The 144,179-nt window shown below is 30.9% G+C and overlaps 13 protein-coding genes, 1 long non-coding RNA gene and 1 other non-coding gene across 18 annotated transcripts; 11 read left to right on the top strand and 4 right to left on the bottom strand.

The window, feature by feature from the left end:
- Positions 1–15,895: 15,895 nt before the first annotated feature.
- LOC114419480 (sugar carrier protein C-like) lies at positions 15,896–19,662 on the top strand. The gene is made up of 4 exons (XM_028385153.1): positions 15,896–16,182; positions 16,304–16,626; positions 18,182–18,811; positions 18,930–19,662. The coding sequence occupies exons 1-4, from the start codon at positions 16,050–16,052 to the stop codon at positions 19,398–19,400; spliced, it is 1,557 nt and encodes a 518-aa protein (XP_028240954.1). The 5' UTR covers positions 15,896–16,049; the 3' UTR covers positions 19,401–19,662.
- An 11,818-nt stretch (positions 19,663–31,480) lies between these two features.
- LOC114419479 (vesicle-associated protein 4-2) lies at positions 31,481–35,706 on the bottom strand. The gene is made up of 7 exons (XM_028385152.1): positions 35,163–35,706; positions 33,659–33,729; positions 33,310–33,391; positions 33,093–33,205; positions 32,285–32,362; positions 31,933–32,052; positions 31,481–31,833 (listed from the first exon to the last, which is right to left on the bottom strand). Exons 1-7 carry the CDS (start codon positions 35,452–35,454, stop codon positions 31,771–31,773), a joined length of 819 nt encoding a protein of 272 aa, XP_028240953.1. The 5' UTR covers positions 35,455–35,706; the 3' UTR covers positions 31,481–31,770.
- A 6,917-nt stretch (positions 35,707–42,623) lies between these two features.
- On the top strand, positions 42,624–44,396 carry LOC114419478 (transcription factor MYB102-like). The gene is made up of 3 exons (XM_028385151.1): positions 42,624–42,919; positions 43,058–43,187; positions 43,426–44,396. The coding sequence occupies exons 1-3, from the start codon at positions 42,787–42,789 to the stop codon at positions 44,177–44,179; spliced, it is 1,017 nt and encodes a 338-aa protein (XP_028240952.1). The 5' UTR covers positions 42,624–42,786; the 3' UTR covers positions 44,180–44,396.
- A 12,458-nt stretch (positions 44,397–56,854) lies between these two features.
- Positions 56,855–63,683, top strand: LOC114419477 (probable serine/threonine-protein kinase abkC). Its single transcript, XM_028385150.1, has 5 exons — positions 56,855–57,075; positions 59,350–60,691; positions 62,237–62,494; positions 62,681–62,836; positions 63,235–63,683. Exons 2-5 carry the CDS (start codon positions 59,357–59,359, stop codon positions 63,352–63,354), a joined length of 1,869 nt encoding a protein of 622 aa, XP_028240951.1. The 5' UTR covers positions 56,855–57,075; positions 59,350–59,356; the 3' UTR covers positions 63,355–63,683.
- Positions 63,684–64,673: 990 nt separating this feature from the next.
- Positions 64,674–70,862, bottom strand: LOC114419476 (lysine-specific demethylase JMJ25-like). The gene is made up of 12 exons (XM_028385149.1): positions 69,832–70,862; positions 69,598–69,725; positions 68,889–68,994; positions 68,664–68,796; positions 68,507–68,570; positions 67,693–68,419; positions 67,106–67,429; positions 65,875–66,417; positions 65,719–65,791; positions 65,551–65,636; positions 65,111–65,230; positions 64,674–65,012 (listed from the first exon to the last, which is right to left on the bottom strand). The coding sequence occupies exons 1-12, from the start codon at positions 70,546–70,548 to the stop codon at positions 64,941–64,943; spliced, it is 3,093 nt and encodes a 1,030-aa protein (XP_028240950.1). The 5' UTR covers positions 70,549–70,862; the 3' UTR covers positions 64,674–64,940.
- A 10,638-nt stretch (positions 70,863–81,500) lies between these two features.
- Positions 81,501–82,067, top strand: LOC114420651. Its single transcript, XM_028386495.1, has one exon. The coding sequence runs from the start codon at positions 81,501–81,503 to the stop codon at positions 82,065–82,067; it is 567 nt and encodes a 188-aa protein (XP_028242296.1).
- A 5,989-nt stretch (positions 82,068–88,056) lies between these two features.
- On the top strand, positions 88,057–89,885 carry LOC114419474. The gene is made up of 2 exons (XM_028385147.1): positions 88,057–88,380; positions 88,629–89,885. The coding sequence occupies exons 1-2, from the start codon at positions 88,140–88,142 to the stop codon at positions 89,660–89,662; spliced, it is 1,275 nt and encodes a 424-aa protein (XP_028240948.1). The 5' UTR covers positions 88,057–88,139; the 3' UTR covers positions 89,663–89,885.
- A 2,962-nt stretch (positions 89,886–92,847) lies between these two features.
- TRNAT-AGU lies at positions 92,848–92,921 on the top strand. The gene has a single exon. It is a non-coding gene; the product is annotated as a tRNA-Thr (tRNA).
- A 109-nt stretch (positions 92,922–93,030) lies between these two features.
- Positions 93,031–96,127, bottom strand: LOC114419473 (protein PLANT CADMIUM RESISTANCE 8-like). The gene is made up of 5 exons (XM_028385146.1): positions 95,751–96,127; positions 95,323–95,386; positions 94,986–95,150; positions 94,437–94,502; positions 93,031–93,773 (listed from the first exon to the last, which is right to left on the bottom strand). Exons 1-5 carry the CDS (start codon positions 96,026–96,028, stop codon positions 93,582–93,584), a joined length of 765 nt encoding a protein of 254 aa, XP_028240947.1. The 5' UTR covers positions 96,029–96,127; the 3' UTR covers positions 93,031–93,581.
- A 6,514-nt stretch (positions 96,128–102,641) lies between these two features.
- LOC114419470 (G-type lectin S-receptor-like serine/threonine-protein kinase B120) lies at positions 102,642–107,018 on the top strand. The gene is made up of 7 exons (XM_028385145.1): positions 102,642–104,045; positions 104,383–104,493; positions 104,614–104,837; positions 105,055–105,265; positions 105,388–105,625; positions 105,733–105,880; positions 106,362–107,018. Exons 1-7 carry the CDS (start codon positions 102,734–102,736, stop codon positions 106,665–106,667), a joined length of 2,550 nt encoding a protein of 849 aa, XP_028240946.1. The 5' UTR covers positions 102,642–102,733; the 3' UTR covers positions 106,668–107,018.
- A 2,471-nt stretch (positions 107,019–109,489) lies between these two features.
- On the top strand, positions 109,490–109,867 carry LOC114420650 (pentatricopeptide repeat-containing protein At2g17140-like). Its single transcript, XM_028386494.1, has one exon. It carries the CDS (start codon positions 109,490–109,492, stop codon positions 109,865–109,867), a length of 378 nt encoding a protein of 125 aa, XP_028242295.1.
- A 1,260-nt stretch (positions 109,868–111,127) lies between these two features.
- Positions 111,128–114,628, top strand: LOC114419472. The gene is made up of 3 exons (XR_003668262.1): positions 111,128–112,335; positions 113,637–113,854; positions 114,287–114,628. It is a non-coding gene; the product is annotated as an uncharacterized LOC114419472 (long non-coding RNA).
- A 23-nt stretch (positions 114,629–114,651) lies between these two features.
- Positions 114,652–115,178, top strand: LOC114420649 (receptor-like serine/threonine-protein kinase SD1-6). The gene is made up of 2 exons (XM_028386493.1): positions 114,652–114,777; positions 114,876–115,178. Exons 1-2 carry the CDS (start codon positions 114,652–114,654, stop codon positions 115,176–115,178), a joined length of 429 nt encoding a protein of 142 aa, XP_028242294.1.
- Positions 115,179–115,756: 578 nt separating this feature from the next.
- On the bottom strand, positions 115,757–119,244 carry LOC114419469 (G-type lectin S-receptor-like serine/threonine-protein kinase RKS1). Of its 4 annotated transcripts, none has more exons than XR_003668260.1 (4): positions 118,140–119,244; positions 116,659–117,344; positions 116,416–116,562; positions 115,757–116,336 (listed from the first exon to the last, which is right to left on the bottom strand). XR_003668260.1 is itself a non-coding variant. In XM_028385144.1 (4 exons), exons 2-4 carry the CDS (start codon positions 117,324–117,326, stop codon positions 116,277–116,279), a joined length of 390 nt encoding a protein of 129 aa, XP_028240945.1. In that variant the 5' UTR covers positions 117,327–117,344; positions 118,140–119,244; the 3' UTR covers positions 115,757–116,276. The 4 variants fall into 4 exon arrangements, 2 of the variants coding, with proteins under 2 accessions (XP_028240945.1, XP_028240944.1); XR_003668261.1 differs by having other exon boundaries at positions 116,416–116,996; positions 117,144–117,344; XM_028385144.1 differs by having other exon boundaries at positions 117,144–117,344.
- Positions 119,245–132,138: 12,894 nt separating this feature from the next.
- On the top strand, positions 132,139–133,776 carry LOC114419468 (U-box domain-containing protein 8). The gene has a single exon (XM_028385142.1). It carries the CDS (start codon positions 132,291–132,293, stop codon positions 133,386–133,388), a length of 1,098 nt encoding a protein of 365 aa, XP_028240943.1. The 5' UTR covers positions 132,139–132,290; the 3' UTR covers positions 133,389–133,776.
- The last annotated feature ends 10,403 nt before the right edge of the window (positions 133,777–144,179 follow it).

Below are 144,179 nucleotides of genomic sequence, written 5' to 3'. Positions count from 1 at the left end.
TTATATATATTACACTTTATCGTCATAACTACGTATTTTAATATGATTATTCGTTGTTCATTATTTATAAAGGCATGTTCACATCATACTGCTTAATACAATATTTTAAATGTCTCATACATTTGAAGTGGCAGCTAGCTGTCAATTTTTCTTTTTTAAAAAACTGCCAACCAACGTAATTTTTTTTGTAATGTTAGAAAGGCTAATATGCCCAATTAAAATCATGGTGAGTAGACAACGTAAGAAATACGTACAATCTATTCACTTGTCATTATTTAGAAACATTTTTTTATATAGTTTTTCGTTTAAAAGGTTACGAATTGTGTATATAATTGTCCTAGTTGCGAGAATCAAGTCCTAATTTAAACGATAAATTTATAAATGGTAGTGGAAATCATTATTAGAAATAAAGTATTATGATCACAAAACCAGTATTTAATTGACTTTTCGTTATTCAATATATCCAGTTTCCAGGTTATGATGGGCCATATCCATTTGCATTGCATGTTGCAAGTTTTGAAGTCAACCGAACCTGCACAAGTTGGGTGACTCTGAGTCGTCAATTATGAACATAGAATTGAAGAAAGACAAACTCAATAGAAAACAGCTAGTATTGGTGACTTTATTAGGTGCTGAGGGATTTAGAAAATTAATGTATTGATGGGCTATATAAATCTACGTTAAAGGTGAGAATGATGCAGTCAAATATGGTGGATGGTCCTTTCCCTTTGTAAGAGTCATGACAAGTGAGAATGAAAGAACATCAATTCAGTCTGTCTAATTTAATTTGGAACTACAATGAATTGAAGTTTCAAAGCGCATGCATATGGTCTAAAAGAATCTCAGGTGGTCCAATGCAAGTTAATTAATTTATTCTCGTCCTTATGCATGGGACCCTACACCTAACCTTGTACATTATTATATGCTACTCAACAGTTTATAGAATAAATGCAATATTTTTTACCGTGACAGTATTTATTAAATTTATTGATAATTAATTTATGTTGAAATCTCATCGATTATCTTTAATAATTCTTTCTTTTTAATTATGTTTTTTTTTTCTATCATCAATACTTGAACTGAGACACTACTTAAGTAATCAAACTTTGTTTCATCAATTGATATGTTGATGAATAAATGCAACGTAATTATTTTTTTTAAAAAAAGACTAAAGTACTTTATATAACTAATTGTGGATTTTAATATTTTTATCGATAAATATTTGTTTATTTGCTTCATGGGCATTGACACTAAATGTTAGTTTGAGAAATTCAAACATATCATTTCCCTGTTTCTTCTTCATTCACCTTCCTGATTAGTGAATCAACCTTATAATTAATTGTAGTGTTGTAAGTATGACTAGTTAATTTCATTATGGTATCGCCTTGGTGCTTCGAATGATCCTGATCGAATTCACTGCTAATTAGGACACGGTACAAAAATAGAGGTTCTAATATAAGCATTTATGTGATAGATTGTATGTTGGCGTCCTAGATATTTTAATTAAACTTGTTGTATTTTGATATACGAAACTAGTAGCTAGTATACGATATGGCATTTTATTGATGGAAAAGTGGTGATGGGTATTTGTAGAGATGTATGACTAGCTAGTACTATATATGATATAGCATCAACTGGGAATGTTTACAGCTTCTTAATTTTGTCGGGGAATGTGTATTAAGATTAAATAAGAAACTTTTTTGCATTGTAATCTGAGAAATAATACAGCGATGCATGGTTTTGTCGTTCATCATGCAAGTCGTTGTTTTTTCATATGATTATTTCTTCTTCTATGCCCCCTTCCCCCTTTTGGAGCGACGCGGTTTTCAGCAGTAAGAACTAATTAAGAAAGGTTCGGGCTGTAGATAAGTTTATTATATAATTGTTGATTATGTATGTGCCTACTATGTATATGATTGAAATTAAAAATAAAGAATTTATTCAAAAATTATTTATTATACGATATAAAATATAAAAATAATTCAATATTTATTTTTAAGTATAATTTAAAATTTTAATAAGGTATTCAATACTCTCTTTATCCCAAAATAAGTATCATCTTAAATTATTTTACATAACTAAAGAAAAATTAATATATAAATAAAAAGAGTAGTAATTTTATAATATTATTCTTATTAAATAGATGAAAAATAATATTATTACTAGATTAAAAAATTAAAATAATATTTAATAGGAATATCGGTGGAAAAAATAATAATATTACATTAAAATTATTTTGTAATAACTTTTTTAAATATAATATTCATTTTAGGATGAAGAAAACTTTTTTACAATTAGTATTATGAACACAAAAGATATATAAAAAATCATGCACTAATTGCTTGATTAGGATTAGCACGTAGACATGTAAAAAGCGACAGCAGAGTAGGAATTTTAATGCGTTCTCACGCAGCTTCTACTTTGAGTGGTTCTTTACCGCCATTAAGCTTTTGATCAAAGCTGCATGTTTCAACATAAAGTTAATATTCCAACATGTATTTAACTAAATTTAATAAAATCAAAGCAGTAAGTGCCTTGTCCTAGTATCAAATGCTGGTCCGAAACAAAACATGATCAATAATAATAAAGAAATAAACCAAACTTAAAGAAATTTTGCTTTTAAAAAAATAAACCAATTATTTTTAACTTCTATTCACCCTATATTCTATATTATTAAATAGGGAAAAATCCCCACAATGGACTCCATTTATAAGTTGTCCTATACTTTAAGAGCGCAAATTGGTCAATATAATAATATGTTGGAAGAGCTCAGTAAGTGCTGAGAGGGACTAGAATTTGTAGGCTAGCTTCAGGGTAATTACATTAATTATTCTGTTTAATTAAATTAATTTAAACTCGTTTCCTAAAAAAAAGAATTGAACTTTTTTTAATTATTTAACTCCCTCTATTTCATTTTAATTTAAAACTATTTTTATCATCATATGCATCCATTAACGCTACTGATAATTGTAGGAAATTTCATAGATTCTCACGCAGCTTCTATTTTTTAGTGGTTCTTTACATGCCATTAAACATTTTATCAAGGCTGCATGTTTCAACATATTCCAACATTCGCAGTAAAAAAAACATATTCCAACAAGTATTCAACTAAATTTAATAAAAAAAAAAAAAAGCAGTAGGTGCTATGTTCCAGTATTAAAAGTTTGTTTCGGGTCTCGTAACACACAAGATGAAGTATCAATGTTGGTTCAAAATAAAACATGATAAATAATACTAATAAAAAAGGTTAATTAGTATCTTAGAATATTGTTTTTAAACTTAAGTATAAACAAAAAATATTTTAGACTTAAATATAAATAAATTTTAATTAATTTTATGTATATTTAGGTCTGAAAAAGGAGTATTAGTTAAAAAAAGTAAAGTGAGAAAGTTTTCTATTGAGATATATTAAAGTACGTTCTCAATAATTTTTAAATGTTTTCTGATATAGTTTTTAACGAAAACTTTCATCTTTTAATTTTTTTTAACAAGTGCCCTAAGAAAACTCATAATTATAAAACATAATTAAAGCAATGATTCTTAACTGCCGATTCACCTCATATTCTATCTATATATATTAACTGTCATTCACCATATTCCATCATGTATTCAACTAAATTTAATAAAAATAAATCAGTAAGTGCCACGTTCTAGTATCAAAATGTTGTTCCAAAATAAAACATGATAATAAACAATAGTTAAAACAATAATTTTTATTTTTAAAAAAAAATTATTTTTCATAATAATTATATCTCCGTCAAAATTGTCTCCAATATAAACTACGTATATAAAAATGCCATGGTTCTTAATTGTCATTCATCCCATGTTCTATATTAATTAGGGAAAAGACCCCATCGTGGACTTCATTTATATAAGTTGTCCTATATTTTTGTGTGTACAACAGTATTCGAACTTAGAGCCTTATTTAAACTACTCAACTTTCTCATCGTTAAACATTATTATGTTTTCTGTGAAAAAAAACACATTATTATGTTTAGTTATCTTATATTTTAAGAAAATAATATTGGTCAATATAAAATGTTAAACTGGATAGAAAAAACTAAAAAAGAAAAAGAAAAAAGTGCATTACTGCATTAGTGATAATAGCGAGGCCATATTTGAAAGTGAAGTCAACTCCACATATTATATATACCTCAATCTGAAAATTAATAAGAGCAAATGAGCGATATACATTTGTAATTGACCACCCTCTTCTTCCGCAGCTCTTTCTTCATACTACGTATGATTTTCAAATATTTCACCCATGCTTAATTTGGCATGACTAGCTCCAAGAAATTAGATTTTCGTGATAATTTTTTTTTTACTAAATTCAAATATGCTAAACTGATAACATTTTGAATTTAATTTCATATACTATCAGTATATTTTTCTACATTATCATTGAATTAATAATAATCAATAATAATCTCACATATAACTATTAAAATAATTATTAATATAAAAGTTAATGAACTTACATAAAATAACAATTAATGATTGAATAATAATATAAATTTATGCCGTTAATTTATTCTAATTAAATTATAATATATTTACGAGTTCTATTGTATATTCAGTCTTCAGAGTAAAACCAGTACAGACTGGAACGGCTCTAAAATGAAAAGAAAGAATAAAAGTTGAGACCATATGTAAGCTACATAATCAAGTTGGAATATTTTGATATAATTTGTATATATCCGCACATGATTTTCAAATAAATTAATCAGTAACGTTAGGATTTCTTACGTACCTTTGAAATGAAGTAGTCATAATCGTTTTCCCTTAAAATTAAATATTATTTGCCAACAACGACGTCAAAACACCGTTATATAAACTATTCAACTTCTTGCATAATTTTTTATACATATTTCTTGCATAATTTAAAGCGGCTAGAACAGTTGTATTAACTATTGATAATTTGACATGCAAGTGCACTTAATTGCATCATTTTTACGTTTTTATTTACTTACTCTTGCGTCATCCTTTTGGTGCTATTGAAAGAAAAGAAAAAACAAATAAAAAAGGAAAGTACTTGACATTCACCTTCTCTTTTGGTTATCATGCCATTGTCTAATTTTTATTAAAAATTAAGCTGAGAACATTTATGGAATCTCACTTCTTAATTATATTTTTATCTCACTTCTTAATTATATTTTTTGCATTTAGAAAGTTTAAATCTAAAATTTTGCTAAAGAAATTTTAGCCCAATGCCAATTACACCAACAACATATTGGTAGTCACCTTCTCTTTTACCTCACTTTCACACTAGTTTTTTCGCCTCTGTTTTCATTTTTTATTGCATTATTATTTTTATATTTGTTACTTTCTTTTTCGTGCTTTAATTTTTCTCCTTATTTCTTTTCTTTTCACCTATACAACCTAAAAATGGAGCATACGTACATTTATCATTTCTCAACAGAAAACTTGATTCTAGCATGGACGGTGCTCCTAGAGTCCTAAAAACAAGTTTGAAGGAGGTGTCCAATGGGTCTGTCTTTTAATTAAGGTTTAAGATTCAATCATTGATTTTGATATAAAGTAATAATAAAAAATATCAATTTTACTTCAAAAATAAACCCGATAAGAGAAAGATTACACTTCCTGGTTATACCAAATAAAAGGAGGTGTCCAAATCATGATATTACAAATTACAATCACTATTATTTCATCCTCATCCTGATTTGGCAAGTAAATCCGCAGCACCGCACAAAAATGGCCTCATTGAGGGTGTGTCCAACTTTGACTTTTGAGTCCTTAAGGAGAGGCTCTTGATCGTATGGATAAGATAAGATCAACATTCAACACTTAATTGCATGCATGCAGGTCAGTTCCCCTGTTAAGCAAGGTTCACCGCTAGCTGCAGCCACAGCTGCAAACAATAGCATTACACAAATTGACCTTAATTTTTAGCTGTTAAAAACTCTTCCGTTAACAATAATTTAGCCGCTGATTATGGGACTACTAATAAAAAATTAGGGTAATTAGTAATTACGTAAAAAACAAAACATAATCACTGTTGTGGGCATCGGTCAACTCAACCAAAAAAATATTCTAATTTAAAAAATTTAAATTCATTACAAAACTAAACAATTACCAAAAGCCAAAAAGATATCCATTTACTGCTCCTTTAGCTTAGCGGAAAAAAAATCCTTAAACATTCAATCTTATAACCCCGTGTTAACACCCAGATAAGAATTTGTTGAAGAACTTAATTTTGATATACTATCAGTCTATTTTTTTTTTCACCAGCTAAAAATCACTCCATGTTTAACTTTTAGATTAATCATTACAAAGGTTAATAAATTTTAATCAGATAACAATTCTTGATAAGCTGGTAGTTGTAAAAAAGCTTCTGTAAAAAAAAAAAAACATAGTTGTAAAAAACTTTTACTATGTTAATGTATTTTAATTAAAGGTCTGATAAGTTAAATCCCAAATTCTTTAACCTGTACCTGGCAAACGCCAATTCAGTTTAAGATACAAGTTACTTTTGCTAAACTAAAAATCAAATGATTAGAAAAATATATTTCAAAACACAAGAGATTAAGGTTTAAAGACATTTGATTAAATTCATCCCGCCCCCATCGCACCCTTGTATGTTGCAGTTAGGTTTTGTATTTAGAGTTATGTTATTTAAAGATGGTCAGATACTTTAATTTTAGATGTGCCATTCGCTTCAACATGTTTTTTATTAGTGCTAGTCAAAATATTCCTCTAAGGGTGAGATACCTATAAAGGTATTTTGACGTTCAAGTTTCATTCTAGAATCATAAATATTAGTAATGAATGAATGCACAATATCCTTTTACCTTGAGATTATCATTCCTATTTAAGTCTTATTGGGCTATGGATCTATGGCCTTTTGGGGTGATTACCGTTAGGGGTATCAAAAAATCCGATTATATAAAATCAATCTATAACCAATCATATCCAAACCACTTTAAATCTCTTTTAATAGTTTGGTTTTACATTAAAATCTATTTTTTTTATTATAAATCCAATCCAATTATTTGGATATGAATTGAATATTTTATTAGATTTTCAAATTGTATAACAATCCTTTAAAACAACCTTGATCAAGGTCTGTCAAAGGTAATTTTTTAGTCGACATTAATTGAGACTATTTTTTCAATAGACGTTAGTCAGAGTTTTCTTGGCCAACATCAATTGATAATGTTTCTCAGTTGACCTCGGCCAAGACTATCTCTTAGACGATCAACTAGGGTTTTTTGCCGCTAGGGTTGGTTAGGACTATTTTTTTGCTAATGTCGTCTAGAATTTTTTCGACCAACATTAACCAAAGTTATTTTTTAATTGATGTCAACTAGGTTTTTTTGAGCCAACATTGGTCGAAACTATTTTTTTGTCAATGTTGTCCAAAGTTTTTTCAACAGATGATATTTTTTGACAGACATCAATCAATTCTGTTTTTTGTTGAGATCGGCTAGGGTATTTTGTGATAGAAATTGGCTAAGGTTTGTTTTGGTTGACATCCACCAAGGTTCTTTTTCAGTTGAGACTATTTTTAATTGATGTTTGCTAGGTTTTTTTTTCCGACATTGATCAATGATTTTTTTTTGCTTACATCGGCCACACGTATTTTTTCCTGACATTGATTAAGAATTTTTTGGTTGACTTTTGTTGGATTATTTTTTTGTTGGTGTCAGTAACCCTGGCCAATGTTGGCGAAATAATAACATTGCCCGATGTCGCTCGAAAAATTGCTTTAGCCGTTGTTGGCCAAAAAACATCATTGAGTGACATTGATAAAAAAAAAATCCTAGCTGACGTTGACAAAAAATAACCATGACTAATGTCGACCAAAAAATATGATTGGTCAATCTTGACCAAATAAACATCACTGGTTGGCATCGACCGGATAAAAACCTAGCTGATGTGAGTCAAAAAATAGCCTTAACCAACATGACAAAAAGATCCAAACCAACGTCAACAAAAAATAACATTGACCAATGTTAACCGAAAAAACCAAGCTTATGTCAACAAAAAAATCCTACCTGATGTCAGTCAAAAATAACCCTAATCAATATCGATTAAAAAAATCATTGACCAACAAGGACTAAAAAACCCTAACCGACCTCAACCCAAAAATAATTTTGACATCAACCAAAAATAGATTGACCGACATTGACAAAAAATAACCCTACCAAAAGTCGACAAAAGATAATTAGGAAGGTTTAATCTGTGTTACTATGTTAATTGTACCTGGACCTAGGTATATGTATATTAGTTGAATAGTTATTTGGTTATCACCATTCAGGTACTGTAAGAACTAGATATCTCTGATTGACTAAATACCTATCGGTATAATTTCTTTCAATGGATTTGATCTGTTAATTAGTGGAAGTTCGATTCAAAGGATTTGTTTTGTGAAGGTAAAGGTGTTAAACGGGAGGAGGTCATGGGCGCTGGGGCATGCTGAGGAGAGAGATGGCTATGGCCTTTGTTGCATGAGACCTTAATGTGAATGATGAAATGTGTCATGTGGAGAATCTATAGGGTGTTCTTATCAATGAGATTGTCATGTTTATTTTCCTTGTTAGACTGTACAAAGTTATTTTGAATTTTTTTTTTTAAATACATCAACCTAGAGAGATTAAAAAAGTTCTTTCATCCATGCATGTTTAGCAAATAAAGTTCTTTCACTCATGTTTAGCAAATATTTATAGGAATTTGAGTTGAGCTTGCTCAACAACAAAAGAGCAATTATCACAAAGGTTAATTGTTTTGTTCTTTTCTAGCCGATGCTAACACACAATGCTAAAACACAATTTTTTATAGTGATATTAATCTTATTCATATATTAAGATAAAAAAATTTTGTTATTGTTATTATTACTTAAATATTATCAAGATTGTTAGGAAAATTTTAGTTATAAATCAACAAAGTAGTCTAAGACAACGGATAAATATTCAATTATGTTAAATATGATTTAACTCTTAATTGGGTACTAATAATCTCATGACACATTTTTAATAATTTACTATACAAAAAATATGATAATTAGTGTAAAAAAATGTTATAGAAAGATATAAAATTATTATATGTTATAAATAAAATGAGTGTTTAATTTAACGTGACATTATGATTGTGTCAGTTTGTGAGTATGTCACGGTCTTATTTTTATACATCAGAAATAAAAGGACAGAGGAACGATGAAAAAAAGATAGGAGAGAGAAAAAAGATTTTTATTTTATTTTTTAAGTTAAATGGTAAAATATAATAATATCTTTAAATTAAATTTTGAAAAACTAAAAATAAATGAGTTTTTAATCCATTTCTTTTTGTGTTAAATACTAATACACACCAATGTGTACTTATATATATATATATATATATATATATATATATATATATATATATATATATATATATATATATATATATAAATTTTGTCATATATATTAAGTTAAAAAAAGTTAGAACTTTTAATCAAGACTATTGATAAATATTCAATTCTTAAATATGTTAAATATGATTTAACTGTTAATTGCGTATATAAGAAATTTTTTATGTACGCCTTGATGATTTTCTATTTTAAAAACATATTAGTTAATCTCTTGAGACATTGAAAGATACCTTGATACATTCTAGATGAATTTCCAGCTATAGGTCCATGTTGTATGACCTATCCTCGTGCATAATATATCATTATTATTTCATTATGGGCTATTGTTTCAACTATAAGAATGCTGCAGGTTGACATTTTGCATTCCAATTATTATGAAAACTATTTTCCCAAATTATTATTATTAGGGAAAGATGCCTCTCTATATATTATAAATAAAATAAAAAGAAGAAAAAAAGGTTTAAAAGTTAAGCAAAAATAATAATAAGAGTAAGAAAAAAAAAAGTAACTAACTAGAAAAGTAACGGGATAGTTGTTAACAAAGAATATCTGAACTAAGTTTAAAAATTGATGAAGGGCAAAATTATCTAAAAAATGTGGACACAACAATGAAATATTTTCTTTATTATTAGTATAAATTATTATTATATTTTGATTTTATTATCTGTGGCTTTATATATGGGAGATTTTTGGGCCGTTGACCTGTCCTTGTGCAAGGCGAGGCTCTGTGCATTTGTCTTCTAATTGCATTGAGCTTATCAGATGACGCGCTTCTCTCTCTGTTTCTACTACCCGACTAATTGTAGAAATTAAACATTTTTTTCAACTATGAACCCTAATTAATGTTTTAATAATATAAATAAAAAATAAAATAAATTTTATTGAAAATTAAGATATTTATTTTATAAAAGATATACTAATTTTTAAAACTCGTTTTTTTAAAAAAATAATTATGAATATTTAATATACAAGAAATTGCTTCTGTTTTTATTAAAGAAGAATGACGGAAAGAGACAGTCCACTCACAACACAGACAAAGACTTTTACAATGTCTTACTCTTAACGATTGATTTTGTTTTGAATTCTATAATGATATATCACTAATATTTATTGCATGCGGTGTGAAGTAACTAATGATTAATTTTTATTGAAAATTTTGATTGATTATTTTCAGTCAAGGCTATTTTTCTAACAATATTTTTCTATCTACAAATGTAATATCTTACTTAAAGGACAAAATTTAGTTCCCCTAATACTAAGGACTTGTTGGTATACGAATGAGAAAAATAAAATTGATAAGTATAATCGTATTATAACTAAAAATATTTTAAAGTCATATTAGATGTCAAATTTAAAATTGTACATGTGTGTATGGAATTTCAATTTAAATTTGCCATCAAAGTTTTCAAATATTAACATAAATTGATTCATAAATCTTAGCCTATTCATAAATCATACTGTAAAATAACTTTATTAAAGCATCAAAACAAAATTTATCAAAATATATGATTGAATTAAGAAAATGAATAAACACATAAAATTAAAAAAATACAGAGATCGAGTAAAAATTATACTTCTTTTAATATTATAAAATACACATCATCATATCGTTTTAGATTATGATTAATTGTATAATGTAAGTTTAGTTTCATTACAATTGTGTTGAATTTCATTCTTCAACTGATGTTGGTTCCAAACTTGCTATGCCTACAAGAGAATGCTCAAAGGCGAGTGTTCACCGCACGTGGGAAACGGGTGACTTTACATGGAGTAGTGGACCCATGCATGCACTCCAAAGGAGACTAACTTAAAGCCGTAAAATGGCATGACCACATGATGATGCCATATGAACATGAGGAACATCAACAAATGGTTACATACGTGCTTACTTTCTTCGAGCCTTCCGTCTTTGAATGGATAATGTTATTTAGTGGCTATATATTAAAAATGCTTACATACATTTATTCCTCACTAAGTAAGACTTAATTGTTACAAGGAAATTTTATTTTCATACTCACTATTCTAACTTCGTATGTAGGTAATTAAACTGAACAAACATTGAACAAGAAGGAACAAGTAAAGGGAAAACCGGAAAAGGATGGAAGGGGGAAAAAAGAAGGAAAGAACAAAAGAAATGTTTCGAGGAAATAGAAGGGAAGTTACAATTACAAAGTGAAGAATGCTTAAAGATTGTTTTGAACAGGGATAAAATTTGAAAGAGAGCAAAATAAGGAGACTAGAAAAGAACAATAATGTACCCAAAAAAAAAAAAAGTTTGGCTACGTAAAAGAAATTATCCATTTGGTTTCCCTCTTTTCCTAATTGGGATCGTTTTCTTTTTCTTTTTAGTCAACTTTTGTTTTATACACATCATATTTTTGAGATGCTTCTGGAGAGAATTTCTTTTGCTTATATAGAGATTCTCATTTCTTTTTACTTTTGTTAAAGCAGCGAAAATGGATAATTATACTGGTTTGCTCCACAAACCGGAAAGCATATGAAAATGAGAGAAAATATATATTTACTCTATATACATGGTTTCGAATTGGTGAAAAGGTTTTGAGTCATATTGTAATGACCTTTGTTGCAATGGCCTAGTGTTCGTCACGACGCTTACATAGTCATTAGCCACGACTTTGGTCAACGCTAAATTTACTGTTTTTTTTTGTGCATCACTATTTCATCAAAGTTGGATAAAAACATCTGCTTAAAATATGAGTTTAATTTTAATATACTATAAGTGTAAAAATATTTTCCCACCATCAAAATATATATATTAATATGAGTATGTTAATAAATTATAATTATATATTATTTTAAAATAAATGAATAATATAATTTGTTAATGTATTTATACTAAAAAAATTATTAACCTACTTTTTAATATGGTAAGTTATTTGAAATAAAACTCAAATATTAAATATATCATTTTTATATTCTATGTCATTTGACATTTATCAGTTAGTCTTATCAAATACTTTTAATTAAGTTAGAAATGTATATACTTTTATATAGCTTTCAACCTTTGAGCTACTAGTTTATAACTTATAAGTTTTTAGTTAACTTATCAATTAATTTTATTAAGTATAACCAAACTTTAATTAAAATGCACCCACATTGTCATATTATTATAGTAAAATTATTGATTTTTGTGATAATTATTTTAATATATATATATATATATATATTTAAAATAATTTTTAATTAATTAATAATTTAAAAAAAATGTTATAATATACTAACAATGCATGAATGTTTGAACTTACAGTAATACACTCTTTTTTTTTTTACATACACTAATACACGTTTGAATTTATCCATCAATTACTTATTATAAAAAAATGATGAAATAAACTAATCGAATTATTTGATAGAATAAACTAATTGAATATAATTCTAATAGAATGAATAACAAAATAGAATCTATTTACTTAATATAATAATATTGATTTGAATTAATAATTGAATTAAATAATATCATTTAATATTTTTAGAGAAAATAAATATGGAATTGTCCTCTAACATCATTCTATAGAATGAAATCTTCATATATATATATATATATATATATATATATATATATATATATATATATATATATATACTAGATTAAAATTATATTTGATAGAATATTTTTAGTTGAAAAACCTCTTTGATTATTTGATAAATAATTTTTTAATAGCTTCGGTGTTTATTAAAATGCTAACTTCTAATTCTTTTTATGTTTTCTTTCTTTTTCTATCCTAAATATATTTATCAAATTTAATTATCACCCTTTATAAATAAATCATGATTTTTTTTGCTTTTATGTCATTTTATACTTTTTATTTACTTTAACTATTAATTTTACTTACTGAACATTTATACTTCAATAAGTTAATTTTTTTTTAGTTTTCAGTTATCAATTTTTAGCTTCGGACTATCTTCAACAAAGTTAACTTATTAAATATATAAGTGTTTAAAAAAATTAGTTGTTGAAATAATTAAAAAGTATAAAATGACATAAAAATAATAAAATCGTAATTTATTTAAAAAAAGTAATTAGAAAATTGGATAAAATCGTGATTTATTATTTTTATGTCAGTTTACCGTTTTCGCTAGTATTATCAAACACTACTAAATTAAAAAGTAAAAAGCAAATTGAAGTATATATGGTTGTGTAAAAAAAAAAATATCAGGTTCGTGGGCCAATATATACCCCTATTTAAAAGTCATTAATTAAGAGTAATGACAATAGTAAATTAACTATCTAACGCCATTAATTGAATGCACGTAAAACACTTAATGAACACTTCATTATATTAAATACTCCCTATGTCGCTTTTTACAATCTTTTTAGATTGTTAGGTAGAGATCAAAAGTATAATATTTTTTTATTGTAATAAAGTAGTTGTAGTAGAATTTCTTATTTTTATATCTTTTATTTCCATTTCACAAGTATAAATGAATTAATGATAATATAAAATTAATTTTATAAAATTATTACTATTTTTAATCTATTTATTATTTTTTCTTGCATGTATAAAATAATATAAGATAAAAATTATTTTGGGAAGGAGGGAGTATTATTCTCAAAAGAATATTAAAGTTTTTGCTCATTAATAAATTTTAATTTTTTTAGTCTAAATCATATGTATAATTCACCAGAAGTAATTTTTTTATAGCTGGATAGAATTACCATAGATAATAAAATTTTTCTTGAATATTTAACACAATTACATACCTAAAATTCAAATTAAAGACCTTTTATAAATAATTTCACCTTAGTTGATTTACTTCCTGGTATAAATTTTGACATTTTAAAACTTTAAAGTTACTTTTTAAAAGATGATAATGGTTGTTTAGTGGATAAATTCAATGGGGGCTTGGGCTCCTTTTGCCCATAAAAAAAGTGGGTAAATTCAATTTTCTTAAAAGAAAACTAAATTAATCTTGAGATTAATAAACTGATCAATTTTTCCTTTTTTAAAAAAAATAAAAAAAGTGATAATTTTCTTTTTCCAAAGTTTAAGGTCACTCCCTCTAAAATCTAATTAATGAAAGTAATGTTTTAGTCTCTTTTCCAATCCTCACACATTCTTCTTATGTTTCCACATTTGAAGGAGAGATTCATTGATCCAACATTGCTGTAAAGGCAATCGAAGTCACGCATCCTGATCCAATCGACGACCACTTTTACTATGAACACCGACGTTACCTACCAACACCAACTGCCCCTTCAATTAATCCAACATTATCCAATGCCACTTCACAATGGATAAACCAATTTTCATTTTTTTTGGTTTAATTGGTTTTGGATAAACCAATTATCTTATTGCCAGTTTTCCTCCAACTGTATAACTAACAAATTTGAAAACCTCATTTGGGGGAAAAGAGAATTCGTGAAAAAGGAACTCTAAATTTGTTGGCAATGTAAAAAGGGTTTTAAATTAATCTTTTGTCATCTTAGTCCGTTCTCCACTTCCCTGCTTGAATTTCGACTTTTGTAGGCTCATCTAACGGTGGACTGTATTTTTAAATCCATGTAGTCAATCCATTATATAGAACGATTTAAGAATGCTCCTCTTAACAAGTGCTTTTTTCATGAATATAGTTTTAAAATTCAAATAGATACTCTTTATGTATCGATATAAATCAAAATCAAAATATCCAAAATATTTACACAAAGTCTGTTTATAAAAATGTTTAATTGTTTAGTGTAAAATACTTACACTCTCAATCAATTAAAAATTAATTTTAGTCTATGTATGTTTATAAGAAGAAAAAAAACAACTGTTTAGTATCTTTACATTAAAATAAGTTCTTCTGTGTTTTATTTTTAAAATTTTGGTTATTAAATAGAAAATATATACCGTTAATGAATTACTCTAAGGTAAATGTTAACTAATATTTTTAAGATATTGGTTAAATAATTAAAAGAATTTTTTATATTAAAATACGCAAAATTATGTTATGTTATCCATTATTTTTTTATATTTTTACAATAAATATTTTCTTCTTTTAATTACTTAATCAATATGAAGAGCACTAATAAGCCAATCGCCTGCTCTAAAATAATTTTGATTGCAAACCCAGAATTAAATGCTTTTACTTCTGTATTCAATTGCTTTTAATTTTTTCTTTTAAAACGTACTGTAACAATTTGTAGGGGAAAGAGATGCTTAAACAGTTCAGGCAAGTGAAATAAAAAAATATATATATTAATGAGAAAAAAATTATATATTAACAGTTTAAAAAGTTTTAACAAAGATTCGATCATAATCCATTATATAAAATAAATTTATCAATTTTTAAAATTATTATCTTTAAATAATTCAAATAATAATATAAAATTACAATCTGTGCATACATGTTAAACTTTTTATTAATTGCACAATGGGCGATGCCCAATAACCTTAACAGTTTCTCAAAATTTACATAATGTGAAATGCAAATTGAATTGAATTTATAGATAAGCATATGTTCATATTATATCACCATTGACAGCTCAACCGAAAATCTGGCTATATAAACACTTGCCACTCCCCATCCAAAAGCTCCATCCTGTTTCTATTTCCCTGTCTCTGTTCTCTTCACCATTCTCTTTCTTCTTTGTTTCAAGTTTCAACAACCCAGATTCACTCTCTCTCTCGTAATTTTCTCTCTTATTGAGGCTAGAAAAAGAGAGCAAAAAAACTAAAAAATGCCTGCGGTCGGAGGTATAAACACCGGAGGGGGCAAGGAGTACCCTGGAAGCCTCACTCTATTTGTGACGGTAACATGTATAGTTGCAGCCATGGGTGGTTTAATCTTCGGTTACGATATCGGAATTTCAGGTACTAATTAACACACACGTGTGTACACTTATGTTAGTGTTTTATTTTGATTTAACCTATGATCTGGGTGAGTGTATAACTTTTATGTTTTAATGCCTGTGCTTGTGTGGGTTATGATCAGGTGGAGTGACGTCCATGGATCCGTTTCTGCTCAAGTTTTTTCCGTCAGTGTTCCGGAAGAAAAACTCCGACAAAACGGTGAACCAGTACTGCCAATACGACAGCCAGACACTGACGATGTTCACGTCGTCCTTGTACCTCGCCGCTTTGCTGTCGTCGTTGGTTGCCGCCACCGTCACGCGTAAATTCGGCCGGAAACTCTCCATGCTTTTCGGAGGCTTGCTTTTCCTCGTCGGTGCCCTCATCAACGGTTTCGCCCAACACGTTTGGATGTTAATCGTGGGTCGGATCTTGCTCGGGTTCGGTATCGGCTTCGCCAATCAGGTATCGTTCGTAATCACGTTGGAGATGTGAAATCTATTACTAATAATTTTATTATGAAACCTGAAATCAAATATGCTGATTTTTGTTCCTTTCAAATCTCTCTCTTATTTAATTGAGTCACTATCAATTCAAGTACCTCTAATAAAAAATCTATTTAGCAAGCAAATTTTGGGTTTTTCCTCTTTTGTTGTAGCAAAATAATTTTATTTTTTATATTTTTATTTTTGGATTTATTGGATTGAAACACGGGGGTATGGGTATGTCTCCGATATTCTCTCGCTGTGTAGAGAGAACGAGTCAAAATTTTGCGTTTTTTCCCCTTCAAATTCAGACATAAAACCATCTGTTCATTTTTTTTTTTCTCTAAATAATAATTGAGTAAGTAATACGACAGTTTAAGTTGTCTGTTGTGCACTATTTTGGTACTGGTTGTCGTTGATACTGAATCCTTTTCCCAGATCTACTTGTATAAATGATATTTATTATCATTTATTTTTTTTCTCCGGGGAGAAAGGGACAATAGATGGAATATAAAAAAAATGAACTCCCTATACGTTTTATTAACTCTGACAGAAAGAGAAAGACATAACCTTTCGTAGAAAGTTGCTGACACGTTGTAAATATACGGTTTCTGAACTTTTCAGGCATTCATTGGTTGTGATTATAGTTTTTTATTGAGTCAAAAAGTCGTCGGTTACTACTTACTACCGCAACTATTCATTTCCCTACTTTACTGTATTTTGGGGCTATTTTTTCTACTCTATTAAGTATTATGATTTATTGATTTCGGCTCATTTTGATTCTGCCCATTTGTTTTTTTTTTTTGACTGACCTTTTGAAACTGAGCAAATTGGACTTGTTTGGGTTTTATACAAAGAATCCTCACTCATTTTATCTCTTAGCATGTGTAGAGAGTGATAGCTGGATTAGGATGGACACAATTGGTGCCACTAATTTACTAATAGTGACTTAATTTTGTGACCCGTTTTTCTTTGCGTGTGACATCCTCGCTTCCTGTTCCCACGTTCCTTTACACCATTTTCCACGGTGTTGAATTTATAATAAAAGAATTTATGAAATAAAAATCTTACTCTAGTTTTCCGTTACCGGGCTTTGTTTTACAGGTTACTCCTCCCCAAAATAAACATTATTCCTCCATCCCAAAATGACTCTATTTTAGTCTTTGATTTTTTTTTAATTAACTCATGACTCTATTTAAATATTTATTTTAATTTTGTCTTATAATAAATAATATTATCTTAAAAGACTTAATATATATTTATTGAGATTAATAGAAAACAATGATATTTTATTAAAATTGTTCCTTAATAATAACTAATTCTCTTGGATATTTCTTAAAGATTAGTCATTTTGGGACGGACAGGGAGGACAAGCTGATAAAAACCCATGTGATCTTACACGTTTTTTTCTAATTAAATTACATAGCTACATGTGAACTAGTTATTAGTCAATTATTTCTACATCAATGTTGCTACATTTGTTTTAACTTTGACTAATCATTCTTGTTTTCTGATTTTACTTGTGTGATGAACAGTCTGTGCCACTCTACCTATCTGAAATGGCTCCATACAAATATAGAGGAGCATTGAACATTGGCTTTCAGTTGTCCATCACTGTTGGTATCCTTGTGGCCAATGTGTTGAACTATTTCTTTGCTAAAATCAAAGGTGGTTGGGGATGGAGGTTGAGTTTGGGAGGTGCTATGGTCCCTGCCCTTATAATCACAGTAGGATCACTAGTCCTTCCAGACACTCCCAATTCCATGATTGAAAGGGGTGATCGCGAGAAGGCCAAGGCTCAGCTTCAGAGAATTCGCGGCATCGACAATGTTGATGAAGAGTTCAATGACCTTGTGGCAGCAAGTGAATCCTCTAGCCAAGTGGAGCACCCTTGGAGGAACTTGTTGCAAAGAAAGTACAGACCCCACCTCACCATGGCAGTGTTGATTCCATTCTTCCAGCAACTCACTGGAATCAATGTCATCATGTTTTACGCGCCGGTCCTGTTCAGCTCCATCGGGTTTAAGGATGATGCTGCTCTAATGTCAGCTGTGATCACCGGCGTTGTTAATGTTGTCGCAACTTGTGTCTCAATTTATGGTGTTGACAAGTGGGGTAGGAGAGCCCTTTTCCTTGAAGGTGGAGTCCAAATGCTCATTTGCCAGGTACCCTTTTGCTTAATCTTCAATGTACTACTTAATTGTACAAGTTATTGAATGAAAAAATGTTGACTTATGAAATGGTTATGATTAAATTAAGTATATGTTGGTGTGTATTGTATAGGCTGTAGTTGCAGCTGCAATTGGAGCAAAGTTTGGAACTGATGGGAACCCAGGTGATTTGCCAAAGTGGTATGCAATTGTTGTGGTTCTCTTCATTTGCATTTATGTATCAGCATTTGCCTGGTCATGGGGTCCCCTAGGTTGGTTGGTGCCTAGTGAGATCTTTCCCTTGGAGATTCGTTCGGCTGCTCAGAGTATCAATGTGTCGGTGAACATGCTTTTCACTTTCTTGATTGCACAAGTCTTCTTGACAATGCTTTGCCACATGAAGTTCGGCTTGTTCCTCTTCTTTGCCTTCTTCGTGTTGATCATGACATTCTTCGTCTACTTCTTCTTGCCCGAAACAAAGGGCATTCCAATTGAAGAAATGGGGCAGGTTTGGCAGGCACACCCCTTCTGGTCCAGATTCGTGGAGCATGATGATTATGGCAATGGTGTTGAGATGGGAAAGGGAGCTATTAAAGAAGTGTAGTTAGTCCTCGTCTTGGTTTATTTTTCTCAATGACTAGCGTTTTAGCTTTTGTTGGTAAATCATACTATTGGTTTCAATGTATTGAATTGTTCCTAAAAATTAAAAAGGGTTATTTTTCTTATGTATCCCCTGCTTCTTCATATGAAGCAAGTTTACAGGATACTTTTCTATATTAATCCAATTGCACAAATTGTTATGCCTTTGAAAACATCAAGTTGGATGTACACTCATACCTCATAGACATCCGATTTCTTATCCTTTATTTTGCTGTCTCTCTCTTTATTATTCCCACCATTTTAAAATAACTACAATTTTAACCTTTCAACAAAATTTAAAATCAAATAATGTTCTCACTTTTCAATGAGATATTAACATTTGTGCTAATTTTTCCATCTAATAAATGTTGTTATCTTGAAAGATTTATTATAATTAAGAAAAAGAATAAAGATATTTTTAATAAAAGTGAGATATTTTAGTAAAAGTGTTTGCCAATAAATACTACTGGTATTTTCTTAGAATATTTACTTTTCTTTATCTGAGAAGAAAATCTTAAATATCAGTCTTTTAAAACGGAGTAAGTGATACATAGTTATCTATCATATGCTTATATATTTTCTCTCTCTTTCTCTTTCATACATCTTTATCCAATTCGATTCCTTTGCATTGTAAACATTGCATATACCAGAGTGACAAAGAAAGCTAATGTTACAGTACTTGCGTAACAGTTTAGGTTTAAATGAGCAATGGGGAAGTCCGTTGGCTCATTATCATGAACCGTTGAAAGCAATGTTTCGTGTATATAGAGTGCAGGGATCAGAAAGAATCATGTGTGATAGTATAAAAATAATCAACTCCGACACATGTGCCACGCTCAGTTATATGTCTTCTTCAAATATTTATGACACATGATCAACGCATAACCATGTCGCATTGTTTGCATAGAAGAGTAACGTTACTACCAACGGGGTTGATAGTGTTTGAATTAGTTTCAAGATGACAAATAATTAATTGTTATTTTATAAGAAAGGTAGAATAAAATATAATTTATATGTTCAAAAGTATTTATCCATTATGATTTTTAATTAAAATATAAATTATATAATCATAAATGTTTATTTATTATAAATTTTAGTTAATATAAAAGAAAAATGCATCCTAGTAATTGCAAAGGCTAAAATATTAGTATATATATTTCTTTCGAATTAAAATATAAGCAAAAAGAAAATAAAATCAAACCCATCAAAAAAATTATTTAAAATCATTTATTTTTAATAGTGTCAATAAAAAAAGTTAATCCACTTCTTAAAGTAGCCTCTATATTAATTAGATAGGAAAAAAAGGAAAAAGTTGTTAAAAATAAAACAATTAAATGAAGAATATTTAAAGGTACTATCATTACGAAATAGTTATTTAAAATTTGTTTATATATATATATATATATATATATATATATATATATATATATATATATATATATATCATTTTTTAATGAAGTAAACATATTCCTAATAGCACCTTAAATAATAAACACCTACTATCATATTTTCATACATTAGTGTCAAATCATTAGCATAAACTACCATACTGACACTTAATTATTAGCATTAGTTAGTCAACGCTAAAAAATTTATGTTAATGTTTTTTTTTAATATCTGTTTGCCAATGTTGGACGCCACTTTATTAATTAGGTTGATGCTAAATAAAAAATATTATATTAGCATCGCCTAAGTCAACATTCATTTTTAGTGTGAGCACCAAATCCTATCTCTCTCTCTCCCATCCAAGCGAGAAACTTAATTCTCAAACCCTTTTAATTTTCTCAAACCCTCATTTTGTCTCTCAAATTGTCCGTTAGTAGCCTTCACTAAAACCTAAAGAATCTTTCTGTAGGCCTAACCCAAGTCGTTGATCACCTTTCCTCATTTACCTCGTGTTTAGTACAGGTGAAATGGAATGGAAAGAAATGGGAAATTTCAAGAATTATTATGAGTATCACACTTCAATCACACCATTTTAATTCAAATATTTATTTTTAATTTGATTCTATTTCATTCTATCAAACACATCATGAAAAGTTGGTATCTTGTAGGGAAGAGAAGAAGAGGAAGAAAACGAAAAAGAGAATGAATGTATGACGATTCATGTATAGTAGTAGTTGTTTCTCTACTTTGTTTCTTCCCTTTTCCTTGTATTTCATTGTGTGTGTGTGTGTGTTTTTGCTTTTCCTTTTAGTTCTCGGTAACAGGTTTAAGGAGAAAAGAGGCGAGGCGATCATCGATCAGCCAATGTCATTGCTAGCATGGAGAGACAATATGGAGGGTAGGAAATAGCTGGGAATGGTGTCCTTTTTCTATATATGTCTTTTATTTATTTTTTTGTTTTTCCTAATGTTGACATGGCAATGATTGTGGAATTATATTGGTTTTTTCCTCCAATGGAGAAGACACAATGTCGCGACTGATGATGTTATTTTTGTGTGTTGAGCTCTTTCCATTGCGTTGACTTGGTTGATGCTATAAACAGACAGACTATTTCAATCAACAGAAATACATTAGTAATGACCTTCGTTGTGTTAGCCTAAAGGTCATCATTTGACACTAAAATAATCATTAGATTGGACTTTCAATGATTAGAATTTGTTTTTGGTTGAAGCTAATTAATTTACACTTTTCTTGTAGAGACCATTAAAGGTTCCTAACAAAATTTTGTGGATCCTATCAAGCCACACTACCACAAGCCAACTATGTTATTCCAATTAGTGTGACAAAAATTAGATGAAAGATGAAAGTAAGGAGTGAAAAAACATCTATTAATTGTTAACTCTAGGAAAAACGAGAAGAGTAGTACAAGGTGAGTTAAGATTAGGATTGTTCTTAAAGGATTGATATTTGTGGTTATCTCTCAAAAGGGTATTGTGTTGTGTTGAGGAACAAGAAAGCTAAAGTAAAAAAACAAGATAAAGGGATATTACAAAATGGGAGTGTTTGTTAGAGACCTTTGATAATTAAAATATCAATCTTTGAAACATAATACTGGATTACAAGTTTTTGGATCAAATAAATCATTCTTCACATGTGAATGTAATGAAAACTTATATTATTATGTCAACTTTATGGATTAAATGATAATTTGAATTGAAAACATAGATGATTGAGATAAAAACACAATTTTAAATAAAAAGTAACACATTATACTTATGACTTGATATGTAGTTAAATTTTATCTTTTCAAAGCCAAACTTTCTATGCTAATTGCACAATAAATGAGGGAATAGTCTTCCCAAATAATTTGGAAATTCAGTGTGGCAAATTGTGTTTTGTGGCGAGCTGAAGGTGCTTGAAGATTCAATCTAACAATCAAATATTATTGCAGGCTGATTCAATCATATTTATGGAAGACATTACATATTGGAACTGCCACTTTAAAAAAAAAATGGTACGTTTAGCCAACCAGAAATTAATAGAAAACCGCAGGCAACTTATCACCTTTTCCCAAATTTTCTCTAATCTAATAATAATAACTCGATCTATGACAAAAAAAAAAGGCTTGGTGTCAAAATGATTACCTTGTTGGAAAATTTTAGGCCACATTTTTTCTATAAAACCTATTAAGAACTGTAATGTACTAATGCACAGTCGTACCCACTTGTATTCTGAAATGTGCAACTTAAGTAGCAGCAACCAGAATAAAGTTTTCACATGCTTTTTGAGCACCGACATTTCTTTTTCTTTAATTTCATCTTTTATTAATCGTGAGACTGTAAAACCTTTCGGTGGACAAGCGTGACAAGAAATGAACCATGATGCAACCATATATGATATCATGCATGAATCACATGAGAAGGAACAAAATCTTGGAACCCAATTAAAAAGGAGAGGTATCAGTCAATTCACTCACGGTTTTAATTTGCACTTAAAAAGGGAAGGAGAAAAGCATGAGACTCAACACTTTCTCATTTAATTTGGGTTCTTCTTTTATAATTTTTTTTTATAACATTTCTAAGGACATGTTTTTGGATAAGATATAATTTATTATGAAATGGAAGGTATTTTCTTCCTTATTTAACACCCATTATCTTTCTTTTCTGGGTATCATATGCCATCTTTTTTAAGGGTCATCCCTCAACTTTTAGTTCCATGGGGACTACATGTTGGCCACTTATATTTGTGTCACTAAAACTATATAGAAATGCAAATAATTTGGCATATAGAAATGCTTCTTTACGTCACTTCGATGAAAATTATCTCGTGTAAAAAAATAGTATAAAATAATTTTTTGATAGAATTAGATATAAATCCACATTATAAATTACAAACAATTACAAACAGTTAAAAAAAGAATAATCAAATCTTAAAAAAAACTTATGTAATAACAGACAATATTTAGGTCTTAAAACACGTTCAGCATATTTAAAGTGAAGTCCTTGAAAAAAGAAGCTATCTAACTTAACCTAACCCATTTTCCACATATTTTGTAATGTGAATCTTGTTTTCATACAACTTAACCAATTGATAATTGGCAAATATGTTTCGGATCAAATTCATTATTGAAGTGTGATTAATAATTATAAAAATGTTCAATAAAATAATTATATGTATATTTTTTTAGTTTATTACTTGAAAATGAACTGTATATTAAATACGTTTATAACGAGAAATTTTAGAATAATATTTTGTTTAAATTGTATAAAAGAAACATTTTTATGTAATAAATTAATGTTTCATGATAATAAAAATAATCAAAAGATTGGTAATTATAATACCAAAAAAGTCTTATGTAGGCTACTTGTAATGGGACCCTAATAAAAGCCCATTCTGAAAATCCAGACCAGGAATAAAAGACCCAAGCATGTCATCCAAAGTCTGCACTGCCTCTGATCCATTTTAACTCAGTAATGATCTTGTTAACCAGTGTTTTAACACCAATGATTAAGAGATCAATAATAAATTCTTTATTTCCTTTATGGACTTTTTGGGACTTCTGAAACTTCTTGGAACACATGCTTCCATTAATTTCTTCCATCATACAATGTATATAATGTAGGATAATATGATTCTGCTTGGCAGGGTCGACCAGCTAACTTGCTAATTATTATCATTATTTTAAAGATTATTACTAAATTTTTATAACTATTGTTCCTTAAATTCCGTGTATACGCTATTTTAAGTGTTTCTGCTTAAATCTCGACCTAGTGCAAGGTGTCACTCCAAATTTTCAGTTACATCAACGATTTAAAAAAGCAAAATAAGTGAATGCTTAGCTAGTAGGTAATACCAACAATTCAGTTCAGCTAACGATCTGCACATGTTCATCTTGTATAATTAATCTGTAAATTTTATAATGTTTCTCAACATAATTCTTTTAGTATTCTTTTGAAAAACGAAAAGAAAAATAAATTCAACAGTTATTTTTTAATGTACTCCATGTATAATAGTTAGCTTATTAACCGTTATTGATTGTATTTATATATTAATCAGTCTAATAGAAATAAGAGTTATTTTAATTAATTCAGCTTCAAATCATCAACATAAACCAATTGACCCACAAAGAGCTTGGTATAGTCAAAGGTTTGGGTTGAGACTTCATACTTAAAATCCACGATTGTTATACAAAATCGTTTTTTCAATTATGACTCAAAACTATATATAATACTAGAATTAGATTAATAGGTTACAACCGATCGAAATTACCATTGACGTTGGCCACATGGGAAAGGGAATAGAATGAGAAACAAACCAAAGAAAACTTTCTTAACGTCTTTCTCAAGTTATGCTTTCTCTTATAGATGATATTGATGTTTTAGGCAGCTTCTTTTATTAATATGCATATTTGCAACGTAATGGGATTGTTACGTCCCATGTTTTTCTTACACGGTACGTCCCTTGTTGTATAGATAAAAACTGGAATCTGTATATTTCTGAATACCAAATTATATAATGGTTAGTTTTGAGTTTCATCATGCTAAATAGGTTTGAATTAAACTTTACTCGGTTTTAAACGGACAAAATGGTTACAACTATCGATAAAAATCCAACTTGCATTTAGAAAAGGAAACAACTTTAAGTAATTACAGTATTTGGAAGCCTAGATAGAGAGATCAAACTTAACATATGATAGCCTTGATAGCTACTCATCATACATCAAAATCTAACCCTCTAGATAAATTAGAACCTACAATTAAAGTGCAATAAGACCATGTTTGAATATACTTTTCCACAAGTAGTTATAAGAAAATAAAATAAACAGATATAATGAATTAAGTTTCTCAAGTTAACATTAGTTAGTTTCTGTAAAAAAAAAAACAGTTAACATTAGTTTTTGTATAAATTTATTAAAACTCTCATTTAATTAGTTTCTTCAAAAGTTAATTTTAACTTATGAAAGAAACTTAATTCACTTTACCTTTTTATTTTTTTTCTTATAAGTATTTATTGAGAAGTTTTGTCCTAACTAGGTTTAGACAAGAACTTATTGATCATATTGCAATGACATTTTCAGTCAAAGTGCAAACAAAAATTCTGGAGAAACTTCTAATTCTAAACTAATAGGCCATTGTACAATGCTATTTATCTTGAGGAAGCAGATTAACTATCTCCATATGAAGCATAAAGCATGGACACTAGAACAGCAATAGTAGCTCGGTTTCTTGCCTTCTCTGGCATACAAAGAAGTGCAAGAAGGTTCATGTTAGATACAATAAATAAATCTTTTGCAAATAAACTAAGTACTGGATGGAGATCACACTTCCACATCCTAGAAGGGTTTGTTCACTGATTCTTCACTGCCCCAAGTTTCTTATTAATCTCCCTCCAGTAACAAAGATCAAATGCTGAAGAAGCAACAGATTTCTCTGTAAATTTTCAGCTATGCAAGATGTTGGGAACATGCAGTCAAGTACATTTAAATATCAGAGTTATAAGATTTTTTTTGGAGTTATTAGACTTGTTTAGTGGTTAAAAGGAAAAGGGGAGGAAGAGGTCGTGAGTTCAACTCGTTCTCACAAAAAACACTAACAAACTAATCACTAGTATTTATCGATAGAAAAATGCTGATATTTTTTGAGTTATTTTTCATCTAATGAGAGGTTACTAGCCTTGAGATATCTATGAATAATCATCAGTCCATAAACAGTGAGTGGTAAAGTAGACCTTTGAGCTATTTTTTAAAAATTATGTTACAGCATTTTATCCAATCTAGGGATCAGTGTTTTGTTAAAGAATGAATTCAAAATGATATTTAAAAGTGGATTTTGGTATGAATATGTTAAAAGGGCAGATAGTAGAGACCCACATGGAATTTATGATTTATCAATGAGTACAACTTCATCTAAAGTTTCTTTTTTTTCACATTTTTATTTATTTCATTGTTTTCCCTCACTTTCTTATAATAATATAAAGGGTAAATAATCACTTTTGTCCATCAATGTGTAATTCACTAACAAATACGTTTCTGAAAGATGAAAATACAAAATTTAGTCCCTAAAAGTGTAAAAAGTGCGACAAATATATCCGGCCGTTAACTTCCATCTATCACCGTTAATAAAATAGTCTACGTGACACGGAGGAACAAATTTGTTATTGAAATAATTGTCAACGTGGATTGGCAGCATAACGGCATATTTGTCATAATATTTTTTTTTTACTTTCCGTCTTCCCACTCTGCTAGCAAATGCGTTCCTCAAAGATGAAAATACAAAATTTAATCCCTAAAAGTATAAAAAGTGCGACAAATATATCCGGACGTTAATAATAAATTGTATAGAAGAGAACCTAGGGAAAAAGGGATTAAAAAAACAATAAAATCCAACTTAAGATTTGAACTCTTATACTTTGATTATCTATCTATTTATTCATCTATCAAATTGTTAATTAGTTTTTTAATTAATCAATATAACTACTAATTTTCTAAAATAAAATAATATTTTTTAGTTTTATGGTATAAAAAAATTGAGTTACCATTTAAAAAAATAAAAGCCTTTTATATCTTAAAATTTTTTTATTTCTTCAATTAATTATTAATCTTTATTACGTACTCTGTCACAGTATGTCAAATGGAATGCAAGGTCGTTGCAACTTCTAAATTAGCAAGAGATACAACTCTACGTCCCAAAGGCAAAGAATAAACCTTTGTATTAGTTCTTTTTTATTTTGTTTTGAAGTTAACATCTGTATTAGTTTGAGCATTATTGTATTTTTTATTTAAATTTATTTGGGTTCTTTATTTGTTAGTAATTGTTTTCATTTCATTCATATTATGTAAAATAAGTGTTGTCTCGAGTGGAAGCACATAAGGTTTATCCAAGGGATTCTTTTATATTTGAGGTATATATATATATTTTATTGATTAAAGAAAAAGACTTATAATTCCACTTTAGTTTTATCTAATTTAAATTTTGTGAGACTTTTTTTCAAAAAAATAGTTAATTAAATTATTTTTTAAAAATAAATTAATTTGGTCTAACGGTCGATTGTGTTTTTTCTACTCAAAACTCTCGACATATTATTTTCATTCTAAATATAAGGGTACTTAAGTTGGAATTGGGATATGGAATAATTTTAAAAATTAAAAGTGAGAAATTTAGTACAAATTTGATAAAATTATAAGATATAAGATAAAAAAAATTTAACAACAAAGATTAAGGTTTGACAAGAAAATCAAAATAATAAAAATATATATATATTAAAAGGCAATTTAAAAAATATATTGCATAAGTACTAAACAAATAAGAACAGTGAATTACAAACACATAATAATAATAATAATAATAATAATAATAATTAGTCACGAACTATTATTAACGTCTAGATATATTTGTCGCACTTTTTATACTTTCGAGGACTAAATTTTGCATTTTCATCTTTCAGGGGCACATTTGTTAGCGGACTAGGAAGACGAAAAGTTAAAAAAATATTATGACAAATATACCCCTATGTTGACAATCCACGTTAGTCATCATTTCAATGACAAATTTGTCCCTCCATGCCACATAGGCTATTTTATTAACGGTGACAGACGGAAATTAATGGTCAGATATATTTGTCGCACTTTTTACACTTTCAGAGACTAAATTTTGTATTTTCATTTTTCAGGGACGCATTTGTTAACAAATTACACATTGAAGGATAAAAGTGGTTATTTACCCTAATATAAATTGGGCTAATCAATGCCATTAATTTTGTTTTATTTTTTCTTGTGTTTTTTTTTCTTTTTCTTTTCATACTGACCATTGAGCTACCTTGAGACCATTTCAAATAAAAAAAAAAACAAGACATTTATATCTTGCACCTCCTATTTCACATTATGCACCTCCCAAAAGGGTCTAGCAGATAAAGATACCGCCTTCTAGAACGATTATTTTAGAATAAGATACTCTTCCATAATAGTTATTCCATAATATAGTTTTTCGTATTTTAGAATATCTATTCCGGAGTAAGTTTCTAAAGTACTTATTCTATTCTGGAACTCAAAAACTATATTCTAGAATAGTTATTCCAAAAGAATATCATATTCTGGAATAGGATAGATTTCTAGAATAGTTATTCCATAAATGTATCATATTCTGGAATAAGTAGTAGGACCCCTCCTTCCTTTCTTCAAACTTAAACTTGTGTTGCCAAGCCTTTGTGCCACCGTGTGCCACGTCTGCACCTCCGCACCACCGTGCACCACCTTCTCGCGTCAACCTAGGGTCACCATGTGGAATGGTAAGAAAGGTTTGAACGACGACATTTTTGGTGTAGTCAATGATGATTTGGCGACTGGCGGGGAGGAGGTGGTTGGTGGAGTACCAATGGCAGGCAGAGAGGAGTCCGAGCTAGTCGTAGGTGGCAATGGTGGTGGGGCAAGGGGAAAAGGTGTGGACTTTCTTTTAGCAGTTGTTGAAGTAGCCAGTTTGGACGAGGGTGTTGTCGAGTGCTTGGGTGGTGCAGGGAAGAGGGAGAGGAGGTATTAAGGGTGAGGGTATTTTGACCATTAAGACTTTTTGGGAGGTGTAGGATTCATATTGAGAGGTGCGGGATACAAATGTTAAGAAAATGCATGTTTTTGGGCTGAGACTAGCCCATTTAAAATTAATAGATTAAAAAAAAAATAGGCAGATGGTTTAACTCAATTTGCATGAAACCAGAAATTAACATAGGTAAATCCTCCTTTAAAAAAAGACATAAGTAAATCCAGAGGTTAAAACATCGAACCAACAATTTAATGTGCCCATGAATAGAATAGAAGAAAATTTTCTGGGTTGGAAAAAAATTTGAGAGGAATCAAGAAACAATTTGTGAGTGAAACCAGATTGATGTGTTAAAAATAAGAAAGCAGTGGCAGCAAAGAGGAGCAGAGAGCTATAGAGAGTGAATCATTCCTGAGAGGAAGAGCTGGAAAGCATTTCACAATCAAGCAGGCAACCAGAGGTATATCATTTCAATCCACTATCACGTTTCAACATGTTTTCTTTTTTGGAGTTATTTTCTATCATACTTTGGAATTTCTATTTTTGAGTTTTATAAAATATTCCAAAAATAATTAATTTAAAAATCAAAAAACTTATGATTGTAATCAAATCACTTTGTAAAACTTATTGTCAATACATAACCTTTTTTTCTTATATTAAAATGTAACCAAACAATCATATCATCAAATATCATTCTCACAGATAATATTCAATATGATTTCTGAAATATAATATGATATCTTAAAACAAACGTTTTTTTTAAAGATATTAAAAATTACCAAAATTAAGGAATTCAGAAGCGCTCAGATTTGAGTAGGTTCGCCGGGGTGGGAGACTTTTTCCCTCCATGAGAGGGTTTCCTCCACACTTTAGGTGGATTTTTTTCTCTCCATAGTTAGAGCTTCTTTTCCTTTCCACTTTTTTTTCCTTTCTCACCACCATCACCTCTCCTCTTCCTACAATCACAGCCTTCACCTCCACCTTACTCTCCTTTTCCAAACACCACCTTCATCTTCTCCCATTTTCTAAATTTACAATTCTCTGTTTGTTTATGATCACCTCCTATTCAGTAAAAAAAAACGATGCCCTCCTGTTAGTCTCCACTTCTTTTCCATCATATTTCTCATTTTCAACTCATTGTTAAGAACCATATATTGTAATTGTATCCAAATCCCTAAAGCTACTTTAGACAACACTAATCTACTTAGATCTATTGTCTTCTTGCAAGTTCTATTTCACAACATTGATTTACTCATTCGTTGTGAATTATTTTAAATTGTTTCGATTTAATTTGTTACTAGACAAGTGTCAATCCAAGAAGAATAACACAAGAACGAACTGTAGAAAATCTCAGGACTGCCACAAGGTTTTTCTGTTGGAGATTTATTGTGTGTGTACTTTATAAGGTAAAAATTGCTAAAATGTTCAGCTGATTAACTACAAAATTTCTATATAAGTGTAGAAAATGTGAGCGGCCGATTTATTATTTTTATTTATTATGCACTAATACTCTTCGTTGAGCATCTTGTGCTTTTATAAATGTCCTTGAGCATTTTCAATGCATAATCCCTTTTTTTTTCTTACAAAAATGCATAATCCTTTAAAACTGTCAAAGACTAAATTCTAAACAACTTAATTATAAAACCTCTTATAATATGCAATGAATTATATCCTTAAAGCTTAATCAGGCAAGTGAAGATGTATAAATAATTTTATAATACATCTCTAAGAAATGGTAGTCTATTTTCATTCACCAAACAAATATCATCTTGCTTCACCTTTTGCAAAAAAAAAAAAAAAAAAAAAAAAAAGAAAGAAAGAAATCTATAAGTATCTACTTCTATTAAAAGCATGACACTTGATTGATTATATCATTTATTCAAAAAACATTTTGAAATAAAAAAAAAAAACAAGGGAAAAAAAACTGCTAACTAAAGTATTAACTGTCTAAAAAGTAAGTTTCTACAAGATTACGCAAAATTTGCTCCCCTTTGGTGAATACTTACTATATACGACAAATTCAATGTAAACATTAGTTTTGGCAATAGGGCAATACCAATCTAATCATTAAAATCAACATCTATCTTAGTTTGTCGAGAATCTCAGCCATCTGCACCTAAATGAAATCATAGCAAAACAGACTGACAGCAAATCATTGATCATGAGAACTTGAATAAACTATTTCACATCAATCCATCAAAATTATTCCCACGACAAAAAAGCCTAAAAACAAAATGACATTTATCTACATAGAGAATGATCAGATCACCACACCCACGCATAGTTTTCTCCAAAGTACACTTGCCATTCACCTGAAAATTTTCTAAGAAAAAGACGCTGTGATTTTAATCATTGTTTCTCTTAAGATAGCATTTTCCTTGGCTGCAATGCCATTACCTATAGGTATTCCAGACCAACGCCCTATACAGAATCTACAACCACTTCACCCTGCTGCTTTGCGAGGTATCTTTCCCTCCTCTCTTTCTGAAAACATGATCATAGATTATTAATAGATGAAGCATTTGCCAAAAGTAACATATTGCAAGGAAAACTTCTAATCAAAAGCAAAGTAAACATACTGACCCATTCGTCTATGACGAGCCCTTCCCCGATAATTTTAGGACCTGCATCTTCCGCAGGTTTCTTACGTGCCTCAAGGGCAGCATCAGCATCAGCCAGCTGTCGGTTCAGTTTTTCCAAAGCCTTAATGGGCAATAGATACTCATTAGTATGCAATCAGTTAATGTATTATACGCAGACATCTGATAAGCATCAATACCAAAATAGCTGATACCGAATGTCTCTACCACAGTAAAGCAACGAATATACATGTAATGTAAGTGCATAAAGAAAGAAGAGAAAGGGAAAAGGAAATATATAACAATTACAGCATTAGCTTAACATACAAATGTACACTGAAAAACTCAGTACTCACAGGACAAGGACGCTCTGGATCTAGAAAAACAACTCGCAAAATCTGCTCCACTGCTACTTGGTCCTTCTGCTCATCAAACTGTTTCCAGGGACAAAAATATACTTGTACTTTAAAACAAAGATAAATAAGATACCACAATGTGGAAGATTTCTTCACATCAAGCAGGGAAATGGAGACACTACTGACTGAAATGAAATGTAAAAAACAAGCATATACAACAGAAGAACTTTATTTTTTAAGGCCAAAAACGAACTTTTATTACACAACAGAAGAACTTAAATTTTGATAGTGCAGAAAATTGTATCGTGTATGTTTGTGTGTGTGGGTGTGTGATAGAGAGAGAAGAAAGAATAATCCAAAAAAAGTGAACCTTGTCATTATTAGTCATGGTAAAAATCTCCAGTCCTCATACTATGCACATTAATTTACTAAAAAGGCTATGTAGTTAATAATGGTTAACGGGACAAAATCTATATGCATAGAGTAATTAAATAAAAGAAAAGAAAATATATCCCTTTCAATCAATTATAACTAAACCTAAGGAACAAAATATTTATTGCTGTAGAATAAATACTTGATACATAATATGCGAATGAGTGTGATAGGTGATCTAAGAGATACAGTTGCAAGATCATTAGATGCCGGTGTGATAGAAGAGTATGGAATAGAAACAGGTAGGCAGGCGAGACAGCAGTAGTAACAAAAGTAAAATCAACAGCAGTAGTAACAAAAGTAAAATCAACAGCAGCAACACTTCTTATCTTATTCATGGCAATTGTAGATTTTTAGCCAAAATAAATTGACTAACCAGTTCAGGGACGTAATCAATTGATCCTTTCACCTTCAAGCTCATGATTTTAAATTTGAGTCCACTTTTTTCAGGCTTTTCATTATTTTCTGGTTGCTCTACAAACTTGAACACTGGCAAACAGAATACAAATCAGTGAGATAACTCGACCATGTATTCATGATGATCTTCCGTTACACACAAAAAGGAACATAGAGAGAAATCAAATATTGTTTACCTGTTGCTATGATACTCTCACCAGGTGCAAGGATAGCCCCAGGAGGACGCATGAAACAGCTTTTGGGTGCAGTTGTTTGAAACTAAACATGCATATATTGAATGACAAACAAAGAAATTTGTAAGACTAGATAGTCTAATTCCAGTACTGATTAAATTCGTAGGTGATTTGAACAAGTTAAAAAGAAAGAAATGAATTATTCTCCTGCAAAACTGTGACATTGTAACAGCAAGAATAAACAGTTCAGTTCAAGACTCAATGGAAGTACCTAAATGACAAAAAATGCAAATAAGGAAAAGAAAAATACAAAAACAGGAATAAATAAAAAGGTGTACATGTTTCAACATACCTTGAAAGCTACGCTAGATTTACTGGTGTTTTTAATCCTGATGGCACTCCTAACCTGTTTGCCCGGCTCATCTACACAAGATAGAAAGGAAATATGAGATAAGTCATATAACACAAGGTTAAGTAAATCAACCAATCATATGGAACATTGGAATAAAATGGTTATAAAAATAAAAAAAGATAAAAACCATGCCTATAGTACATATGAACTCAGAAACATACATGTACACGTACAAAACAAGCATGTATCTCTGTGATACTGTCTGTATAAGTATTTCTCCAGTAGACACAGGAAAAGGCAATAGAAGCAAAGAGAATTTTCTATGCTGTTTGTCATGTATCTCCATTGCGTGACCTATTGCTTTCAAACTTTATGATTGTCGCACCATTAACACTATCCACCACGGGCAACTTATGATTGGTATCATAGCCGTGCGAATTTAACCTATTTGTCGTCTACCATGCAAAAGTATCTTTCTCAAAAAAGGCAAATGTTTGGTAATTCAGTGGCGACAATTGGTAACTTCCACCACGTGCAAATTAAGATATTATCACTACCATTCAAATTCAAATGCATAATACAGAGAAAATGCAAAAAGTATAGGAGATGTAATTAATAATTAACTAATTTTCAGAAAATAATCCATCTCTACCATCCATACTACACAAATTAACTGCGTCCAATTTGTTTTAAAGACTTGTAAATTCAAGATGAACACTTCTCTAGCCTATTGTAATCGAAGCAATTTAACAACAAATGACCAAAAGTTGAAACGCTAATGTCAAACGTTTAGTAGGAACAATTCTTTGGCCTCATCACATCCACATCCTTTCCACCTAAGCTGTAAACTACACATTTACAGTTTCCATCTCTAGAATACCACGCTCCAATTCAACAAAAAGTGCAACAACCATACTCGGAAACCATCAACAGCAGCAGCTATAAACGATGAAGTCGAATAATTAGCTTCATTACTATAGCCCTGTTTGGATATTTTTTTCCATAAGTAATCCCCTAAGCTAAAATCAACTTATGCACTTAATTTTTTTTACAAAAGCTACCCCGTCAAAATATCGAACTTCTCGAAAAGCTGAAATGCATAAGTTGATTTTAACTTATAGAGAAACTCAATACATTTTACCTTCTTAAAATTTTATCCAAACATGCCTATACCCCAATTTTTCAATTTTGGAAAGACATACTGTGATTAGTAACTCAGTGTTACTTCACAAGCAAATAATCAAGAAAGGAAAGTACAACATTAAAAACTACAACGAATTTCAAAATAACCGTTATTATTTTTTCAAACCATGTTGAAAGTAACGAGCAATGGACTTTTTACCAAAACCAGAGCGTTCTATTTATGGCAGAGTCCAATTAAAAGCCTTAATAAATGGCAGTTAAAAGTAGTAAACAGAAATTAAAGCAAATTAGATCACGATCAAAGCAGTTATTGCATGCAAGCAAAGACGCATAATAAAAAATTCGAAGGGAATATATATACAAGGAAAGTAGAGCTTGTTGGAGGGATCGAGCTTGAGACGACGTCGTGTTGGGAGAAGAGATCTCGCGACGGAGGAAACGGAATTGGAGGTGTGGGAAGTGGAACCCTCGAGGGGGAGATTATTAGGGTTGTGGTGGTGGTGGTGGTGGTGGTGGTGGTTATGGTGATGATGAAGATGGTGAAGGTTAGCGGAAGACGGCGTCGTATTGGTGGCGGCGGAATGGCGGAACGGAAGCTTGAAGAAGTTCCAGACCTTAGGTTCGGAGTGAGGCTTGGGATCAGCTACGGCCATGCTCTCTTGTTCGGGAAAAACAGCGATAATCGCGCGAGAGAAGGAAAAGGAAGGACGTAGAGAGATCGCAGTTTAAACGGCGTCGTTTGGTGTTTCTTCTTCTATTTTATTTTTTCTTTGTGAAAGTGTGGTGGTGATGTTGCAGACGCGGATTTGGGGGATTATGAACTGCGGTGGAGAAAAGCGTTTGGCGTCCACGCGTTTTTGGGGTTTTTTCTTGAACCGTTTGCTTAGTGCAATCGCTGGTAAAGTAAGTGGGAAAATGTGAATGCAAATGCAAACGTTGCGGTGATGCTGATGTCTATTACACGCTATGTACGGGGTTGACTTTGAGTTTCAACTACCTTCTAATTTATTCTTCAAAATTTGTTTTGTTTCTTTTCCAACTCACGTGTCATATATGTTTGGTTTGCATTTGAAATTATTAAATTATAATAATCTATTCCAATGCAATTTAACTAATCAAAATAAAAATAAGAGTCTTAATCTTATTGTAAAAACATTTTTGCCTCAAATATTTTTTTACCTAATTTTCAAACAAGCATTATGTATATTCTATTCTTTTACTAATGATTATTAGTAGCAATTTAGCATTCGTGCAGTAATTTTCAACCTAATACAACATAAGGGGGAAGAAAATAGAATGAATTGGACTAATAACCAGAAATTAGGTAATTTGTGTGAAATTATAAGTATAAACTAATGCGCACTAAGAAAACAAAGTACGTAATCTAGTGCATATGCAAGGATTTATTTGTCGCAATATGAAATTTAATCTTGTATATGTTAGTATAACAGACTTTTAGACAAATTCAGGTGTAGAATAAACGTTATCTTAGTGGAAAAGGAAAATAAAAGAGTACACAAAAGGTAAAGTAAAAGAAAAAAGTGGCCAGCCTTTTTATAAGCAAAAACATTTACGAAAACAATCAGATAAAAAGGAATCAAGAGTTTGATAAGGAGACTTAATTTATAATTTATGTAGATTTATTTTAAGATATGTGCATTGTGTAAATGTTTAGGATAACTTATAAAAAAGAATTATGAAATATTCATTATATATTTTGTTTTGTTTGTGTACATATTCATAAACTATTCACAATTTGTTTTAATAAGCTTTTTAGAATAGCTCATGAAAACAACTTATAGTTTATATGAAAATAATTTACTCATATTTTTCTTCAATTGTAAAAACAATTTATATATAAATACTTATATGATAAGTATTAATTTATTTAATAAATAATTTGATTAAAGGTAAAAAAATTTATTGTGTACGATTAATGGTAAAGATTATTAAGAATCAAGTTAGATAATTAAATATCAAAATCCTAAAAATTCTTTGAACTCTAACAAAAATAATTCTTATTAAAGATTAATCACATAAGAACATATCACAAAATCAAATGGTTATTAGGGGATGATTGAAAGAGAGGAAGATGGAACAAAAATATAAATGAAACCTATATTCAATAGTTCACTTCTTTTTTATTTGTTTTTTTTATCTTTTAGGCTTAATTATAACTTTAGTCTCCATTTATTAATTCATAATCCATGATTTTAGTCTCTTATTCTTTTCACAATTTTGGTCTATTTTAGTTATTTAAAAATTTTGGTTTAATTCTCAATTTTGTATATATTGTATTTTCTTACTTTGACTCAATTGAACTTTTAAGCTATCATATTCATTTAAGGTATTATAAAAAGAATTTAAATAATTAAAACAACAATTTAGACTTAAGAAAATCAAAATTTCGGATGAAAAATTAAAACTTATAAGGAGATAAAAATTATAATTTAGTTTTTCTCTTATTATTTTATTTTGTTCATGGATTCTTCAAATTGATTGAGGGCAAGCTGCGTGTTCCTTGGTGGGCCAAGTTCGGCATTCTTACCTTTTTTTTCTCCTTTTTTTATTCATCTGTGTCTAGTTGGGCGGCCCAATCTCTGATTTCCGGCTTTGTATGATGTGAGTTACTATTGGCAGAATAGGTTTTGCTATTGGCCCCTACACTCCCTTAAAATTCTAAGATTATCTCTCTCCAAAAAGCATTACAGCATCGTGACTGCAATGGACAAAAGGATTGTACAAAAATTTTGTAGTCCCTTATGTGCAGCGGAATCATGATGTCATAAAACTTTTCGAGGAACAGAAAAAATATACAACGAAATCATGATTCTATTATACAAGAGGGGTTAAAACATGACAATACTACAGAAATGTGATTCCGTTGTGTGATGGACAATAGAATCACACTTTTGTTGCGATTTTATTCTTGGAAAAAAAGAAATACATGATGGAATCACACTTCTGCTGTACTTTTTTTTTCTCCAAAAAATACTAAAGGGAAGGAAGTGTGATTCCATTATATTGTTTATAATGGATCACACTTTAGTTGTACATTTTTTTTCTTGAAAATTTTAAAAAGTTTATGGAAATGAAATGTATTGCATGCACATAATCACAATTCCATTGTGCAACAACAATACCAAAAAAGAATAAAATCATGATTTCATTTGATCACGAAAAAGAAAGAAAAAAATATCTGACAGCGTTAAGCGTTAGTGCAAAGAGTAAAGAGAAAGAGCAAAGGGAAAGAGAAAAAAGAAAGAATAAATGAAGAAAGGGAAAGAGGGAGAGGAGAATAAAGATAGGGGGAGGTGGGGAAGGGTGGGGTGGGATGAGAAATGATAGTTTGGTAATTGCCCTCTTTTAGTAGAGGCCGAAAGCAATTTTATTAGGACCAATATTAACCCCTTGTATGATTTGTTACTCTTTACTTTGTTAGGTTCGGTCCAGTATTTTTAATTAATTATTGAGTTCTGATTTCTCCCTTTTACAAAAATACAAAACATCGCCCAAAAACATTTTTAATACTAGTAAATTTTTAATCTAATTGAGTTAATTAAATGTTCTGTAATGATAAAATAATTAAAACATCCATAAAAATAATAATAAAATAATAACATTGATTAATTCCATATCTACCATATTTATTTATTTATTGTTGATACAGTTTTTATTTATAAGAAATAAGTTATAGTGTAAAATACATTATAATTTGTTTCTTAAAAAAAAAGAGTTAATATAATATTAATTGTTAAAGAATAATTTGTTAATTCAATTAAATTGAATATTAGTTATGTTAATCCATGTTAGAAGATAGTTAATTACTAGCTGTTGTAAAGTGTCACGTGGATTAAGACACATGTCAAGATTCAAATTAGATAGTTGTATGTAGTTCAAAAAAACAACCATAGGAATCAAAATCATTTTTAAGAATTATGTCACTTTAAGTTCTTTAATATACATGTAAGAATATAGTCACTCCTGTGGACTTAAATTTTTATCAATTTAATCCTTATATAAATGTCTTCTCTTTACAAATTTGCATATTAACTAAAAAAACAACTAAAAAGAGTAGAATTAGGTTTGAAACTTTAACAGGTTAGTATCGTGTTTAAATAAATAAAGAAAACAAATTTACGGTGAAAATCTCCTTACATGATTAAATTATTGTTTGACTTTATACCTTTTGTGAATTAGGTAAAGTTTAATAAAGCCATTCTTGAGAAAAGGTTTCCACGTAAACTTGTGTTCTTGCGCATGTTTACATTTAGAAGAACACTTTTTTTGTAAACGAATGTTATATTAGCCATTGTTTCGACTTTCAATGAATTGAAAAGTATGATAGAAACAAAAACATCAGCATCTAAACCGAAGCCACTTGACTATTGCAGTAAGTTTTTATTTTCTTATAAAAAAAACAAATGTTTCTTTAAAGCAAGTGATTTTTTTCAAATAAATTGAGGTCATAGACGCCAGCTTCAACCACAATAGGCAGCAAGACAAATCACAAAAATAGACGTGACCAATTATTTAACAATAATTTAGAATAATTATTAACATTTTGATAAGCATCATTAGATTCTAAAAAACACACGTAGAAGATGAACACTTTTCTAATTTATTTTCACTGTTCCACATGCATTAGAAGTTAGATTTGGTAGCGTGGCACTTTCCATCAGAGGATGTGTGGTGAATTTGGCTAATCCAGTGACGTTTAATTGTCTCTACTGTTGTAAGTGGCTAAGCCAACCTTGTTATCTGAGGACACGTCTCAGGTAGTTTCTCAAATTTCAATTATATACAATTGTACTAATATTTGTGTCCCCGTAAACTGCAACATTGGCGATTGATATCCATTAAAATACTCAAAATATTCATCTCGTACCAAGTAATGCTAATTATTACTATTATATTTAAAAATTACACATAATCAGTCCCATTAGGTGTAACCATTTCTTACTTTTTGCAAAACTCATTCTCTCTTTTTTATGCTTCTATTTTTGTTTTTCATTTTTGGTATCATCTCTATATAGTTTATTTACATTGAATGTAATATGAGAAACAAGTCTCATATTAATAGTTTTTTTTTTTATTGAAAGCAAACTTATTTAATTTCAGTTAAGAGAGCAAAATAAATATAAGAAGGAATACACAATCATAGAATTGATTGCTAGCAAATAATTTTGACACTTTGGTTAGATTAAGAACAATATGATTAGTTCGGTTCCTAACAAAATTTACTTTTGAATTTGGACTATTTTTTAAGATATTATTTACAGAAAGATATAAAATCATTGGACACCTGAACAACCTTAAATTTCAGATGATAGGATGTAAGTTATTATAGATTTACAATCTATCTCGCCCATGCTGGAAACGTATACATAAGCAAGATATTCATCAATTCAGAGTGTCACAAATTTTTTTAGTTAAATAAAGTCATTTAAACTGAAAGCTCGATCTCTATTATATTTTTATACATGACTTGATCCAAGATAGTATAGGAAAAAAGACTTGTTCTACTTCCTTTTATGACCCGCACACTACTCCTGTTGTTCCAGTTCAGACTGGGAAGGGGAGAAAAAAAATATAAAGATAAAACGTGTTATTTAACCTACACAGTCAAAGATAATGACTACTCTTTCAGAAAAATATGATAGAACATTTGTATAGCTAAAAAGGCCTCTTAATGTCTAAGGCGGCTATAAGGGGCGGTGGACAACGTGTATTTATACTTTGCAATTGAGATTCTCTTAAAAAAAATATATGTGCAAGCAAATAATATTAAGATCACTTACATTATACAGTCAATAATTTTTTTATGAGACTTAAGTAATTTCATTTTCAAAATACTTTTTGAGAGTAAAATAAGCTCAATACTTTTTTTTTTTATAATATTAAACTATGAGCAAATGTCCAATTTTGCAAACCTCGTCTATTCGTTACTAATAAATCATAGCTTAGCATAACTATGTTACTTTTAGTCTTTAAAGTATGATCAAGTCTATTCTAAAAGTGGAGATATAAAATTGATTTAGTGATTATGATGAGAAAATTTAAGGATAAAAAAAAAGTGAAAAGAAAACGAGAAATTACAACTTAGGATCTCTTGGGATATTTTTAACAAAACTAACAAATTAATATTATTTAAAGATTAAACATATAATAAAAATAGATCAAATACTACATCAGACACACAAACATTATGACATGAACTCGATAAGCAAATTGGGGTTACTGAGATATATTCTTTTGCAATACTCGTTGGAAGGAACAAAAAAGTTATTAGTGTTATGCTTTTGCTATTAAAAATATATTTTTTTTTAAAAGGGAAATCAGAAGCATAAAATTCATGATCTTTTTATACAGAATTTCAAAAACAGAAACCGAATGAAAATATATATTATAATTTTTAAAAAGTATAAATAAAGAAGTGATAGTAAAAAAATAATAAAATGATGAACTAAAAATTCATCTAAAAGTCGAAGAAGTATTTTATTTCAAAATTATTGAATTCATCACTGAAAATGTTATATATATGTTAAAGGTCAGGCAGTTTATCTCTAGTAACATAATGTTTATTAACAAAAATTAATCTATTAGTATAAACATTATAATCTACACTAATATAAAACATTATACTAAAACAATTCTGATATAGCATTGAAACTTAATATGATATCAATACTTCATAATATTAGTATATAATATACATTATGTTATTAATATAAGTTCACAATGTTACATTAATAATTAATTTTCATTAAATAATAGTTATATTATATTATTATTAATAATTCTAAACATTAATTGAACTTCGTTTCATTAGTATAAGATACACTTTTGTATATTTAGGTATTAAAAATATAATTATTTTATGGAAATGTGACTGTAAAAAGTATTTTGTAAATTTAATTATAGAGAGAGATATGTCTGTCAATAGAAGAATTCGACTTAGGGGTTCAGTTTAATTTTTTAAAGGTAGTTTCTTTGTAATTTTAAATGATGGCAAGCCAGAAATATGATTGAAAATTATTGATGTATGCTAAACTTTATATATATTTTTTTGTTGAATATCATGCTAAACAATTTTTTTTAAGTATTTAACACAATTATATATTTAATACTTTCAATATTATCATTAATTAAACTAAAATAATTTTTTAAGCACCAATTAAACTAAAATACGCCTAGACATATGTAATTATACATTTCAAATACCATTTTTTTTTAAAAAAGTGTTTATTTAGTTTGATAATATAATAGCTTTTAAGAATCACATTAAAATTGATTTATAATTAACTAACAGTATAAAACTTTTTATATACTATTATTGTCAGTATATAATTATTGAATTCATTTTTTTTATTATAATTAAGTGTAATCACAAGTAAATAAGAACATTTCCTCTAAAACATGGAATTGGAAAGAAGACATGTGTTCTTAGGGGTTACGTGGCCTGTAATGTGTTGATTACAGCTAATGTGAACCCAGAAAGGTATGGGTCACACTCTCCGGAAAACGATGTAATGCTATCAAGCAAACGTATGAATCCAATGAACAAATTTCAACGTGTGATTAAAAGTAAAGATTTTTTTTCCCAGTAATATTAATTAATTCACTCTACTTTTACTAATTTGCAATGCTAGATAGAAAGAAATTTAATACACAAACCACCTTGAGAAAATTTATTAAATGATATGAAAAGGGGACACGTAGCAGAAGAGATAACAGAGGCCGGCACCAAATCCAATTGAGTTGCCCTTTTTCTTACCCTTCATCTCCTTAATTGCTATTTATACAACAAGCAACTACGTCCCCTTGAGTCTCATAAAAACATAATTCCATTATTTCTCTCCCACACTTTCTTTATTTTCTCACGTCTCCAAAAGCTTCTCCCTCTTTCTTTTTTTTTTCTATCACGCAAACTCATCATTTAGCTATAGTAGCTTAATTAAGTAGCTCAACAAGTTCAAATTACAATGGGTAGATCACCTTGTTGTAACAAAAATGGCCTCAAGAAAGGACCATGGACACCAGAAGAAGACCAAAAACTTATTGATTACATTCAGAAACATGGGTACGGCAATTGGAGAGTACTCCCAAAGAATGCTGGTATGTCATAAATTTATCTTCATCTTTTGTACCAAAAATGAACATTATTAAACACACAAATAAAGTAAGTTTTTGTTTTTTCTATTTGTACTTGAACTAATATGAATGTATGTGTTTTGCTTATTTTGCATTGAGTAGGTTTGCAAAGGTGTGGAAAGAGTTGCCGTCTCCGTTGGACAAACTATCTCCGACCAGATATAAAGCGAGGTCAATTCACTTTTGAAGAGGAAGAGACTATAATACAGCTACATAGCATTCTTGGCAACAAGTAAGCCACTTGTTTAATAAGTATTTTTTTTCTCGTAAGAATCCAAAACAGATATAAAGAGATTTACAATAATTTATGTATTTTACTCGATCAATTAAACTAGATTTCTTTAGTTAGTTCTTATTTAATAAGTTTTTGCTTTTGGACATGAGTCCAATATTATTATTGATTAAAGTACTAATAATAATAACGAAAGAGGGTTTTGTAATTAACTTGGTATTATGGGATTACTGTGTAGGTGGTCAGCTATTGCTTCTCGCTTACCCGGAAGAACAGACAATGAAATCAAGAATTACTGGAACACCCACATTAGAAAAAGGCTTCTAAGGATGGGAATTGACCCTGTGACACATAGGCCAAGGCTTGATCTTTTGGACCTATCTTCCATCTTAAGTTCAACCCTCTACGGTTCAACACAAATGAACATCCAAAGACTTCTTGGCACTAACACAGTGGTGAACCCTGAGCTTCTAAAGTTGGCCTCGTCACCCTTCCCCTCTCTGCAGCAACGCCAACACCAAAACATGTGTGCACAAAATTGTGAAGAGAACCATCTCTGTGACCCCCAAATTCAGAACCAAATCCCTCAGGACTTGGCTCAAGAAGCATTGCCTTTCAATCATACACAGTTTGTTGAATCCAATATGAATATTATTCCATACCCTTCAATTTTCCAAGACTCTAGCTTCCAACAACATTCTCAACCAAGTGATTTGCATTGCAACGGAATTGATCATACAAGTTATGTTCCTCAATTACCAAACTATGATTACCCTCCAATTTCTGAACTCTCAACTTATAACAATTCCTATAACAACAACCAGAACTTCAGCTACACTTCAGTTCTCTCAACGCCTTCTTCAAGTCCCACACCGTTGAATTCGAACTCGACGTATGTCAATGGGTGCAGCAGCACTGAGGATGAGACAGAAAGCTATGTCAGTAGCAACAACTTGTTGAGATTTGAAATCCCAGATATGCTATACGTATGACTAAGTACTCATATAATTAACTTATTCACATCATGAAACAATCGTCTCGAACAAAATTGATTTATTTATCTGGGGCTAGCTAGATAATCACAATGGATCGATTGTGTTCATACTTGTAACATTTTCTAAATTTTTAATAGTATTGGTAGTTGACTTTCTGCATTGAGGCTTTTGATGTGTTAGGAAAAAGAAGTCCTTATATATCCTTTTCCAATTATTTGTCGCTTCAAGTTTCTATTATTGCCATGTTACTGTGCATGTCTGTTTTCTTCCTAATATTAGCAATTTATTAATATTAATAGGATTATATAAACAAAGCACTTAACCAAAACCAGTTAGCAAGTCACTTCAAGGCAAGAAATATTGAGTATTATGCGCAACAATCAACCAAAAATCAACATATACATAAAATTAAAATGTGCCAAATCATTAATTAATTATATAAATAATGTATTTTCATATTAATTAAACACAAAAATATAGCGAGAATGAAATAGAAAAACCAATCATTAATAATTAATATTTATTGAAAAAATAAAAAGAATTTAATTTTAATGCACTATCAATTTATTAAAAATCATCTTACATATAATTTTAAAAATAATTATTATAAAATACAAATATGTAAACACTAAATTAGAAATTTTAAAAATACACGTTGTCGGCTGAATGCTTCTCAATATATATGAGTAACATTTTATTCAATATATATCCCTTGGGATGACAGCTACTTTTCTACTTATTTGTATATTGTGATAATGTGAATCTAATAGTTTAGTCGGATTTGGACTATCTCAAATTAGAATCCTATGCCAAATTAAAATTGAAAAGAGAAAAATTGGAAGTATAGTAGCCAGGGGACAAAGAGAGAGGAAGGAGGGAGGGAGGCAAGATTTGTGGTTTGAGAGATTCCGACAGCGAGTCCAGGATGCCGGCGAGGTGGCCGGAGATAAACGCCGGAGCACGTGAGTTGGGCACCTGTCCGCGACATCTGTAATAGGTAACTGTCTTTTCACGCATTGAGAACGAGTAAAGTAAAAGAAAATATGATTTTGCATGGGGGCTTTGACCAAAACTCTTTGACTTTGGGTACGTGGCCGTGCACCAGCGGTGTCACTGCATTTTGTGGTGTCCATCACACAAGCATCGATTACTTTTTTCATTGAAAATCATGGCATGCATCTTGTGCTGTTTTTTTGTTTATAATTAAATGGGTAGATATATATGGTCATCTATGAAGCACAAACACTCTCGTTCCTTGTTCCTTGTTCTGTTCAATGTCCGACACGCATTTGTATTAGTGTCCGACACCGACACGACACTTGTATTATATTCTATATTTTAAATATTATGTCGTATCCGGTATCCGTCCTTGTTGGTGCTTCATAGATGATGGTATGGGATAATATTAATTGCCTCAGAAGTGGGGACATGTGGGCCTCAATAATACAGAAACGAACCGGTTTGAGACCTTGGGTAACCGGTTAGGTCTGTCTTCTTATCCAGTTCTAGGTGCTTTCATTTTAAAATTGACAGTTAGTTCACATCTTATATATTGTCTGATTATATAACGTGATGTAGTTTATCTTTTTATATTAAATGATTAAGTTTTATTTTTTATTTTTTGCAATTAAAGCTTAACGATCTTTTTACAAATTTAATATTTTAAAAAAATATATTTGAATTCCTAATTAATTCATAATCTTCTTAATTCAAAACCTAAGAAATACTATGGTGATACTTTCAAACTCATTACTTGTTTATCAGTTTTACAGGTTCATCTATTTTGTAGTTTTTGTTAACCATTGTTCTCTAGTCTCCACAAGAGCACCAAGATACTTTTTTTCTTTTTTTCTGTCTCTCATACTCTCGCACTTCAAGTTTTTTTTCCGTCACACTAGGAATTGTGAGCTTTATTTCCCCCACACTTAAATTTCCCAAATTCCCCACTCACTGGTTAAGGATATTGTAAGCCCTTTTTCACTCTTTTGGCCGGCAATTGCACATTACTTGACACCAAATGGAATTTCCGTAGCAGACATTGAACGCATCCAACCACTGAAGCGCATTCCCAAATTCTATTAAAACGTTCGATAATTGGTGTAAACAATATTTTCCGTTTAAATAGCGGTTATAATCGGTGTAAACAATTTATTTTCCGTCCAAATACTGGTTACAATTAATGTCGGCGTTGATTAAGAGTGTGGGTGAACAACGGTGTTTCACGTCGGGATTGTTGCTCCTGAGGTATATAGAGCCCCCCACGACTACATGAGAAGAAGAATGTTGCTTCTTTGGAAGCAAATTTTTTATGACAAAGATTGATAGAAGGAAGAGAAGGTTAGATTTAGAATTAAAAAAAATTAAGAATTAATCAGGGATTAAAGTGTTTTTTTAAAATATATTAAATATGCAAAAAAAATTCTTAGACTTTAATTAGAAAGAAAATTAATGTAATTATATGATGTGACAAAGTAAGTCAGTTATGTGATATATATTTTTTTATAGGTATTACATATTGATTTAGTACCATAATTATTATTTCGTTTAAACACATGAAATAAACAAAGTGTCACATAATAACAATGATTTAAGCTTTTTAATATATAAATTTAAAACTTTATTAAATAATATATGTTAATTTTTTTTAATATATAAATTTTACCTCAACTGTAAAATCAGTAGACACACTATCAATCTTATATAAATTAAGTTTTATAAATATTGCTTATCCGGCCCATTATTTGATTTGAGATTTTGAATTGTGTTCCTTTTAAATTATTGCTTATTGTTTGCGTTTCTCTATCTTTGCCATGTTTATAGAAGCTTTAGCATTGAATGTTGTTCAGGAAAAACATGTATATTATAATGTACAGGAATAGACAAAAATAATTCATGCATGCAACTTATACGATGGTTATAACTTATAAGTTGTAACCATCAGTAATGGTAAGAATCTCTTAAAAAAAAAAAGTGATGTCGCTGAGAAGAGAAAATTATATATACAAGTTTAGTTAGATTTTAACTGCAACCAACAAGTGAGGGAAATTTATAATGCTTTAACAATTTAAACCACTACTAATATATAAAATTAAAAACTTTCAAGAATCTCACTATTAAAAACCGATGGTAATTTCCGTGTTCCCTTGGATTATTTTAAAAAAAATGCTCGTAATTCTCTGAAATTTTAATCATCAAAATAGCAAGAATTGTTTACAAAATAATTGTTTTTGAAAATAAGTTTTTTCATTTATTTTTATAATATTCACAGTCATACTCACTTATAGTTTTTTTTATAATGTTTGATTAAATATATATTTAACTAAGACTATTTTGACAAGACTAGTTGAAAAACTAATTGTAAATTAAAAAGTTGACTAGAAATTAAAAAGTTAGTTGTAGTTAAAGTTAAAAAATAAGTTAACAAAATGAATCATAAGTGTTTAGTAAAATTATAGTTAAAGTAACCATAAAATATAAACTTACATAAATATAAAAATAATAAAAATTTACTTTAAATAAAAAAAATTAAAAGAAAATCTAATAAATTTTCAAAGGCAAAAATAAAATAAATATAAAAAGCTAAAAACTACTTTAAAAAAACCTCTTTAACCAAATAATCAAACAATTTTTATAAAAAATATCTTACCAAATACAATCTAAAAAATGCTCCTTTAGATTTTATTTCTCTACATGTCTAGCCGTCTAGCATGTTTTCAATGACCATAAACACGACAAACATGGAGCTTATAGCAAACAAGAGGTAGGGCTGCATATATATGGTCGGTCTGCGTGTTCTGCCTGGTTGTTGCATCTCAGTTTTCCAACATTTTTCATGTCCTTTTGTGTATAGTATTTACATTTTTCATGTCCTTTTGTGTATAGTATGTATGGATCCTTGAACACGTCTGTGTGACGCAGAATTGGCTCATAGGCTGCGCATGTTTCTAAATTTTTACCACATTCACTCAACATTCGAAGCCAAAATAAATGTGCAATATCTAGCTAGGTAAAACCAATTTTATTTTATTTTTTTTATCACTAAATATTAATTTTTTATTTTTTTAGTGAAAGAAATTTGAATCTCTGATTTCTTACTCCTCTTTTTTCTCATCTACTAAATCAATCTTATAACTCTCCTTTATTTATCTTCTGTGTACCTCAGTATAATATTTTGGTCATATCTAGGTAAGAAGCCAGTTACGTGTGAGATATATTTTGGTCAAACTTACTTGTTCAACCACATCTTTGAAGCATATGGTTGGCTTGGCACAATGGCATTTAATCGACACGAGTCACCGTACGTATACGATTTTAAGGTTCCCATTGTGGGTTACCGATTCTGCAAGTGACGAAGCCCCTTCACTCGTGCATGCATGTAATGTAAGTCGTTCGTCATTTTTGCGTATACAAAGTTTATATGCGTCGTATTCATAATTGAAATTTGAAGGATGAGATTTGGATTTTTCTCAACTTGTCTTCGAAGCAAAGCCCATTAATCATGCCCGCATATTAGAGAAAACTATTAATACTATACATTCTTAGAGTATTGGGTATGTTTTGGTGAAAATATGTAAAAATCAGAAAAATACTGTATTAATTATATTATATCTTACAAAAAATGATGAAAATTAAAACATATAATTAATGTGAATTTTCTAAAATTACATCCTCACTAGATATATATATATATATATATATATATATATATATATATATATATATATATATATATATTATGTAAGATTATACTTATTTATTTCTATTTTATTCTTAACTAATGATTATTCAACATTTTTTTATTTTCCAGATTTAAAATAATAAAATATCTATATAAATAATAAAATTTATCATTGATCAAAATTAAAATATCAAACTATAAATAGAATTGGTACAATAATTTATGTAAGACAACGGCATATGCTAGTCTTGACTAACAACCGACCACACACACAAATGATCAACCATAGAGAGAAGAGGGTTTTTGTAATCCTACGTGACCCTGTCTCTCTCGCTTTCTTTCTCTACCGTCCAAAGAAAAAGCTGCTTCGGAGCTTTTGAAAGTAAACTCAAAAGTGGGTTTGTGTCTTTGTTTGTGCTCTTCTCTTTAATTATCACTTCGTTCTCTTATAATTAATTATCTGCCCATGTTTTATTTGTCTATTTTTGTGTCTTCTTTTAGATGACATGACCATATATAAGAGGAAAATATGCAATGTGCAACGCGCGGAGAAAATCTTGGCCTAGTGGGCAACTTTCTCTTGCGGCATTAGAGCCTTAATTATTTGTGCGTATTTATATATAATTATATATGTGATGTAACATGAAACGAATACGCTAGCTATCCACCTTTCACATATAAAAATGGGGAACTTCTACACTAAGATTGTTTACCAATTTCCCATCGCCCTTTGTTTTGTCGCTAAAGTAGAAACAGAAGTTTTGCTTCTCATGTAGATGTTGTGGGGTTTGGGACAAGGCAAACTTCAAATTAGTAATGAATTATCTTAGCATGATTGGTCACATTTTGATAACACTCCATTAGAAGTTTAACATCTGTATAAAAACCTAAATCTTATAAGCTTTTGGAGTCAGTATACCTTCTACCAATTTGAATTTGTGTCTTAATTTTTCTCTATTTTCATGTGTGTGTGTGTTTGTGTGTGAAAAGTCAGAAATGGGGGAATTCGTCTGCGGGAAAGCTTGATTCTCTTTGCTTTCAATTATTTTGAATGTCAACTTATAATTCAAACAATGACATTATATAGACATTAACTTTCGTAGAAAAGTATGAGATTACACTACGCACTAACGAGAAAGTTTCAATAATATACTTTTAAATTCTAACTCAATTTGCATAGATCCAAAGTCCAAAAGAAAAGGCTTTTACTAGCAACTATGTTTGATGTCTTCAATTGACATGCAATGCCCCACTACACACATCATCGAGAAAAATTAAACATTATATATACTTTTAAGTTCTAACTCAATTTGCATAGATCCAAAGTAAAAAACTTCTTGCGGTTTATGCATATATATAACTATAACATTAAGTGATTAACCCACTCTCCCTAGGTTGAAAACAACTCAAAATAGATCAGACACCTAATTCGGATTGTCAAAGGTGATAATAAGTGCACCAAATACGCACTAAAACGTGCTCTCTGTCGATAAGATGACCATTCGTACAAAACTCATGATCATATAAAGAAAGAATGGTATTAATTACTGCATATATAATAACTATGTAAATGAAAATTGTTTAGTGGGACACTGTTGGAATACTTCAGACAGAACTGCATACTAGTATATGGGCACGCAAGAACTCCTCCCCCAAATGATTGATGAAAAAACTCATTGGAAAGTCTGGTAATTGATGTTTATTGAACTAACTAAGTTTTTTGTTCTTATTTTTTTTAAAAAAATTTAATTTTTAGTTCTTAAATAAAAATTTGATTGACTAGAGTGTTTCAACTTTTTTAAAATTTAATTTTTAGCCTTTAAACAAAAATTTGAATGGTCAAGATCTTTTAACTTTTCTTTTCATTAAGATTTTTAGTCTTTAATAAAAAGTTTAATTTTTAATTCTTGAAATCTCATTAATTAAATAAAAATAATTGATTAAAATTTTAATTTAAGGACTAAAAACTAAAAATTTTATTTAGAGATATTGGCTGATCAAACAAAAGTTGAGAGATCTTAATCAATTAAATTTTTATTTAGAAATTAAATATCAGATTTAAAAAAATTTAAAGATTAAAAACTTAATTAACCCAATTTAAACCATAATTATCTCTATTTTGGTTGATGACATAATATAAATTGTCATTCAACAAAATATCACCAATCAACTTATTAAGATGCATATATAGGTGTATATTATCAATAAATTTCTCTTTTTGTTTCTAAAAAATGGATAGGTGTATAGATCCATGGTTATTTTTAAGATATGATAAATGAAAGTGCTCTATATGGTCTTCATTCGAAGTTTAAGTCCAATTTTCTACCCAACACAAACAAGAATGACTGTTCCATAAAAATACACTTAAACTTTCGGCGATGATATAAAATTGAAATTGGTTTCAGTAACGACTCTTGTCGCAATCAAGTGATTAGAAATGAAACCTTATAGATTTCGATCAGTCCAATAATTAGTTTAATGAAATGATTGACTGATAAACCTGTTTTTATTAGTTAAACATTGCGTGCAACTAATTAAACTTGTATTCTTAGCCAAAAGTACACCTGTTACCTACACTCTCTAGCAGTAATCCTTTCCTTATCATATAATTATGACACTTAAACAAAAATGAGGTTACAACATGCAGAAGTCTAAATTATTATTTGGAAAATGACTTCGGTCACTGCTAGGGAAGATACTCTCGATTTGGTCAATTGAACTACCGCAACGAAAACTACGAGCTATTTTACGTTCCTTGAATTGACAAAGAAGTTTGTCTTGAAATAATTATATAAGACATTTAAAAACGTACATTTAAAACAAAGAAATTTGTCTTAAAACTAAACCCATTTTTATTTTGAAAAAGATATATACCGGTTCATTCCAAAGATAAGCAATAAGATAAGGCGACCTAGCCTCCACCGTGGATCACTTTCATAAGTAGTCCATGGAGTATTACCCTGGCACCAACAACCACCACCACTATAGCAAAAACCCTAATATATGTTTACTCCTCTTCCCCTTGGTACTGTGATTCCCTCGAATCCCTTCCAAAGCATTGTGATTCACAGAAACGGTTAGTGCAAGCATGATTTTCATCCTCCTCATCATCACCATCACTGCCATCGCATCCTCCTTCCGCCGCAACAACAAGCCGCAAACACCCTTGCATTGTAACCTCCTTCACCGCGCGCCGCCAGAAACTACCACTGCCAAAATTGTAACCCATCCCTTTAGAAATGGAATATGGAATTTCTTTGTTTGAACAACGTGGAGAATCAAGACCAAGAGGGAAGACACAAAGAAACTAATCACTGCCAAGCGTTTCGAATTAGTCATCGACAAAGAAACAGCGATGGTTTCACAACATTGAAGCCACATGTCTGTGTATGGCGGTTTGATTTTGATTTTACGATAGTTGCTATAGATTTATGTTTCTTCACAGATGTTTTTCAAACACAATGAAAACCTTTTATTGAAATTTCAAATGGGTATCCTAAAATTTCTGAACTTGTCATGTAATAGGTATTTGTTGATTCTTCAAATAAATTTGGTTGTATTGTGAACAACTTTGTACTCCATTAACGCCCAAGCTTCATGCGTTTTGAAATTTAATATCTTTAGAAATGGAATATGGAATTTCTTTGTTTGAACAACGTGGAGAATCAAGACCAAGAGGGAAGACACAAAGAAACTAATCACTGCCAAGCGTTTCGAATTAGTCATCGACAAAGAAACAGCGATGGTTTCACAACATTGAAGCCACATGTCTGTGTATGGCGGTTTGATTTTGATTTTACGATAGTTGCTATAGATTTATGTTTCTTCACAGATGTTTTTCAAACACAATGAAAACCTTTTATTGAAATTTCAAATGGGTATCCTAAAATTTCTGAACTTGTCATGTAATAGGTATTTGTTGATTCTTCAAATAAATTTGGTTGTATTGTGAACAACTTTGTACTCCATTAACGCCCAAGCTTCATGCGTTTTGAAATTTAATATCTTTAGAAATGGAATATGGAATTTCTTTGTTTGAACAACGTGGAGAATCAAGACCAAGAGGGAAGACACAAAGAAACTAATCACTGCCAAGCGTTTCGAATTCGTCATCGACAAAGAAACAGCGATGGTTTCACAACATTGAAGCCACATGTCTGTGTATGGCGGTTTGATTTTGATTTTACGATAGTTGCTATAGATTTATGTTTCTTCACAGATGTTTTTCAAACACAATGAAAACCTTTTATTGAAATTTCAAATGGGTATCCTAAAATTTCTGAACTTGTCATGTAATAGGTATTTGTTGATTCTTCAAATAAATTTGGTTGTATTGTGAACAACTTTGTGCTCCATTAACGCCCAAGCTTCATGCGTTTTGAAATTTAATATCTTTCATTTGTTATCGTGCATTGTGGGGATTTGTTGGTTTGGTGAGTTTAGCAATATCACTATGTTATTGTGTTACCTTTATTTTCGGACAGAGGAGGAAGGAGGAGGGTGTGGTGGTGGTTAGGGATTACCCGTGCTGGAGGTGTTGTCGAGTCGCCGTTGTAGCTTCCATTAAGGGCGTTGGGAGAGGGAGGGACAGAAAAGAAGAGATGTTTTGATAAGGGTCCATGATATTATTATGTACCTTCATAAATCCAAGGGTTCTGAATAATTTTGATTGCCCTTATATAGATATATATCCAGGATCGATCAAACTCAGTACCTTATGATCATTGTCATAGGACAATTATCATAAGGACCAAGTACCTCGGTTGAATAATTGTTACTTTAATAATTTTAATTTGTTTTAAATTATTTGTTAATTTAAAAATTAAAAAGATATTAATTACATTTTTTTTCAATTTATGATTTTTATTTTGGTATTTCTTCTCCTTGGAATGAAAGAATATTATCGTAATGAAATCATAATACACTCGAATAAATTTTTATATATTTTTTTAAAACTGGAAATTAATGTTATTCTTTACTTAAAAAGTTATGTGACTTTTCAAGTAAATCCATGTCATTAAATCTTAACCACCTAGTTATGATTATATGGTCCAGATTCAATATTCTCACTCATGTAAAATATTCTTATGATATAATATTTTCTCTCTCTATATATTTATAATTATTTAATTATGATATAAATTATCTTTTTAATAATAATAATAATAATGTTCCGTAACATTTTTTAGGGCCTTTAGACCCTCATTGAAAACAAAAAATAATAATAAATCTATAAATTGAAATGTTATTCTCACCCTTTTTTAAGTTCACACCCTACTTTTCTTTTGAAGCTTTTTTTTTTTGTTGGAAACAAGATATCCCCATGGCCGAAAATCATAGGACTAACCATCAAAATGTAGAGATCACCAAAGTGAGTTTTTTTTTATCCCAATAAAGTCTTCTCCATACGTATGACTAAGAAATCGAATATTTGTTAGCATGCTTAAGAAACTCAAACATCTACCAACTTTGTTGAACCTCTTTGGTACTTTTGTTTTTAAGCTAATTCCTATTATACCTCTCCCTTCCCCACAACCCTCCTTCCACTTCACCTATTCCACCTTACTTTTGCATTACACTCTTTCTTTTCCATTATTCTCTTTCACTTTTGCACAAGGCACAACACTGCACTACACTTGCCCCTTCCTTCTCCTTCACTTTTGTGTTCATCACCCTGCACCATAGGTCATAGAGTTGCACATCACTCACTTCTTCATGTCTCTATTGTTCACAATCCTCCTTCTCCATATGGATAAGATGTTGTATTTTTTTTGTTGTTGTCATTGATCAAATGGAAACATGTTTTCATTATATAGTATGTACAATAAAATATATTTTCGTTATATTACGTACCTTAAACATAACACAACAAAAGTATATTTTTATTCTGTCATAAAATTTGTTTGAACAAAGTTTGAATTTGTTTAATAGAGTCTCAATGTGTACAAAGTATCCGTTACGAATCATATTGGAGTACATATTTTTTTGAGGAAGTGAACATGTCAAATGTTTGGGAGAATATGATAGTAGCAAGCAATGTTGCTTAAGAGATTTTGATAAATGAAAACTATACTACTTTAGAGAATTAGGGTCGACCCAAGGATAAAACAACTAAAGCTTAAGCTTTTGACTTATGAACATTTTTTATTAGTTTTTAAAGTAAAAAATGCCACCCATGTTTGACTAAAAGACCTCACTTACCACTCATTTCTTTAAAGTAAAAGGAAATATCTCAATTTTTTACTAAGCTGACCATGGAAGAACCCTATAGAAGAAAATGAGATTGGTTGGACAAATTCAATAGAAGAATGAGAAAACTACACAATAGAGAGATTGAATGTGAACCTCCAACATGTTTCCCAATAATAAATTAACATTCTATTTATGTTTTAGACAATATAAAATGTTTTCTTTATATATTTTAAAGACTTTAAATTTAATATATTTGTGTTCTCGTTTAATACTTTCTAAAAAAGTACTTCATATTTTTCCATTACAATTGCTATCCAAAAGTTTTTTTTACACAAAATAAAAAAAATTAATAAATTAATAAAAAAATATTTTTTTTACAATATTAACTTTATTATTAATATACCTTACAAGTATTCGGTTAATCTGAATACCCACATGTACCCCTAACACCTTTAAGATATTGAAGTACACCTCACGTACTTGGTCCAGCTGAGTACCCGAGCACTTAATCCTTTAGGCGTATTCCAAAGCCCATAAGAGTACTCACTCTAGTTGGATACACGAATACTCAATCCCTTGAACATATTCCAATGCCCATAAGAGTATTGACGTACTCGCCCTAGTCGAGTATCCGAGTACTGATTCCCTTTAGCATACTCCAATGCCCTACAAGGGTACTTGTGTATTCTGCCCAATCGAGTACCCAAGTACTCATTCCCTTAGGCATACTTCAATGCCCACAAGGGTACTCATGTACTTGCCTCAATTGAGTACCCAAGTACTCAGTCCTTTAGACATATTTCACTATCCATACGAGTACTCATGTACTCGGCCCAACTGAGTATCCAATCACTCAGTTTACTAATGAAAGCACTCAGCATGGCCGAATACCAGATACTCTTATCATGCCTATAATTGTTTACTTAGAGGAAAGACTTACCAGATCAATCGATAAATAACCATTAGGGATGAAATCAACTCCTTAATGATAATTATAGATACATTACCTAAAGAGGTAATATTGGGAAAAAGCCCACAGGTCCAATAACTACATGAATATTGAGATAAACCATTGTTGATTCTCATTTATTGCTTTTGGCCGATGCCTTACTTAAGCGTTGGAGTGCCTATTGCAAGTATCTCACCCTCCGACTTGTCAAATACTATTGGAGAAGAAGAAAGACTACTCCAAAGATATAAGCAAGTAAGAAAGTCACTTGTTTATCGTTATACAAGTACAATTACTAATTCATTTTTAATTTTTATTGTTCATCACTAATATTATAAAAAATGTATATAAAAATAATAATTAATTATACTAAAAAACTAAAATAATAATTATATTTTGAGAATTATTTTTTCTTTTCGATTATAACAAAAAGAGGATGGGAGTATTGTACTAAAAAGTTAGTTTAAATATTTTGTTACTTCTTGCATTTTAACACTTTTTTTATATTTTTGTTTTTGTAAATTTTTTTACTTTTAGTTCTTGTAAATTGTGTTTATTTTGATTTTAGTTCTTAAAATATTTTAAATATCATTTTGAATAATGAAAAAAATATAATTTAAAATATTCGAAGGAAAAAAATATAATTTAAAACAACTAAAAGTAAAAAACTAATTTTACAATAAAAAGAAACTTTAAATTATAAAAAGTAAAAAGATATTTAAGCCTAAAATATTTTGTAAGATAATATAAAATTAATGTAACATGGTTGATTTACCGTTACGATTACGACTTTCAAGACCATTATGTGGATCGAAAAGAAACACAACACCAAATTGTGTACACCAAATCAAATTATAATTGGACATAAGATATCAATACAATCAATAAAATATATGCAATAGCTCTTGAAATTTTGGGGCATGATCGTTTAGGGTTTGTGCTCGTTATTGCCGCCTCAGTGACAATAATCGCGCCAACTCTTGTATGATCCATCCCCTCAGATCCTTCCAATTCCACTGTCTCGCTTTGACCGCCGCCACCAAACTAGCATGTTCTTCCGTGCTTCCCTTTCAGGTTCTTCTCATATTCTATTTCTGTTTGAATTTTTACGACCCATTAAGCATGCTTCATAATTAGTAACGGATCATGTGTTTCCTTAGTTAAAGGAGGAATTTTTATTGCTTTTATGGAATAGTGACGACTTGGGGTCTTTGATGAGGAGAATAAAAACGCATTTTTAGAGTATGAACCATTGAATTTCCAAGAAATTTGGGGTGGATTTGGCCTTTGTTGAATGCTTTGATTAATGGAATTTCTTTAATTAATTGCTATCCTTGTTTGCTTTTTTTGACTAAGTATCTTAGAGAGGTTAAGATTTAGTGCATCAATTTATAGCTCCCCCCACTTTGCCTTGTCAACTTCCAAGTTTTCCTTTTGGTAGCTTCAAGGAAGCCACAACCTGCTGGTTTTCATTCCTTCACTTGTTATTGTCTTGTGCTGTTGTTAATTCTTTCCATCATCCCCTTTTACGTGGAAGTGTGCAACTACTGAGCTCCCCTGGCTCACTTGTCACTTGCAATAAAGTACTGAATGAAAATAAAGCTTCTCAACTTCTTCTCCTTCCAGTTAAGGGGTGTGTCTCTTCTAGCCCCATAAACTGTGTTTCTGCTTATTTGGGGTTGTGTGCATGGCATCGATACAACAACAACAACAACAACGCCTTATCCCACTAGGTGGGGTCGGCTACATGGATCAACTTCCGTCATAATGTTCTATCAAGTACCATACTTCTATCCAAATCATTAAGTTCGAGATCCTTTTTTATAACCTCTCTTATAGTCTTTTTGGGTCTTCCTCTGCCTCGAATTGTTTGCCTTCTCTCCATCTGGTCTACTCTCCTCACTACAGAGTCTACCAATCTTCTCTCTACATGCCCAAACCACCTAAGTCTATTTTCCACCATCTATGACTTGCTAGTTGCTTCAAAGGAAAAGCAATAAGACACAACAATTATATTACCTTCTAAGGGAAATATCTAATCAAGTGCCCACAAATCATAATGCATGGTAGCTAATGTAGGATAGGCAATATAGGACTATTTATATATATTATTTAAAGCTTATAATTATATGGAAATCCTTCAAGGAAACTTAGTGATACATAAACTAGTTGCTCCAAACCCATTGATTTCATATTCTATGTCTATTTTTTTTCTATTGCAGCATTACTCTTTGTGTTTCTGTGTCTTCAAATTGCCCTAGATTTATCACTTGTAAATTTTCAGAAAAAAGGCTAATATCATAGTTGTAAACTTTGGATTGGTCATCAATTCAGTAAGGAGACTAGTTTGCTAAGATTACTTATTAAAAAAAAAAAAAACTTATTTGATTGTCAGGAAGATAATTGTGACCCAAAGTAAATTGATTAAACCATGACTAAGTGTTCAGGAATTTGATAGTTGTGGGTCCTTGTTCTTGTAATTAGAGTTTAATTTCAGCACAAGGTAGATCGGCCTTGTGAATTCTCTGCATTTGGCCCATATGGATTCTTGCATTGGGGGGCATGCTAGGGATATAAAATGAGTCTTGTGCATACACTATAGCTTAAAATTTAAGATATCGATTTATTATGGCTACCTCACATTGTGCTAGCTCTTCAGTGATCCATCAAATTCACATCCACACAGTGCAGCTCTTTAATCACATCTTTTCACCCTCCCCCAAATCTTCTCTTGCTTATTTCTTACTGCCCCCATCATTGTTGTCTTTTGTACACTTTGGTCTTTGTGTACAAATGGACAAATAACAGTTTAATTGATAAAATAATCTTATCGTATGCTTACAAATATTTATCAAGTTTTCTTTATGTATTTTTGTTATAAATGGAAATAATGAAGTTTGGATAGCTTTTATTGAAGCTAGGGAAAATAGTTTATTCATGAGAGATTTCACAAGTTTGGTGATGATTTGTGACACTGCAATACAGAATGAGGGTTTATTTTAAGTATTGTTGCAGGAATATGGATAACAGCACTGGATGTAGTTTTGAATATTTTTTTTAATTGTTATTAGAATATGCCAAAATAACTAGTGATGTTCTCCTAGTTTGGTGGACAAAATTGAGATTGAAACATAATAAACCACTCTACAGTGAGTAGTGGAGGACATTTATTTTCTGTATCTAGTGTGTTTTGAATAACTTGATGCTTAAAATTAAAATATAGCATACTAGTATAGAATTAAATTTAAATGCATGTCAATACATATGGCTTTTGTTTATAGAAGAATATAGAAGAAACTATTGTTTGCTTATCAACAGTGTTCTGATTGACATGATATTTGTTTGCAGATATTTGATGCTTGGAAACGTAGGGAAAGTTGCCCAATCTATTCTCAGAACCCATGGAAGAAGATATTTGGAAGCGAGTAGAAATGAGGCCTTTAACTCAGTTGGACCAAATATTAAGCACTGCAAGATGTACATGCAATATAAGTTTCCAAGTGAAGGACGTAGTTCATTCTTGTGGCACTGGACAAGAGAAAACTTTCACAAAGGCTGTTCTTTTAGAAACTTCTCTGTAATTTCGGCTAGTAATGTAGCAGCATATAATTGTCGAATAGCTTGGAAGTTTCTGTACAAAAAATACTCTTCCAATGGTTATAATGGATTTACCTCCATAAATATGATTGCTCAAGCAGTGAGCCTGGCTTTGACTCGTTCTTATTTGCTGGTTCCTGGTTTTTTGGCATTTGCTAGTGGAAAGCTAGCATTGGCTCAGCCAAATGGGGCAGACACAGAATTTTACCCATCTCAGAATGCTTTGTATATGCATGCACAAGATGGGTATGGTTACATGTTTGCATTTGTATTCATTGTAGTGGAAAGCCTTGTCTTGTTAGCGAGAGCTATCTATCTGGCCATATTATTCTCTCCAAGCATACTGATGGCGCCACTTGCAGATTATTTTGGACCAGAGTTCAGGAAAATGTGGCTATCAGTTGTTCATTGCACACTAGAAAAAGCAGGTCCAGCATTCATAAAATGGGGTCAGTGGGCTGCTACCCGGCCTGATCTGTTTCCTCAAGATCTATGTACTAAGCTTGCCGAACTTCAGACGAAAGCTCCTCAACATAGTTTTAGCTACACAAAGAAAACTATAGAAAGAGCATTTGGGCGAAAAATTTCTGAAATTTTTGAGAATTTTGAAGAAGTGCCTGTTGCATCTGGAAGTATTGCACAAGTGCATCGTGCTTCTTTAAAATATCGTTACCCTGGTCAGCAAGCAAAGCCCCTGGTGGTTGCAGTGAAGGTTAGACATCCTGGTGTGGGAGAATCTATCAGAAGGGATTTTGCTATTATAAATTTGGTGGCAAAATCTTCAAAGTTCATACATGCACTTAATTGGTTAAGGTTGGATGAAAGTGTTCAACAGTTTGCAGTTTTCATGATGTCTCAAGTTGACCTTGCAAGGGAAGCTGCTCATTTGAGCCGCTTCATTTACAATTTCCGTCGATCGAGGGATGTCTCTTTTCCTAAGCCTGTCTATCCACTTGTGCATCCTGCAGTTTTGGTGGAAACCTATGAAAATGGAGAAAGTGTATCACATTATGTAGATGAACTTCAAGGACATGAAAGGATTAAAAGTGCTCTTGCTCACATTGGTACTAATGCACTTTTGAAGATGCTTCTGGTAAAATGTCTTTCATTAACAGCTTTTTTTTGTTTATATATCTTGCAGCTGATGCTAGAAACATTTTTAGGCTTATTTTTGGCATTGGTTTGTTATTCGTCATGAAGGGTAATCATGATTGACTACTGATATGTCCTGACATGTGAGTGTGAGTGTGTGTCAGAGAGAGGGAGAGAGAGAGAGATTAGGAGACTCTAGACTTAGTGGGGGCAAGAATTCATTTTTTATTTATTTTTTACTTTACCAAGTGTGTTTGATCAAACTGAAATTTATTTGTAATGTTAATGTCCTTATATTTGTATAGTATAATATAGGCTATGTTTGGCAAGTCATTTCAGTTAGCTTCTAATTTTTTTTATTGTTATCCTTAATATATTTATCCAATTTTCTAGTTATCATTTTTTAAATAAATCATGATTTTTTATTATTTTTTTACGTCATTTTACACTTTTCAGCTACTTCAACAACTAATTTTAATAAACACTAATACTTTAATAATCTAACTTTTCAGCTACCAGCTAGCTTTCCAGCTTCCTGCTAGTTTTTTATTTAGTTTTGCCAAACATAGCCATAATATAACAATATTTAATATCCAACTACTGTTATTAGAGGATACTTATATTTATATTTGTCCTATACATTTCATACTATAAAATTGTGGAATATTCAATTTTTTTGTTAACTCTTTGAAATTAGTATCTCTCAATTCCCAATGTGGTTGTTGTCCACCTTGCACTTTAGACTTGATAAGCTGATCCTGTGATACATAATTTGAAGGTGTTAATTCTGTGATATTTGTAGTTTCCACCTGTTAATTCATACTATATCCTGTGATACATCAATTCCATCCAAAAGGTCCTAAAAATCCTAAAAACAATGCAGTTTTGAGGGCAAAAATGAGATTTCAGATATCCTCTGTTAGCAGCGCTACAGTGCTGCAAAACCATGCTTTCTTGGCTGCAAAAACAACTGTGACACCGGCAAGTGAAAAATGCACTGATATACATGCTTGTGGCCGCCGATGACTGCTCCACCATGTACCGCTGCAAAAGTACAGTATTGATAAGTGATAACCCTGCTAACAATTTAAACTTTTGGGAGAGTTGGCTATCAATAGTACTCTTTCAATTTTATCTGCAATAAATTATCTTTTTTTATCTGCAATTATTGCTTTTTGACTGCACTTGTTTGATTTATTATTTAATTACACTTTTCTCCCCTTGTACTTTAACACACTCTCAACTACCCTTCTAATGTTTTGGTTGAGTTTAACGGAGGTTAATGAGCCTAAAATTGTAGCTAATTTGTTGACAGAAATTAATATTTTTCACTGTGACTCAAACATCAGCTATATAATGACACAAAAATGTTTTAAGGGGATAAACTGAGAATCTTAAATTATGGGAAATAAAGGGCAATTTACCCTCAGTATGTTTACATCCTATATTTTATTATGAATGCAAAGAAGCCTGGGATCTTTCAATAGCTTTGAACTTTAACACCATAATGTTTTACCTTCTAAGATATTGAGATATCTTCTTTCAGGTGGACAACTTCATTCATGCAGACATGCATCCTGGAAATATTCTTGTACGGAACAAGCCTCACAAACGGCTTTTCAAATCAAAGCCACATGTAATTTTCCTTGATGTAGGCATGACTGCTGAACTCTCTGGCAGTGATCGGGTAAATTTATTGGAATTTTTCAAAGCTGTTGCCCATCGAGATGGTCGGACAGCTGCAGAGTGCACACTCAAGTTATCAAAGCAACAGAACTGTCCAAATCCGAAGGCCTTTGTTGAGGTAATTTATTTAGCTTGCAATTGTTGTTCGTGGTTGATTCAAAATTAATTTGTCATGTAGAGGTTTTTGATTGATTAACACTGCATATGGAACATTTCATTTTATGACAATTGAGTCCCGAACCACCGAGTTTGGTTATGATTCTGTGCCATTTTACACATTGGGTTTGCTCGTTGTTTCTAGCAGGAGATGGAAGAGGCGTTTACTTTTTGGGGCACTCCAGAAGGTGACCTGGTCCATCCTGCCGAGTGCATGGAGCAATTGCTTGAGAAAGTTAGGCGTCATAAAGTTAACGTTGATGGCAATGTTTGTACTGTCTTGGTGACCACCTTGGTTCTTGAGGTAATTCTTTGTGATATACCACTGTAAAAGTTTGTGAGTCGCATGCATAGAAAACACCGATCAGAGCATAAATTAGATTTAGTGTGTTTTTGTGTTGAAGAATTGATTTTTGGTCCAAAATTGTTTTCACATGTTTTGGCTTCATGTTGGAGAAAATTTTAAAATTAATTTTGAGTTGAAATAACTGAGTAATTTTTGCGTTGGATCAGAAAATTAATATTGGATTTTACTCATAACTTGATTCTATTCAAAATCAATTTTATCAACACTCATCTAAACATGCACTTAAATCGTATCCTTTTCACGTTCACCACATGGTCTTGCCAATTATCTATTTTGCTATGCCCTTTACTATTTCAAATAGCTGATGTTAATATTGGTAAATATGTGATTTGTAGGGTTGGCAGCGCAAGCTTGATCCTGGGTATGATGTGATGAATACTCTGCAGACATTACTGCTTAGAGCTGATTGGGCTAAGTCTCTTTCCTACACAATTGATGGGCTCATGGCCCCTTGAGAGGAGGGGTTTCCTTGTTGAGGCTCTTAAAAATAATTTTTGACCAAAACCTGAAACAGGATTTGTACTAATGGGCACTACCAAATTTGCCCTTTTATTTTTTGCTTGCCTTCTTTTGGGAAGGTTATCCCCTTATTCATCTTTGTCAATTTCCAGCAGTTATTACTGTGTGCTTGAGCATCACAGTTTACGAGAAAAGCTTAATAAAGCAGTCAATTTTGTACCCACTATACTGTACTAGTTGGAACGGAAGTCTCCGTTTGATAATGTCGAAATCTTGAGATTTATTTAACTACACATTCCGAGGTAAAACCAGAGTCAGTTATTTACCCTTGGGATACTATTGTCTATTGACTATATTATCTACTGTATTCACGTAAGAATAAGAAAATTTAAAACGTCTAGAGTACGGTAATTAAACAGAAGTCACAGGAAATCTTATTCTGTTATAATTTAGATCAAACATAATTTTTCTTTATTTTTTCCCCCTTTTTATTTTATCTTATTTTTTTTAAAAAAAAGTTTCAAACATGTAGGTCATAAACCAGTGTCGCTAGAAAGGAAAAGTTCCCAATGTCAAACTCATTTACTGAAGAAGTGAAAGTGTGTTCAGTACCACAGTCAATTCTGGGGACAATCTAATGGATGGACAGCTTTACAATATATGAAAAATGTTAGATATTATGTTCATGATTCAACTTAAATACAACATTGGTAGCGTTAACAGTTGATAAAGATCGCATGTACTTGATATATCCACCAAGTTGTGAAAAAATATGTCGACAGCTACTCAGCTAGTGTGGTACTTGGAAAATTTGGAGCTAGGGCCAACACATTGATCCACCTGATTTCGAACTGGTTTCAAATGCTTAACCCTACACTACTACTGATGACCACATATGCCAATCAAACTTTATGGAAGATGGAGACAACTGAACCATCTACAGTTTTGTATGATAATACACGAATATCAATTCCACCGTATATAGCATTTCAAAATGTTAATAAACAAAGTTAAACGGATGTCTGGATCATGGATTCATGGTTCATGCAAAGTAAATCCACTTAGCTGGTTTACGGACTCTGGGCGTGACAGATAAGGTAGTGGATTGTTCTAGATTTATATTTAATTGAGGTCATTCTAGGTGTAGCATAAAAGTCTAAAAAATTATTTTAAAAAAACTGTAGCTTTATACCGTTTACCAGAGTAAAAGAATCAAAATCGAAGCATTCTCAACTCATAGTATTCATCGATCTACTAGCATGATCATTTAGTATACCCGGTGTACTACACTATTTCCGTTGATAGCATTTAAAACTAGCAAAAGTTCATATCAAATTTTACTTCAAATAAACTAAAGAAATATATATACAGACCATAAGATTTATTTCAAATTCCGGTAGGGCATAAACTTCACAGAAGAAAAGAAAATAGAGGCGAAAATTAATCAATTTAATAAGTACCTTACTAGATATAAATTTGTCCGAGCATTAATCTATATACAAGAATGAAGATATGGAAGTCAGGTTGAGACATGAGATCTCTAGAGGCTCAGAGGCATGTAAGTATATTTTAGCTGGTGCAATCATGTTTTGCTTGTAAGTTGACGTACTTCTTTAATTGCTGTATTCATGCTATGAAGCGCCATTTTCTTAACCTGTTTTCATGTATGCCAAAAAGAGAAAAGCTTGTCAATTCTGTGCAACTAAAAGGAGAAAGCAGGAACTGGTAAATAATATCATTTACAAGATCTACCTCCAGCATGTCTGCTTTTGCTTTATGGTCTTCAGGCAATAGTCGGACCTCATCGAACAACTGGATACCCTCGGTAACATTTTCAGGGGACACAAATTCCAATACCGCATGAACACTAGACTGCAGATCAAGAAACAAATGTTTGTCATACACTCAATACAATTCAGAGTATATGAAAGGGATACAAAGACTAATATTGAGATAATGATATTCTTGCTTTTTCAGTGTTGATAGGTAAATATATAATACATTCTTGAGAAATCATTTGCTAAAAGGAGCAGCTTAACATAACATATTGAAATTAGTAGGAATTTTCAAAATATTAAAATATTTAAAATATAAGTCCAAAAGAATGGATATCCAGTTCAATAACAAACAAAATTCAATAAGGTTTCTGCTTTTCAAGCCAGCAAGAGAGAATTTTTTATGCTAATGCACACCTTAGAATTCCTGATCTGGTATGGACATCCAGCAGGAATGACGACAGCTTGTCCAACATGTTGCTGAAAAGTCCATGGTTCAATCTCTGTAATAGTGACAGGAATATGTCAATGAAGTTATCAAGGAATGTAACGAATGATCAAACAAATAGAAGCATATTTACTTACTAAATTCCTCCTTTAGTCTCATTTTGTGAGTACTGTCTAGAAAAATGCTCTGATCTAGAATTGGATGAACCATCTGCAGACAAGAAAAAATGAATAACCATCAACTGTATCAAAATCCTTCTAAGGAATGTCTTATTATGAACTCAGTTAACTTACCTTCTTGTGATAGTCATGGGTATAAGAAAATTCATCATAGTGTCTTTCAAGGTATTCGATGAGCTTTGGAACATCTTGTCTGCGAAAGACATCCCACTGGGCACCCAAATGCTCAGTAAACTTATTTTTATGTCTTTTTGAGCTTTTAAAGGGATTTCTAGGATTATCGTGTTCTGACAATTCAGCAGTTTGAACAGTCCCAAGGAGAAGTAAAGCAGATCCAGAATCAGAATCAGAAATGAAATCACATTCCCCATTGCTGTCCATGCTCTGACTAGAAACTTTTTTAGCTTCAGTTGAGATGCAAGATGTTCTATTGACTCTCCGGAAAAAGTTCATTCCTTCAACCATACTCCGTGAGCCTTTTCGCTCTGTTTCTGGACCATGCAATAATGGTATTCCATTCAATTTCTGTTCCTGTGGCCCCTCAGTAGCAATAGTCTCCATTTGACACAGAGTTTTGTGCTTTTTCAGCAGTTTTCTTATTTTGGTAAGTTGTTCTATAGAGAGGGGGGCATCTGTGGTATGTGTCATAATATTAACCTGGAATCATAAATCAAACACAGAAAACACCATGGATAATCTACACAATATTCCTTTTGCAAACAAGTGCAAGAAACTGGTATTTGAAAGAACGTGAGAAAGAATCAGTTACAACTTATAATTCCTACGCACAGGTCACTAACAGAGACCAATTTTAAATACTAAAGATAGAACAATTCTTAATAAGGTGATTGAGTTACGGAGTTAGAGTAAGGATTTGACCAAGAGTTGGTTCTGGTACCTACTTTTCGACATGGTTGAGTACTGGTATTCAGTATAGAAATGAACATCAAGGCTACTATGGCCCAAAAAGAAATTGTAGGATTTGGACAACTGTATGAACAGAAGATGTACTACAACTTTCATTGAGAAAACATTTCATATTTTCACTTCCAGACCTGGAACAAGCATATATACAAGGGACAGGACTTTCATTGCAAATAATATAGAACTTAACAGGGAAAAACAATCTTCCAAGAAAAGCAAACATGTCATGAGGATGCTTCAAAAGATGAGATCCACTTTAAGTTGTCATAACAGGAGCACAAATACATTTTTTCACCAAAATTGATAATATTAGAAATCGTCTTAACATTCAGAAATTAATACAAGTTAAAGTGCAGGACAGTATCCCGCCAGATATATTTAAGAAGAAATGAAGTGTAACATAATAAGGAAGGACACATACCACATCATATGAGTCATAGCAGAGCTTTGTCACTGAATCAGTTTCTTTGTCAGCAGAGCCATAAGAAATGTAGACATATGGCCCAATGTCATGTTTTGCACTCCCATGTGGCAAATTTGCAGCTAAATTCAGAAGACCGGACAGGGGATGCATGTATTCTTTAACTGGTAGAGCATCAATTACCTCAGCAAAATGAGCTGGAAACTGCTCTTTGAATATTTGGGAAGAAAGCCACCCTTTTAGTTTCAGCATCTCATCCCAAGTGTTTCTCTGAGGACGACGTTTGACAGACCCAGTAAAGTACTGCCTAATGTTAATTTCCACCTGCCAACAACAATACACTTTCAACAATGGCAATTCAGTTTAGTGGCAGTAACATCATGACTAAGAACAAGGTTTACAGGTTTAAGCATATACAACAACTATATGCGAAATTTCAGTCCATAATTAAAAATGCTTTGAATTGAATAAATAAATATTATTATAAGATAGTTTTAATCCTTTTTGATCAAATAATGGTGTCAATTTAACAGATTAATTTTAAAAAAATGTGACATATACAATAAACAATTAGTTGGTATACTGACCTCCCACCAATCCAAACAAGATTCAAGCAAGTCTTTATTTTTCTCATATCTTGTAATGCTCTGCTCAAGATAAGTACAGAACATGGTCAGTGGATCCCAACTGAGGTTTGATGTACTTCGGAGTGCATCTTGGACAACTATAGGATGGCCTTTTCCACAGTGTTTCTGAAAGTGCTCAAAGTTATCACCACTGATGTCCATCACTGTGGGACAAAACAAGTAATTATCATTGGAATCTTCTCTTAGAGCTGCTTCTTGCAACTGCTTGTATCTGTTAGTACTGTGATCAGTGTCAAAACACAACGAGCAGCTCGAACTTTTATCTGAAGTTTCAGGAAAGTCATAGCTGCAAACAATTTCTTCTGCCTTTACTTCCATCTCTTTGATCCAACTCGAGGGGAAAACAGATCTCAACTCAAGGTGGCTTTTACCACAACCACCAAGCTCTGTAGGAGGGCATGATAGAGTATCAATGCCATTACCATTTTTCCACTCGGGCAACATTGAAGTATCAGTTAAATTGCCACTAGATGTGGCTTTCTCATCCAAGTTATGGCTCTCATTAGCACCACAAGGTTTCATTTTACCAGGTCGCTTGAACACAGATGAGTTAATTTCTCCAGAAGCTTTTCCTTGACTTAATTCCTGACAACAACTTGAGCATAGGCTATATGAGCAACTAGGACAGCTTCTATGGAGATCCAAAATGGGTGTTTTGCAGTGATTGCTGGGACAGGGTGGGTTACATTAGTTAACAAGCAGCGCTAGAAAATCATGTTACTTTTCTCAACAGCACCAATAGAAGAGAACTTACCAATAGTTTTTCTCATTGTAGCCAAATCCAACCTGCTTGATTTGAATATCAGAAATATTTTTCCCTGTCACCCACAAAGGTGTCTAAGATTTATGTGTTATAATAAACAAAAAGCTGCTTCAGAAAACATTAATGTTAGAAGAACAAAAATTACTACCTTTAACTTTTGCTTCTGCTTCTAGCTCAATGTTCTGATCTTTACTTATTTGCTTTAGTACTGGAAGGAGCATGCAGATCAAATAATGAAAATGCAATATTCTATCAACTTTGCTCTTACCAGTCAAATATTCCTGAAAAACAACAGGCCAGAAACTGAAGTGTCAGTATATGCAATTATCAAAACACTGTAAAAGCAGAAGAGTGTCCGTGCTTGATGTCAGACCTTACTTTCACTGTCTTTACATTGACTTGCTGAGCAATCCTTACAAGTGCAAGTTCCACAACAAACTGGACATGCCTTCTTAATTTCATTTTGAGTGTCAAAATACCTAAATTTTAGATAAATATTGGCAAATGACTCATATTATGTTTATGATATGATTTTCAATTTAAAAGGAACAGACAACAGAATTCATAGTGGTAAACATCTTGACACTAGTGATTATTGATCCATCTGCTATTTACTATTTCCGAAAATTAGCAAAAACAGATAACGATTCCATTTGCATGAAATATTTTCTTCTTTAAATTTTAATTATTCTTATTAAACATTGTTGATAGTGATAAACATTCCTCACATCTCTCTTAACCACATCAAAAGGGGCATCCTTTCAACTAAGGAGAAGCTGTGGAATTATGATAAGAAACTCTAACTATGCAATTAATTGATCAAATCACACTTTTCAAACTCAAGCTTCTGCATTGCCCCAAAAATTTAACCACATGTGAGACCCTAAAGAATCAAAATCAACAACTTTTCAAATGGAAATACACACACACACACACACACACAGAGATACCGACAAAACAAGAATTTAAGACAACATCAAACATTGAAACAAGCGCACACAGACACAGATAATGTCACAAAGGTTAATTCTCATTCTCATGCTCAAAATTGGGAGAATTAAGTGAATTCAACAATAACAAACCGCTCTTTTACGCAATCCATGCAGAAGAACTCCCTCTGACAGCTCAAACACTGAATGAGATTCCCAGACTCACTTCTCTGGCACCAATGACATTTCTTCCTCTTACCCTTTGATCCATACGGGACAATCTAAACAACAACACAAATAAACAATGCAAAACTCTCCAAACAACAACAAAAACAGAACAAGTACAGTTAGTCAAAACAAGTACACCTAATGTTCTGGAAAACACACCTGCAACTTCCCCGCAGGGACTCTATCAACATTCTTGGACCTAAAGTAACGCGGAGCAACAGTTTTACTATCAACACCAACTTTCACATCACAATGCGAACCCACATTGTTGTAATCACGCGTCGGCGAAGCCGGAGAGATTTCCATCACACCGTTGGGCAATTCTCTTCTCAACTCTTCTTTAGTGTAACACAATTCCTCTTTTTCCTCCTTCTTCTTCTTATTCTCCTTCTTCTTATTGTTCTTCTTCTTGTTGTTATTATTTCTCTTGTTCTTGCTCTTCTTCTTCTCAGCCTCTCTCTTCAGCACCATCCTCAAGAGCTCCAGCTGCATATCGCCCTGCTTCAGCGCCTTCTTCCTCGCCGGAGAACCATCATCGGAATCCCCGGAAAGCATGCGCTTCTTCTTCACGATTCTCGAGGTTCTCCGTGCCCTAGATTCGACATTGTCGTCGAGAACATTGTTGTTGTTGTTGTTGTCAGGCTCGGGTTCCTCTTCTTCGTCGTTGTTTGATTTGCGCTTGCGCTGAAGCTTCAGCGACTCGGGAACCTTCTCCTTGTACTGGCGGTGGCGACCTTGGAGGTAGTGAATCTCGCAGAGCTTGAGATTCTCCTTCACTCGCCGCCGGCACCGCCATTGCCGCCCATCGGTGCGCCCGCACCGGAGGTGGTCCGGCAGAGGCTCCTCCGCGTCTTTCTCCTTCGGAGTTTTCGACATTGATTTTGATTTTGCGAGAGAATTGGGAATTTTATTTTTTGTTTTGCGCAGAGAAAACTGTGTTTCTCTGCAGAGGAAGGGGAAAAAGGGGTTTTCTGTTTTTCAAGGAGAGTGTTTGTTGCTATTTATTGGGAAGAAGAAAAAAAACAACAAGAGTGAGAAATTGAAAATGGGTTATGTTATGTTATGGCATGTTCCGGTAATTATAGTTAAGTTGTGAGTCCTGTTTGGTTTCATGAGACTCAACGTTGGGATCATTGATTTGTATCAGGGGAGATCGGGACTAATAGAAAGGCTTGTGATCTTATCATCACTGACCTGATAGAATTGCAAGTATTTTTCTGTCAAAAGCAGGTTGTAGATTTTATTTTATCTTGGTTTTGATTCCAAGTTATGTAACTGAATCTATTTGGATTATTTGGGGTGGGACTTTTTTTGGGCAGATTTACTAGTTCTTTTTAGTTTCTTGGGCTGAAATCAACCGCTTGGGAATTAATGATAGGATATTGTCCTGTTGTGTAGCATTTGGTTTTTGATCGATCAAGCAATTTGGATGTAAGTTATGTGTAGAATGAGCAAAATCAATGTGGTTTGTTTGGTTTGTAATTGTAGCAGCCTTTGATGTACATATTTGCCTTTGTTCTGTAGTTTTTTTTTTTTGGTACAGTTCTGTGGTGCTTTGATAAGATAATTCTGTTTAATCTCGTCCAAGATATTGAGTTTTGACTATATGGGTTCGGTGTGAGAGTATGGTGTGTTGATTTGTGATATATTTTGTATTGAAAATTACTTCCTTAAAAGAGGGAAAGGAAAAATAAAATGCTGAAGCAATATGTTATTCAACCTTTTCTTTTTAATATTTTAGTTTTCACTTTATTTTTTTTAAGAATCAAAGATAAATATATGAGAGTTTGCAATATTGAGGTTAAGTTATCGTAGTTAGACTCCTTTGACAAGTATGGATTAATTAGAATGTTTTTTTGTTGAGAATATAAAAATTAAAAAATAAAAATAAAAGAGATATATATTTAAATTAAAATATGTGAGATCCAGGTGAGATTATCTTATTTTCTTTTCTATTTCTTTCTTTTTTTTCTTTGTCAACATGATATTTTTCACTTTATTAAATAATTTCAAATCTAAACTATAAATATATAATCGTGTTAAAGAGTGAGTAAAATGAGACATAGATTTGTATTTGAAGGCGTGTAATGTGTTATATAACAAAAATTGACGAGAAAAATAGTTAAATAGTTTCGGTGTACCCAGGCCACGTGGTGAGGCTCAAAATGGGTCAAGTCCATGCTATATCTTATCTAATTTGAGTAGAATTATTTTGCCTGGAAGGATATGTGCGGTTCACACCAAAAGAAAACCAGAAATAGAATTAGCCTTTACAATATTTTTCCATCATGCTGGAGATTAGCTAATTTTGTTGTTGTTTAGTGGTGTGATTAGAGCACAAAGTGTACTTTTTCTGTGCTGCAAAATCATTAACTGTTGTTTGATAAAGGTATAAAGTCCGTTTTTCTTGTATCTATAGTGTAATAAAAGTATTGGGCTCACAGTTGAGTACCATCACGCTGTTGCACACATATGATGTAAAGAGAATCTTTCATCATGGAATATTGACACCTACCAATTTTAGTCGTTTGGCTGTCAATTGCTGTTACACTTTTGATTCCATATAAAATCAAAGAGTATGAACAACATGCAACTAGTAGCACATATTGAAAACAGCATGATTCCGATATTTGCATTGCAGTTGTATTCTAAACATGTGCAATTGTTTCAAATAAAGCTGTACAGTTTTATACTATCCGATTTTCTTAAAAAGTTTTTGGAAAAGCAGCGAGTCATGTTGCATTGTTGCCTCAATATGGAATATCACATAAAGGCTTCTGCAATTGCCACTGCATTAAATTTAAAGTGGAGAATTTTTTTAATTAAAATTAAAATAAAAATCATCTCCTTTGGGTGCAGTTACCATATCATAAAGCCTTCCCGAGTACTTCTTTTTCTTTTCATTTTTTCTCTCTAAAGTCTAAACCTTGCTCTGTCAAAGTTAAGTTTTTTTTCCCGGTCTTATTGAAAGTACAAGAACTATGTAACCTTTGACATTGACATCATATCACATCAAATATTAAATACTTGGGTTGGGTCCATATAGGGGTGGGTAAACGGATTCAGGTCCATAAACTAGTTCATGGAATCCGCGATCCGCGCGGATAATAGACTAATTTTTTTAAACGGTTCATGGTTATGTCATATTTTTGGGTCTATCCCGCTTAACCCGCGAATTATGTGAGTTTGACTCGCGGGGTTCACAGGTTGTCTTGTTGTTGGAGATATTTAAGTTTCATATTTTAGATTTATTGCTTGGATTTTCTTTTGTTAAGACATTATTTATTTTATTGATGTAATTGACTAATTGTTAAGATTTTATTTACATTTGTATGAACTTAATTTGATTATGTTGTATTTTTATTGAAATTGAAATTCTTTTAAAACTAAGCTCGCGGACCAGCCTGTTTGACCCGCGGAGTCCGCGGGGCGAGGACGAATCAATTTATTGGTCCGTGTAAGAATGCGGGACGGGCTGACTCGGTCTGCTGCCAATATGGACTTATGCGGACGGGCCGACCCGTTTACTCACCCCTAGGTTCATGCCAATTGAAATATAAGCTAATTATTAACACTTTTCATTAACTTTGACGTTGAATACGACACCAAAAATAAAAAACTTCAATGTTGAATAAGAGAACCTTTAGCTAAATATTTATAGCTGTTATTTTTATTTAGCATAGCTTGACACACTTGACGGAGTTGGGTCAATTAAGTATTCTAAATAGATTTTGATCCCTAAATAAAGTATTACTAGGAAATACAAAATTTATATTACTTATTTTTCAACTTATAAAGGAATTAGTTTTTTTTTTACTAACAGTTGGGGAATGTTAGTATTGTTCCAATAGCAATAGCAAGTAATCTTCATAGATTGGTTTAAAGATGGATTATGGTTGGTCCATTTAAAAATGTGTGTGTTGTGAACATTTCTTTAGATGTTTGAGTAGTTTATCTCGAGCAAAAAAGTGGTTCCTTACATTGTGAGGGTGGGGGTGCCTTAATGCATAATCTTAACTATCAAAGCTTACGACAACTTACCATGTTATGTGTATCTAAGCTCAACAACCAACTTGACCTTTTAGAGTTGGGTTGGTTCAAGAGGTTGACATTTGGTTAGGCCCAAAAGAGATTGCCAATGGTTATATCCAAAGAGATCAAACCAAATTCAATATACATAATCTTCTATCTTCCAGTCTAAAAGAAGAATGAGGCTATATAAAGACAAGACACTAAGTTACTTATGTCAAATAGAGAGTTCAAAAGCTACAATATATATATATATATATATATATATATATATATATATATATATATATATATATATATATATATATATATATAATTATACGGTATAATTTTAATAATTATTATATTATTTTATAATTTTTAATTGGATAATGGATTTATAAAAATCAGATTCTATATCAAATTATAAAAATATTTATTAAAGTTATATCGATATAATTAGATTTTGTCTTGTATATATTGAGAGAAGGAGGCTTTGGTTCCTGAAATAAAATTGCTCAAAATTTCTTAAAATGGGAAAAAGAAATAGAAAATATGGCTTCCAACTTTCATATGCACCGAAAAATCCTACAAATTAATAAGCAAAAGAAAAGGATAAACTCATAAAAGTAATGGAGAAATATGATCCTCACTTGCTAATTATATGAATGTCTTTCACTTCGCACAATCCCATATTGCCAGAAAAACATGATTGAGTGCAGCGTCGATGATAATAACACCATAAATTAAGCATCTATCTGAGATGAGAGTGAAACTTCATCAATGCTACACTCAATGATGTGTCTCTAATATGGGGAGTTTTCAAACCTATAGGAGATCCATTTTGATTTTTCTTACAAATTACCTTGCTGGTGCATTTGTATCTGTTATATAATATGAATTTCATTTGAAAAACTTGCATAGAGAATGTTCAATGTAGTACACCAAGTCACCAACCATTCGTTCGTACTCCCATTTTATCACTAATTGATGATTATAGTTATTAATCGTTTCTCTTTTATCTATCTATCATTTCCAGCTATTGCCAATTTAGTACAAGCGAAATTATTGTACTGGTCAGTTGTACTGAACTGAAACCTTGTAGTACATGGGAATTATGTATCATATGTTGTAGTCAACAGTTGAAATATTCCTTAATTCCCACCTAAATAATTTGTTTCTCTAACCTTTAGTTTAATAAAAAATTATTTTTACTAAAGATTAAATTCGAATAGTGTTCAAATAATTCAACTTATATTTTAATAAATTAATCAATTATATTTGATCTCGTTTCATTAAGTCTGCAGAGTGAGTTTAACGTAAGAAACTCTTGTACATTTCCAAAAAATAGAAGAGCAAGAGACCCTTGAATTATCATATTCCAAATATGTATGAATCCGAAAATTAAAAGATTATGACTTCTACTCCCTCTATTCCATTATAACTGTTATCTTACGTTATTTTATATGAATTAAAAAAAACTAATAAATGAATGAAATAAAATAATAATTAAAAGTGGGGAAAAAATAGTAATTGTTACATTAAATATTAAAATGATAATTTTAATTTTTTCTTACATGACAATTATGTGATTGAGGGAGTAATTCTTTATGCATTTACATTTGACAATTTCAAAGTTTCCACGGCTTGTGATTCATAATTATTAATTTCATGTGCATGTAAGATGTGATTTGTAACCCTAGAGACGAATAGCATTAGAATAAGAGAAATTCAAAGACTATATAAGTATGAACGATATATTTTAAGATGATTGGAAAAAATTAATTGACACTACATGTACAAACAAGATATATATACTTTTTGGTAGTCTATCACTTAAAAACTTCACATTTAAACATGTTTGACTTAAACATGAATTTCTGATAAGTTTATCAGAAAACATGTAAATAAAAATAAAACACATTAAACGATTTTGTAATTTATAAGAATAATCATTGATCTAAAAGCAATTAAAATAGATTGTCAAGGTCTAAAAAACAATTACTTACATAAGATTCCGGTTACATAAGATTCCGGTAAGAGATTCTAACTAACAAATGATCCAAGAATGTAGAAAGGAGAAATAACAGCCTTACACAGTGAAATAAATTTACATAGACAAAACAAAAATAATGAAATATATTATCACCGTAGATGATTGTTTATGGACTTTTCTACTATATCATTCAAGCTGTCCAAAATGAACGAGGGAAAACAAAAAAAATTGAACAAAGATTATGCTCTGAAATTAAACTCATTCGTTAATTAGATCTGTGATCATGAAAAGATAAATTTAACCTTTATTGATCAATTTAATCCCTGAAATGAGCATAATAGTTAATCTATTTTCTAACATTAAATCAATATAATGCCAATTGGCATTAAGTGAAGTTGTCCAACAGATATGCACTTATTGGACTTGGTGCGTGAACCACAAATGGTGGGTACTCGTCGCAGCGGAAGCGAAGAACCTGCTCTGATACCATGTTAGATTTCATCTTAAAACCAATTGACATTAAGTGAAGTTGCCCAACAGATATATAAGCCGCACTCCAAGGATTGAGGCAGCCGATGTGGGACCCAATAACTTTTTCTTTTGAACAAAAACAATATAATACTTGAAAATGACAATTATTGAGAATTAAAAATTCGCATATATAAAAATTGCTTTGTCAATTTTTTGCATTATTTTAACATTTTAATTAAGTAAAAAATATAAAACAAATTAATGATTAACTCTCAATATAAAAAAACTTAAGAGAATTATACAAAATACCTAAAATTCATAAAATACAAAGACTAAACAAAAATAAGAATTGAATTCAAAATTTTAAAATTGTAAATTTTATTATTATTTTCTTGATTTGTTGTCGTATCTTATAGCTTGTCATTATGTTAATATACATATCCTTTTTTTTTTTGCTTTAAATTGATCTTTTGTTAACAATTTTTTTAAAATTAAAGTTTTTTTTTCTTCAAATTATTACTAAATTTTAAAATAATAATAAAAATAATACAACTTGATTCTTATTGGTTGAAAAATCAACCGTATCAATACCTTCCAAATTAATGGGAACACGATAGAAATAGAAATTGTCTGTTTCTTATCATTGGAGAGAGCTAGTTAGGGTTAACATAGTAGGATAATCTTTCTATATATTGTAATATTTAAACCTATTACATAAAATATATGTGCAATATTATTATGAAAAAAATATATAGATTTATATATAATATATAGTGATAAATAATATAACTTTGTAGAATTTTGTTAAAATTATAATTTTTTTATAATTTTCATAATTTATAAACATAAATAAAAAATTAATTTTAGAAAAAATGTGTGAGTTTAATGAAACAATAATTTTGTAATTTAAACATAATTATACTATAATATACTTATCATGTTTTATTCTCGATTCTTATCCTGTTCTCATATTATATCATTGTATTTGACCATCAAAGGAATCCTCAATTTTCAAGATTAAGATTTTTTATTTTCATGAAAATTCTAAAAGATATGATCATGCTTATTACTTCTGAAATAGGTCACTTCCATTGAACTTGATAAGAGATGAAACACAAAAACACTTGCTTTCAAATATGTGATCTTATGAATCAAATTTGTCACTTTTTTAAGTACAAAATTGTCAGTTATAACCTCCGTGTAAAACTAAAACTGTCAATTTCAAAAATGTGTTTCATTTTTTTAAGTACAAAATTGACAATTTTTTCATTTTTAATTAAAAAAAACTACTCAAGGATTTTCGTAACTACTTAGAGAAATTTTTAAAATTGAGAATGGATAAATAATACAAAAAATGTTGTGAGGAATATTGAATATCAACACCATAATTTTATTTCCATTAAAGTCTTATTTTGGAAAACAACATTTTAGAACGGAAAAGCTTTATTCATAAATCTGATTTTTCTTGTGATATCATTAAAAAAAAAAACTAACAGCACTTTTAAAATTGAACAATATGAGAACAGTACTTTTAAAATTGAATAATGTGAAATTGGTTTGCCTCTAGCTATTGCAATGCATAGCTTATAAATTGTTTATTCAACAACAACAAAAAAAAACTTATAAAATTATTTTATGCGCCGTCCACTCGTGGCGTAGCCACAAACGTCCTTATAATCGTAGGCAACTTGGTAGAAAGAAATATGTAACTTTACATATTCAAAAATATCTTAGATATCTTTCTTCATCAATCGTCAATGGTTAAAGCAGATAATACCTTTCTATATCAGATTTCCTTCAAATAAAGGCATGACGGACAGCTCCAACAAAAAACAAAAAAGCTGGACAGTAAACTCATTTTTGAAGATAAAATTTATTTTTAGTTATTTTTTAATGAGATTAGATGTCAGAAAAAAATGGACTCAGGAACCTGAAATAAATTTGATATTTTTTCAGAAGTGAGTTTCTCTATTGCTTTTTTTTTTTAAAATCCTTGTGTAAATTGTTTGGAATAACTAAAGCTATATTATTTTATGGATAAAGAATATCCTTTTATATGTATGGAAAAGAATTGTCCTTTTAAAATTTAAAATAAAAATTCTTGTCCTTGCTACTTTGATTTCTCTTTCTTTATGTGTTGACTCTTATTTTTTAGCATGTCCAATTGTCCTCGAATCTTAAGAATTAAGATTTTTTTTCTTCAAAAAATAAAAAGAACAAAAAAAAGAATGGGTCAATTGTGAAGGAATATTTTGCTCTACGAAAATCAAGTTCTCAATTGACATAATATATGCATTTTTATAGGCAACATTCCAGTTTATAATTTATTTTAGGCTGATAATGCGGTCTCAAAACTTAGCACTGTTAGCTTGACTAATTGCCTCACTCTTATTTTTGCACTGTAAGGATGAGAGTGTGTGGAGGATATATACCTCTTATGAGTATGATCACAATCACAAAGCCATACCCACGACACATATACCCTAATCACTGAAAGCCTCAATATTATTAAGGATCTATTTGGATAAGTTAGAAATATTTTTGAGAACTTTTTTATTCAAAATGTAAAACTTTTTTTGGTTAAAAAACTCTCGAAAAAAATTATAGTAGTCTTGTATCCAAAGAAGTTCTAACTATCAACTTTAGTGCCCTTTTAACTCGTTGTTGGAGTCTTACTGCTTAGTCAGGTGAGATACTTCCAATTGCTACAATTCCTCCATGAGAAGTCAAGAGACTCCTTAACTACCCTAATAGGATATATATATGATGGAAGTCCTGCATTATAAAAATCTCGTTTAGTCATTTAAACTCTAAAATAATTATAAAAATTATTTTATATTCAATAATGCCATTCATTTATCAAATGATAAATGATATTAAAATTTTGTATCAAAGATAAATAAATCTAGGATATCTAATATATATATATATATATATATATATATATATATAAAGAAAGTTTTATTTTAATGGATGATATCACGTGATATCTTATATTTATTCCCTCCAAGTAATTTAATTAATGTAAATTTTATATTTATTTCATTTTATTATATTTTTAATAGAATCTTAAATGAATTATAGTATGTAAGAATTATATAAATTATAATACTTAGAATATTTTGTATTTATTCTATTTTTTTTAAATTTTATGTAGTAGATATAAGAATCATGTAAATTATTGAAATAAAAGATTTGAAAAGATTTGTTTATCCATGGGAATAAATATAAGATTTGTTTATCCATGGGAATTATAGTCAAAAGGTGTATTGGATTAAGATTTCAAAGGATTTTAAAAGACTTTTTTATGATTAAAAAGTCTTGTGGTATTCAATCAAGACTTTTATAAAATATAAACAAATCTTGTGGTATTCAATTAAGACAATAAAGATTTTTTTTTCAGGGCAACAAAATCTGTTGGTATTCAATTGAGATTTCTTACCACTTTTAAAATGTCTTTTGGTATTCAAAAATAAATAGATTTTGATGGATTCTTTTGTGGAATGGATTTTGAGAGACTTTTTAGTTAGAAATACACATAAAATACTCCTCCAACAATCTCACCCAAACCCTTGAGACTTTTCATAATCTTCCAAAGACTTTTTCTTCTCCTGCCGAACAAGACACAAACCACTACCAGGTTCATTCTCTTACAACTTTTCAATCAATTTTACCTATTTTTTTAATGGCAATCGATAGTCAATATTGTTCATACTATATGTATATTACGCAAATCAAAAGAAAAGGGTGCTGTATATGCTTCAAGATTTCGTATTCATATTGTTTTCAACGTTCAGGCAATGAATATGCATCAAAAGAATGACAATTGATATGCATCAAGATTTCATATTGCTTTTTTTTAGTACTGTATATGTAAATCAAAATAAAAAACTCTTTTTTTTTTTCTGTTTCTTCAACTTATTTTTTTACAACGTCCATTATTATTATTATTATTTTATTGTGTTATTATTAAAATGTTAATTATTAATGTGTTATTATTATTTTTTTGACAGCGTGTTATTATTATTATTATTGTGTTAATAATTTTTTAATTGTTATTGTGTTATTATTATTGTTATTTTGTTAATAGTTTTTTTTTTTAAATGATTTTATGATATATGAGTATTATTTTTATGGAAAATGCTAACATGTACCCTTAAGACACTTGTTAGTGTATTATGTATAGAAATTTTGTATTGAAAGTTGTGCAATTTACTTTTTTAAAAGTAAAAAATTGTTGTTTTTAAGACATAGTTACTATTGGAAGTATCCTTAACATGTGCACTAAGTGCGCATGTTAGCATGACCCTTATTTTATTATTAGGTAGTTTTTTATTGGTTTTTTTATTGAATTGTATATTATTCGGGATATAGTCACTATACTTTTGACAATTAGGAAACAATAACTATTTTTGTCAAATAACTAGTTTCTTATATATATATTAGCGATCAAATGGGGGATTCACAAGAAAATAACAAAGGAAAGAGTAGAGACAAAGATAATTATGTATCTTGGACTATGGAGGATACCAATGAGTTGTTGCACCTCTTGGTGGATGCTATGAATAGGGGATTGCGTGATGCCAATGGGTCACTTAGCAAACAAAATGTAGAACGAATAATACTTCCTCAACTCAATGCAAAAACTAAATTCCCTAAAACTTATAGTCATTATTTGAGTCGGATGAAGTGGTTTCGAAACCAGTATAACATGATGTCAACCCTTATGCGCAACAACTCTGGCTTTGGATGGGACCCAATTGGAAAAACTTTCACTGCTCATGAGGATGTATGGAAAGATTACTTAAAGGTGAGCTAAGTTCATAATATAGGATGTATCCTGATGTATTTCGAAAGTTGTGCACGATTATAAGAGAAAAAAACACCTTTGGAGGATACAAGATTTATTTGTGTTGAAGAAATGTTTGCATCATTCCTACAGATTGTCGGCCAGAACACTCGATATTGTGTAATCCGCAATACATTTGGCCGATCACAATTTGCTACAAGTGAAAATTTTCACAAGATTTTGAAAGCTCTGAACTCATTAGCACCTGATTTAATGGTTAGACCAGGCTCAACTGTGCCTGCAAAAATAAGGGAAAGCACAAGGTTTTATCCTTATTTTAAGGTATGTGATCATTATCTAATTATAACAAAATTATAATTATAATTGTGATTATTATAATAATATTTATGATTATTGATACACACACTTTAGGATTGCATTGGAGCTATTGATGGTACACATATTGCCGCATCAGTAAAAGGACGAGATGTAAGCAGTTATCGTGATCGTCATGGAAATATATCACAAAATGTATTAGCTGCTTGTAACTTTGATTTGGAATTCATGTACATTCTTAGCGGGTTGGAGGGTTCAGCACATGATTCCAAGGTGTTAAGTGATGCTTTGGCAAGGAAGAATGGACTTAAAGTGCCCCAAGGTAAGTATTATCTGGTGGATTGTGGATTTCCTAATCGACGCAAATTTTTAGCCCCATATCGAGGTGTACGATATCATCTACAAGATTTTGCAGGTCACGGTAATGACCCTGAAAATGAAAAGGAATTATTTAATCTTCGGCATGCATCCTTAAGGAATGTGATTGAGAGGATATTTGGTATTTTTAAATCGCGGTTCACAATTTTTAAGTCAGCACCTCCATTTCTATTTAAAACACAAGCAGAGCTTGTGTTGGCATGTGCAGCACTTCATAATTTTCTTCGCAAAGAATGTCGTTCTGATGAATTTCCAGTGGAACCTACTGACGAGTCTTCATCTTCATCTTCAGTGTTACCAAATTACGAAGACAATGATCATGAACCCATTGTTCAAACACAAGAGCAGGAACGAGAAGATGCTAATATATGGAGGACTAATATAGGTTCAGATATGTGGAGAAATGCTAATAATTAGGCGAACATGAAGTGAGAATCACTTTGTTATTATTTTTTTAGGCAATAATGACTTTGTTATTAAAAGGTTTAAAATTTCTATCGTTTTTATTTTCTTTATTCAAACATTATAATTTATTTATCATCTTTTTCATTCACTTTTGTAACTTCCGTTATTTTTTTGTTTAAAATGTATTAATCTTTCAAAATCTTAAAAATCCATAAAGTACTTTGAAATCTTAAAAATCTGTGTTAGAAATCCATTAAAATCTTGAGTTAAGAATCCTTATTGTAAAAAGTCTTTTAAAAAAAATCTTTTAAAATCCCACAAAATCAATACAATCCCACATAATCTTTTAAAATCTTCAAGATTGTTTTTGTCAAAATATTCTCTCAAAATCCCAATCCAATACACCCCCTAAAATGAAGAAATTCCATTTAGGACAACACTATAAATAATAACAATTTTGTGAAACATGTATATAAAATATATTTAAATAAATATTGACATATCTATTAACGTATATTTATTAAAATTTATACTAAATAAAATATATTAAAAATTCAAATAATATAAAAAATATTTCTATAAATTATAAAATTATAAAATGTGAATTTAATATCCGTATAAGTACGAGAAAATTAGTAAAAATTAAATGATAATTTTTAGGAGAACATTTTTTATATCTACAATAATTACTTTGAAAATCTTTAATTTTGAGTCAGAAACTAATTTTCAATTAGAGAAGTTTGGTCTTTCTTAAAGTTTCTTAAACCTGTCTAAGAATAAGTTTTGTGAGTGGAAGGGCTTGGTTTGAAAGGGAATTGCCCATGGTCCAAAATTTTCTTCGATGCGTGTCTTCTTGTAGGTTAACCAAAGATGTAGGCGATGTATGGGTGGAAGGGTGATAATTCGGGGGTGTCTATTCAGTCCGATCAGCATATGACTATCTGCATGCATTTACATTTGGTGACCAAAATCAACAGGTTTTCGAGCTAATTTGGAGGATGAAAATTCTTCCAAAGATCATCACATTTGTCTGGAGAGCCTTGCGGGATGCTTTGCCCACTGCAGTAAACATCATCAGATGGAATATTATAGTGCAAAACACGAATCTTTGATGCTCTTTTTGTGGATCTGTAGAGGAATCGTTGACCCATCTCCTATTTAGATGCCATGCTGCGAGCTCGGTCTGGTCTCTATGCTACTCATGGCTCAATATTTCTACTGCTGACCCAATATCCGTTCAAGAACACTTCTGTCAACATGTTTTACTCAAAGCTTCAGCTGCTTCAAACCGAAAATGGAGGGTTCTTTGGTGCGCTGTTACTTGGGTCACTTAGAACTGGAGGAACAACATTATCTTCTGCGGTGTGGTGTTTAACAGAGATAAGTTCCTGCATGATATACTGTTCCAAAGTTGGTCCTGGCTGAAAGCTAGTCAGCAAAACTAAACTTCAGCTTCTCTTGTATGCAGTGGGAATTCAACACTGTGGTTGCATCTTGGAATAGCTAACTTGGTGTTTTATTTTTCCTCGTCTGCTCAATCTCTCTTTAATTAGTGCCACATCCGTCGTACGTGGTCATGCCTTTCTCGGTGGATGGGATTTAATCTCTGACCTTACCATAACATAGGAATAGTTTACTCATTTTTGGTTCTTAGTATCCTCTTGTATGCACGACTAGGTGTATATACTAAGATTCTGGTGGGATCTCTCGTTTTGTTGGCATCCAAGGATAGTGGGGGTTTACTCTATCATATGATTTCCGGTTTACACTAGGTGCACTATCATTTGTTAGCTGGGTTGAGTATTCGGGTTCAGCCTATTTAAAAGTATCACTCATATGTTTACATTTTAGATGGGTTGGATAAGTCTAGCCTGCAAAATAAATGGATTCTTTTTTTCAAGGTTCATGTCTTGCATGTAAAAGCCCGTGAATAAAATGAACCGGTCTACAGATTCAAATATTAATTTAAAAAAACATTTTTATTTAAAAATGAAAAATATATAAAATTAAAAGAAAAAAATTGACTTTGTTTTTTAAGTTAAAATCTATCACATTTAAATATATTAGCATTTTAAACATAATAAAATAATAATAACAACAACAACCTAAATTAAAGATCAAAATCTTAACATAACAAATTAATAATATTTGCACAATGGATTTAGGAGGATTAAACAGATAGTCCGCTAGTATACAAATAAAACCCACTAGATCTTTGAATTTAACGGGTCAGACTCAGAAACTTAATATACTTATATAGACTATAAGAAAAGAGACTTGTTATTCGCCCAATCCATGAACTTAAAGGGCCGATTTGTAGACTTGAATTCGTATACCCACCCCCATTTGTTATTATTAGCACTTGTGCAGTTATTAAATGTCATATTTGCCTATCTTAAAAAAAGTTGTGAGAATGAAACCTAGACCCCCCTAGCTACAAGCTCATATATACTTGAATTGAACTAGTTTTTCTAGTGAGACGTTACTCTTTCATGGTAGTTGAGTACAATGGAAGAGGTAGTGATAATTATAACGAATTTTTACTTCAAGTTAGAAGAGATTTTATATAATAACAATATATTATAATAAGAAGATAATTGTGTAAATGAGAGAACTCTTAATGATCGATTGTGTTTGATTATGGATTGATGGCGATTAACAATCAAAATGAATTGTTACTAATCAATAGTCACATCATCATGAGAGATGTGAGAGTCCTTGTGTGTATACAATCTTACCTAGGATCAACCTAAACCCTACCAATAGGTGGGGTGTTTAAGGGCTTTAAAGAAAAGATTAAATCTTAAATACTACTACTTTTTTTATCCTTTTTATAAGAAACAACATAATAATATATTTTATATTATAATTTATTTTTTATATGAAAAGATCGAGGGTAGTATTAGACTAACTTTGAGATATGTGTTCATATGGGAGGGGTGAGTTGATGCCATAATAAGATATCTTAGTTGAGTATCAAGATGATCTATAATCAGGTCACATATGTTTTCTTAAAGTGAGATGTCTCAACATGATTATTTGGTAACCATGTGAGAAATGTGCATATTAGGAGTGTGCTTGTTTTTCCATTGGAGTTACATTGAACAAAATTTTTCACTTTTCAAGATAAATACTAGAAGAAAGGAGAAAATTAAATTGACATTTAGTTTCAAGTAATTAAAAAATAAACACAGTACAACATTTACCCTTTTTTCCCTCGTTACAACATTCACCTTATGATTTTTGAGAATTATGTCCTTAGAATAGGAACTCCTCAAGAACCCATCCTAAAGTACTCATCTTTTAAAAATGAAATACAATATGCAACAAACTTACAGCATGCCAATTTATTGGATGATTATAACATAGTTTAATTATTCTTCAATATCGAAATAAAATGTTGGTAAAAAATCGAAATAAAATGAAATATCGTAGCTTAATTGACTTAATAAAATGAAATAGCGTAGCTTAATTGACCTAATTATTCTTGTATTATTATTTTCTTTCTATATTGAATTTAATTTCCAGTGATGTTATTTAAGGATAAAGTAAAAGATTAGGCACCGACATGGCCATAAAGAAAAGGTGTTGACCGTACCCCAAGTCTACATCACTTGGGTGAATTGAAAATATAGATTCAGACTCCATTTTGAAGCATCATATATAGTCTATGACACTGCAAAATGCTACTATATCTATATCTGTATTTTTTGGTCTAGCTCACATCACAACTTCACGACCTTATAATAGCCACTTGGATCCAAAACTGCTGGTCTTGGAAATCCTAGGTGCGCACTAGGTAACCATGTAATTAGGAAATCATTCTAGTTTTTAAGTGCAAATGTCCAAATAATTTCCTCTAAAGAAAAAAAAAGTCCAAATAATTAATGAACCTCTGATTACGTTGTACTATAACGATTCAAACAAGAAAGGGATGAAATATTTACATTAAAGTGTAACTGTTTAATCAAGAAACATACGCAAATTGCCGTTGATCCGTAAACAGAAGGTGGTGTTGGCCAATATTTAAAAGCGAAAAGTACTCCTCATAAGAGCTTAAACCAAGCTCGTGTTCATGCTCATCACATCTTATATAATGCTGTATCATAATTTTAAAGGGCCACCTATAGGTCATCTCTATTTTATTTTTTTTATGGGCATATTTCATCTCTATTCAACTACTAATTAACTAATTTGTTTTAGACCCAAACCAATCATGCAATTTTATTAATTATTATAAATATTAGCAATTACTTTATTTTGCCGGCCAGAAGTTTAATAACCGAAAATAGATAATGTCATCAATCATAATTCAGAACAAGCATTTGTAGCCACTCATTCCTAGCAACTCGGACAAAAAACATAAATCTCAGTTTCCTATTCGTTGACATTTTTTATTTAGCATTACCAAAAGCATTTTAAGCTGCTTTCGCATCCTTTTCTCTAGCAAATACCCTTTCAAAGTGATGTGTCCACAAATTTATATTTGCATATTCACCATTTTCTCTATCAACTAATTAAATAGCATTAAATTTGTTTTTAAAGCTTGACTATGACAACTCCTATTCGGAAACAATTATTTAAATTTATATGCATTTAATCATTGTTTTCTTTCAAGAGTTATTTAAATTGATTTTATATATATTTCTTTTATACCAATAATAATTCACATACTTCCAAATTTGAAGGTCATATCCCTGTGTAATTTTTAGAAAAATCAAGGAAATATTATCCTTTTTTTGGACGGTTAAGCTTGGGGATATTTATAAAGAAGTTAAATAATTGTGCGGATTGGCTTGTCAAGAAGCTATTGATGCAGTTTCTCACATGATTTTGGAGGTTCTTCCCCTTCAATCGAGTCATATTCTCGTGGTTGATGCTTCTGGAATAGGCTATCGCAGCTTCTGGATTGGTTAGTGATCTTTATTCTCTACCGTACCAATTTATTTTTTGACGGTCTATGGAGGTCAAATAAAGTCGTTGAGGTTTGATTTAGTTCAAAGTTTAGTATAGTAGATTTTGGGAGACAAAAAACTCTGGTTAAAGAATTAAACTAAATATAACAATAATATTTTAAAATAAATTAAAAAGAATGATTTTGTTTGAATGTTAAAGTGGTTAATTTTTAAAGACTAAGTATAAGTATATTTTTAAAATTCTTTTGATTTCTACATTTAAATTAATTTAAGCTATCACATTTTTTAAGTCAGTTATCACATTTTTTTTAATTGCCATGATAGATAAATTAAACTTTACTTTTTTAAGCATGTGAATGATCACAACAAAAAAATATTTATTAAAAAATGGTTCTATCTTTATCGACATATTTTTTTATTTCTTATTTTTTTTTACAGTAGAATCAAGTACTACAGTACTTACAATACTAATTAAGAAATGAAAAGATAAGTTTTTCCAAATTCAGATAACTATGCATTATACAAATATTTTGTAAACTAGGGTAATACAACATATAAGAAATAAAGTAAAAAAATATTTAAGAAAAATGTGTAATCACCACCAAATGCATTACCCACCAAGAGAAATGCTGGCCAGGCATTATAGTCCTACACTAGAACACAATAGTGCAATACTACAATATACCTCAATATTGATATTATATTGGCATGACAATATTTTACACTAAGTATTATAAAATAAAGAAAGGTAAATAAAGAAAAAGTATTATAAAATAAGTGTTGCAATAGTAAAGATAAAAGATAATAAAATTTAATATAAAAATAAAATTACTCAATATCTTTTAAGGAAATACTTATTTTTTTATCCCATAAAAAAAGAAAGCTATAAATATTATATTAATATTAATATACACTTTATACAGTGTATTATAAAATATTATATTTATTCCATAACATTACAAGTACCCCACACCCTTTTTTTATTTTAGAAAAAAAAAAAAAAAGTATTGACAACACAAGGAATTTGAGACATCAATCAAGTGGGTGAAGGGAGGGTCCCCTATATATAAGTTGATAGAGCATGCAGTGCAATGCCAGCGGGGAAGGTACGTGTCTCTCACTCTCAAACACCGAACCCCACATTCTAAAGTAACAACAACGCCGGAGAATGACGTCACACTCCCACTACCCACCCGACCTAGACGCCGACTCCGTCTCCTCCTCCCCACGCTCCGACCACTTCCACGACGCGCCGCCCCGTGTCCGCTTCATGTGCAGCTTCGGCGGCAAGATCCTCCCCCGCCCCCACGACAACCAGCTCCGCTACGTCGGCGGCGACACCCGCATCGTCGCCGTCTCCCGCTCTATCACTTTCTCCGCCCTTATTCTTAAACTCTCCAAACTCTCAGGTCCAAATAAACACCAATTTTCTTTTATATACTAGTACGTTACTTTGTATCTCCACACAGTGATATCCATAGCGACATATTCAATTTATCCCTAAAAATTAATTGTTAGTTTTTTTAAACCGAAAAATTTGAACTCTCAATCTCTTTATTCTCTTTTTCATCAATTAGCAACTATACCAACCTTATATCTTGTTCATTTACATAGTTTCCTGAGGTTTATTAATTTTGTTGTGTTTGATTGAGTACAGGCATGAGCAACATAACTGCCAAGTACCAGCTCCCGAACGAGGAGCTGGACGCGTTGATCTCGGTCACCACGGACGAGGACGTGGAGAACATGATGGACGAGTACGACCGCGTCACACACAATCAGAACCCGCGATCGGCGCGGCTCCGGCTCTTCCTCTTCCCCGAAGGAGAAGACTCCCGCGCCAACAGCATCAGCTCGCTCCTAAACGGCTCAGCCAACCGCGAAAACTGGTTCCTAGACGCTTTAAACGGCGGCGTTTCGGGCCTCGAACGTGGCCGCTCCGAAGCCTCCTCCATGGTCTCCGAAGTACCCGATTACCTCTTCGGGTTAGACAACTCGGAAGAAATTACAAATCACCAACACCAACGCGACCCGCGACCCAAACCCGTTCTCCAAGACAGCGTTTCCGTTACGGATCCGGGTTCACCCGCCCCGGTTGTCTCGTCCCCTTATTGTTCCACGTCATCAGCGCCGCACGTGCCTTCTCTCCCGAACCTTCCCCATGTTAAAACCAAACCTTTAAACTTAAACCCGGTTCCTGATACACACTTCAAGGAAAATCAACCCGAACCTGAAACCGAGCCTCAACCGAACCTCTATCTAAATCCAAATAACCCTGTCATTCACTATCCTCCAGAAGCTGCTTATTCGGTAAATCCGGTTCCGGTTTTCTATGTTTCCGGTCCGGTTCGACCGGGAACTGTTCCGGTTCCTATGCAAACCCCTTACCCCTACGTTCAACAACCATATCATGCTGTGATGCCACCTCAGGTTCCAATCGGGTACCATCATTTGGTTCCGGGTTCGGGTCAATTATATGGGGCGGGCGTGAGGCACGTGACCCCACTGCAACCTTACAGCCCCTCCGCCGCGGTGGTTCATGATGGTTTGAAGCAGCATGGGTATCATCCCGTGCCGAATACCGGTTCGGTTCCGGTTCACCCGGTTACACCGATGACGGGTTCGGTTGAACCGCAGAGAGGTGGAGCGGAGTTTGTGGCGGGTCGGGGCCCCAGCTCGTTAAATAACTGAACCCGTTTTGCTTAGGGAATGGATGCTGAATTATTCCTATGATCATGCAAATGGGTAATTCATGTCTATAGTACGTGCCTGTATGCAAATGGGAAATGGGAAATTTGAATGCATTACAAGCCAAAAAATGGTAATTACATAAAATTGTTTGAGAAAATCATTTCAAGTTGTATATTAAAAAGGAAAAATGTTAATAAATTATATTTCATTATGCTACCAATAATTTATTGTTTTTTTATTATTCTCGGATATATCAATAACAATTTGCAGGTTTTTATTGGTTTTCTTTTTGTTAAAAAAAAATATTTCTAAAAATTTAAGAAAATCTTGAATATCTTCTTTCCATTTTTAATTTATTCTGTTTTTCCTCCATTATTCAAATATACTCGAACTAAAATCATCTCTCTTCAATTATGGAATCTTTTGAGCTGATCTCAACTTATCTAAAGGAACGAGCTTTGAATTTTTCCTATTAAAGAAATGAAACAAACAACCATATTTTATGACAACATGGAGAGATATTGGATAAGGAATGTATTACGCTTATCATTACTAAGTGTTGCTGTTGTAAAGAGTTTAGCTTTAGGCTTTGGTTTTCTGTACCAGAATTTCCTAGGAGCTCATATGGTATCTACAGTGAATGTGTATTATTTTAGTTTTAACTTTTTAAATGCATTTTAGTTTTAGTGTTAAAGATTACTTAAGTAGAAAATATATATAGATGATTTGCTTTACTAAATTTATACACATTGATACAAATTAATTACAAATTTCTTCTTGTTTACCTCATCTTTATTCTTAAAATATATATGAAAATTTAAGATTATGTTAAAGGAAATTAAGTAAGTAGCTAGAGGCCTAGGGCACCATGCTCATCATCATCTAATGTTATTGTCACCATCTATTTTCGCGAGTGCCACTAGTGCATTATTTTGGAACATAATACATAATTTAATAGAAATATTGTCCAGTATGTAAACATTTAATTAACCATCAGCGTAAAGTTTTTTTTTTCTGCTGTAACTTTTATTTTTTCAATCACATGTTAAAGATATGATTTATTGATATAAATTTCTAATTTATTTAGAAATTAAATAAAATAAAAAAATATCCATAATATTACACGTAAGTTTTATCTATTAAAAAAAGGACCAAAAAATTGATCAAGAAAGTTAAAGAATAGAAAATGCATTAACCAATGCAATAGCTAGTAGCATAATGTACAGCTGACATAGGCCATATGATGATGAAACACAGGCACTCAGGCAGTGAGTGTAGATACACTGCGTTCAACCTCCATGCCCCTTTTTATAATAAAATTGTATGGCTTATATGTCTTAACTCATGATTCTTATATGGTAATTTTGTAGCATTCTACAAATCATGAGCATTTAATAACATAGTGTGTTTTTTCCCCTACACATATTTTTACACAGGTTAATGTTTTTTTTACTGCACACGGGTTAATGTTAATATGTAGTACCTATTTTTTTTAGTGAATATATGTGTAGTACCTTCTACTTATTTATGTTAGTTTCAGAAGAAATAAATGTGATTATGTGAACTCAAATAAAATTAGGTTGAAATGTTAGGATAAAAAAGGGCATAAATGTTCATTCAAAATCTATTGCTAATATTTAAGTTATATGTATTAAACTCTATTTTAGGTAACTAACTATTTTAATTTTGATAGATAATATACTTTTTTTTTGTTACATGATAATATATTATTTAAAATATACGTAAAAGCTTGTTGTTAGATAATATACTAAAAATATCCAATTTCAGACATGATAAATTGATATCAGATGTCAACCTTTAAGTTACACCTGCTACAACACTTGATAATTAATTTCATGTAAATTATGAAATTAACTAATCTAACCATTAAGTTGAAAGTTCTTATAAAATAGATCAAAATTCTAAAATTTCATGTAAATAAAAAAGTAATTGCTATATCATGGAATCGTGGGTAGAGAGTGATAACTTGAAGATACCATGGAAGATTAAACTGCTAATGTGGAGAATGGTGAGGGCCGGTTTGTCTTCCATTACAGAAGAGACTGGAAACAAATTAAAGGGGTCTCATGTCCTGATATATGTGAAATAAACTCCAAAAATTATTAAATCAGAATCTAATTAAGAAGTTTCAGGTTATGGTTGAGGCAACAGAGGGGCTCACTAATCTGATCTTCAAATTTCAAGTTCTTCAAGACTGGCAACAACATGGAGCAAATAAAGATCATGTTCAGACAAGAGAATCGCGCCCCAAAGCAAGTTAATTTGGAGGAAATTACCAACCGAAGGAGATTTCAAATGTAATTTATGGATGTTTCCAAGCACTTTCAACTTAATTAGAGGAGTGATAGCAAAATACTATTTAAGCCACACTTTTTATTATTATTTATTTATTTTTATATAAATTAAAATAATTATGTTGAATGAGAGCGATTTTAGGAATTATTTTTCAGAGTGTTTTTACGAGTTTTCTTTAGATGGGAGTGTTTTTTTTTTTTAAAAAAAAAAATTAACATCCTATCTCTTCTAATTTATCATTTTTATTTCTAAATAAAATTTCAATATTTTTTTAAAAAACATTATCAATAATTAAAAATAATCTTACAATATGATAATAAACTATTTATCATAAATTAAAAATATAATATATATTTTAAAATAAAATAAACATTTATCCTTTACACAAGTTAGAATACTAGTTTTTTTTTAAAATTATAAAATTATTAAAAACATTAAATAAAATATTTAATCCATAAATTTTTATGATTTATAACAAATTTCAATTAGTAGGATATTGAGATATTAAAAAAAAACGTATGGTAAGTTGCTTAAAAAAAGTGGTAAGAATGTTGCTATCATTTCTCTTCAAATTAAATAAATTCAAAAACAAAGGTAAAAAAAAGACAAATACAAAAACAAAATGAGAAAAGTACATTGATGGTAGCTTGGTGATTGAAGCAACAAGGACATGCACATATGATTTTGGGATTTCATTCTCAAATCCTGAAATGAAAACCCTACAAAGTACCAAGCCTCACCATCTCCCTTGACCGAAAAAAAGAAAATTGAAAAAGGCTATTCTGAATCTCATGCGTTGAACAACGTGCCAAATGTTATGTCTAATGATTTAGTTTATGTATATAACTTTGATTCAAGCATCAAGCAAAGCTTTCATAGCTCAGTTGGTTAGAGCACCCGTTTAGTAAGCGGGAGGTCTTGAGTTCGACTCTCAATGAAAGCATTGTTGTTTTACTTTGCCATAATTGTTTTATTTTTACTCCAAAATAAATGGTGCTGAATTTCTTAAATCTTTTCATCAGAAGAAACTTTCTATTAGGAGCCACGGAGTACTTAATGGTTTCTTACAAATTATTGAACCTTCTTATACAAAAAATGGAGACTATAAACATTAGACTTAATTGAACCCAACAACAAACATATTGTTCCAAAATTCTGTAAGAATCGGGCCCTTCAAGTGCATGAATAAGTTCAAATTATGAACACTCAATCTATTGAACAGATGCACAACATGATGGCATTCTTGTACCATCATAAAACTAATCAAACTATATTACTGGGATGGCAAAATTATAACTACCCTATTAGTTGAAACTGAAAGAAGATTATGCACATGAGCATATTAACATCTCCCTCCCCAAAGGGAATTTGTAACAGAACAATGTTGTTCTCTGTGCTTAATTGTTAACAATTTGTTTTGTTTCCTAGTGCTTCCAACAACATAGTCCTTAGTATGAACCTTCTATAAATGCATCAAGGAATGCTCATTACATTTCTTCTCAGAAAGAAATTCAATGGGAACTTGAAATGTGTGGCGAAGATACATGGTAACTGAATTTTAAGATGATGAAGTGTTGTTTCAAATCTTCCTCACTACCTTGAATTAAGGTGGACTGCTGACATTTGTGTTTGTTTTTGTTTCCAATGAACTTTCATCGTTGACGGAGACAATAGAAGGAGGATTTAACTCGAAAAATCCTTTGCTTTTTTGGCTAAAGCCACCAATGCATATTTTGTCACCCCGACCATGCCAAGTTCCATCTCGAACATTGTTCATCTCAAGCGTTCTAGACTCCTGCATCATATTACCAAGATGCAAATGTTTAGTATCAGGATTGACACTAGTTATAGTATGCTCCATTTTGGTTATGGCCACCATTAATTTTATGCATATTATAACATCTTTTTGAGCATATCCAATGCAAGTTTTGGAGAGTTTTTTAAGTTTGAGAACTGGTTTTTATTCAGGATCAGTATAGGATGACAATTACACGGCTTCCAGCTGGAAGAGCATGTTCTTGTACAAGCAACCAGATCTTATGATTAAAAAAGCACTTTGTGACATAATATGTAGGACTCATTTTAAGTTCTTAGATGATTTGCACTATTGTTAAAAAGTTCTTAAATATGACGTGCATAACAAGATTTACTAAAAACTAGAAAGAGAACATGTGCACAGCACGGGCAGTGAGAGAAATTGGAAAGACAAGAAAAAAGAAAAAAGCAAAGCAGAACAGAGAGCCCGTTTTTCAATAAACAAAAAATAATAATAAAAGGTGAGAGTGTAGTTTTGTGACAGCTGAAATATTGTTTGGTTGCTGGACAGTTTTATAAAATACTATTGATGAGTTAAGAACATTCACCTTAAGGACACATACTAGTTTTTGTCAAATATGAAAATCAAAATATATAATTCAAGACAACTTAATTGAGAAGGGAAGGAGATTTCAAAAATGACCTGACATAATGTACAACAAGGACAGGCGAAATGGTAAACGCAATCGTCCATGGAACTATCACTACCCTGAAAAGGTTACAAATAAATAGTGCATTAGTTTGTCAAAGTATATATCACACTAAAAGCAAATGAATCAATAACTCTGTAATATTGCATTTCAATCCACAGAGTAGGAAGTTATATGACTCAATGTCAACCATATTTACCCCACTAATGCACATGGATGCAGAAACACATAAAATTTTCTGAATCCCCCATCAATAAATCCAAACAAATCATACTGAAAAGTGTTGGAGTACAAGTGTGAATTCCCAACAAAAAGATCAGAAGCAACACAACAGAATAGTTTAACTAATACTCAGTAACTTCATAATTTTATATGATCGAATAATAGTACTGATTTCATTGCAGATATTTATAGTAACTGAGTAAGTATTACACAATTATAAAACAAACAAAAGATAAGACCCGTGATGCAAAGAAGAAAACATTTACACACCTAACAACATTGTATTCATAAACAAGGAAAATGTTACAGAAAATAGTCACCATGATGTTGAATTTCTTTCTTAAACGTGTCCGGAAGAATCCTAAATATGCTCCAACAGAAACAACGAAGGCAACAGTCAGGTACAGATAACAGTGACGTCTCGTGACAGCAAAGGCAATGAAGTTAAGAAAGGCACCAACAGCAAGAAGAAAATAAATTGCTGCCTGCAAGATAAGGCAAGGAATGAAGTTCAAAATTACCTATAGAAAACTGTCAATTCTAAACACAGAATCACTTTTCAGACTTCTAAACTAACTATGTTTTTTTTTTATAACTTTTACCAACCCAAACGATGTTTAATCAACTTTCCAATCAATGCTAATTTTGTGTAAATACCTGAATGTAGCAAGAACCAAAACCAGCTCTCTTCATGTTTTTCCCAAATCGGTAGCAAGGACAACTGTAACACCCACCCAAATGAACTATTATTATTTTCAGACATGAAAATATACTGGAAAAAATAACTGATGCAGAGAAATATTGAAGCTGCACTCTATAACAAATAACTTAATAGGACAATAAAGGACTAAAATAATAATAAAAAAAAAAAATCTTTTTATATTAGCTAAGCTCATCTCAATACCTTTTCTACAAAAATAATAATATAAAAAGTCTTTTTTAATCTGTTACATTTCATCAGAAAATAATATATATAATCCAAAAGACAAGACAAATTAACCTCTCAAAATGAACCATTCTCTGAATATATATCCCATAAGAAAAAGAAGTACATAGCAAAATTTGTATTATAAACAATTCATTACCACGTGGATTCAATAGCTATGCGATGATCATCGAAACAATCAAGAACTTCACCCTCCCACATCCTCAGAACACCACCAAACTCACCACCCTCCTCCTTTTCTTCTTCTTCTTCTTCTTCTTCCTCTTCAGCTCCCAGCTTTCCCCATTTTCCATGTGCAGCTCGCAAAGCCACTGTGGAACAAAGCATGTCAAAGTCCAAAACCGCCACACCCTCCACCAACCTCTCTTTGACTTCTTCCTCCATTGCCCTCTCTTGCTTCTTCTCCAAATCCCCCATTGCACCAAATCAAATTAAGTTCCCTCTACACGCACCTTTGGTGGCTTTGCTTTGTGGGTTTTCAATATAATCAATAAAAGAAAGAGAAAAAGTTAGTTATTTATATTATTATTATTAAAAGAACAAAAGATAAGATAACAACGATTCTTTTGTTGCTGGCTGTGCGTTGACACGTTCATGAATCTCTCTTAGGTTGGCGGGAAATTATTGTTGTAGGACCTAAGATATGTATCCATTATAAGGAGTGCAGCTGTTGCCACGTGGAAAGTGGAATATAGTAGCTGTGTTTTGTTTTCTCCACTTTTATACGAAATTAACTAACGGTGTGCTAGCTGCTACCAATTTGTTCTTATCTTATTTGCATTACAATTGAGAAAATACTTTATAGTAATTAATTAACTAATTGGCTACCAACAAGTTTAAGTATCTGGTAGATGACTGGTTTCTTAACTATGCTGAAGGTGTGTAAGAAAATGATTTTATTGAAAAAAAATAAAATTTATTTTAATGATTTTTATGTTTTGAGGATTAGTTTCATTTTTTTGGGCTATGAGAATATCTACTTACAGCTAAAAAAAAATAACCAGTTGGTTTTTGGTTTCTACGTTTTGTTTTAGCATTCAGACAGAGTTTGCTAACTATAAACGAAATCGAATATTAGAAGCCAATTCCATACTTAACTACCAAAAATAGAATCCACTTCATGCCATATTGCCTCCTCGAAAATTTGCTTTGCGTAGGATAGGGAAAGGTAGGATAATGGACAAACTTATAAGACAACGGGACAAGAACATCATCACTGAAATAGTATTATTATGACAGATTGAATTGAATATTATCGGGTAATTGCAGAAGAATCGTGTGTAATGATCGTAGTTGGAAATGGAGTATTAAGTAAGAGGTTGTTATAAATCTTTTCAACACAAAATTAAATTGTGTGTGAGATTAATTAGTTTATAATATTTATTATTCACACATTAACAGTTTATGTACCTCTAAACTAATCTCAGAAACGATTTAATTTTGTGTTGAAAAAATTTATAATAACCTTTTACTTTAAAACACCAACTACGATCTTTACAATGTGTGAATAATTATTTTGAATTTTTTGGTCAACAATATATGATTATAGATTCATGATTTGTTGACCAAAAAATCATGACTTTAATTATAAAAACTATTTTGAATTTAATTCCAAAGTTGTAAGATCAAAATTGTAAAAATATTATTATAATAATTATTTTTGAATTTAATTCTAAAATTGTAAATTCCATAATAAAGTTTGACTTGCTTGAAAATAACATTATAAATATAATAAACATTGACTAAGGAAATTTTGTAAGTAGATTAAAGTTTGAGGTCTTCAAGATCTCAGCTAATAAGATTTAGATAACGCAAAAAGTGAGTGAATATTTACTAAAGATACCTTGACATTCAAATAAGTAACGATTCAAATGTGGGAGGTTTGGGTAGCATGAGATTGTGTGAGTGTTTGTTTGTAAATGTTTTTTTTTAAGTATTCTCATGTATTTTAAGAAAAATATATTGGATTAATAATTAAAGATTTTTATATATCCAGGGAATATTTAAAATATATGTTTGGTTCATATTATTTATTTTCCTAAAAATATATGTTATATTATTTAAATATCCTTTTGTATTAAAGAAATTATTATATTTTATATCAACAATTAATTATATCACGAATCAATCCTATATAATGCCAATGTTCTGCATCACTCAAACATACATATATATGAAATTAAATTCTAAATTAAAACACAGTTGAAAATGCTTTGCACATTGTATAATTTTCAAGTGGATATCATCAAGCCAAAATAAAATATGATTTATATAGTAGCGAGAATATAACACTAACGAGAATAATAGAATTGGCATGTAAGTAGACGAGTAGTGGATAGTAGATATTGGTAGCAAGAGTATTAGCGTGTTTGGTTGGGCTTTCAGCCCACTTGACGTGCTTCAACTTTGAAGCTAAAAATACTAGCTTTTGTGTTATTTTTTTAAATTTGGGCATGGATTTGTTACAAGACGTGAATCTTGACTTGAAATCAAACACCTACTATAATAGTATTTTTAAGCAATAAATCAGACTTCCATCACATAGGAATCCACCTTGACATTACTCACAAGAAATCAAATCAATAGAAAAATAAAATAAACATTACTAACAAATATGAGAAAACATATTTTTGTCTTTATATTCTTAGAAATCCAATAAGATTATGTGAAGCAAATGCTCCATAGATTTTAATTCCCAGGTCATCTCAAACTCGACATTGTTTTTATTCTATTATGTCATCAAAGTATCATTTTGATGTTCTCATTCTCATAGTCCTCAAGTACATCATTTTGATGTTATCTACTCAATGTAGCCTTTGATAGATTTTTCGAGCAAGACCTTCTTAATGTCTTTGCAATATGGTAAAATTGAGATCTTCATAAGGAGACACTAACTTCATCAATAGATAGGTTTCTTTCAAATCTTGTGAAGTTTCTCACTTGAAAGCATAGTTGAGACATTCATTATGAGCTTGCTACGAACTCATCAGAACACTTGACATGTTTTGCTTTTTGTATATCTTTCATTTGTAGATATGTTGCCTTGCATAGGTTTCCTGCATCTGATGTTGAGCTTTGAGATAGTTCTTTGATGTAGATGGAAGGCCACTAAATGTTTTTCTTACAAGAATGCTTTGATGAGATGACATGATAGACTTGTATTCCAAACATTTTGGTGCGAGCTTGTTGTGTTTGCTATTATTTTTTTTATTTATTTCTTTGACCCTTTGAATGATCAAAATGACTTTTGATGTCTTTATGAAAGTTATAGAGAATGATATCCTTGACATTCAAGCACTGGTCTCATGTCATTTGGACCACTACAACATAAGCAATCTTCAAAGCATTGTAGTTGTGTTATATCATGCCGACAAAATGACATCTTTATCTTAATCATCAATTTACTCCAAGATACAAGTCATATTAGCTCACAACTTCTTTATGAAGGATGTAGATATTCTATTAGCTTTCCACAAACACTAAGATCGTCTCAAATAAACTTCTATAGCTAAAGCAATCTTCAAATTACTGCACATATCAAGCTGTCCAGGTATATTATCTTTTGCAACTTTAGGCTCAATTTTATTGATGATCTAGGTTGTATCAGATCATGACTTGTTCATGAAAGATGAAGATCTTTCTTTAATATTTTCATATCCATCAAGAACAACTCAATTGCATTTCTGAAACTCCAGATACAATGTCTAGAGTAAACTTATTCTATCAATGAAATTTCATTCTAAGTGTGTTGCAACAATGTTGTTCTTTATGTTATGTTCATTGTTCAAAACTTCATGTTTGCAATATTTTTCTTGTCCTTTAGTTGTTGATCACTTCTCATGGCTTAAAGTTTTTATCTTCATCCAATGAACGTGTTGATTTCTTCATTGTAGTGCACAACCAAAACCACTTTAAGTCTTCATTTGACCTTTCAAGATTATCATCCTTTTTCGAGTGACTCATGATAGCCTTGAGTTTTCTTCAATTGTTATTCTTCCTAGAACTTGTCTTTTTTGAATACACATAAGCAAATTCATCAGTAGGCATAAACTCAGAAGGCTTATGATTTGTGTTTAGAAGATTTGTCATAATTAAAACACCAAGGTTTTGGACTCAATAGTTTTCGATCTCCTCAGTTGTCTTCAACAACATGATATTCAAATGGGTTGTTATCCTTTATAGTAAATGGTGAAATCGAAACAACAAAGTTTGGGACCAAGTTGATACAAATCCAAAAACAATAGCAAATTATTTATCTGAGTGCTTATCAGTTCGTGCTCCCACTTCCACTCACGCTTCATGTTCATCTTCTTCAACCACATTGTGGTCTCCTCCAATATCGGGCTCCATAAAATGCAACCTTGATGCTACCATATTCAAAGATCAAAATAGTTTCAACATTGAGATTTGCTTGAGAGATGATCATGGTTCTTTTATAAAGGCTAGAACTGAGTTTCACCTAGGTATTCCTCAAGCTTAAGAAGTTGAGGCTTTTATACTCCAACAAGCTCTTATTTGGACTCAACAACAACAAATTTTATTTGGACTCAACAACAACAAATTCAAAATATAGTCTTTGAAGTTGATTCAAGACACTCTAATGCAACTAAGTTGGGTCAAAGTGAATTTCATTCTCTTATTACCAGATGTAGGAACCTTCTTTTTTCATCTCAAAACTTGTGAATGTTTAGTTAAGAGATAAGTTAATCTTGTGACCCACAAACTTGTTAGGACATCAAGATTCCATACCAACTCTCATAATTTCATTCGTATTTCACACCACTGCATTCATCACTATCCTTAATAAAATGATATGATTATCTTTATTTAAAAAACTATTTATTAAATAAATTTAATTATATTTATACTCAATTAATCACTTATTCAAGTAGATGTGTATTGTACAATTCTTGAATATAGGATAATATTTTTCCTAATATTTTAACATTCACATAATACAGAGGATTGTGCCTCAGCTAGTAAATAAGTTGAAGAAGAAATATTCCATACAATATTATTTCTATATTCGTGTTCTTCTTCTCCAGTCTCACACGCTCCCTTCTTCTTCTTCTTCTTTTTTTTTTTTGATAATTATAAAAAAATATCATCCCATTTTTATTATTTTAGGTAAGTCCCAGGTCTCTTTTCAATCTTTTGTTTTTTCACGATTCTTTTTCCGTTTCTTTTCTTTGTGGTTGAAAATTTCACCACAACGTGGATCATCCCGACAGAAAAATATTTGAAAGTTTAGGTTGGTACATGGAGTCTTCGCATTTTCATCGGGAGCCATGAAATGATCGATTAAGGATTTTTTTTTAAATTACTAAATCAGGATAAATCTTAAATAAATACTTATAAATATATAAATTATTGAATATAACACGACTTTGAATTCAAAGTCATAAATTATTTTATGATTTGCTTACGTAACAAAATTTATATATATATTTATTAAAATATGATTTCTAAATTATTTACGACCTTAAAGTTTTAAATAATTTTATTTAAATTAATATTTTTATTTTTAGTTTTATTTAATATTTTTTATATTTTCTATATTGTTTTATTTAATATTTTTTTCTTTCTTTTATCTTTTATTTAACATTTTTTATATTATTTTAATGTTAAGGATTTTCTTCATGTTGTGGTAGATTTCAACGTGTTCAATTTAAAGTACATATAATCATAGCTTCATTTCATTGGTGTTTTATTTATAGAAAATATATTAAATAAAATAATATAAAAAATATATAAAAATATTAAATAAAACTAAAATTTTATTTAAATTAATATTTTTATTTAATATTTAATATTTTTTAATATTATTTTATTTAACATTTTTATATTTTTCTTTATATTTTATTTAATATTTTCAATATTATTTTATTTAATATATTTTTTGTAAATAAAACACTAATAAAATGAAATTGTAATTATATGTATGACTTTAAAATCGAGCTCGTTGGAATATATTATAATTAGGAAAAAAAATCCTTAATATTAAAAGAATTTAGAAAATATTAAATAAAATATAAAAAGTAAAAAAAATATTAAATAAAAAATATAAAAAATATTAAATAAAAAAATATATGAAAATATAAAAAGTATTAAATAAAACAAAGAAATAAAAATATTATTTTAAATAAAATTATTTATGATTTTAAAGTCATATTAAAAAAAATTAAAAAATCATAATTTTTTTATAACTTCAGTAAAAAAAAATCCCAAAATAATTTAGGACTTTAAACTCAAAATTTATGAAATATCTTACAACTTATTCTTTTTTTGTTATTTATTTAAAATTTACTCTTATTTTAATAATTTTTTTTTAAAAAAAAAGTACATGGTTTCGCCGTTAAAGTCTATATATTACTCAAACTTAATAAAATACATTCATTGAATACAACTTGCCAATTCTGAGGGAATAAAAATTGAAAAGAAAATATTATTCAATAAGTATCTGCTACGTAGAAGATTCCCACTGTCAAGTTTCACCCTCGTGCTTCATTAACAACCCTCGTGCTTCAATATACCCATATCTTTTCACCTAATCATGTGCCTGCTCTTACAACTTACTGTTTCGTATTATTCAATTATCGGGTAAATAATGTTTTTGTCTCCTAAATTTGTAAATTCGTAACTATTTAACGAAAATTTCACTTAATGCTTACGTAAAAGGTTCGATAACTTTGTATGTTCTGTATATAATTTGATGATAGATTAATTTTTGAAATTTATAATTTAATGTGAAATCAATTATTAAAAATAATAATTTAATATTAAATAGATAAAATTATCACACGTTTTTTAGTTTTATGAACTCAGAATTTTTGTTTTTTTTTCTAAAACTAAATGATTACCTATTTACATTTCAGGAATAAATATAAATATGATATTTATCCTTTAATTATCACTATCACCTAAACTGGTCAAAGTCAAACCCATTCTCACTATTTTCATCATTCACGACAACGTAGCAGGCTTGGTCATATAAGAGCAGCATTAGGCGGCGTTGAAGCTTGTTCTTTTTCATCTTTGATATTTATTTATTATTCACTCACTTTTCATTTCCAAAACACCAAACCACGTAGTCCTCTCTGTAATCCCAAGAAGGACACGGTCATGACCACCAAACGCAAACATGCAAATTTTCTGCTTCCTTTATTCTTCTTCTTCTTCTTCTGTTCTCACACTTTGTTCTCTCATGCAGCCGATTCCATCACAGGAGATACAGTAATCAGAGACAACGATGGGGGTGATACTTTGGTGTCCAAAGACCTCACCTTTGAAATGGGTTTCTTCAGTTTCGATAACTCTTCAAGATACGTTGGGATTTGGTACCACGAGATTCCGGTTAAAACATTCATATGGGTTGCAAACAGAGAAAAACCCATCAAAGGAAGAGAAGGTTTGATCCAAATCAAAACTGACGGCAACTTGGTTGTCCTCGATGGAGAGAGAAACGAGGTGTGGTCAACAAACATGTCAATTCCAAGGAACAACACAAAAGCTGTTCTTCGTGATGACGGCAACCTTGTTCTTTCGGAACACGACAAGGATGTGTGGCAAAGCTTTGAGGACCCAGTTGATACATTTGTGCCGGGTATGGCACTTCCAGTTAGTGCTGGAACGAGCATGTTCAGGTCGTGGAAATCAGCAACGGATCCTTCACCGGGAAACTACTCAATGAAGGTTGACTCTGACGGGTCAACAAAACAGATTTTGATTTTGGAGGGAGAGAAAAGAAGAAGGTGGAGAACTGGGTATTGGGATGGTAGAGTGTTCACTGGTGTCTCCGATGTGACAGGAAGCTCTCTATTTGGTTTTGGAGTAACCACAAACGTTGAAGGAGAAGAATACTTTACATACAAATGGAATAGCCCTGAGAAGGTGAGGTTTCAGATAACTTGGGATGGGTTTGAGAAGAAGTTCGTGTGGGATGAAGATGGGAAACAATGGAATAGGACACAATTTGAGCCTTTTAATGACTGTGAGCATTATAACTTTTGTGGCAGTTTTGCAGTGTGTGATATGGGTAACTCTCCTGTTTGTAGTTGCATGCAAGGGTTTCAGCCAGTGCATTGGGAGGAGTGGAATAATAGGAATTGGTCAAGGGGGTGTGGGAGGAAGACTCCACTAAAGGCTGAGACTGAGAGAGCTGCTAATAGTAGTTCTTCTGGAGCTGAGGTTAGTGTTGGAGAAGATGGTTTCTTGGAGCAAAGGTGTACCAAGTTGCCGGATTTTGCACGGTTGGAGAATTTTGTTGGTGATGCGGATTGTCAGAGCTATTGTCTGCAGAATAGTTCTTGCACTGCTTATTCATATACTATTGGAATTGGGTGCATGATTTGGTATGGGGAGTTAGTCGATGTTCAACACACTAAAAATAATCTTGGAAGTTTACTCAACATCCGTCTTGCTGATGCTGATTTAGGTAACAATAACAGAGTATTTTGTCTATATTTTCATTCATTGATTAGTTTTTTTTTTAATTTTTTTAATTTTGATTTACAAATCCATCTTACATCCCATCTTATATGCATTCTTCCAATTTTCAATGCACAAGAAAACATTTGCTTAGTACATTAAATAAGAAAATCTTCCCATATTGCATATGGGGGGAGAATATCTGTTAATTTGTTGTCTATGCATGAATATGATGGGAAGGGAAACATCACTTCAAATTTCAGACAAGTTCTCACAAGTTTCCCTGATTGTCAGGTTATAATTACAACATATGATTTCTCTGTTTTCTCTGTTTTCAAATACAGGCGAAGGGGAGAAAAAGACCAAAATTTGGATAATATTAGCTGTTGTGGTGGGGTTGATCTGCCTTGGAATCGTTATATTTCTGATATGGAGGTTTAAGAGAAAACCTAAAGGTAATATATTTATTTTCCTAAGTATTTTTTCTTATCCCTTTGATGAATGAATGACAAGGTGTTACACACTGTATTTTAATATTGAGTTCTATATACTCTCTCTTCCTTTCTATTTGGCAGCAATTTCCTCAGCTTCTGGTTACAACAACAATAGCGAAATACCAGTCTTTGATCTAACGAGAAGTACAGGCTTATCAGAAATTTCAGGTGAGTTAGGCTTGGAAGGGAATCAACTAAGTGGAGCAGAACTTCCATTGTTCAATTTTAGCTACATTCTAGCAGCAACAAACAATTTCTCAGACGAAAATAAGCTTGGGCAAGGGGGATTTGGTCCTGTCTACAAGGTAAGAATTTAACACTTTAACTGTTTAAGCTTACCTTAAGAATGATATTATTTGTACAACAACTTCTTCAACAATGGGAGAGAAAAAGAGAAAAGTATACCATATGATATGTGATGCAAAGAGATAGAGAAAAAGGTGGTGTTGTATAAATTGTTGTATGAATACACAACTCTTTTTGGTAATAAAGGTTAATAGCTTCATGTATTCCATTTACCAGGGGAAGTTTCCAGGGGGAGAGGAAGTAGCTGTCAAGAGGCTTTCAAGAAAGTCTAGCCAAGGTTTAGAGGAGTTCAAGAATGAAATGGTGCTAATAGCCAAACTGCAACATAGAAATCTGGTTAGACTATTAGGATGTTGCATTCAAGGGGAAGAAAAGATTCTGGTATACGAGTACTTGCCAAACAAAAGCTTGGACTGCTTTCTATTTGGTATGTTTGTTCTCATTAACTATGCTATGCATATGCTTTTTCTGCATTTTAATTTAAGTAGGAAACAGAAGCAATCATTGCATGTTCTTAACAATTGGCTTGTTCTTATAACATCATGGCAGATCCAGTGAAGCAGACACAACTAGACTGGGCAAGACGCTTTGAAATAATTGAGGGCATTGCAAGAGGGCTACTTTATCTGCACCAGGATTCAAGACTTAGAATAATTCATCGCGATCTAAAAGCAAGCAACATTTTGTTGGATGAAAGCATGAATCCAAAAATTTCAGACTTTGGCTTGGCCAGAATATTTGGGGGAAACCAAAATGAAGCCAACACAAACAGAGTGGTTGGTACATAGTAAGTAACTAAGTTTCCTTTGATTTTACTTATTTGATAAATCATTATCTTAAATCTTACTAGAACTAGACTACTAATCTCTATATAACACTATATTTGTGATGCAGTGGTTATATGTCCCCAGAATATGCAATGGAAGGTCTGTTTTCAATTAAATCTGACGTCTATAGTTTTGGCGTATTGCTACTTGAGATTATGAGTGGCCGCAAGAACACTAGCTTTCGTGACACAGAAGACTCAAGTCTTATAGGATATGTGAGTAAATCCTATCTACATTACTTTGTGACTAAAACAACTTGCACATAAGTTAAAATTAAATAAAAAACTTTAATAAAAGTTGAAGTGCATAAGTTGATTTTACCTAGTAAGAGCTTTAGTGCTTATGTTATCAAGTTGCAAGTTTATGGTATAGCTTGAAAAATGCCCATCTTTGTGAATGTTTCGAAGGTGTCTTGAAAAGTTTCAAATTTATAAAATATTTGTGAAATTAACATTATTTGAAAGAGTTTAATGGTTATGAATGTAAAACAATTTTACATTATCATTTAATCTCAAATCATTATTTAGTATGTCTTTTAAAGTAAGTATTATAAAAATAAATAAACTTATCATATGTGATAGTTTCTAATTAAATAACTGTATAAAATTATTTTATATTATCAATCTATAACTTTTTTTCTCTATTTAAAATGTCTGATTTTAAGACTAATGCTTTATGATGAAAAAATGGATGTAGGCCTGGCACCTTTGGAGTGAGCAGAGAGTAATGGAGCTTGTTGATCCTTCCGTTCGAGATTCAATTCCAGAGAGTAAAGCGTTGAGGTTCATACACATAGGGATGTTATGCGTGCAAGATTCAGCATCTCGTAGACCAAACATGTCATCTGTGTTGTTGATGCTGGGAAGTGAAGCCATAGCACTTCCTTTGCCTAAGCAACCTTTGCTTACTACTTCCATGAGGAAACTTGATGATGGAGAATCTTATAGCGAAGGCCTTGATGTGTCAAATGATGTCACAGTTACAATGGTGACAGGGAGATAGAAGTGCTAATTACATTTTTCCCATTCCATTCAGTTTTGTTTAGACTCTTTTCCATCGGCAAAAGTACACAACAAAATTTTTTACCTCCCATTTGAAACAAGTTGAGAGTCCAAAAAAGTGCCTTGATTCCTGGTCAATGAAAGAATTCTTCTAGGTTGACGGTTCTTATGTGGGGATATCATTGAAAAACTAGCAGAATCTATGTACCGTGTAGCATTGTGCATTTTAATTTGTTTTCTGAGACGTGGACACGTGGTTTTGATATACTATCATGTATAAAGTTGTATATTGTTTACAATTGTTATATTCTTTGGGGGAGCATCTCATTTTTTAAATGTCTCTATGTTGAACTCACGTGTATGACTTGTCTCCAAATGGCATTTGTATTTTGATTTGTTTTTTTTTTTCTAGTCATAGTTTTGATATACTACCATGTATACAGTTGTATATTGTTGACAGATTATTATATTGTTGGAGGAGCATCTTCATTTTTAAATCTCTCTATGTTGAATACACGTATGACTTGTCTGGTACATGTCTCCAAATGGCATTTGGAGAATTTAAAAAGATTACTTTTTTAACAAGTGTCTCGCACCGTGTTATAATATTAACTAGTGCAATATTTTGTATTGTATCGCATTTGCATTTGATTTTTTTTCTTCTTTTTCCTGAGACATTTGGTTCTAGTGTATCATGTATAGAGTCGTATACTGTTATATATTCTTGAACTTGAAGGAGTATCTTCAAGAATCGAGAAAAAAAAAAAAAGAGAAACTCTCGATAGAAAACACTTGTGACTTATCTATAATATATGTTCCTAAAAACTCTGTCGAGTTGAAAAAAAAGTTCCTAAAAGATCTTCCCAACTCCTATTCAAACAACCAGATTGCAAATTAAAGTTGAAAGAATTTTTTTCTTCCTTTAAAAATAATCTTTTTCAATGTCATTTCAATACTTGCATGAAGCGTATACACGAATAGCTTTTGAAAGTTTTTCAAACAATCTTCTCCCATTGGCACCTTTTATCTTAATTTAATTTTTTTCCCAAAAGAAAAAGAGTATTTCCAATGGTATACTCTTTCTTCGATTTTTTTTAACTCACTTTTTTTCTTAACTTTTTTGGTCAAATGGTGAAATTACTTAAGAATTAAAAAAACCAATCTTTCACAATACTTTATATTTTTATATTCAGTACTAAAAATAATATTTTAATATTAAGAATTAATTATTATATAAGAATAGTTCCTATTTCATGACTTTTAACTCAACTTATTCTAATAGTGCTCTTAAATAAGAACCAATTTTTATCTCTAGGAAGTGTCCAAACAATTCCTGGTGGCTGGTAGAGTTCTAAAGTTGAAGATAAAAAATATAAATTTATAATAGTGTTCTAAACTAAGAACCGATTATTGTGTTTAAGATCCGTCCAAACAACTCCTCTTAGAGTTCTCAAAGTTGAAGATAAAACATATAAATTTATATTTAAAAATAAACTCTAAATTTATATTGTGTCGTAGTAAATACTTACCAAAAATGAGTATTTATTTATCCATGTGAACATGAGTATTTAGTTAACAGTTACTGTACCAAAATTAGAAACCTCCAAAAGCAGTTCCAAGTACCAACGAACCTCTGTTTTTACCTCTTGCACTGCGAGTCTAGTCACAACCCGAACCTCCCATGGATCAAACGACGAAGAAGCTGATAAAAGGCGTTTTGAAGAACACCAACAACCCAAAACTGGCATGGCATTTAGTCAAACACGTCCTCTCTTCCCCTCCATCTTCCTCTTCCACCACCACCACTCACACTCAACACCTAGTCACCATCACAAGTTACAACCCGCATCCTCGCCACCGCCAAAATGCACCACATTCCACACCCTTCCCTCACTTCCATGATCCGAGTCCTCACCCAGTTGGGCCACGTCGACGAGGCCATTACACACTTGAAGTCCCTCAGAGCCCAATTCCCATTGCCCCCTCCTTCTCTTCCCCCCTCTAAAACCTCCTCCTCCGCTCCACCCTCCGACACCCCCCCCCCCCGATTTCGTCACGTGGCTGTACTCCGACATGCTCGCCGCACGTGTCGCCCCTCAGACCTACACCTTCAACCTCCTCATCCACTCCCTCTGCGAGTCGCAGGCCTTCGATCATGCCCTCCAACTGTTCGACAAAATGCCCCAAAAAGGATGCCGCCCCAATGAGTTCACCCTCGGGATCCTCGTTCAGGGGTTGCGCCGTGCTGGGCTCGTTAAACAAGCCTTATAGCTTGTTAACGATAAGAATGACAATAGCAATGACAATTCGAGTGGTGTGGCTAACAGGGTTGTGTACAATACTCTTGTTTCCAGGTTTTGTAGAGAGGAGATGAATGATGAGGCTGAGAAGCTTGTTGAGAGGATGAGCGAGCAGGGTGTGTTGCCTGATGATGTTACTTTTAACTCAAGGATTTCGGCACTGTGTAGAGCCGGGAAGGTTATGGAGGCATCGAGGATTTTTAGAGATATGCAGATGGATGCGGAATTGCGGCTTCCTAGGCCCAATGTTGTAACTTTCAATTTGATGCTTAAGGGGTCCTGCAAGCATGGGATGGGGGATGCAAGGGGTTTGGTTGAGACCATGAAAAAGGTTGGGAATTTTGACTCTTTGGAAAGTTATAACTTATGGTTGTTGGGTTTGCTTGGGAATGGAGAGCTGTTGGAGGCTCGATTGGTTCTTGATGAAATGGCGGCTAAAGACATTGAGCCGAATGCTTACACATATAACATTATGGTGGATGGGCTGTGCAGGAACCATATGTTGTCGGATGCATGAGGGTTGATGGATCTGATGATGAAGAATGGGGTTTACCCTGATACGGTTACTTATAGTACCCTCCTGCATGGATACTGCAGCAGAGGGAAGGTTTTTGAAGCTAAAAGTGTTCTTCGTGAAATGATAAGGAATGATTGTCAGCCTAATACTTACACTTGCAACACATTGCTGGATAGCTTGTGGAAAGAGGGGAGGACCCTAGAGGCAGAGGAAATGCTGCAAAAGATGAATGAAAAATGCTATCAACCGGATACAGTGATCTGCAATATTGTAGTCAATGGTCTCTGTAGAAATGGAGAACTAAACAAAGCAAGGTTTTTAATTTGCCTGATGGAATCACATAGACAACTTCAATTAATGGACTTTGCAAAGTTGGGAGGCTAGAGGAAGCCAAAAAAAAGTTTATCGAGATGTTGGTAAAAAACCTGTGCCCTGATTCTGTGACCTATGATACGTTCATATGGAGTTTCTGTAAACACGGGAAGATATCATCGGCCTTCCGCGTCTTGAAGGATATGGAGAGAAATGGTTGCAGCAAGACTCTTCAAACTTATAATGCATTGATCCTGGGTTTAGGAAGTAAAAAGCAAATATTTGAAATGTATGGATTGAAGGATGAGATGAAAGAAAAAGGGATAAGTCCAGATATTTGTACTTATAACAATATTATCACTTGCCTCTGTGAAGGAGGAAACGCAAAGGATGCCATTTCTCTTTTACATGAAATGTTGGATAAGGGTATATCTCCTAATGTATCTTCCTTCAAAATATTGATTAAAGCTTTTTGCAAGTCTAGTGATTTTAGAGTAGCTTGTGAACTATTTGAGATAGCTTTGAGTATATGTGGCTACAAAGAAGCGTTGTACAGTTTGATGTTCAATGAATTACTTGCTGGGGGACAACTCTGAAGCAAAGGAGCTATTTGAAGTTTCATTAGATAGATATCTTACATTGAAGAATTTCATGTATAAAGATTTGATTGAAATACTTTGCCAGGATGAAAGGTTGGCAGATGCTAATAGCCTTCTTCATAAATTGATTGATAAGGGATATGGCTTCAATCATGCATCAGTCATGCCAGTGATTGATGGCTTAAGTAAAAGAGGAAACAAGTGACAAGCGGATGAACTAGCAAAGAGAATGATGGAATTGGAATTGGAACATAGACCTGTTGATAGGACTTATTCAAACAGAAAGCGAGTCATTCCAGGAAAACTACATAAAGATGGTGGAAGTGACTGGCAGGACATAATTAACCAGTATGGCCATATGGGTGATGAAGATAATCAATTATTCCTTTTCTGGATTCTTTTCATCTGTGGTAAAAGCAAGGTTTTTAATTTGGTAGTTTGGATTTTTCATGGTCAAATTATTTATTCAATTTTTTTCTGTTGTATGTTGTCAGTCTTTCCATAATTAGCATCCTGAATTTCTGAACATGCCCACTAGTCTCGTTAAACATGATCTATGTATTTTCTATAAAAACTTTTGAACAATGAGAACTCATTACTGAATTTTGTAGGAGTGAAAACGTTTTTTAGATGAATGGAACAACACCATGTGATATATTCTACGGGCTTATTTCTACACCTTATTAGTTATAGTTTCCACCTCTGGACAATGGGGTACGAAGTTTTTTATTAGTTATAGTTTCCAACTCAACCTGGTTGACAACAGACATAAAGACATTTTACTTTTGCATTTTGTTCATCTTTGAAGAGCTGCTTTATCAAGTGACATTTTAAATAATCACTTATTATTAGTTCTGTCAAACTAAATGCAAACTTGGATCCTACCATTATCATTGAAACTTTGTCACAAGTTCTATAATTTCTATGGTTCTTTAATGAGTATCCACAATTTACTTATGCTGCATATTCTTCCATCTTCACTAATGATCTGTTACCTACTACAGGGATGCTGGCAGTGGAGTTGCACTGAAAACTCTTAAGCGTGTACTGAAAGGCTGGGCCCAAGGAAGTATATCTAGTTTGCAGCCTCAGCAGAATGATTTTCTTGATTACAATGATGGTAGTGGTTAATTGTTTGTTTTGTTCTTTTTGGATATGTTTACCCTTTTCTTATGTTTCAACCTCAAAGGTGGGGAGAGGAGGGAGTACAGATCAGAGAATGTAAAGGTTTGGGGTTGGAGACGTTGAAGACCTCTTTGCAGGTTTCACTCCTTTCAATCCCAAGGATAAGCAACACGAAAATTAATTCAACAACCCTGTTTGAGTTATGTAAACATTGATGTATACCCCCCCTTTTGAATATATGTCGAACAGTAACTCTGGCAAGTGAACAGAAAGGTTGTTTGATAATTGTTGGTCTGAATGGTCTCTTTATCATCTAACAGATTTTGTATGTACCTCAACTTGTAATTAATGATATTCTGAAGTCTTTATCATCTAACAGATTTTGTATGTACCTCAACTTGTAATTAATGATATTCTGAAGTCTTTATCATCTAACAGATTGTGTATGTACCTTAACTTGTGTATATGAACACCACAATGGCTATCAGTAATTATTTTCCTTAATGTGGAAGTGGGAGATTTATTATAGGGTTAAATTATGATGGATCAAATATATGCAACAGAGTTATAGGGAAACCATGCATGTTATAGCCATGTGTATAAAGCAGAGCCAGCATTTCTAGGTTTTCAGTATTTTTGAACTAATAATATCCTTCTATCAATTGAATAGACAACCGAGAAGTAATAAAAGGGTTAGACCCAAGGTATGCATATCAGCTGAATAGTGGGAACGGGTCAGGTGGTTGTACATGAAAGAGGATGACTCCACTGAAGGCTGAGAGCTGATAGTTCTGGAACAGAAACAACTAGTATCAAGTAAGCCAGTTACTCGAGAATCCAAATTATTCTATTTCCTGTGATGATGTTAGCAATGTATAGTGGTCAAATAGGAACATTTTCTTCTTTAGACATTTTACTTTTTTTCATCATGTGGGAATTAGAATTAATTCCTGTTTATCTACTTTTATCTATGTGGGGTATTCAGTTACAAAGTTTATTTTGTACACTGCGGGAAGTTCTGTTTTTTATTTTGTACCCTGGCCTTTTGAGGGAGGGAGAAAGCCTTTCAATAAGAGCCCTACTTCCTCTTTGCGACCTCATCACTTCAAAGCACAAACCAATTTCTTAGTCACCGGGCGGAGTGCACCTTTGGTACTTTGCTTATAGCTTTTTTAGGTTATCCAATAGACGGGAGGATTAGCTGTGGATCCCCCCTGCTTGCAGAAATGAATGGATCAGAAGGGGGGGATGGGTTCCATTTCCGGGCCGGGTGGATGTTCGATAAGATGGTCTGTTTTGTTGTGTAAGTGTATGAAGTTGCTGGATACTGTGAGAGCAAATCTGTGAAATAGTTCTAGTACTGCATAAGGGGTGCATGGTTAGGAACGAGGAGTTAGAGCAGTCTTGCTAATTCCAATTATAAAGAGCCCTTAGTCTTTATTTCCACTGACTAGTTTCTTAATTTTGATTTTTGATATACAAATCAATACTAATTTGTACATTAGTTTTCCTTGAGAAAATGCTTAAACTAAGTTGCCTTTTTTATCCAAATTAGCATTATCAGTCAACTGTCTTGCTAATTATAATTCAGATAAAATTATTGTTGTTCACGTTTGTGTTTTAGGGGCGAATAAAGTTGCGATTCTTCACGTTAGTATTAGGCTGTATGCGTTCATTTTGATTTTGTTTCTGACTAGGGTTTTTAATTGGGGTTTTATATTCACTATTTCATTGATTATAATTTATTTTTTTAATTTCAAGTTACAAATTTTAATTTAAAAATTGGTGTAAAATCAACCTTCGCATATATTATTCATGTAAGATGTTTTAAGGCCGAGTGGTAGTTTCATATGGCTCACTCTTTAGCCACATCAGCATCAGTTAACAGTATCAAGTTTAAGACAAAGATTAAAAATGATGACTCTAGAATAATAAAGGATTAAAACAAAAACAAAAATATGGAGAGAAACTTAAACCAAAAACTCATAAAACTCAAACTCTACCATGAGCAACTGTTGTGAGAACTACTTGTTATGTCTGTATTTTTCCTTCAATCGCATTGTAGAAAGATGATGCAAGAGTAGTGAAATGGGGTTTAAGAGTTACAAATATTTCAGGGCTGCCTAGCCAATGGACAAGAGATAGCAGTGAAAAGATTGTCTGAACATTCAGGACAAGGGACTAATGAGTTTAAAAATGAAGTTACATTATTAGTTAAACTCCAACACAGAAATCTGGTGAGGTTGCTTGGTTGTTGCTTTGAAAAGGAAGAAAGGATGCTAGTTTGTGAATACTGAATACCTACCAAATAAAAGCTTGGATTTCTTTATTTTCGGTACGTCTTTTTGTACTCACTCGTTATATCCTTTCATGTAAGAAATGCATTATGCACCCGTACAAGCTATATTTTTCTATTTTCTTGAGATTTTCCATTCTCTAATTGGATTGCTGGTACTAAATATGCCATTAGCCCATTTATTAATATGTACAAGATTTAAAATATAGACAATTCACTTTCTTGTCAAGCATTTTTTTTTATCATGTCAGTAGACTAGCTATCTTTAGTGAGATTTTCCCCTTCTCCTTTGTCACGCATATAATATGATTTACCCAATACAATATCCCATTATTAATTTCCATGCTAAATAGTATACTTTCATAGTTAAGTAGAAATAATAACTTTCTAAAACTACAAAATACAAATAAAAGAAAATTTAATGTTCCTTTTCCATTGTATTTTTTGATAAATATCTGAGAACTTGAACAGTTCAATTCAGATAAAAACCGAAGATCGTCACTGACTTGGAATAAGCGCTTTGAAATCATTTTGGGGATTGCTCAAGGTGTTTTATATCTTTCATCAAGATTCAAGGCTGAAAATAATTCATAGAGATCTAAAAGCCAGCAATGTACTACTTGATGCTGCAATGAATCCAAAAATCTCAGATTTTGGTATGGCTAGAATATTTGGAGAAGATCAAATCCAGGCAAGAACGAAAAGAGTGGTTGGAACATAGTAGGTGTAATTTTCATATGAACACCAAGAGTGGCGTGATTGATCTGTCTTATTTACAATGTTCTAACCGTTTTGTATAACTATATCGTACTGGTTATATGTCACCGGAATATGCGATGGAAGGACGATATTCAACAAAATCTGATGTATTTAGCTTTGGAGTCTTACTGCTAGAGATTATTGCTGGCAAGAGGAACACAGATTATTGCAAAGAAAGAGCCTCCACAAATTTGATTGGATACGTAAGTTGAAAAAGGAAAATCAAGAGGTTTCCTTAAAATTGTCCAACAAATTATTCATGTGTTATCACTCATTTAAAGATTGTGTTATACAATTGTAGGTGTGGATACTTTGGACAGAAGGAAGGGTCTTGGATATAGTTGATTCAACACTGTGTCAGTCTTATCCCCCTGCTCTTGTTCTGAGGTGCATTCAAATTGGTCTATTGCGTGTGCAAGAAAATGCCATCAATAGACCATCCATGCTAGAAGTTGTTTTCATGCTAGGCAATGAAACACCTCTTTCCCCACCCAAAAAGCCAGCATTTTTATTCAATGAGAACCAAGATTTGCCTGAGTCATCAACATCAGGAGGAGGATCTTCAATAAATGAAGTAACAGCTACTAGCATCAGTGCTCGCTAAAAGCTACCTCAGATATATACATGGTTCACACTTCACACTTCCCATCAAATGTGTTTTTGGTGGCACAGTGACACTTATAGGTTTTAGAGTTGTTTAGGATGCAGTAGATTTTTTTACTGTGTATGCTGTACATGTGTAACATTTTAAGAATTTCTTTTGACCCGTGCTTTCTAGCTTCTAGCTTAGCTAGTGTACATAAAATAACTTTATGGTCATGTAAAATAAATAAATGAAATTTTGGGCATTGATATCTACTGAAATTGTGGTGGCATGGAGCGAGGTTCTAGAAAGAGTAATAGACATAGAAACCATGGATTTGTTGAAGAGAAACAATTTTCCAACTTTGAAGTTCCAAGGTAATACCAAGTGAACCATAATATGACAGGTTTCACTCTTCCATTGAAAGGATATAATGTTAACTATCATACATACAAGTAGCATTCATTTTCCTCTTCTTTTTTTAAGGTATTGCGTGGTAGCTTTATGACAGCCTACAATACAACTACAGTTTAACTTTAGATTAATTTCTAAATTTTGAAAAATGAAACAAAAGTGAAAGAAAAAGAAAGAAGTAACAGTAATGCATACTCTTATTAACGAGATCTACAGTTTTTGCTTATACAAAAATATACTTAGAGCAGTGTAGTTATACAACAAGAAGTGAAATGTGGGGAATCTCAACCCCTTATTACTCTTGATTTTTATACCATCGTTCTAAATTGGATAATATGTGAAATATCATATACAATATTTTGACAAACCTTAGTATTGTTGGATTCATGGTACTACAGCATCATATAATAGCATACAGGTTTTCCGTTTTCCACATATTCTATCCAAAAGCCTTGGCCTTCAGCGAGCTTCAATTATAGTTATACTTGCATCATTTACTGAATAAATTCCTTCACTGGTTGATGGATTTGAACTCTCGTAATTAGTTTTCTTGAAAACAAATGCTGGTTGTTTTGGAGCAGGAAGAGTTATTACCCAACATGAAAACAACTGCTGACATAGATGCTCTGTCAGCAGCATAATCTTGCACACACAAAGGAACAATTTGGATGCATCTTTGTACTTCTTGATCAGAGCATGACTCTCCTAATGATTGATCAACAATCTCCATGGTTTTGCCTTCTCTACATAGATCCCATATCTACACTAATTGAAAGCTACCAAGTTAATTAGACTATTCAAGGGTATATTTAAATTGGATCATAGTGCTCATAAAAATACTAACATGGCCAACTAAATTTGTGGCTGTAATGTCTTCATATAGACCACTATTCTTTCTGCCCGTAACCATCTCTAGAAGTAAAACTCCGAAGCTGTATACATCAGACTTTATTGAAAATTGTCCTTCCATGGCATATTCTGATGACAGCCGCTACAAAAGCAAAATAAAAATGATATCATCAAAATCTGATTTTTCGTAATCCTGTGAAATTAGGAGATAGATGGATTCTAGGAGTGAACTATTTACTTATGTAGTGTTTGAATAGCTTTTGAATTGACGTGGGAATTTAAGTAACATATAATGCAATGAAACTAATTAATGTCATGTGTGTCGTTGAATACTTTCTAGGTTCCAACAACACGATTTGCGTTTGCTGCAATTTGGTCTCTCTAGCCATACCAAAATCTGCAATTTTGGGGTTCAATACAGAGTCCATCAAGGCATGCCTGGCTTTTAGGTCTCTATGAATGATTCTCAATCGTGAATCTTGATGAAGGTATAACATTCCTCTAGCAACACCACAGATGATATCAAATCGTTTTTTCCAGTCTAATTGCGACCTTTTCGATTCATCTGGACCAAAACTTCAAGGTACCAAGAGTGAAGCATGTTAGATGAATTGTTGTTACTTGATGCATGAAGATGTCACTATAAATGGATAGGTATTGGCATGGCTACGTCCAAAGTGAGAGCTCAAAGTACTAAGCAGCAAAGTTGAAAACATGACATACCAAGTCCAAACTTTTGTCAGGCAAATACTCATAGATTAACATCTTCTCCTCTCCTTGAATGCAGCAACCTAAGATCCTCACAAGATTTCTGTGTTGGAGCGTTGAGATCAAAAGAACCTCATTTTTAAACTCTTCTATGCCTTGTCCAGAGTACTTTGACAGTCTCTTCACTGCTATTTCCATTCCATTACTCAATAGACCCTGAAGTAATCATCCAAGGTAAACTTAACACTTATGCTTTGCCATTATTACAATACACATTACTTGCTTGAAAAATTCTGTAACTAATGCAACTCTATGTGACGTGTAAAGATATTCCTAACTTTTGGAGGTAATATGGGTACTCGGCATTAAAAAAGTGGAAAATGATATTGAAATTAAAGTTAAATAGTTCGGATAGTATTCGAGTTTGATTCTTGACAGAAACATTTCTTAGTTAGATTTTACTTATCTTTCAATCGAACTCCGGATCCATCAGAATTCCTCCCAAAAGTTAAAGACCGAAAAAAATCTCTTATATATGTTCACTCATAAAAAGGACACAATTAAAAACATACTTAAACCTTAAATCAATTTATTTTTTCTAATATATAAATAAATAATACCTTTAATTTTTTAAATTATTTTAGCTTATGCCTAAATTTATTCCATTAATGTTAAGTATAATAAGATATTTATAACTCTTTACTATATAATATTTTGTTAATTAAATTAATTTTCAATTATATATTTTTTAATGAAATATTAATATATTTTAATTTACATATATATATATATATATATATATATATATATATTTGTTATTATCAATAAAATAATTTTCTTTAAATATTATGTGTGTGTAAACATGTGAGTGAAAACCTACAAAAGACGTGTTTAATTCAATTTATAAAGAAACAATGAGTTATTTTTATTAACTTCTAATAAAATTAATAATGATCATGGACCACTTATGAGATCATTTTCATATTAAATACTAAGAAATAAGGAGAGTACCTAATTCAAGCTTCTGGACTCGCACGAACAAACTTTGTCACACTTGTGTGTAAGTCCTTGTGTCCTCCATGTCTCCATGCCAAGTAACACACCCACTTCCAGAACTCACGTTCGCGCTCGTGTACGCGGTATACGAACAAATCCCTCAAGCATCTCTCCCTACACTCTCATCCCAATAATTGGGACCACACGCGCCACCTCCACAAACCCCTCCCCGCTCCGACACGTGGACAATTACTCTTTCTCACGCACCCGCCCGACCCATCTCTAAGGAACCATTCCTCGCACTCATTGTTGACATATCTCACGGTGAAGAATGAAGATGAAATTTGGTGTCATCTCAGGCACCCCACTCCATCTCTGACCGACCCTCCAAACCGGTTTTTTTGTCTTTGTAAAGAAACAATTGCAGAAACCCGATTGGGTCGATTTTATAAGTCATGTTCCCGGTTCCCGGGTTGTTTGGAGATTTCCAAGATATTAGGAACCGGTTTCATTAACGGAAGCATAATAATCAAAACTCTGCCACAAAACCTTGTTGTCTTCGGTTTGGACCAAAACTAGGTTTCCTGTGTCCAGAAGCTTGGCTGAAACGTTATTTGTGGATTCAACGGAAAGAAACGTTGGAGGAGCAAACGGGGTTAAGGTTTCGGGTGTTGTTGTCGTGGAGTACGAGGTTTCCGTTTTTGATGATTTTGAGAACACCGGAAGTGTCGTTTAGAGGAGTGTCTCTGTTGGCAACCCACACGACGTTTGTTCCGAGATTTTGTCGTACCAAATCCCAACGTAACGGTTTGTGGAGTTTCGCGGGCTGAAGAAACCTAGTGCGAAGTTTCCTAAGCCGTTAGAGACCAAAACGTCGCCGTCTCTAATGGGGTGGTTTATGGTTATGGTGTTGTCGAGTGAGTTGCAAAAAGGGTAGAGAAATATAAGAACAAGAAATGAACTTAGAGACTCTCTTGCTGAAAATAACTTATGGTGTTACAATTCGATGTTGTTGTGTATGTGAATGGTGTTTGGAGAAAATTTATGTAAACGATTTGGGCGTGGAATATGGGGCAGTTTGATCTGTTGCTTGTTATTTACGAGGGTGCTGATATTTTCCGTGAAGATTAGTTTGATATGCATGAGCTATTCTACTGCATGTATAAAGATAGTGTGATTGAGACACACAACCAGATTTTCAATTATTGGTAGTTTTCACATTAAATTCCTTAGGTTTCTCATGTGGCTGACGGTTTAGATTAATTCAGCCGATCGATTCGATTTTAATAAGAAGCAGATCTAAACTCAATGTTCATGAATGATTCTGCCTTATCTAATGAGTACTTTCACTTTGCTGATGCAAGTCAACACAAGTGACGTAAACCTGAGATATGCTATGTGATGTCACGAAACGAAATCAATTGAATGTGTATTTCTTGTGGCAAATTTACTGTAGGGGGAATACTTTTAAAAACTAATTACGAAAGAGGGTCCGTAGGGGAATACTTTTAAAAACTAATTACGAAAGAGGGTCTGTTTTTAAACTTTTTACAAGGTGAGTTTGTTCCTCCATGGATGCCGCCAGAGGAACTGGCGACATGGGTGTCCTGCCATTGCAGATGGCGAGAAGCATGTTGAGCTGGAGGGTGCCGCCAGTGGCACAAGCGAGATACACCATGCTAGAATGCCGCCAATGCAAATGGCGTTATGCAGTGAATTATTATAATATATATTACAAACATTTGCTTATTACGCTGCTTTTTAACTTTCAGAAAGTTGACTCACTCAAACACTTTTTATAAATATTCCTATAATATATATAAACAATTTTCCTAGATACATTATAAATAATTATAAATAAATTAAAAAAATTATAATAGTTTTCACAAATTAAAAAAAATTATTAACAAATAATTATTAACAAAAATGATTAACGTAATAGTTTTCAACAAAAATTATTAACACAAATATATTTTATAAATAATTTTCTATATAAATTAACAGATATAAATAATTTTCTATATTAATTATTAATTTGTATAGAAAATTATTTATAAATTATTAACAAATATTTAATTATATAAATTATTTATATAGAAAATTATTAATTTTTTTAATTATATAAATTATTGTTAATAATTTTTTTTTAATTTGTGAAAACTATTATGCATGGATGCCGCCAGACGAACTGGCGACATACGAATGGCGTTATGCAGTGCCGCCAATACAAATGGCGTTATTCGTTAATTATATATATATATATATATATATATATATATATATATATATATATAAACAATTGCTTTTTCACAAATTGCTGCTATTTGTTAATTATATATATAAAAAATTGCTGCTTTTACACTTTCAAACTAATAATTTTTACAAATAATTATTAACAAAAATTATTAACGTAATAGTTTTCAAAAAAATTATTAACACAAATATATTTTATAAATAATTTTTTATACAAATTAATAATTTTCTATATAAATAATTTATATAATTAAATATTTGTTAATAATTTATAAATAATTTTCTATACAAATTAATAATTAATATAGAAAATTATTTATATCTGTTAATTTATATAGAAAATTATTTATAAAATATATTTGTGTTAATAATTTTTGTTGAAAACTATTACGTTAATCATTTTTGTTAATAATTATTTGTTAATAATTTTTTTTAATTTGTGAAAACTATTATAATTTTTTTAATTTATTTATAATTATTTATAATGTATCTAGGAAAATTGTTTATATATATTATAGGAATATTTATAAAAAGTTTTTGAGTGAGTCAACCGTCTGAAAGTGAAAAAGGAGCGTAATAAGCAAATGTTTATAATATATATTATAATAATTCACTGCATAACGCCATTTGCATTGGCGGCATTCCAGCATGGTGTATCTCGCTTGTGTCACTGGCGGCACCCTCCAGCTCAACATGCTTCTCGCCATCTGCAATGGCGGGACACCTATGTCGCCAGTTCCTCTGGCGGCATCAATGGAGGAACAAACCCCCCTCGTAAAAAGTTTAAAAACAGACCCTATTTCGTAATTAGTTTTTAAAAGTACCCCCTACAGTAAATTTGCCTATTTCTTGTTGGTTCAAAATTAAATAAAAAGAAAAAAAGCAATGAAATTGACAGAAATCAAGAGAAGTGGTTGATTGCTTTGATTTCTGGTTTTCGTGTTTTCTGGTTCAATACTTTTTCGTACTGTTAAAATATTATGGTAATCAGGTTTTAAATAGTGGCATTTTTGGGGTGATCTTTGAGATTAGAAATCTGAACATAAATAAGACGATGCACTGCATTGTGGTGGTCACGATCAAGTGTATGAGCATGAAAGAGTTATGTTGCGGTTAAGATCACAGTTGTGAATTGTGATCCATTTTTTAAAAGAGTTATGTTGTTTAGTACGAAAACATGCAATGAGCATGAAATCAAGCGTATACAGCTATTTTTAAACGAAATTTGATTAATAAATTACAGTCAAAGAGAATTAAATATAATCTACTTTGACAGAAAAACCGTATGTTTTTAACCAAACAGTTTTTTGTAACATCTATCCTTTCCCTTTCTAAGAACCTAGCTAGTTGTAGTGGATGTAGTAATAGTAATTAATTAATTACTATAGTATGGGAAAAGCTAGAAATATACAATTTAATTAATATTTTTATTATTATTAACTGATATTTATTGAAAATTTTAAAATTGCAGAATTGTGTAGTCTTAATTTTCTCTGCGGAAGATGCAATCTTATCTCTGTAACAAAATTTAATGAACTATTGATCGCAATCAATGGATATACTGCTGGAAATGATTTCATTAGCAGAGATAGAAGAGGAAGTATTTCACGTTTCTGAAATTTGTGTTGTGCCCCTTGAGCATTCAACCCACCACCTAACATATGTTCCCCACACCCTAAATCCCTCTATTTCATTTTTGTTTTGCTTAACAGTCACACATATATATTAATGACTTATTACACAATCTTTAAAAGCACTATATAATAGAGTGTTTTTTTATTTTAATTAATCATATATTTTATTTTATTTATAGATTTTTTTTGTTTGTTTTAGTCTTTTTTGTCAAGTAAAATGATATTGAAATGATGACGTAAATCTATTCACCATATATTCTTAAATTTTGAAAGTTAATTTTTATTTTGCCTAGTTCTGAAATTTAAATTCTGGAAACCAATCTATATATTTTTCGTAGTTCCGCAATATTTAAATGTATAGAAATAAAACTAACCTCATGTAAAAGAAAATCATTTGAATAACAATTGACAAGGAAAAATTAGGGGATGTGATTTATGTGAATAGCAAAAGAGAGTTACAAAAAGCAAGACCTAAATTTATATCAGCCGACACCTTCATCGTAACAGTTAGCCTTCATAAGACAGTAGGCCCATGGTGCATGCTCTACCCACGAGTGGGAGCAACTACAAGATGACATCAAAACAAGTATGGTCCAAAAATTGTGTATATGTGATCTCATTCGAATTGAAAAAGTTCACAGATTTCTTTTTTTTTAAACCCAGCATATGCTTAAGTCGAAAATTAAAGATTAATTATTTAAAGTACTGAAATTAAATTCTTTTAAGGAATTGATATTTCCTGATAAATATTTTTTTTCATTTATAGGACTTGAAATCAAACCTATAACCGCATATTTTAGAAACAAAATTATGTATATCAACTATGTTAAACCATATTAGTTGCTCATTCATTCCTGAAGCCATGAGTTCAATTCAGATATGTAAGCTAGGACACTTCACAAAATTGGTGCAAATGATATACCTTTCCCATTTTACTTTTTTAAAACAAAGAAAAACTAAATCAAAACCACTAATTATTGATTAACGGTAAATTGCACGAATGATTTCGGTATGAAAATCTTTATGAATTTGTATGTACCATTGGTGATGAATAGTTTTGATTTTTACTTAAAAAAATAAGATAGAAATGCCACATTAATTCATACCTATTTCGTGTAAATGCCCATTTGTATATAACAGCAGAACTGTTTGAAGTTTAAAGAACACATGCTATGTAGAAAACAGTTAAAAGCCTAGCCAAAATAATGGATATTGAGAAAAAGACTTAGAGAAAAGGGGAAAAAGAAAAGGAAGCAACATTTGTTTAATTTGTTTTGGCCAAACACTCACACATGTGACTATAAAATTGAACCACCATTATTCATAAATTATGCCTAAATTTTTTGACACTACACATTAAGATCCGTAACTAGAGACTACTAGGGTTGAGTTTTAGAATTTAGAAGCCCGAAGTATTTGCCTATAACGGGCAATGTTGTACCATTACCGGTATAAACGGCTCCAACGGCCATGCACATGTCACTTCTCATGCATCACATTTTTGTCCTCTTTGACAAACACAAACAGATTATAAAACCCCACATCCATTTTTCTTTTACTATATGGAAACATAAATAAGGGTAGGTCTTTTTCAAACTTAATTTGTCTTTGAGGCGGAGATTGTAGAGTTATTCTTATCCATTCAAACAATGCAGTGATGCATCCCTCTTTTTCTCGAGGCCTTTTATCATTGAGTTTCTAGGCCATCACCTTCTACACAGCTGTTGCATGATGATTGTACGGAGCACCCATCATGTCATTTACTTTGTGAATAAGATAGAATGTTGATTTTGCTCATAAGTCATAAATGCTAGCAAGCAAGCTCACCCCTCTTGAACGATAATACATGTTGAACTATCAACAAATTATGTTTGTTGGAAGTGAGTTTCAATTGAGATTTTAAAATTGAACAATTATGTTCTTATAATAAATATTTGAAGTGTAGTTTTAAATTTTAAAATTAAGAGAAGTTTAGTTTATATTACTCTAGATAATTAAGACGGTTTGCTTTTAATATTACTTAAATATGAAATAAAGTTAACTATATCTAAAATCAAATTTTTTTAAGATTAAAACATGTAAAAGAATTAACTGAGTGATAACACATACACACACTAGGTTTTATTTTATTACTTAGATGAAATGAAGTTAACTATAACTAAAAAAAAATAAAAGATTAAAACACATACAATAAATAACGGAACACACGAACATTATTTTGTTGGACATTAAATGAAGCGAGTTATTACGTAAAACATACAAAATTTAAAATTATAAAGATTAAAACATATAAAAAGTAAATGTATAACTGGTCAAACACACAACCCATTTTTAGGGGTGTCCAAATTAATGGATTGAACTAGGCGTCAACCCATTTAACTTGTCAAAATAGGTTGATATGGGTTATGTGATACGAGTTTGGTTGGATTGACTTATCATGCATATTGAACTTTTTGTTAGACTATTATTTGGTTAAACATATTTTATACTACATAATGCTTGATGGACTATTATGAATTTCATGTTATTTTGTTATTTTACATTACATTTATTTAACACGTAATGATAGTTTTTAAAGTGTATTTTATGTCAAGAAACTTAGTAAGATGATATGTTTATGATTGCAACATTATGTCACTATTAATAAAATTTATTAAAAAAAAATACATTGCGTCACTTCTCTAGGACTCCCAAAAGATTAACAATGTTTTTAGTTTAGTTGGATTGAACTTCTTGAGGCATGCTGAACGTGACGAATCTTCTTCCCACATTAGATTCACATTCAACATGCTAAAATGAGAATACAAGCATACCCTAAGTGTGATTAATTATCACTAATCACACTTTAATCATCACATAAAATGAACTTCGGTCATCCAGAAAAGATGTTTCTTCCCTCTTTGCTTAATGCTTACCATTCAAGATCTCTCTTTTCTTTCAATCTTACAGGAAAAAAAAGTCATATTACATGAAAAGAAACCCTCTTCCTCCTCACAACACTCCTTTTCCTATAATGACTCAAGTTTTCTTCCATTTCTCTCCTGCTTCTTTGGTTTGATTTTTTTTCCTCCGAAGATTGACATGTTTATTTATACTAATAATTCTAACTTAACAAGAAAACAAAATATTAAAAACATGAAAACAAAGAATTCTACAAAGTTATAATTAATATTGATTTATGAAATATTTTAACATGTTTTTATTTAAGATCAGTATTTTGATGAGTTTAATTTCTATTCACTAATAATATAAAAGCTACACTATCAATCAATAAAAAAAATTAGGATGGATATAACTTTTAAAATGATTATTATTAAAGTCAATAAACATATTATAGGTAACATTTTTTTATTAGATGATAATATAAAAAATTTATATTACGAGCACATATATTATTTTCTCAATAGATACTCACCATTATAATCATTATTTGAACAATTAAGAAACTATATTTAAACGTCACTATTAATTTACTTACTACGTTACTTGTTCTATTAAAACAGCACTATCATTAAATCGATCTCTATCAAAATTTAGGCAAGATAGTTATGTTTAAAATCATACAATATGTAGACGTATTAATTAAATTGTGTGTATTTCTATTTAAAAACTTATATAAGTATGGAATTTAATTAAAACGCTTTCTCCTTATGTATGTGAAGTAATATGTACCAAAATGATAGAAAAAACGACAAAATGTTTTTTTTAATTATTATCATGATCAAAGATATGTAAAACATGATAAACAAAAATGTCTATTTTTATAGAAGATGAAAAACTATCATCTTATAACATCGTGTCCTTTTAATATATGTGCTCACATTTCGTGGAACCAAATTGATTGGCAAGCTATGTACTTTTGGCAAAAGATGAGAATCTTCCTTGGTACTTGTACTTGGAATGCTGATTCATACTCAATAAGTTTATATCTATTTTTTATATTGACATGTCCTTTTCAATATTTAACACATTATTGGCTATATTAGCACGCGGCACTCTTTGTTGCTTGGTACCTGGATCAATCATACGAGTGGAAACATACTTTTGTTTAGACGAGTTTCCCTGCAAATAAAGGCATCCGGAATATCATATCTTTTTAAGTTTAATATATTTAAATAAATAACAATAATAGTACATTAAATTTTAACTATGATATTACATACTTATTTATTTTCTTAAAATTTGAAATATATTAATAACTAACTCATACATAAAGCTTAAATTTATTCTATGAATTTATTAATTTAATGTATCTAAAAGATATATTGTAGGTCAAGTTTAGTCAAATAAATAAATGTCTAAAAGATATTTAATGTGCTTAAATAAGCTTTCAACAAAGACTTGAAAATGGACTTTAGTCAAATAAATAAGTCACTTTCTTATATTTAAAAAGTAAGTCAGTTTAAAATAATAAAACCTAATAGTTTACCTCAATTCATTTTTACCTAGCTTCTCCACAACCATCAATGTAATTCCTTCGAGCTCCATTACCACTTAATTTTCACAGTTGTTAATGCAGCCATCCACAAGTAGCATCGTCATCACCCTCATATTTGCCACATTATAATAACTATCATTTTCAGCATCATATATACAACACCTTTCCTGATCTAGCTACACGCACGTACCACTACAAGGAATCAAATATGCATTTGTGTTATTAACTTTTTATCTGATCATGCCGTTAAGCCTCACCCTATTTTATATATTATCTTCTATATATTGTCCAATGCATAGGAAGATGCCCGTATATAATGGATAAGCTATACTGATACAAGCTGACAATAAGTATATTTAATATCTAAATATGTTTTAGTCCCTGTATAAAATGAACAAATTTTTATTGTCATGTGACAGTTGTTAACTAAAAAGTTCAAGTGACCATCATAGGTAACATTCACTAGTGTTTATGGTAATAGATTCCTAAAATGTATATTATTTACCGGCCTTATAAAGAATGTTAGTGATCGAAAATAATTATTTCAAAACTTATAAGAATTAAAATCAAAGAAAATTTATACAGTGATTAAAATAAAAAATAATAATCACTCATTTTACAAGGACCAAAAATAATTATTTCAACTTTTATAGGAATGAAAAACAAAAATAAAATTATAGAGAACAAAATCAAAATTTACTCATTATAGAAATTGAAAACATATGCCACATCATAAAATTAAAAAACAAAACAATATTTTAAAATATTTATTTGAAAAAATAATATTATATTGTCTTACTATGTTTTCCTATTAATCATCTTAATATTTTATAAAATAACATTAAATAGAGAAAAAAAAACATATTTTGTTTAATATTAATTAAGAGAATTGTTAAAAAAAATGTGGTACTCGAATTTATTTATTTTTCATTTTTGAATAAGAATGGTGATGCATATTCACATATTTGAGACAGATGTACTTGTGTGTCCGCGTACGTAAAAATTGCAGCAAAGAAAAACAGTGATCAAAGCAAATTGAAACAAACCCATGAACTTGGCTTTTCTGTAATTTTTTTTAGTTGTCTCTGTACTGTTCTTTAAAAATCACAATTTTAAAATTGAATAATATTAAGAAAATTAAATATTAACACAATACTATATAGCAGAGAAGCATGTGTGACCTTCTAGCGTGATTGGCTCACAAATTTGGACTTTTACGATTTGTTGACTACCGCCCTCACTCAGTCACTGGTGGCCCGCAGCACAGCCACGTCGATTTGAGTTACATACACTTCGCCATTTCACTTTCAATTTAAAGTCCTAACTTTCCCCCCCATAAATGTAGTTTATTGTCTTTAAGTTTGTGTCTCGACCCTAGATTATTGGGTCTTCGTGTAATTTTGATTGAGACCTTGGTCATGTGTGTGGGATTCCTTCAATTAAAATTTAGTTTTATCATTTTGATAGATACTTTTTTTTATTTATTATCCTAATGATATATAGTAGTTATCCTTATAAGATGAATATTGTTTTTTTTAATATCATATTTAATAATCATACAAAAAATTGATTATTGAACCACTTGATTAAAAAGAACAAATCATTATCACTTGTCAACTCTGTTGTTGTTGGTTGATAGATGTTTAATTTGTTTAATTTTTAGTAAGTACTTAAAAGAAGTAGAATTATAAATAATTAGTTTTCTTTTTTCCTTTTTGTACTAGTAAAAATGATAAATAATCAAAATAGTCTAATTTAATGGTTGAATTGAATGTATGTAACTCATTTGATTGAGTAGAACATATAAATTATTATAATTTATCTTTAACTTTTATGAATAAAAATAATAAAAGGAAAAATGTTTTATTCGGCTGTAATTAGTCTATAAGCTATTATAACTATTTAACTAGTCTTTAAATATTAACATATTCTTTGAACATCAAACAAAATTTTAGTGATATCAAGAAAAATTAAACTCGTTTTTGTGAAAAGGATAAGAGTTAATTTCAAATCTTCTTTAATTAATCATTTGCGTCAGCTTAAATTACGATAATTATAAGTTGTGAACATAAAATATATTGTTCTAATCTTATTAATATTATTGTACACGTGAAAAAAAACAGTCCATGACAATTATAGAATTCATTAAAATATAATTACAAGATATAAAGTTAAAAATAATAAGTATAATTATGAAAAAAATGTTACGTGTCATTTTAGCAGAACTCAAGCTTTCTTCTCAACAATGAAAAAGATAATGGACATGTTTTGGTCCTTTGAAAAGAAACGCCAATCTCCTTCCCTCTTGTTTCCGGTAAAGTAACCGACAGAAGCACACAACGTTGAAAACATGATAGCACAGCATCCTATGGAAAGTCCCAACTGCCCTTCTCTCTTAATTTTATCAAGCTCCAATGCTCAATGAAAATATTGACTTCTTAGACTATGTTTAGATTGATGATAGAAAATGAAATGGGTGGGAATATGTGAGAAAGATATGGTGAAACTTTATTTCAGTGTTTTTTATTTTTATTTTTAAAGAAAATAAAAAATAAGAATAAAAATATATTTATTTAAAATTTAGAAGAAAAAAAATTCTAAAATTATTTTAAAAAATAAGTCAAAAATTGAAAATAACATATTATTATTTTTAGTCTTTTTTAAAGAAATTAAAATGTAATGACACCTTAAAGTATTTTTTTTTTCTTATCCATATTTTTTAAATCTTAAAATTTTAAAAATATAATTAAAAAATAAACACTCAAATTAAACATCACTTAAGTGATATTATTATTTGGATTTCATGCATTACCATGGAGCTTAATAAAAAGAGATGGAATGAGATCTATCTTGGACCATTCCATTATTTACAACTATTTGGGATAAGTGTGATGGAACACAAATATTTGATTGTGTTGATTTTTTTAACTTTATTATATTAGTTTCTATTTCTCATCTTATTTTTTTTGTGTTTGTTCTAATGGTTTTGTGTCTTTACAAATTCTATGTTGGTTGTAATTTTAGGATCTCTTGTACCAATTGTTCACTTTATAGCACCTTAATTGATTATTTTTTATCTAAACAATGTTACCTTTAGTGTAGGAAGTGCTCGGAACTCTAAAAGGATTGAAAAAGACTTAAAAAGAGTCAAAATTATATAATAAAGACCGAGAACAATGAAGAGAACAATAGGGAGTCAATTGTTGTAAAATTCTTAATTCTCTCTTAATATTTTGTTGCTTTCTTTATTGGTTTTAAGCTTCTCAATGCCAATAGCTAGCTAAACCCTATAAGCTAGGGTTGTGATTTAGGACATATCTATGAACCCTAATTCCTTTATTGCAATAAATTCCCAGTTACTTGTTCAATTATATAATTGTGTTGTTCTTCTTTCTAGATCATTTCAAAAACTAAATTGATTAATTGTTTGTGATAAGCTATTTTAATTAATTGACCTATGCAATAACTGAATTCTAGGAATTTGCATGAATCAAATTGTCACATAATTCCTAATATAATTAACACTTGTTAATTAAATTCTTGGTGCTTAATCTTCTTTCTAATTTAATCTCTCATGAACAATAAGAGAATAAAATAGGAAGAAGAGATTTCTCATAACATTAATCAATTTTGTTTATCACTTTAAAAAGGCTGATTAGTGATTGAACAAATAATTGTGGTTTAATTGAAATACAGAATTAAGGGGAACATAGAGATGTGTCTGAAATCATGACCTTATGTCTCTTTATTTGTTAGAACTTTCATTAACGTATGTTTATTCATACTTTCTGTTACTTTTACAATTATTCCAAACCAAAGCTCAATTTTGTTTGTTTGACTTGTGTTAAATTTGTTATTTCAAAACCAACACTAATCTCTAGGATACAATATCTAAACTTTAGATCCATTATTATTATTGCATAGAGTACACTAGTCCTTGAGCAGTAGTTTTGTGCATTATGTCTCACCCTCTTCTCCCCTTGCTTTGCCTTCAACATTGAATATTTTTTAAATTATATTTTGAATTTATAGTAAAATTTTTAAATTGTAATATAAATTTCTTTAAATAGAACTAGATAAGCTAGCAATAAACAAAGATCAAGTATGCATATAAAGGAATGGGACTTCAAGTTACAAGGTAGGAATTACAATTTATAGTATAAAAGTAAATTATTTTTAATAATATAAAAAATTAAAGCATGACACATGCCTTTTATTAAGTCATTTTTTAATTGTTATTGTATTTTTGCACTTAATTTTATGGTTCTTAAAAAATAATGCAATGTGAGAATGGAAAAGTTATAACCCTTTCCACTTTTTTCTTTTTCTAAATAATGAAATGAATATTTGTTACTTTACATTGTAAAATATCCAAATGCCATTTTCATCCATCGTACCATTCCATTCTATTATATTTTTATCTACTCAATTTCATTTTCTATTTGTTGGGATGAATGGTAAAGAAAATAAAAAGAAGTAAAAGAATTATATTTTTATCTACTCAATTTTATATCCTTGCATATGACACATGTGGTTGTAACTATGATGATCCCGAATCGGACATGTGGGGGAGCAGATGACATTTAAGTGGATCTTCCTTTTGATTGACATTGCAGTTAAAGTGGACACAAGACTTAATATATGATATCATCCTTCTTTTTATTTTGTTTGGATTATGTATAGATATGACTAATTTAGGTTTGTCTTTTGTATGCTTTCATAGAGTTTTATGAAATCAAGGTTTTATTTTATTTTAAAACGATGGAGTACTTTGGTGTATTATATTTGATTTAATCTTGTTAAATAAATGCCTAGTTTGTATTTTAAGATTTGTGAATTTGATTTGTTGGTTTTGGAATCACAAAAAAGTTTACACAAAGTTTTTACAAATAAACTAAGAAAAAAGTTTTCCGAATCATTTTAAATTAAACCTTAATTATGTAATGAAGAGGGGTCATTACACATTGGACATCAAAATCCATAAAACCAATGTGTATTTATGAGGTTTATCGTGAGGTTTGACCTTTTTGAATGAATCGATGATATATTATATTATAATAAGAAGTTAAAAATAGAAAAATAATTAAAAATACTCATGATATTAAAAAATGGTAAGAGTCATTTAATATTTATTTATTTTTAAATGATTTGAAATATTTAATAAAATATATATAATATTTAAGTTTAGTAGTAATACACTAATGATATAAAATAGTTTTATATAAATCATTTTGATAAATAATTATTAATATAATTTTTAATTATTATAAAAGTTAACAAATTTATTATACATATTAATTTATAATAAAATGATAATATAAAACTTTTGTATAAGTACAGTATATAAATTATTTTTTCATAATATTTTTATATCATATATTTGGAAATACACACAAAACAATTTATTTTGTTCTAAAAGAATAAATGACTCTCACTTATTGTCAATGTTGTTTTAGATAGTTATAATTATGTTTGACTTTGACAAGAAAGAAAAAAGTAAAATAAAATGACATTATATTCCATTATTTTAATAATTTAGCATTAAATTAAATACATAAAATTTATTTTATTTATTGTTTGATTTTCAAATTTTAGAACATGTTCAAAAAATGACCTGAATAAACTAGGTATTGAAAAGTACCTTGGCGTTGGTGGAGATTACCATGTTTGACGGAGGGCATTCCTGTCCGAAAAATAAAATCCCTGTGATGAAGCTAAAAATGAACCATGGCGAAACGAAAGGGAACTCATTAGAGGCCTCAAAAACCTCATAAACCCTCTCTCTCTGTCTCAGTCACACATTCAAGAAGGGTGAAGGGTGAAGGGTGGTAGCAGAAAAAAATGGACTCACATCTCCCCGACCACTTCAAGTGTCCAATTTCCCTCGAAATAATGTCGGACCCTGTCATTCTCTCTTCGGGTCACACCTTCGACCGTTCCTCCATCCAACGTTGGCTCGACGCGGGTCACCGAACATGTCCAATTACCAAACTACCCCTCCCCGACCACCCCGCCCTCATCCCCAACCACGCGCTGCGAAGCTTAATCTCCAACTACGCATTCCTCTCACCTCTCCACCATACCGTTTCCCAACCCGAAGCCCTAATTTCAACCCTCGCCTCCAATTCTTCGTCTTCCGATTCCAAAATTGAGGCTCTTAAGCACCTCACGCGCTTATCCAAGCGCGACTCGGCGTTCCGGCGGAGGCTGGCGGAGTCCGGCGCCGTCCCCGCCGTGATCGCCGCCGTGGACGACCCGAGCCTCCAGGAGAGGGCGCTCCCGCTCCTCCTCAACCTCACCCTCGACGACGACTCCAAGGTCGGCCTCGTCGCCGAAGGCGTGGTCGCGCGCGTGGTGGAGGTGCTCCTCCACGCGCCGACGCCGGACTGCCGCGCCGTTGCGGCCACCATCGTCACGAGCCTCGCGGTCGTCGAGGTGAATAAGGCCACCATCGGCGCGTTTCCGGCGGCGATCGCGGCGCTCGTGGCGATCCTCCGCGACGGCAAGGGGCGGGAGAGGAAGGAGGCCGCCACCGCTCTCTACGCGCTCTGCTCTTTTCCGGATAACCGGAGAAGAGCCGTCAATTGCGGCGCCGTGCCGATTCTCCTCCAAAACGTCGAAATTGGACTTGAACGCTGTGTTGAGGTAATTGGATTTTTGGCAAAATGCAAAGAAGGGAGAGAACAAATGGAATGTTATGACGGTTGCGTTCAGATTCTGGTTAACGTTTTGAGGAATGGTAGCTCGAGGGGGATTCAATATGCACTCTTTGCACTCACTTCGCTTTGCTCTTATAACCAGGAAATGGTTCTGGTGGCTCTGGAAGAAGGGGTTCTAGAAGCTTCTCTTGGGTTTGTGGAAGATGATAATGAGAAAGTGAGGAGGAACGCGTGTAATTTGATTAAGGTTTTGCGTTTCAACCACAATCGGGTGAGGTGATACTGATGATGATGAAAAATGGAAATGTGGAGTGTGCCTGTGAAGTATCAGTTTTGATGGGAAGAAAGATTTGTTTGTCTCTCCTCTGTTGAGGTGAGTTTTTTTTTTCTTTTGGTTTATTGGTTCTGCCTTGTTGGGTGGGTCCTCTGTAAAAAAAATGGAAAGAAATATCATTTTTTTTATGTGATAGGGTTCTTTTGTATGTTATATATATTGAATAATGATAATGATGATGGGATCGGTCTCTGGTGTTAGTTTAGCTGTTCTCAATGGGAAAGTTGATCGACCCTTTGAAATGTAGTGCTTCAAGTTAGAAAATTTCTCATGGTTTCCTTACAATTTTTTGTACTGGGTTAACACTTGAATTTAACTTCCAAGTTGTTTTTTACCTATGTCTTTCCTATATATGTAAGTGGTATAGTGGTTCTGTTAAAAAAATACTGTGCATTGAAAATTTTTAGTGTCACTCATTAATGATTTTGAATGAAAGAAAAGAAAATGTATGTTTGAAATGACGCTTCAATTACGGATATGATTTTGACACGCTCTGTTTCTAGATTGTTATTTCTTCACTACTTTTCTCTTCAACTCAGAAAAAAACATCAAACTCATCAAATTTTCTTTCCTTCCCATATATAATTTTTTGTTATTGAATCCAAACATAAATGTGCATTTCAAGAAGTTAAAAAAAAACCTGACAGACCAGAATTTGAAATCAAAATTGTAAGTACTTATGAGGCATGACTTTCATTGAGCCATAATTGCCATGGATGGTTGATTTTGACCAGACGGCTCTGCCATTGTAGTTTGTTAATGGGGGATCAGAATTCTTTTACTTGTGAGGTATGCTTTAACCTGGAGGATATTGACTTGCAAGTCAACTTTCTTTTCAATTTTCACCCTTAAAATGTGTTCAGCAGCCAGTCATTACCAAAATATTTATTGCAAGGAAAACTTGCCCTTTTGAATTGTAACACACATGTAAAGTTTGAGCATTCACTTTTATGATGATTTTGTTACACAAATATGACTACATCTGGACTCTCAATTTTTCTTGCATATAAGCATGTCTGAAATAAATTTCTAATCAATGAAATTTTAGAAATCCATCCCATGTAGTTAGTGCTCTATTTTTAATATTTGTATTATGCCAAAGTTTTAATGTTTGCTTGATTAAGAACAAATGACAATGTTGGTCTACCAATTTGGGAAAAAGTCATGTTTATTATATCATGATGTATGCTAGTAAATGTTCAGTTTATCAATGAAAGTTTTGACTGAAAGAATCTTTCAGATAGCTACAAAAAAGATGCTAAAATTAAAAAGCCAGCATTACTAACATCATTTGGATCTGAAGTTTGAACATAAAAGGCTGCAGGAAAACAACAATTTAAATCCTCAAATACCCTGGTTGTATAAGTACTTCAAAGTTCAAACTTGTGATTTAAGTTTAGATGATTCTACACTCTGGTGGTCATTTTACTTCAATTTTCTATCAATCTTCATTGTACATCGATGTCTATGATATTTAAGAATGCAATGCTGAGTGTTTTCAAGATAGGCATCCATAATTAGGGATTCACTTCTTCTACCCCTCCCATCCTTTGTTTTTTTTTTAAAACTTTAATATTAGGCTTTTGTGTTACTGTTAGGGTTGTGACTTTTATGGAACACTTATTGACTGTTTACTCTCAAAATGAGGTAGCTACTTAAAATGTTAGGGGTCTGATGGTTTAGTCCAAATTCCAAAATATTTTCTGCATTTTGCTAAATTCTTTACAAGATATGCTGACAAATTGGGTAAGGACCCTGCATCATGTGATCAGTAGTACTGCTTTATGCATATTTAAGTATTTGGATAGTGGTCAGCATGTAGCATAGAGAGAACTTCATCCCTGTAATATAATTGCTTTTATCCACTAATAAAATCTTTGGTCTTGTAGTAAGGGAAGAGTTATTAATAATTGGTCCTTGCACAACTTATTCTGGCATTGCAACAAAAAATTACTTCCTATCATATATTAGTACTACAAACATTTTTTCGGCAATTGAGTACACTGGCCTGGGTTTCAGTGGTTTGTACCCATGCCATGTCGTTAATTTTAGTTCTAATTACGAGTATACAGTCCATGTCTAGTAGAAAGACTTCTGTCCACTCTAATTAAGTGTAAATTCTCTTTAGATTGTGATATTGTTAAAGTTTCTCAGAGATTCTAACTAAAGATTGAGGATGTGCTCAGGATATATCTTATGCAGGTGTTATCTGCCTTGTGGTTTAAAATAGTGAGATATTCTCTGTGATATGCCAATATGCATCTCATCTTGCTCTTGAAGTTTGGTTGTCCGATTTAATAGAAAATTGCATCATAAATTGTTTCTTTGATTTCCCCACGTATAAAATACTACACCTATGCGGGCTTCTTTGTCTTGTTTAAGGAGGTTGCCAAATGGTTAAACTTCACTAGATAAAGCCTGGCAAGTTGCTACTTTGTTTGGTTTTGCAGTAGATAGCAAAGCATTTGGCTGGTAATTTGGTTTGACTTCCAAAGTTTTGCCGAGGTCCTTACTAGAGGTTGTTTAATGTCCGTGTGGTCGACAATATTGATACAGAATTTAGTGCATTTGTTTGTTAAGATTACAGAGCATAAGATTCTCAGCTATTTTTTTTATTCACTTTATAAGAGTTTTACTGTAGTGGTATGTATTACATTATGTAATTATTAAACTGTATTTGATATTTTGATGTAGATTCATCTATCACAATTCACAAGATTGGTTTGGTCAACACACTTCTTTCTGGCATTTGATAGCTTTCTAGATATCTTGATTCTTTTCATATCCTTCTGTCTCTTTTTTTTCTTCTTTTTTTTTTTATCTTTGTTTCCGAGTTTTCTTTCTTTCTTTTTTCTTTAAAACGATTCCCTAAAGGACAAGGCAACGAGTGTTTATGGAATTATTCTTTATTCTTATATTAAAAAAAGTCGTCTCAGCCTCTTAGGGGCCAAAATTGACTTGGATTTTGTTTTATATTGGGAACATAAAAACGTGTTAATAAAAAATTCTATATTTAAAGAGTTGTTTCAGCTTCTCAGCAGGATTATGATTGTCACTTCTCAGATGCTTCCCCGATTAGAAAATTATTATTCAGGTCTTGCTTGAATAAACGATTTGTGTATTTATTTGCACACACGAGCTTATAGTTTATAATGTGTGTATATATTTATAGTTTATTTGTCTAGTTTATAAGCTTTATCAACTTATTATTTGTTAAATGAGTATATTTATTTTTTTCAGAAGAGAGAAGTGATATCAACGTAATAAATAAAAAATAAGAAGCGCGATCTATAAAAAAAATTGTAGTTTTTAATAAATTTCTGTTAATACTACGGAACAAAATTTAAAAGAACATGTTACTTTCTTCGTTTAAAAATATGTATCATATTTGAAAAAAATATATTTTAAAATAAGTGTTATGTTAGTTTTACAATATAATATTAATTATTTTTTTCTAAAAAAGATTATTCATTGATAGAATAAAAGTTTTATGTTAAATTGATTGACTTTTAAAATAATTAATTTAAAATAATATAAACAGTAATTTACAATTAAATGATACTCTAAAAATTGTTTTACATGTATCCATGACCATTAAACTCATACTAATATTAAGATTAATTTTATAAATTACCAATAAAAGAATATTATTACTAGCATTTCTTGTCATGAGATGTTCATTATTTCTTCTACTAGTATTAAATATCAACGCGGTAACTAGTTTTTTTTTTTTTTTTTCCAGCATCAACGCGGCACTAGGGAATATTAATAATGACGTAATATTAATTTGTTTATAAAGAACTGGTATCGTAAGATGTTTTAACTAATTTTAATTTTTATTATTAGTCGAAAAACTTGTTTGATTATTTGATAAATAATTTTTTTATTAGTTTATAATATTTTTCTAAAACATAAATTTCTAGTTATCTTTTTTAAGTAAATTATGATTTTAATATTTTTTATGTTATTATATATTTTTTAACTACTTCAATAATTAATTTTACCAAACACTTTAATTTAACAAATTAATTTTTTAACTTTTAACTTTTAACTTTTAACTAACTTTTCAGTTTCTAATTAATTTTTCAACTAATTTTACTAAGTCTGGTGACCATTAGAAGTAACTTGTTATTGTAGCAAATTTCATGTTAAGCTGTTTTTATTGAACTTAAAATAGTAGAGTTGAGAACGACCATTGCTTTAATTAAATTGACCTGTCATAAATATGCATATTGGGTATGGCTAAAAATACATTCATTTACATATCACTTTAGTTATTGTCATCAACTTCCTAGGATTGCGGGCTAAAATCTCCAATAGTTCGTTAGGAATAGTTTTTTAAAAAATTCTTCAATAATTTTAAATTGTCTATAACTTAAAAGAAAAAGAAAAAAAGAGATAAATAATTAATTTAATTGATGATATAATATAATAAAAAATATTAATTAAATATTTAAAATTTTTTATTATCAAAATATAATCATTCATAGTTTCAAAAGAGTCCTTCATATATGTCCGTGAGCAGAGAATTGGGATGCATCGACCACAATATTACGTTTGGTGGAACTGCAAATTTAGTTGAACCAGGTTGATTTTTTTTTTTCCAATGTACAATGATTGCAATGACATCAAACTTAAGACTTTATACATCTATCCCAAGTCTCATCCTCTTACTGCTAGACCAATCTTAATTGGTTAGTTGAATGAGGTTGAATTGATATTTTAGGTTTTAAATTTTTATATTTACATGAGTTAATAAAATTTCATAAGATAGGAATTTCATCAATTCAACCATTAACTAATTTTTTATTATTATTTTAATTATGCATGCTAAATTTCACATGAATTGAATATTTATTGGTATGTTATCTAATATCTAGTAATAAACATTTGATTATATTTTTGTACTCTTAGATTCCTTTAGGCTAAATTTTAGGACTGATCTTTGGACCAAGATTTATAGCCAAACTTGTGGTTGATTCTTTTGGGCTAACTTCTTTAGGTTGATCTAGGACCCAATCATGGACTCATATGATGTGTACTACTCTATAGCAGTCAAGAATTAAGGCATAAAATCGCAATCCATCGAAGGAATGAGGAACCAACTCCTAGTATCGTTCACTTGCAAAAAGTTGCATATACTAGTACACCATTGTTTATCATGAAAAAAACATTTGTATCACTCACGCCCAAAAATTGTTTATGTTAAGTAAAGGTACAAAGAATAAGCAAACACTAACATTGCTCTCTTAAAAGAACTCTTGAAGAATATTTTGAACATGCCGAACAAGAAGGGCAATCTCCTTTAAATTATCTTCGGGATATTCAGGCTAGTCTTCATTAGTAATAGCTCAATTTTTAGTTTTATTGGCCTATTTGCCTTGGATGGTTATGTATTCTCTACTTTCTTTTTTTATTACTTATTTATTTATTTATTCATGAACATTGCTTTTATTTTTAAAATTCTTACTTTGATCATTTTAAAAAATGAATAAAAATATATAAGATAAAATAGAATAAAAATAAGGTTAAATTGTAATTTTGGGATCTCTTGTAATTTTAAATTTGTGATTTTGGTTTTCCGAATTTTAAATCAAGAGATTTAATTTTCTTATTTTTTATAATAATAATTTTGGTCCTTACACCAGTTAGTGTTTTAATAGATTGTTAACATGATACTTATGTGATAAGGGGTTAAATAAGGTGAAAAATAACATAATACTTATGTAGCAAGGGACTAAATAAAATGAAAAATAAAAAAAATATCTTGATTTATGTTGAACTCATTCAAAGATAAGGTAATAACTTGTTTTGATTAATTAATTTTATAAATACTATTTTGTATGTATTATTAGTTAAAAGTTATTATTTTTTTAATTATAAAAATTTATAAATTAAAAAATATTCAATATATAATTTTTTTAACTTTTATTTTATATACTTTATTTTGGATAGTTTACATGTTTTTATTTTAATTTTAGCAATTATAATTAAACTTAATAAATTAATATATAAATTATTTTATAAATTGATTTTAATATACATATTATTTTTACTCTAATTATATAAATTAATAAAATTTTAATATTTATTTTTTTAGAAAACTTACATGTTAATATTTTCTTTTTAACTGTAAAATATAATTTAGTAAATAAGTTTTTTTATTACCAATTATATAAATCGAGAAAATTACATAAATTAATATGTAAATTATTTATATAAATTATTTTATGTAATTTTTAAAAAAATATGTAAATTTATTTTTATATATAAATACTAATTTTTTTTAATTATTAAAAGTAATATTTTTTTTATTTTCTAGATTATTTAAAAATTATTTTAAATTTACGTATTTTTATAAATTACGTAAAATAATTCTTTTAAAATAACCTATGTATTAGTTCATGTAATTTTTTTAAAAAATTATAATAAAATAAGAACAATTTTTTTATATATAATAATGTATTAATTTATATTAAAATAAAATTTTATGATAAAAATAAATACATATAAAAGTTAATATTATATATATATATATTAAATATTTTATTTTAATTTATAAAATATTGTAATTCAAAATAATTAATAACTGTTGACTAATAATACATATAAAATAGTATTTATAAAATTAACTAAACAAAACAAGTGTCTTAGTGATTTATTATTTTATCTTTAAATGAAAGATGATGAGTTCAACTCCTACCATCTCAGCTAACGACTACTTGACTAATGAACCAAATTACTTATTGTGAAAAATAGGAAAACTTAATGTCTTAATTTAAAAATAAGAAAATCAAAATGAGATTTGAAATTATAGGGAGACCAAAATTATAATTTAGCCTAAAAATAAACAAAAATTGCAGACAAAATTAAGTGTGCAATTTTGATCACAACAACACCCCAATTATAGATGACACTAGTGTTTTCTGTTTTTATTTTTAAAGAAAACAGAAAATAAGAGTAAAAATATGTTTGCTTAAAATTTAGAAAACATTTTCTCTAAAAATATTTTAAAAAATAAACCCAAAAATAAAAATAATAAATCAATTTTTTTGTTTTTTTTTTTTGGATAAGTGAAAACACGATAGTATCTTAGAATATTATCTTCTTCATACATGTTTTATAAATCTTAAAAATTTGAAAAAAAAAAATAAACACTTAAACCAAATGTCACCTTAATTTTTAAAGTATCATAACTATATTTTGTTTTTTAGTATCAAGTTAACATGTCATAGCTATGTGAACAAATGAGTTAATGCCATATTAAAATATGTATTGAATTGCTATATTAACATGTTAGTGTCAAGTAAATGATTTTTATTAAAAAAATAACGACAGATTAACAAAAAATCGACATTGGTCAATCAAAAAATAAAAAGTGAAAGATCAAATATGAAATGAATTTTTTTAAGGACCAAACACAATTACGATACTACATAGACTAACTTTAGCTACTTGGAGATTTTATCGTATTGCTATCCAATAATATCTAGTCACATCTTGAAAATCAAACGAGTTCTAATAGCATTGTTTCTCTATTCAAATTGATATTTTATTCTAGTTATTGTTATCAATTTCAGATGTCTAAATAAAAACAAGGATAGCCTGCACAAAATGCTGATCGGCTGGGATTTACAAAACTTTGAGCAACAAGCAACACTATTTTCGCATTGAGACGTTTTTGCTTATTGTTTTGGGTAACTTTAACGTCTAAGGGGGGGCTGGTTCTTTGTTGATATCCTTAAAAAACACAGCCTATATCTCTCCAACCATGAGCTATTTTTGGATAATAAAACTATATAGAGATGAGAATGCAATGTCATGAACTATGGAGACATGATGAAGAAATTAAAGCTTCTATAGTTCTATTTCCTCAAAGGCCAATGATGAATTGAAAACCAATCAAAAGACATTCGGGGGCGATGATTGCAGAGTAGAACCGTAGAACGTTCAATGGTCCATCCACCATCTAGAAATTAGAGTAAAGGGGAAAAAAACGAAACACAAAAGACGTGAAAGGAACATATGAGAAGACTCATTCTTTCTCCTCGGAGCAAGCTAGCAATAGTACTCTCTTAGATATGATGAGAAGGAGGACATGCCGTTAATTAATTTTATAGATTGTTAGCATTTGTTGGGAAAGAGGATGTCAAATTTGGTTTGCTTCATTAATTATCCTTTTGATATCAAATCTTGCATTGATCACCCTCCCAATGGCATGAAATGAATAAGACTAAAAATTAAGTTTGATGTTTTTTTAAAGAAGTTAATTAAAATGCATTTTAGAGTTTATTTTTGTATACTACTAGAGGAGAATCTAGTGTTTTGCACAATGAATGAAAAAAAAGAAGCAAAAAGAAGTAAAAGAGAGTAGGTGATTTGGAGAGAAAAATGAAGAAAAAAGTGAGTCCAATGCATCACAAAGTGACGCCTTAAATGAGAAAATGGTGACTGAATGATGGTTTTTATATAATGATAGATGATAGATGATAAATAATATATATTTATAGATTAATATAAATAAATTTGACACTATTAATTTATAAAAAGAATATTATTAGTATGGTATTTAAAGTTAGTCAATTTAAAAGTCAATCATTTATTATATATATATATATATATATATATATATATATATATATATATATATATATATTAGTTTGTGATTAGATGTTAGCATAAAAATATTTTACACAATTAATATATAAACAATTTAATCAAGTTTTTATATTAATCTAAAATTGTTATGTATTATAAAATGTGTAATAATTATTTTAAAAATTATTTAAGTGATTTTTAATTAGCTGGCAAAGTAAACATCTTGGCACTAATAATGTGTCAGAAATATATTTTTTACTGAACGAGTCGTCCTAAAATAATTGCATATTTTTTAAATAATTATTTAACTTTTTATGATATATATATGTTGATAGTTTAATAGTCACAATCACTAATATCCCAACAGGATTAGACGAAGAGACTTCTGGGATCTTCTTCGAACCCTTGCTCATGATACCATTATCCCATGGTGCATAGTTGGAGATTTTAATGATCTTATTTCGGTTGATTATAAAAAGGGTTGTATAGATCACCCTCTTGGCTTTTTAAGTGTTTTTGAGATGTCATTGCTGATACAAACCTTGTTGACATCCCGCTCCTAGGCTATCCTATTGATGCAGGGGAGGAGAAGCTAGGTAGGGCATTAGCAAGACAAGATTGGCTCAACATTTTTCCAAATTGTTATCTTTTGAACTCTCTTAATGGAGTTTTTGAATTCTCCCATTATTTTATGTCTATTATGTCGTGATAAACCGAGAAGGAAATTTCGGTTTGAAAATTGTTGGCTTGATGAGAAAGATCTTGACTCTGTTGTGAAGGATGGTTAGGCTCGTGATTCCTCTTTTGATTTCCTCTAAAAAATCCACACATGTTCGAATGATTTATTGGCTTGGCGGCATCGTATACATTTGTTTCAAAGAGGATATAAAAGTTGCAAGCAGAAATTGGAGCTTTTAAGGCATAATCCTGACCCTAGCTGTTTACATGATTTCAAGAGTACTAGGGATGAATTGTAGCCTAACTGCATCAAGGTTTCTTCCCTCAAAAGCTGAATAATACAAATACTGTTTTGATTCCCAAACTTGAGACGTGTCCTCCCAAAGTGCATCTCAAAAGAGCAATATGCTTTTGTTTAAGGTAGATCTATCCTTGATAATGTTCTGGTTGCTATTAAAACCATCTATCACATGAAGTGTAAAGTGAGAGGTAAAAAGGGTGAGTTTGCTCTAAAAATTGATATCAACAAGGCGTTTGATAAGGTTGACTGGAGATATCTGCAGGCCATTTTTCTTAAATTGGGTTTCGACAACAGATGGATATCTTAATAATGACGTGTGTGAATTCTGTGTATTTCAATGTCTTTCTAAATGGAGAGGTCTTAGACAACCTGCCTTTTATTTTATGTATAGAGGGTCTCACATCACTCCTAAAAAAAGTTTGAGAGAAAGGGAGAACTTCATGGCATCAATGTGTGTAGATGAGCCTCTCTCCTCACACACTTATTTTTTGTTGATGATTGTTTTTTGTTTTGTAGGACAACAATGAATGAAGCATACACTTTACAAATTTTTTTTAGTGACTTTGAATACTCCTCAAGCCTATCTATTAATCTTCAAAAGTTTGAGATATATTTTAGCAAAAACACCAATGAGTAGACTAAGGAGGAAATTTCAGAAACTCTGGGTGTCACTGAGTGCCTTGAAATCGGTAAATATCTAGGTATGTCTTCTATGATTGGTAGAAAGAAGAAATCTGTCTTTGGCTACCTAAGAGATACAATTTGGAGGAAGATTCAACAATGGTCTAGGAAGCATCTTTCTAAAGCAGGGAGGGAGATTTTTATCAAATCTATTGCACAGGCCATCTCATCTTACTGTATGAGTGTTTTCCTTCTACTAATAAATCTCCATGATGAAATTCAGAAAATGATGAACTCTTTCTAGTAGGGAAGCAATAGAAATTCAGTGAGAGGAATCAATTGGCTCAGTTAGGACCGATTAACTGTTAGAAAGGAAGATGGAGGTATGAGTTTCAAACATCTTGATGCTTTTAATCTGGCTATGTTAGGGAAACAAGGTTGGAAACTAGTTTCTCATGTGTTCAAGACAAAATATCATCCAAAGGGAGATTTCTTGGGTTCATCAGTTGGTCATAACCCAAGCAATACTTGGCCGGGCA

This window comes from Glycine soja, chromosome 7 (genome assembly GCF_004193775.1).
Source record: "Glycine soja cultivar W05 chromosome 7, ASM419377v2, whole genome shotgun sequence".
NCBI classification, from domain to species: domain Eukaryota; kingdom Viridiplantae; phylum Streptophyta; class Magnoliopsida; order Fabales; family Fabaceae; genus Glycine; species Glycine soja.
This window is presented reverse-complemented; position numbering and strand designations above follow the sequence as displayed.

Bases quoted from the DNA above. Each gene is read 5' to 3' on its own strand.
- LOC114419470 (XM_028385145.1), top strand. From the start codon at position 102,734: ATGACCACCAAACGCAAACATGCAAATTTTCTGCTTCCTTTATTCTTC. The intron at 105,266-105,387 runs GTATGTTTGTTC...ACATCATGGCAG, and splicing joins CTTGGACTGCTTTCTATTTG to ATCCAGTGAAGCAGACACAA. The intron at 105,881-106,361 runs GTGAGTAAATCC...AAATGGATGTAG, and splicing joins ACTCAAGTCTTATAGGATAT to GCCTGGCACCTTTGGAGTGA.
- LOC114419474 (XM_028385147.1), top strand. From the start codon at position 88,140: ATGACGTCACACTCCCACTACCCACCCGACCTAGACGCCGACTCCGTC. The intron at 88,381-88,628 runs GTCCAAATAAAC...GATTGAGTACAG, and splicing joins TAAACTCTCCAAACTCTCAG to GCATGAGCAACATAACTGCC.
- LOC114419469 (XM_028385143.1), bottom strand. From the start codon at position 117,326: ATGGAAATAGCAGTGAAGAGACTGTCAAAGTACTCTGGACAAGGCATA. The intron at 116,563-117,143 runs GTATGTCATGTT...TTGCTTTTGTAG, and splicing joins CTGACAAAAGTTTGGACTTG to CGGCTGTCATCAGAATATGC. The intron at 116,332-116,415 runs GTTAGTATTTTT...CAATTAGTGTAG, and splicing joins CCACAAATTTAGTTGGCCAT to ATATGGGATCTATGTAGAGA.
- LOC114419480 (XM_028385153.1), top strand. From the start codon at position 16,050: ATGCCTGCGGTCGGAGGTATAAACACCGGAGGGGGCAAGGAGTACCCT. The intron at 16,183-16,303 runs GTACTAATTAAC...GGTTATGATCAG, and splicing joins TTACGATATCGGAATTTCAG to GTGGAGTGACGTCCATGGAT. The intron at 18,812-18,929 runs GTACCCTTTTGC...TGTATTGTATAG, and splicing joins TCCAAATGCTCATTTGCCAG to GCTGTAGTTGCAGCTGCAAT.
- LOC114420651 (XM_028386495.1), top strand. From the start codon at position 81,501: ATGTACATTCTTAGCGGGTTGGAGGGTTCAGCACATGATTCCAAGGTG.
- LOC114419473 (XM_028385146.1), bottom strand. From the start codon at position 96,028: ATGGGGGATTTGGAGAAGAAGCAAGAGAGGGCAATGGAGGAAGAAGTC. The intron at 95,151-95,322 runs GTATTTACACAA...CTTATCTTGCAG, and splicing joins TTGGTTCTTGCTACATTCAG to GCAGCAATTTATTTTCTTCT. The intron at 93,774-94,436 runs GTCATTTTTGAA...AATATGATGCAG, and splicing joins CTTGTTGTACATTATGTCAG to GAGTCTAGAACGCTTGAGAT.
- LOC114420649 (XM_028386493.1), top strand. From the start codon at position 114,652: ATGGAAGGACGATATTCAACAAAATCTGATGTATTTAGCTTTGGAGTC. The intron at 114,778-114,875 runs GTAAGTTGAAAA...ATACAATTGTAG, and splicing joins CCACAAATTTGATTGGATAC to GTGTGGATACTTTGGACAGA.
- LOC114419478 (XM_028385151.1), top strand. From the start codon at position 42,787: ATGGGTAGATCACCTTGTTGTAACAAAAATGGCCTCAAGAAAGGACCA. The intron at 42,920-43,057 runs GTATGTCATAAA...TGCATTGAGTAG, and splicing joins AGTACTCCCAAAGAATGCTG to GTTTGCAAAGGTGTGGAAAG. The intron at 43,188-43,425 runs GTAAGCCACTTG...ATTACTGTGTAG, and splicing joins CATAGCATTCTTGGCAACAA to GTGGTCAGCTATTGCTTCTC.
- LOC114419468 (XM_028385142.1), top strand. From the start codon at position 132,291: ATGGACTCACATCTCCCCGACCACTTCAAGTGTCCAATTTCCCTCGAA.
- LOC114420650 (XM_028386494.1), top strand. From the start codon at position 109,490: ATGGATCTGATGATGAAGAATGGGGTTTACCCTGATACGGTTACTTAT.
- LOC114419476 (XM_028385149.1), bottom strand. From the start codon at position 70,548: ATGTCGAAAACTCCGAAGGAGAAAGACGCGGAGGAGCCTCTGCCGGAC. The intron at 69,726-69,831 runs GTGTGTTTTCCA...GTTGTTGTTTAG, and splicing joins TCCCTGCGGGGAAGTTGCAG to ATTGTCCCGTATGGATCAAA. The intron at 66,418-67,105 runs GTATGTGTCCTT...TTATGATTCCAG, and splicing joins GCTATGACTCATATGATGTG to GTTAATATTATGACACATAC.
- LOC114419477 (XM_028385150.1), top strand. From the start codon at position 59,357: ATGCTTGGAAACGTAGGGAAAGTTGCCCAATCTATTCTCAGAACCCAT. The intron at 62,495-62,680 runs GTAATTTATTTA...TGTTTCTAGCAG, and splicing joins ATCCGAAGGCCTTTGTTGAG to GAGATGGAAGAGGCGTTTAC. The intron at 62,837-63,234 runs GTAATTCTTTGT...TGTGATTTGTAG, and splicing joins TGACCACCTTGGTTCTTGAG to GGTTGGCAGCGCAAGCTTGA.
- LOC114419479 (XM_028385152.1), bottom strand. From the start codon at position 35,454: ATGGCCGTAGCTGATCCCAAGCCTCACTCCGAACCTAAGGTCTGGAAC. The intron at 32,363-33,092 runs GTTAGTCAATTT...CCCTGGAAACAG, and splicing joins TTGATTACGTCCCTGAACTG to TTTGATGAGCAGAAGGACCA. The intron at 32,053-32,284 runs GTGAGTACTGAG...TTGCCCATTAAG, and splicing joins ATCCAGAGCGTCCTTGTCCT to GCTTTGGAAAAACTGAACCG.